This window comes from Eriocheir sinensis, chromosome 30, assembly GCF_024679095.1.
Source record: "Eriocheir sinensis breed Jianghai 21 chromosome 30, ASM2467909v1, whole genome shotgun sequence".
Taxonomy (NCBI): Eukaryota; Metazoa; Arthropoda; class Malacostraca; order Decapoda; family Varunidae; genus Eriocheir; species Eriocheir sinensis.
This window is the reverse complement of record NC_066538.1, coordinates 6,061,145-6,205,323: the sequence shown is the minus strand read 5'-3', so window position 1 is coordinate 6,205,323 and position 144,179 is coordinate 6,061,145. Positions and strand designations below refer to the sequence as shown.

Below are 144,179 nucleotides of genomic sequence, written 5' to 3'. Positions count from 1 at the left end.
GGGGCGAGTCCACCTCCGGAGACAGCAGGCCACCGTTGGAGGAGCGCCGAGACATCAGCGAGTCATCCAGGTCTGAGCCGGTCATCACAGAGCTGACCCGCCACACCAAGAAAGAGCAATGAGTTGCTGGACACGCATGCAGGGGTTGTTTGCCCTTCTGTACGCCTTGTTGTATTCAGCACGACACCAGGAAAGGAATTACTCTGGATCATTTGTTGAGGCATGTAAACTAAATGGTCAGGATAAAGATTGATTGGCATTTCATCAAGTTTGTTTTTGTTCTTTTCTACTTTGGTTCTTTATATTATTGATTTGTCTTTATTTTAATCTTTATTCTACTATTTATTTTCATTTTTATTATTTTTATTTTATTTTATTGTGTTTTTATTTTGTTATTTACTTTGGTTCCTTATTCTGACGTTGGTTCATCCTTAAATATCGGATAAATTTTCCCGAGTGGCTCAATTTCCTGATATGAATACTAATTACAATGGTGTACAAACTGACAAGCATGCCTCACAAACATAATAGTACACATAATGGGGATATAAATATTTACACAGATGCATGCACACACACGCACACACACATCCATATATACACAAAAGCAGCTGAGAAGTTTTTATCAATGAACAGTTTAAAGAAGCCAGAGGAAGGCATGAAACAGGATGCATAAATGGCTAAGAAAAAAATCTCAAACCTTTCTACCAATATGAAAAGTAGAGAGTTCCTTTTGACACCACTGAATACTCATGATGTAAAAGGCTGTGCTTCATTTACATAGATGAAAAACATATGCAGCAAACCAATTTACTTTCACTCACCATCAGAAAGAGACATTTATTAGGTGCTTGGTTTTGGCCCTTTATCAGAAGACTCGGGTTAGACATTTACAAGCTGTTCAATATTATCACTATCATGGGACTCACGCCAGATCTTTCAAATATCGTTTTAGTATTTATTAACAGTTATGTGGCTAGTTTGGCTATTTCATTCCATTTTTGGGATGGAGTTAGTTAGAAGTTGACCCCTCTTTTGGCCACCTCTTTGGATTCTTTTTAGGAGCAAGTAGTGGGCTTTTTTTTTTTATTATTGTTTCCTTTTTTGTGCCCTTGAGCTGTCTCCTTTGTTATAAAAATAAAATAAAAGTGTTGGTTTTTCAGTTTAATTGACATGTTGCATACTAAGGGCCGTGTTACAAGTCGTATCCGAGAAGTTTTGGGTCCCTACATAGTTCAGTTTAGGGGCCATATTACACGTCAAATCCGAGAAGTTTTGGGTCCCTACCACCGTTTCTAAATTATCGTACTCAGAGCATAGAATTTACCGGTTTCTGATGCCTAACTATTGCCAAGAAACATCAGGATCTAACCCTTTTAACAATAACTATAAATGAATTTCGTTATTGGAGCCTGTTTAGGGGTAGGAAGTCGGGAAATATAAGCGGCTGAGTATGACAATCTGGCAATGTTGGTCCCTACAGAGTTTGGGATGAATAACTCTGTAGGGACCTGAAACTTCTTGGATTTGACTTGTAATACAGCCCCTAAACTGAACTCTGTGGGGACCTGAAACTTCTTGGATTCAACTAGTAATACGGCCCATAGTCATAAAAAGTGATGTCAACAAAACCAACTAACCACGCCTTGAAAAATGGGTAAATAAAGACAAATCAGCCACATTATTGTTGATGAAGACCAATGAGACACCTAAAAAATCAGGCATCAGGCAGGAAATTTATAAGCTGTTCAGTTTTAGCACTTCATAAGACTCTGGCAAGGAACAAGAGTCCAAGGGGAAGGAGAGACTTAGACAGACCTTTTACCTTTAGAGAAGATGCAAGACCTTATTTAACAGTTACTTGTGTGGTAATTTATAGAACAGTCAGGCTGGAAACCAAACAAACCATTTAGATTTTAGAGGATACAGGAAGATTCTTTAGGTGAGAGGCAGAAAGTGAGGCCTATAGAGAAGAGGAGGAGCCAACACTACCCACCATTCTTTAACTAGAGTGAGAGACATGATCTAAAGAAGCAATTAATGAAGAGAGAGGCAAAAAAGAAATGTAGAATAAGTGAGGAAGTAAACAAACCACCAGAAATTACTCACCTGGATGGGGGAATGGGGGGGGGGGGGGGAGAGAGAGAGAGAGAGAGAGAGAGAGAGAGAGAGAGAGAGAGAGAGAGAGAGAGAGAGAGAGAGAGAGAGAGAGAGAGAGAGAGAGAGAGAGAGAGAGAGAGAGAGAGAGAGAGAGAGAGAATCCCCCATCACCATTCACCTGGAGTCACAAGGGGAAGGAAGGCTCTGCTGCTACACAAGAAGCTTCTATAATAGTGAGCAGGAGGCAGAGAGACAGGTACACATGATAGAGGCAAGGGAGAGAAGATCAAATCACCAGGCATCATCATTTACCTTGAGTAGGAGAGAGATGAGAGGTAGGAGCAGGGTGAGGCTGGGGAGATGCTAGGGCTGCCGGCAGTGTTGCACCGGGAGCCATAGCTGTAGCCGAGCTCTACGCTACAACAAGAGAGTTGCCCGTCACTACTGGGGCCACGCAAGGCAAGGCTACACTTAGGGGCTCAGGGCAGGGGCGGGGCAGGCAAGGGGGGCATTACGGGGGGAATTATTATTTTTTAGACCTTAGCCCTTCCCAGGATGCACACGCCTTGTGAAGGAGACAGATGCAGCATGCTTTGACATGATTTTTAGGTAATGTACCTCTTAAGGCAGCATTTCATTACGGTGAGCACTTTATCAAGACACACAAATGTTGTGTATGGATGAACATGTACAGTTGATCCCTACTTTTCACAGCTTTTCCATTTTTAGGTTCATGCATTCGAATACTGAATGGGGAAATAACCTTTTTCAAAATTTTAAGAAGGATACCCCATATATTTTTCACAGCAGAAGGTGTCCCCAATGCTTCACAGTGTTGTTTTATATGGTTATGTTGTGCACTTACTACTGTCTGTGACTGAAGGATGTAAATTTTCAAGAGTGTGCAAGAGATGTTTATCACAGGAAATGTGTTTACACCCGAGTGGTGTGTCAGAACTGCAGGAATAACTAATGAGTTGACAGTTGTACCAGCTGAGCAGTAAGTTTGTTTACACCACAAACATGTCACTCACACGAGGAATATGTTGCACTACAATATGACAAGGTGATGGGAAATTTTCACCTCCACTATAATCTTACGGCATCATCATAAATGTAATCTGTCATTGCCTGGAATGTTGTTATGCATTGGATGTCGTACTTTCCCATAGTGAGTTTGTAAGTAATAAGAATAACTAAGCAGTAAACATAAAGGCTTTGGTAAGTAGGTTTGGCCTATTCATGGATTTGCCTTATTCATGAGTGGTTCAGCCCATAAAGCCAGAAATTAATAGGGATCAACTGTATCAATGAATGACCTTGAAGTGCAAACTTGTGTCAAACTTCAAGACAATACGAATAATAATTTTGCACCCGTAGGAAATTATTCATGACACCAACAAACATGTCTGGCAGTCTGTCCCAGCACAGAGAGGAGTGTGCAGGGCCGGGGAGCTGGTGCACCAAGCTGGGACAGGCAACACAATAAGGGGGGGAGGAACTGACACTAGACATTGACACAGGCAACTTATACCACTTATTCACATTCCCTTCAGTGTACAGTAACCATTCATATGAAACTAAAAATTTAAACCATTACTATTACTATTACAGATTTGCATTCCCATCTTTACCCTCTTGTTCTGCGTGACTGTCACTGGTCCTGTATACTTAGCATTCTTTTTATGTTCCCTTGACGTCTATCCTTTGACACACCACTACAGGCTATGATTGAATACCCTGAATCATGCAATCAACTTTTATGTCATGCACACACAAACTTCTGCACCCCCCCCACCCACCCACACACACACATGGGCAATCTCTCCTCTCTCCTCCTTTCTGCTGTTTTCAAGTTGATCTTTGATGCTTTCTGATCACTTTCTTTTCCTGTTTTCCACTCTAGGTACTTTTTTCTCACACCCATGATGGTAACAGCATAAGTAATCTCTCTTCCTTACTGCTCTTTTTATTTTCATCTTTAATACTTTCTTGATTATTGGGGCGTCGTATCTTGGCGCCGCAACTGCAGGGTCATATGGCGCTGGGTTAATACTTTCTTGTCATTTTTCTTTCCTGTTCCCCACTCCAAGTACTTCCCTCTCACACCCATGATAGCAGCAGCATCATCAACTTCATTAACACTAAAACAGTTATGCTAGATGTGTGTGACGTATTCAGACATTCACTATTATTCGAGTGCTATCAAAGAGAACAAAACAAATGCCCCTGAAATTCACAAGCCAATCCATCTGTTAAGGGTGGATAAGTAAGCTAAGTGTTTTATTAATGTTTTAAGATTAATATAAATGGTGACAGAATGCTATATGAGTAATGAAAGTTTTAATGATTAGGGAAATTATAAAAAGAAACCAAAAACAACCTAAAGCTGAAAAGAAGCCACTTAAGAGGAACCAGACGATGAGTAACATTAAACCCAAGATTTGTGTGCATTTAAGTGAAATAGATAGGCGAAGAATTAAGAACTCAAATACACATGGAATGGAAGTTAGTTTTTCCAGGATTCGGGGTCATATTCTTAAACATTTCGGCATCCAACTTCATATATTTGACAAGGCTTTAGTAAGAATTTGGGGCATTTTCAGGGGTAGTTTTATGAGCCTGATGGTAATTTGACCCTTCTTCTGCACCATGAACCTAAAAAAACAGGTATTAGAACCCGGCTGCTCTCCTACTTGTCCTTTTGAAATAGTTGGTGTGAGAGGCGAAAGCGTATGACAATATAAGGCTAGAAAAACAAACCCTCACAACATGATGAGCAGGCAACACTGGGGAAGATATTACTCTGGAAGAAACATGACATAAAATGATGGCAAACAAACACAAAAATTTCTGTGCACTAGACAAGAACACTTCCATAATGATAACTGTCAGTGGTGAGAGGAAATCATCACTACCCCTTCAGTCATTTAAAGAGTCACAAGAGCTGATACAAGGGAGTTAAATGTAGGCTGTTCATTCTTAAACCTTCAGGCACAGGCTTGGAGTTGCTGGTACACATTCATGAGGAAAGACCAAAGGAAATGTGAAGGGAAATCACTGTACGGCAATTATGAATGGAAAATTGTTTCTCTCTGTCTCAAGTTGCTGAAAAAGTTATCTAGTCACCTGTGTAGCAAAGAGAATGTTCAGAGTAATGAGAAGAATTAGAATGACTGGCAGCAATTCTCAGAGGCATGGACACTTTAATTTCTTCACCACAAACAGACACGCATCAGATGAAGTGGGTAGCAATTCTCACCAAGCACAGAAACTTTCAACTCTTCACCACAAACAGACAGGCATAAGATTGGGAGTCTGTTTAAGAGTCGTGACTGGGTAGCAATTCTCACCAAGCACGGAAACTTTCAACTCTTCACCACAAACATACAGACCTAAGATAAGTAGTCCGCTTAAGATTCATGACTGGGTAGCGATTCTCACTGATACACAGACACTCAACTCTTCACCACAGACAGACAGGCATAACATGAGGAGTCCACTAAGCCTTGGAAATCAAAATCAAGATGCTCAAGGGGCACTTGCATCAAAAAGACAAAATAAATAAGAACATACCAAACAACTAACGACATCAAAGAGCCCATTCACCACGGCCACAAACGATGCATCTCATGACACGTAAAGTTTTAAAAGATTTACCGCACTTCCTTTACGCTATCCCACTTATGGTCAAGGGATACAGAGGAGGCATTTCAGTGTTCTACTCACGCATCATCGGGCGAGCTGGCAAGGCGGCACTTCTCGCCGTGGGGCCGCACAGTGCGTTCAGAAGGCACAGAGATGCTGCGCGAGAACTCCTGCTGGTTGGTGAGTCTGGCACCCTTCTTCTTGCGCCCCAGGCTGGGGGTGAGAGGAGGAGGGTGAGGACTAACAAAGGCAAAGAAATGAGGGTGAGAAGGAATACCTAGGTGGCTTATGAATGATTCTTTACTTTAGACATTACATTGATGGACTGATTGGGGTAAGGGAATGAGGGTAAGAGGGACTGTCTGGGTGGTTCATTAATGATTCTAAGATACTGATTGTCTGACTGAGGCACAGGAATGAGGGTAAGAAGGAATACCTAGGTGGCTTATGAATGATTCTTTAGTTTAGACATTACACTGACGGACTGATTGGGGCAAGGGAATGATGGTGAGAGGGACTGTCAAGGTGGTTTATTACTTGATTCACTGAGACATTATAAAAGCTGACTGACTGACTGGCTGATGGATTGTGTGAGAGGGACTAAGAAGCTGTATATATGAATGAGGTTTTCCACTGACATACTGATGGTTGGCTTGTGTTGAAGGAAAATATGGGTGAGAAGAAATGTCTGGGAGATGTATTAATGATTCTCGGAGGTGATTAACTGAATGATTCACTGAGATGCTCCACTTCAGACACATGCATCATTTTCAATACAGTCATCCCTCAAATAGTACAGTTTCCAATAGTTCAGTTTTGGTTTTATGTGGATTTTCTAAGATTTTTTAGGGTTTTTTAATTTCCCAACGAGCAAGAAATTTTAAAATCCTAAAAGATCTATGAAAATCCACATAAAACCAAAACCGAACTATTGGAAACCATACTATTTGAGGGACGACTGCATTACTTTTCCAGTCACATGAGTCACTTTAACCTAACTTCTCTGATCACTGTAAGTGTTGCAGAAAACCTACTCAGTAAGGAAGGGCTCCTCCAGCAGCTGGGCGGCAGTGGCCCTCCTGTTGGGGTCTGGCTCGAAGCACTTGAGGATGAAGCCGCGCGCCTTCTCACTCAGCTCCTCGGGGATGTCCGGATGCATTTTGTACAGACCCACCTGCAGAACGGGACTTGTTTTTTAGACGACCAGGCACTCATGTTACCTTTCAATCTATTATTAACAGTATTTTTTTTTTTTTTTAACCCCTTGACCGTGGATTTCCTACAAGAAGACATCACCAAGCTACAGGAATGGAACAAAAAGTGGCTGCTACAATTCAATGAGGAAAAATGTAAAGTCCTGCACCTTGAGAGAGGATATCCAGCACACCAATGGGAAACACTCCACTATCCACCACAGAGGAGAAAGACAAGAAGAACGAGAGGAAAGGAGAGGAGAGGGTAAAGGAGGCCTGTCTGACCTTTTTGACCCTCCCCCCCCGTGTGTATACCCCCCCCACTAATATCGCTGTTGAATTTATCTAGTTCTTTTTTGAATGTGACAATTATTGTGCACTCACCACATGACTGCTAAATCCTGGGACTATATGTTACCAGGCTACCAGTGAAAGCCGAATCCGTGCCAATCACAGTGGACGGGTTAACCAGTAGAGGAAACAGTTCAAGGGCAAAAAATAGGAAACAATAATGGGAAAAAAAAAAGCCCGCTACTCACTGCTCCTATAAAAGAGTCAAGACAAGTGGCCGAAAGAGAGGTCAATTTTGGGAGGAGAGGTGTCCTGATACCCTTCTTGTTAGGACGCTTTCTTCTCAGCACTTAACCTCTCCTCCTATACTGTCTCCATCTCTCTCACACTCTATTAAGCACCTCCACTCACACTGTCACACATTTACATATCTGAACCTACTCGTCTCTTCATTTCCTGTCTGTTATCTGGAGTTTGCCACGAGTTCCCAACGTATCACCGCAAAATATACCCATTATCAGCAATGTACAGATCATTCCCAAAAAGACTCACAGATGTATGGTAAAAAGGGAAATTTCATATTCAATCGCTAAAATGCTATCATGAACATACTATTTGCACTGACTGTTTTAAAGTTACTAGATGACCTCGAAATATGAAAGCTAATATGTGAACGAGAAAGAGCAGACAACAAATGTGCCTAAATCAGCATATCAAAATGAGTGGTGAGCGTTTCTTCATTTTGTTATTCATTTGTTTTTGTTTTTCAGTAAACCCGGTAGCAGCGACGGGCCAAATCTGTGGCTTTACCGTGTAGCAGCGATGGGCCAAATTTGTGCCATGATATAAACCCCAAAAAATAGATGATGCATAAACTGATCACAAATGCTTTGATATATATTATGAAATGGTTTGCGTGAGTGATAATTTTTTCTCATTTTTCTCGCTTAGAGGGACCATTAAGAAACATGATCCCCGCTCCTACTGGGTTAAGATTTTCCTAGTTTTTCCTTGATACGAGCACTAGTTGGTTCTTCATTCTGAAATTCGTTCATATCATTTTCTTGGTTACATTGTTTCGGTGTAGTTTTCTTCCTTGATATGACTACAAATTGATATGAGCATTAACCCTGTATCGCATTAATTACGGAGCGTATGTAATATTTGATGAGTGTGACGATTTTACCACACTTCCTTTACGCTATCCCACTTATGGTCAAGGGATACAGAGGAGGCATTTCAGTGTTCTACTCACGCATCATCGGCACATTCTACTGAGCATCTCTATGGGATGGCAACACTATTGGTTAATGGTATCTGGCATTTATACCTTCTTGTTTACCAATAGTTAGTTCTAGTGGTAAAATAATTCAGGCGTTATAGGGTTAATACTTCTCGTTAAACAACCTTATTTTCCCTTATGGGGTTGGACAGGCAATGAGCAGTGTTAAATTATCGTATTCACCACATTGTATATATAATTTTTTAGCCTCAAACTCTCGTACCCCTCTTTCGGCCACCTCTTTGGATTCTTTTTAGGAGCAGCGAGTAGCAGGCTTTTTTTTATCATCATTGTTTCCTATTTTTTGTGCCCTTGAGCAGTCTCCTTTGTTTAAAAAAATATATATATAAATAAATAAATAATAAAAAATAACAATAAAAAACGATTGAAAATTAAAGTAAGCGTTAAAACTGTTATTTATTGATGTATGTTGGTTTGTTTTGCCTTTTATCGGTCAGAAACGATGAAAATGCAATGCGATGAGTACGATGATTTGACAACGCTGGCTATGAGTCTCTCCCACTCCTGACAATCATATGCTCTTTCCTCTCTGATGTTCATCCTTCTCGTATCTTCCTCCATACACCGTTTCAAGGTCTTCTTCGGTCTTCCAGCTGGTCTCCTCAATCGTACCTTCACCTCTGCAGCTCCTCTGAGTACATGGCCCTCCTCCCTCCTCTCGACATCCCCACACCATCTCAACCTCTGCCTCCTCAGCACACTCAGCATGTCCTCCACGCCAAACATTCTCACTCAGCACTAATTTACATGAAAACTAACTGGAATAGTGCATACAGATTGGTGTCTAAAACCAGGCATCGCACAACTCACCTTGAACATCGCCGCCTCAGGAGAACCCAACTCGATGAAGGGAGGGTTGCCAGTCGCCATCTCTACCACCGTGCACCCCAGGGACCAGATATCAGCCTGGGGGGGGACAGGAAAAGTTGGAAAGTTTTGTTTAGTCGGCGCAACATCTGTGGTCATATGCCGGAGAGAGACAGAAGGGGAAGAAATTATAGAAGGGAACAGATCCAAGGAGACGGGACACAACCCCTGATTAATACCTGGTACCCATTCACTGCTGGGTGGACAGGGGCGTAGGGTATTGGAAAAGCCGGACAAATTTTTCCACTCTGCCCAGGAATTGAGGATGGCAGGTTATTAGGTGCCTCATAATATGTTTAATGGAAGGGTAAGAATGGTTTATACTGATGTTCTTTTACTGACTGTTTTTATAATCAAGGGAAAGTAAGTATATGTAAGTGTTATCTTCTGAATGTTTTAATGGGAGTGTGCAAATGATTGGTTACTGGGTGTTCTCCATTGAATATTTTTTATCTGTTTGTAATTTCTTTTCCGCTTGATGCTTCAGATAACTTTGAAGAATAAATAAGAGAAAATGTGATCACTAGTCAAGCACGTGATTGGGGCAAGAGCAAATTACACACACACACAAAGACACTCACCGGAGCACCGTACCCCCTGGCTCCTTTGTCAATGACCTCGGGCGCCATGTACTGCAAGGTGCCGGTGAAGGTCTCGGTGCTGAGGCAAACACCCGCCAGCCGCTTGGACGTGCCGAAGTCTGAGATCTTCACCACCCCCGTGTATGTGTTGACTAGAACGTTATCACCTAGCGGGCAAAGGCGAGAGAGGACGGAGGTTAAGAGTAGCTGACATAATACTGAGTTGGCGTATATCACATTAGTATCAGTCAATATAAGTGGCAAGATGAGACCACGGCACAAAAATAATAAATCCACACATACACAGGAAAATAAGACATAAAACAATATTTCTTAATGACAAGTTCGTTCCAAAATTACAGAGATAAACTACTAAGACAATATCTCTAAATACTATATAAACCATCTCTTCCTTAACTCCACTTTTCAAAATCTATAATGAACAAGTCTATTTCCTAACTCCACTTTTCAAAACCCATAAAGACAATAAATAATGCCTCTAAATCCTAAATGAAGTATCTATTCCACAACTCCACGCTTAGCAGGCTTTTCTATTTTTTGTTTTTTTGTTTATGCCCTTGAGCTGCTTCCTTTGCAGTGAAAAAAACAACAACTAAAGACACCATCAAACATCTACTCTTTACTCATCCTAATTCACCCTAATGAAATAACGAAACAGGAAAACAACCTAAGGCCTTGACTCCGGACTTACCTTTAATATCCCTGTGTACAATCTTCTGGTCGTGTAGGTACTTGAGGCCCTCCAGGATCTGCTTCGTGTAGTACGCCACTGTGGCCTCGTTCTCCTTCAGCGGCCCCCACTTGGACCTCAGGAGCGCCGAGAGGGACCCCCCCGGCACCTGCTCCATGAAGATCTTGAAGTAGCCGTCCTCCGATGCCGTGCCCAGGTACTGCACGATGTTCCTGTGGCGCAGCTCTGAGTGTAGACGGATCTCCTCGTGCAGTGGCTGTACCTCTCTGGTGTGGTGGAAGGTGAAAGTTAGTACAATGCCGAGGAGTGTCAGTGTTTTTGTTCCCGGGTGTTGTCTGGACTTATAAGGATGGGATAGACAAACACTGAATAAACTAGTTCGTAAATTCTTTGGGAGGCAAACAGAATATGAACATGTACGTGCCACCGTGATACAAGATTGACATGAACTGGCTTGAGTGGCCCTGGAAGGCATGGAGAGACAAGCTGCTGACACTGTAGAATTAACGTTGCTCACTACGGGGTTAATGTTACCTATAGCCCCAAACTAGATTAACCCACGTGTAGTAGATGGCATGAAGGCAATAATAAAGAAATCACAATGGTCAGGACATGCATATAAGAGAGAGGACAACAGGTGGAAATGTGGTGGCTGTACCTCCTTGTTATGGGGCGAGGTGAAGAAGAGGGGAAAAAAGAACAGTAGAGGAAAAAGAGGGCAAAGAAAAAGCAGGAAAATCCAAGGAAAGATTCACTCACCCAATATTCTTCTCCGGCACCTCCTTGACGGCGATTCGGACCTGTGTGTTGAGGTCCCGCGCGGCGTACACCACCCCGTACGTCCCCTTCCCCAGCACCATCCTCTTCCCACTGTCGTCCACCTCATACTCGTACTGCAAAGACGAGAGTGTGTTGCTTATGACTTATGACTGATTACCTCGATGACTGACTGCCTGTATAAGTTATCCCATTACATTTGCCTTTCCTTCCTTATAGAGTGTTGATGTGACTGGATAACTTATGACTGAATACTTAGATTGACTGCCTGTATAAATTGTCCCATTACATTTGCCTTTCCTTCCTTATACTGTAGAGTGTTGATGTGACTGAATGACTGATTACTTAGATTGACTGCCTGTATAAGTTAACCCATTACATTTGCCTTTCCTTCCTTATGCTGTAGAAAGGATTGTTGATGTGACTGGAGGATTGAATGACCGTAAACTTAGCTGAATGACTGCCTAAAGAACTTGTCCTATTACATACACCTCCCCTTCCTTATACCTGGCAATCACTTAACCTCATTTTTCTGTATTATTCAGGAACTTAACATACATCCACCTTACCTCAGCTTCCCTTCCTTCCTATAACAACCCCTCCCTTTCCCTTACATCCACACCTCCTTTCCTTACAATTACATCCTCTCCCTTCACCTATACGCCCCAACACCTGCCAGCACCCCGCTCACCTGTATGGGCCCTGACGATATCTCCGCCTCCAGGTCCATGACGGTGCCCTTCTGGTCCACGGTGAGCTCCTGGACCAGCCGGAAGAAGGTGAGGCGGCACTGCTCCGATGGGAAGAACATCTGAAAGTCGTCCGAGTTCTCCTGGACGTAGAGGAAGACCGCGCGTTCGTCCCTCTTGTACAGCCTGCAGGAGTGTGGTGTTAGGGGAGTACTCGTAATACTCTTAACATATTTCTTTTTATAGCAAGGGAGACAACTCAAGGGCAAAATAACATATAACAGTGAAAGAGCCTGCGAGGTGCCGTTCCGAAAGGAGATAGAATGAGTGGGCAGAAGAGATGATGATTATTGGGACGTTTTATTCTTGGCACCACAACTGCGGGGTCATAGGCGCCGAACGTTAAACTAAATAAACTATAACATAAGACCATAAAACAAAACGGTAAATAATTAAAAACAAGATAAAAGGACTCAATAAAAGATCAATAAATCGTAGAGGAGGTTGAGGATGCGGCCAGAAGAGAGGTCAGCTTCGGAGGCTTAGGCAGTAGTTTGATTTTTTAGTTTATGTGAGGAGAGGATGAGAGTATTTTGTGTAGGCCATCATTACCAGTGAAAAGTGAAGACCTATAGACTGAGTGTGTACCAATATAAGATAACATTCATTTACTCTTTCATTCATTCTATAACTCATTCATTCAGTTAGTCAGTCAGAAAGGTCCATTCATTCAATCAGTCAGCTTGTCATTCATTCAGTACATCATTTACTCATTCATTCAGTAAGTCCATCCTTCCTTCAGCCAGTCAGTAAGTCATTCCATCATTCATTCATTCACTCAGTCAGTAAGTCAATCCTTCGTTTGTTTCTTTTTTCCTACAGTCAATCAGTAAGTCATTCCCTCATTCATTCAGCCAGTAAGTCAACTCTTCCTTCGTTTCATTTTTCCTATGGTCAGTCAGTAAGTCATTCCCTCATCCATTCAGCCAGTCAGTAAGTCATTCCCTCATTCAGTCAGTCAGTAAGTCAATCCTTCCTTCATTTCATTTTTCCTATGGTCAGTCAGTAAGTCATTCCCTCATTCATTTGGTCAGTAAGTCAATCCTTCCTTCATTTAATTTTTCATATGGTTAGTCAGCAAGTCATTCCCTCATCCATTCAGCCAGTCAGTCAATCCTTCCTTCCTTCCTGCAGTCAACCAGCCACTCCCTCCCTCCCTCCCTGCCTCACCCAGCACTCACGTAATGCTCTTGATGCTGGAAGCCGTGAAGAGCCAATCATGCACCTGCCGACACGTGCCCTTCATTTGGTCGATACAGAGGTTCCACAGCTGCAGACTCTTCTCCTCCGCCCCGAGATTAACCGTCACATAGCTGGGCAGGTAGTAGCTGGGCTGGTACATGCGACTCGGCTCCAGGATGAGGATCTGAGGGTGTGGGAGCAGTGTGAGTGGGGTGGCAACAGTGTGGGTTAGGTGGCAGTGAATGTGGTGGCAATAGTGTGTTAGTTAGCAGTGTGAGTGTGGCAACAGTGTCCAGGGTGAGGATCTGAGAGTGTAGTAGAAGCGTGAGGGTGGTGGCAACAGTGTGATGGTAATGTGAATGCAGGTTACGTCAGGTTAGGTCATGACTTTTAATTTATTTATTTTTACCGCAAATCAAGCAGCTCAAGGGAAAAAAAGGAAGAAAAAGAAAAAAGCCTGGTATATCATTCCTCTAGTATAGATTGTAGGTGAAATGGAGGTGGTAACAAAAAAGGAGGAGGAGGAGGAGGAGGAGGAGGAGGAGGAGGAAGAGGAGGAGAGGAGGAGGCCCTAAAGTAATCAAACATCCTTTCTCAAGTCTCACCAGGAAGAACACCATGTCCCTGAGGTCAAGAAGGGAAGGAGGGAAGACTGGAGGGTAGATGAAAGGGCGGTGGTAACGAAGAAGAAAAGGAGGAGGAGGAGGAGGCCCAATATAATCAAACACCACTGCCGAAGACTCACCAGGAAGCGAATCATGTCCCTGAGCTCAAGAAGGGATGGAGGGAAAATTGGAGGGTAGATGAAAGGGCAGTGGTAATAAGTAGGAGGAGGAGGAGGAGGAGGAGGCCCAAAGTAATTAAACACCACTGCCTTAGACTCACCAGGAAGCGAATCATGTCCCTGGGAGGATCAGAGGGTAGATGTAAGGGCGGTGGTAATGAGGAAGAATGAAGAAGAAGAAGAGGAAGAGGAAGAGGAGGAAGAGGAGTAGGAGGCCCAAAGTAATCAAACAACACTACCAAAGACTCACCGGGAAGCGAATCATGTCCCCGAGCTCAGTCTTGGTTGCCTCCACAAAATACTCGATCCAGAAGTTGAAGATTTTCTCCTCTGGGCTCGCCTCACAGTCCTCGGGCCGCTTCCTGAACCGATTGATGAGCATGATGTTCCCGATGGTTGACTTGAGGTACCTGTGAAGGGGAATGAAGGGGAAAGTAAGTGGGAGAGAAGAAAGAAGAGGAGTCCATTGCCTCAGCCTCTAAATGGATAATGTTAGCAAATCCTCTTCTCAACATTTCAAAACACAGTGCAACATATTATGACAACCTGGAACAACATAAATATAAACCACAACACTGACAGCCCTATTCCAACACACCACAACAGAGCAACACAAATCAAAACAACACAGAAAATCAAACAAAAGACATCTAAACATTTAAATAAACAAATCACAACTCAGTACAATTACAATATAACCCCAAACAACACCCCCACCACAACACAGTCCAACACACCACAGCAACACAGCCCACAATACAGAGCAACACAAATCAAAACAACACAGAAAATCAAACAAAAGACATCTAATCATTTAAATAAACAAATCACAACTCAGTACAATTACAATATAACCCCAAACAACACCTGCACCACAACACAGTCCAACACACCACAGCAACACAGCCCACAATACAGAGCAACACAAATCAAAACAACACAGAACATCAAACAAAAGACATCTAAACATTTAAATAAACAAATCATAACTCGGTACAATTACAATATAACCCCAAACAACACCCGCACCACAACACAGCACCCCCTCAACACTTACCAATTAGGAGGCTTCAGTTTGAACATACACTCAGCTGCCTGTACGGCCTTCCCATAGTCCTCGGCCAACACGCTGATCTCGAAGAACGTGGCCACATCCCAGTAATCCTGCAGTGATGACAGGGAGCCCTTCTTCCCAATGAGGTTGTTGAGCACCATGCCTGAGGGAGAGATACAAGTTCATAAATCACCTTCTCGATATCATGTACCAAAAAATAACGCTGTTCTCGGCAGTTCACAAAATCAGTTATGCTATTTTTTTTTCTTTTACTCTGAATGAAGAATATTATGAAGGATGGAGGGAAGGTAGACAGATGGAGGTGGTGGTGGCAATGAGGCAGGAAGAGGATGAAGACTAATGGGATGGAAGAAGAGCAATTGAGAAGGGGAGATGGTATGAATGAGAGTACTAATGAAGGGGTAGGAGGAGAAGCGATGGGACGATGGGAGGAGGTGGAAATAAGGAAGAGAGGGAGGAGAGGGAATGATGAGATGGAGGGAAGGTAGGAGAGTAGGAAAAAGGGAGGTGTTGATAATGAGCAAGGAAGAGGAGAAGTAATGAAAGGGAGGGGGATTTGGGGAGGAAGAAAAGGAGGAAGAGGAGGAATAACAGTCGAAAAGAAGAGGGGGAATGGTGATAAAGGGGAAGGAGGAAGAGAAAGAGAGAAATGAAATGGAGAGGGTCTTATGGAGGATGCCAGAAGAGAAAGAGGAATGATAGGAGGAAGGAGAGGGGGGATGCTGATAAAGGGGAAGGAGGAAGAGGAAGAAGAGAAATGGAAGGGAGGATGTTTATGGAAGCAGAAAGAGGAAGAGGAATGATAGGAGGGAGAGGGAGGATACTGATAAAGGGGAAGGAGAATGAGGAAGAAGAGCAATTATGGGAGCGGTGAGTATCAGGCTTTTTTTTTTTGGTACTCTTTTTGTTGCCCTTGATGTAAAAAAAAAAAAGGGAGGGGGGGGGGGGGATGCTTAAGGAAGTAGAAAGAGGAGGAGGAGGAATGATAGGAAGGAGGGAGGGCAGGAACACACAAAACACACCCTTTCCTAACACTACTAAGAACAAAAACATGGATAAAATTTCACACCACACCAAAAAATCACATCTACAAGCTTCTGCTCTTACCTATGTGCTGCAGTTCCGCTGATTTGGAGAAGTCGTTCCCGGCTATGACGAGGAGGGTGGCAAGGTTGATCCCGGCGTACTCGTTGGGCTGCACCTCAAAGCCCTTACGGTACCAGAAGATGGCGCTGTGCAGGCTCTCCTGGTCTGTGTGCTGGGACTCCACGAACTTGTCCTGCAGAGGGAGAGAGTGAGGACAGTGAACTAAGGATGACGAGTTAAAGTTATAGTGTTGGGTCTGTGTGCTGAGGCTATGAACTTGTCCTAATGAGAGGGAGAGAGAGAAGACAATGGGTTAAGAAAGAGGAGTTAATGTTTTAGTGTTTTGTTTGTGATGAGGCTATGAACTTGTCCTAATGAGAGGGAGAGAGAGAAGACAATGGGTTAAGAAAGAGGAGTTAATGTTTTAGTGTTTTGTTTGTGATGATACTATGAACTTGTCCTACTGAGAGGGAGAGAGAGAGAAGACAATGGGTTCAGAAGGAGGAGTTAATGTTTTAGTGTTTTGTTTGTGATGATACTAAGAACTTGTCCTACTGAGAGGGAGAGAGAGAAGACAATGGGTTATGAAGGAGGAGTTAATGTTTTAGTGTTTTGTTAGTGATGATACTATGAACTTGTCCTACTGAGAGGGAGAGAGAAGACAATAGGTTAAGAATGAGGAGTTAATGTTTTAGTGTTTTGTTAGTGATGATACTAAGAACTTGTCCTACTGAGAGGGAGAGAGAAGACAATAGGTTAAGAATGAGGAGTTAATGTTTTAGTGTTTTGTTAGTGATGATACTAAGAACTTGTCCTACTGAGAGGGAGAGAGAGAGAAGACAATGGGTTAAGAAAGAGGAGTTAATGTTTTACTGTTTGGTTTGTGAAGATACTATGAACTTGTCCTACTGAGAGGGAGAGAGAGAAGACAATAGGTTAAGAATGAGGAGTCAAGGTTTCAGTGTTTGGTCTGTATGTTGAGACTACACAAACTTGTACTGCAGAGGGAGAGAGAAAAGACTGGACTAAGAGTGATGCCAGAGATTTTAAACATCATATTAGTATTTAGTAACAGTTAAGTGGCTAGTTTGGCTTATTGCTTCCATTTCTGGGATGAAGTTTGTTTGGAGAGTTAGATTTTCAAGGGTAACCCGGTAGCAGTGATGGGCCAAATTTGTGCCATGATATAAAAACCCCAAATTAGATGATACATAATCTGATCACAAATGCTTCGATATATATTATGAAATGGTTTGTGTGAGGGGTGATTTTTTCTCATTTTTTTCGCTTGGAGGGACCATTAAGAAACATGATCCCTGCTGCTACCGGGTTAAGTCGACATATTACAAACTTAGTCGTAAAGTTATATAAAAAAATCAACAAAACCAACTGACCAAGCCTTGAAAAACAGGTCATAAAAGACAAATCAGCTGTATTATTGATGGCTAAGACTAATACAACTTTTAAAAAATTAGGCGATTAGGTGTGAGTGTGGGATTTTAGGGTTTGTTCCATGTTGAGATTACGAATTTGTCTTGTTGAGGGAGAAAGAGAAGAAAATAGACTCAAGGGGCTATTACACTGGGCAAATTTTCCGTGGATCTTCAGTCAAACCACGATTTCCGCTGACGTGGTTCTCATTTGTTTCTTGTTATTGCTGATGATGATGATGGTGAGTAATACTGCCGTCATTCAAGGAACTCTACCGTAGCTTTGGAAGATCGTGGACACGTCAGAAAACCACGGAAATATGAGAACCACGCCAGAGGAAATCGTGGTTTGACTGAAGATCCACGGAAAATTTGCCCAGTGTAATAGTCCCTTAAGAATGAGGCGTTGATGTTTTAGGCTGATATTCTGAGACGTTTCCTTCTCTTACATCAATAATTTTTAAAGGCCTAAAAACAGGTCAAATGCGTTCCCATGAGTCTTTCTTTACATTCATGGTACAGAAGAAGTGTCAAACTACCACCAGGGTCATGAAAGTACCCCTGGAAATGCCCACAACTCTTATGAAAGCTTTGTCAAATATAAGTGCTTGGACTCTGGAGGGTTTAATAATACGTCCAATTGGTTGGTATTATAAGACACTATCGCTACTCACATTAATAATTTCTAAAGGTTAAAGAGGGGGTCAGTCGAGTTCTAATGAGTGTTTCTTTAGGTTCACGGTACAGAAGAAGGGTCAAACTAACACCAGGGTCATAAAACTATTCCTGGAAATGCCCACAACTCCTACGAAAGCCTTGTCAAATATGTGTTCCTGGGCGGCGAAATGTCTTTTAATACGACCCTCAGTGTTTCCGAAGAGACATACAAACATTCTCACCATTCTTTTCATCATCCATTTCTATTTTATCCATGTTTTTATACCATGTTCTCTCTTGCTTCCATTTCTCACTCTACGTCTCTCCCTCCTCCTCCTCCTCATACTGTTTCTGCATTTTAATACCATGTTCTCTCTTGCTTCTCCTTCTCACTCTACCTCTCTCCCTCCTCCTCCTCCTCCTCCTCCTCGTACTGTTTCAGCGTTTTCATGTATCCTTACCTTGTAGATGCGGCCACAGAGGCACACCATGTCAGGTACCTCGTTCTCCTTCTTCTCCAGAGCTCGGGTGATCACGGCCAGCGCCTTCTCCCTGTCCCCTGGCATGTTGCGTCTGTAGGGAAAAGGGACTTGGTTTAGTTTGGTATAGTTTAGTTAGTTTACAAAGGTAGGACTTAGTTTAGTTAGTTTAGTAGAGCAGGACTTTGGTGGGTTTTCTGCGACGTGGCCACCCCTTGTATAGTTTGGTTAGTTTAGAAAGGTGGAAGGACTTATTTTAGTTAGTTTAGTAGAGTAGGACTTTGGTGGGTTTTCTGCGACGTGGCCACCCCTCCCATCAACTATTCACAATGTCCGAAAAGGAAATCAATCGGGTTCAAATGAGTGCTTTTTAGGTTTATGGTACAGAAGCAGGGTCAAACTACCCCTGCTGGAAATGCCTAAAACTCCCACGAGAGCTTTGTCAAATAGGTGATCTTGGCCACCGAAATGTTACAGAATATGGCTCACAATTTAGTCTTAGTTTCAGTTAGTATAGTTCCTAGTTTGTTGTCCTTCATGGATCTCAATAATAACAACAATGATTATGAAGGAAAAGAAGAATATATTGACACCCTCATAAAATAATTGCCTAGGTCATTTTTCAGTGATTTCCAGGTTTTTGTCTACATCAAATTTCCATCATTTTTGTATAGTGGCGTTCGTCATTCAAGGTTCGAGTGTTCTGGAATTGGCCTTTTCACTTCTGCCTAAATCTTAAGGCAAATGAGATAATGACAGTTCTTTTCTGATTTCCTGAAAAGTAGAAAATAATGACTTAGACGGTTTCTTTACGAAGGTGGCGAATTATGCAGTAACGAGAGAGAGACAGGGGAGCACCAGTCAGCCTGTCGGCCACTCTACCTGTTGAGAGCAAAGCCGTAGAGGAACCTGATGGCCGGCGTGTTGGTGTAGAGCTTGCGGTTGGGGATGGTCTTAAGGTCATCCACCAGGTGTACCATGGCGTCGTAGTCCTGGAATGGGTGGTGGGGGTTGTGAGGGAACGTAAGCCAAACAAAAAATATATGTAAAGATAAATCGTTCCCTTATGTCTCTTTACTTATTCCTTTCCTTACTTTCTACCTCTTTATGACCTTATTAATTCATCGACTCATTACTTATGTTGTTATCTGTATCTTCAGCACCAATATGAACACCTCTAAATCTTTTAACTCTTTATTCATCTATTTGCTAACTTTCCTTACATATTCTCTTAATCTACTGACTTATCTATTATTTACCTCTGACTCTAACTCTTTCTATATGCTCTAACTCTTTCCTTCCCACTGAAACCGTATGATGATGATGAGGAGGAGAGAGAGACGTAGAGTGAGAAGGAGAAGCAAGAAAGAACATGGTATAGAAACGGGGATAAAGTTGAAATGGATGATGAAAAGAATGGTGAGAATGTTTGTATGTCTCTTCGGAATCACTAAAACAATAACGCCTCATTCTATTATTTACCTCTAACTCTTCCTATATTTTCTAACTCTTTCCTTATCAACTCACTTACCTATTATTTACTCCTAACTCGAACTCCTATATTTTCTAACTTTTTCTTTATCCATGTTCTCTTTCCTTATCTACTGACTCATCTATTATTTACTCCTAACTCTAACTCCTATATTTTCTAACTTTTTCCTTATCCATGTTCTCTTTCCTGATCTACTGACTTTCCTATTATTTACTCCTAACTCTAACTCCTATATTTTCTAACTTTTTCTTTATCCATGTTCTCTTTCCTGATCTACTGACATCTATTATTTACTCCTAACTCTAACTCCTATATTTTCTAACTCCTTCCTCATCTATTATTTACCTCTAACTGTGACTCTTTCTGTATTTTCTAACTTTCCTTCTCTATTATTTACCCACATTTCCTGCAGCCCTATGAGCACCTTATTATCTTTTTCCTTATTTACTCCCTCTATTTATTGCCTTATTATTTATGTTCACACCTGTATCTTTCCTCATCTCTCTTAATTAATCATCTTATTACTAATGTCGTTACCTGTATCTTTCCTCATCTCCTCTCTTAATTAATCACCTCATTACTGATGTCGCTACCTCATCTACTCTCTTAATTTATTGCCTTATTACTCATGTCGTTACCTGTATCTCCCGTAGCGATATGAGCATGTTGAGCACCACGTCGATGGAGAGGATGTTGGGGTCGTCGAGGCGGCGGCGGAGGTTGTGTAGCTGCTTCTTGAGTTCCTCGCCGGAGAAGACGTCCCGGGCCTTACGCAGGTCGGCCAGGAACTTCTCTTTCATGTGTGCTCTGAGGGGCGATGGGGTGGTTAGTTTCTTTCTTTCTTTTTTTCTTTTTTTTTTAGAGCAGAGGAAACAGATTTAGGGCAAAAAAAAAAAGGAAACAATAATGAAAAAATGCCTGCAATCTTCTACTGTTTTATTGTTTTCAGGTTGTCTTTAATTGTTGTGTTTGGGGTGTTGTTTTTTTTTTTGTTTGTTTTTGTTTTTGGTGTGTGTGTGGGGGGTCATTTTAATTTTTTTAAGGGGGGTGATTATTGTTGTTTTGTTATTTTCGGGTAGTGTTTTTCCTTTTACAGGGGAGACTGTGGTTATTTTTTCCAGTAGATGATGCTGTGCGGGGAGTGGAGGTGGTGGTGATGGTGGTGGTTTGTACTGCTTTGTTTCAGTAGAGGAGGCAGCTCATGGGCATAACAAAAGATGAAACAAAGAAGCCCCCAAGACACTCCCAAAATAGCAGACACTCACTTGGACTGTATCTCTACATCCTGGAGGTGCCGACGTAGCTTGGTGGAGAGCAGGACCCTGGACTCTGAGGGAAGGGTGTCCTCAGCCCCAATGCGAGTGCTGGGGTCCGTCAGTACACATTGGCCCATGTCAAGGTAGCGGTATGAGATGAAGATGTAGTTGCTGCATGAGAACTGTGAGGAAAGAGGGGAAGGGTATGTAGTAAAGGAGGAAAGAGGGGAAGGGTATGTAGTAAAGTTGGAAAGTTTGGTTTAGTCGGCGCAACATCTGTGGTCATATGCCGGAGAGAGACAGAAGGGAAAGGAATTATAGGAGAAGGGAACAGATCCCAGGAGACGAGACACAACCCCCGATTAATACCTGGTACCCATTCACTGCTGGGTGGACAGGGGCATAGGGTATCGGAAAAGCCACCCAAATTTTTCCACTCCACCCAAGAATCGAACCCGGGCTCTATCGGTTGTGAGTCGAGTGTGCTAACCACTGCACCGCAAAGCCCCCCGAGGGTATGTAGTCATGGTGCCAAACCTACAGTCGTCTTATGTGAGGGAGGAGGAGGAGGAGGTGTGTGAGGGAGGATAAGGGTACAAAACAGGGAATTCTTGAGGAAATAACAAAAATAATATACCTTGAGGGGGACGGTGACCTCGGAGTCATTGTCGTTATATAGCAGAATGTTCTCCTTCATGTCAAAGCTCTCCCGCACCCCCAAGTGGTAGAAGAGGGAGTGTTGCTGCACGCTGACCGACATGTCCACGATGGCCACGTCAGCATTGTAAAACTGTTCAAGGACATTTGTTTCGCCAAAGTCCAGCTTCTGAAACTGTAATGATAAAAAGTAAGGTAAGGAAGCATATATGATTTTTCTGAGGACTGATACATGGTAATTGTTCCTAGTTGTGTTGGGTTAGTTAAGTTTGGGACATCTTCAAACACATGATAGGCAACAGCTAATGGTATAAAATAACAGAGAATGACCTCACCCACTCAGATCATAAGTCTCATTCATAAGGAAGGACGTATAATTTTTCGGAGTAAAGACATATGGTAACGGTTTGTGGTTTTGTTAGGTTAGGTTAAGTTGCTATTTTCAAACACATGATAGACAGCAAATTATGGTATAAAACAACAAAGATTGACCTCACTTTGTTGTATAAAAAGTCTCATTAGCAAGGAAGCATATACGAATTTTCTGAGTAAAGACCTATAGTGACTATTTGGAGTTTTGTTACGTTAGGTTAAGTTTAAGGTATCTTAAAACACATTATAGGCAGGAACTTCTGGCACAAATCAACAAAGGAAGAGCTCACTGTGTCTGATAATAAGTCTGATTAGTAAGGAAGCATTTATGAATTTACCGAGTGCATACATATAGTGACAGTTTGGGTTATCGTTAAGGGTCTCTTCAAGCACATGACAGCCAGTGACTTATGGTATAAATCAACAAAGAATGAGGTCACTTTGTTGTATAGAAAGTCTCATTAGTAAGGAAGCATATATGATTTTTCGGAGTCAAGACGTATAGTAATTGTTCGGGGTTTTGTTAGGTTAGGTTAGGTTGTTTAGAAAGTTTTCAAACACATGATTGCCAGCAATTTAAGATACAAATCAACAAAGAAAGACTTCAATGTGTTATATAAAATATCTCATTAGTAAGGAAGCATATATGATTTTTTTGGGGTCAGGACGTATATATGGTAGCTGTTCATGGTATTACGTACGTACTAGGCTACTACTACTACTACTACTACTTCTACTATTACTACTACTACTACTTCTACTATTACTACTACTACTACTTCATAAACTCAATTACTACCAAGACCCATCATTCTCCGACCATAAAGAAATACAAAAAGGATGTTTACAAAAAAAAGCGGGCCACACTCTTGCCCCCTTAACCCTATAAACAGGTACTCTATTAGTCACACACACACACACACACACACACACACACACACACACTGGATAAGATAGAAGTGGCCACTACTGGACAGGATGTGACTCACTCTTTTCGTCCCATCCCGCAGAAGCTGAATCACGTTTGTTTGTTATCACCTTTCAGAAGAATCGGAGCCGGATCATCTACGTACACACACACACGCACACACAAACATCCCGCACTTGACGTCAATGAGCTCGTGAGTAAGTGGGGATTTAAATTTCTTCTGTTTTTTTTGTTGCTTCCGTAGAGATGCTTATTTGGAAGTGCGTTTTAGTGTGGCAATCTATCTATCGGCCTTTTCAAAATCTATCCATGTATCAGTTTATCATCATCAAGGAAGGAGTAGGAAAGGGAAGGAGAGGGGGGATGGAAAGGAGGGAAGGGAGTATAAGTAATGAAGGAAGGGGAGTGGAGTATTTTCTCATGTCACCATCATTAAAAAAAAGAGAAGGAGAGGAGAGAGAGAGAAAGAAAGGAAGAGGAGAAGGGGAGGGAAGGAAAGGGAAGAAAGCAAGCAATGATGGGAGGGAAGGGGAGTGAAGGAGTGTTTTCTCTTGTCACCATCATTAAAGTAAAGGAGAAAACAGAAAGAGAGAGAGAAAGGGCAAGGAAGAAAGGGGACAGGGAGGTAGGGAGAGAAATAAAGATGGTGTGGGTGGGATGTTAGTCATGATTCTCAAGATAAAGTAATACCAGGAATTGTTGGGAGTTGACACTGGGTTCAAAATTAGGGCATAAAACTTGAACCCACAACAAGACTCTCCTAGTTGTGGGAAAGGGAGGTAGGGAGAGAAATAAAGGAGATGGTGTGGGTGGGTGTTAGTCATGATTCTTAAGATAAAGTAATACCAGGAGTTGTTGGGAGTTGACACTGGCTTTAAAATTAGGGCATTAGACTTGAACCCACAACAAGACTCTCCTGGTTGTGGGAAAGGGAGGTAGGGAGAGGAATAAAGGAGATGGTGTGGGTGGGATATTAGTCATGATTCTTAAGATAAAGTAATACCAGGAATTGTTAGAAGTTGACACTGGCTTCAAAATTAGGGCATTAGACTTGAACCCACAACCAGACTCTCCTAGTTGTGGGTCTTAGTCATGATTTCAGAGATACAGTAATACTAGGAACCTTAATGTCAGATGTTGCAACGGTCTGAGTGAATACAAAAAAGGGATGCAACAATGAGGGAAAAAATAGATGTGATAACAATTAAGGAAAAATCTATAACAAGGGATGAGAGAATTGGATGAAGTATGACCAGGGATACACGGATGAAAAGAAATATGACGAGGGATGCAACAACGAGGGAAAAAATAGAAGAGGTGATAACAATTAAGGAAAAATCTAAAACAAGGGAGGAGAGTATTGGATGAAGTATAACAAAGAATGCAAGAATTAAAAGAAATAAGGCAAGGAATACATGAATGAAAAGAAATATGACAAGGGATGCAAAAATGAGGGAAAAAATAGAAGAGAAGGTGATGACAATTAAGGAAAAATCTAAAACAAGGGAGGAGAGTATTGGATGAAGCATAACAAAGAATGCAAGAATTAAAAGAAATAAGGCAAGGAATACAAGAATGAAAAGAAATATGACAAGGGATGCAAAAATGAGGGAAAAAATAGAAGAGAAGGTGATGACAATTAAGAATAAAACTAAAACAGAGGATGAAATAATTGGATGAAGTATGACTAGGGAGGAATGCAAGAATGAAAAGAAATATGACAAGGGATGCAACAATGAGGGAAAAAGTAGAAGAGGTGATAACAATTAAGGAAAAATCTATGACAAACGATGCAAGGGTTAGATGAAGTATGACAAGGGATGCAAGAATTAGAAAAAATATATATACTAACAGAGGCTGCAACAAATAGGAAAAGACATATCAAGGGAAGCAGCAATTGAGGAAAATATAACAAAACAAAGGGTGCGGGTGCGTTCCTCTTAGAAATGAGGTGTCCGTAAACATCAGATAATGGTGTCACATAGGTATGAGCTATTACCCCCAAAAGTTGCTGCATTAAAGAAAAACTGCACTTAACATGAAAAAAAAAGTATGCAAGAACACCATTATGAAACTTGATAAAAGAATACCTACCTCTCTGCCTATCTATACGTTAGGTAGTATGAGTTTAACCCGGTAGCAGCGAGAAAAATGAGAAAAAATCACCCCTCACACAAAGCATTTCATAATACATATCAAAGCATTTGTGATCAGATTATGTATCATCTTTTTTGGGGGGTTTATATCATGGCACAAATTTGGCCCGTCGCTGCTATACAGTAAATCCACAAACTTGGCCTGTCGCTGCTACCAGGTTAACAGTGAAGGGAGTGGATTATGGAGTGGCTGAATTTGTGGTGTGGTGTTCTGCAATGATTTGGAAACGTGACAATGATGAAGGAATATGACTTTATGAAGAGAGTATATGAGGGTAGGATTGAGGGAGGGGGTGTCAGGGGAAGACCACCAGAGAATTGGATCAACAGAGTGCACAGCATATGTTAACCCACAGGTACACTAGGGGAAGAGGGAATGAGAGGACTATACAGCCCTGGATAAGAGGTTGAAGCAGGATGTATTAGATGTATTGTGTAACGTGTGAAAAGAAGATAAATCATCATCATCATTTCATCGATGCCTGCTCCTAGGAGCTCCCACCAGGGGATGGCCACGGCAGAAGAGCTTCCATCTTTCTCTATCCAGACACTCCCTCCTTGCCTGCTCAAAGCTTCTCAAAGATCTTTCCCCTCTCTCCCTAACGTACTTTTGCACCCTATCCCTCCATTTCACTGGAGGTCGTCCTCTGGCATTCCCTCCCTCTATCTCACTCACATACACCCTTCTGGTCATCTTACTCTCCTCCATTTGCTCCATGTGGCCAAATCACTTTAAAGTCTGTCACTTCACTTTTTCCACCACTCCACACTTCTTCCCTTCACCCCCGTGACACATTCCAAAACGCTCGTACACAATTTCATTACTCATTCCATCCATTCTACTCACACCACAAGCACTCCTCAAATAACTCATTTCCACTGACTGCACTCTAGACCTCTGACTTTCATTCCAGGCCCACGTTTCACTTGCATATGTGAGGGTTGGTACTATTACTGTATTTCTCAAATCCCTCTTTACCTCAATGCTCACACTTCTGCCATTCATGATTCGTCCCAAAGACCCTACCACCTTTCTTTCTTGCAATGCCCTTTCTCTTATCTCTCCCTCCGTACCACCATGCTTACACAAAACTGATCCAAAGTACTTAAACTCATTGACCTCCTCCATTTCTTCACCATTCAAAATTATTTTGCATTCTTTTCCACATTCAATTCCCACTCTATATGGGCATACAAAATCTACAACCTCACTTCTACTTCGCTCACAAACCATCACTTTACTTTTGTTGACATTTACTTTCAGCTTTCTCCTTTTTTCAATATTTTTACAAATATTGAAAAATGAGAAAATAAAACACCATAACCTAACCTAACCACCCAATGTCAAGAGGAGGGAGGAGGGCCATGTACTCAGAAGAGCTATGGAGGTGGGGGTAGAAGGGAGGAGACCAGCTGGAAGACCGAAGAGGACCAGTGTGTGAAGGACATGAGAAGGAGGAACATCAGGGAGGAGAGTTTACGATCGTCAGGAGTGGGAGAGACTCATAGCTCGTTCAGCCCCATGAGGGAAAATAAGGAAGTTAAACAAAATGCAGAACAATGAGCATTAAGGAGAGAGAGTTTACGATCATCAGGAGTGGGAGGGACTCATAGCTCGTCCAACCCCATGACGGAAAATTTCTAAGTTAAACGAAAAGTAGAATGCTAGAATCACACGCAAACACAACCCCAAACTTCCACCATCACGACATTGCCACAGCCCATCCTCCCCCTTCCCACCCATTCCCCCAACCTTCACCACCCTCACCTGTATATGGGAGCAGTTGGCGTTGATGGAGAGGCAGCTGTTCTTGACCTCTTCCCACGCACGCTTCCTGTGGTGGAGGTGCTCGGGGCAGATGAGGTCCACCACGCACACCACATCCATGCGTGCGCGGAGGCCAGCCTGGATGACAGAGTGGCCAGAGTGGTCGCTCTTGCTGCCCAGGCTGTCTGTCATGGTGCATGTCTGTCGGAGGAAGTATGGATGAGTCGAGTGAAGATGGATGAGATGGGTGTGTTGTGTTGTGGATGCTGAAGTTAAAGTTAAGATGTAGATGCTGAAGTTAAAATTAAGATGTAGATGCTGAAGTTAAAGTTAAGATGTAGATGCTGGTTAAAGTTAGGATGTAGATGCTGAAGTTAAAGTTAAGATGTAGATGCTGAAGTGTAAGTTAAGATGTAGATGCTGCAGTTAAAGTTAAGATGTAGATGCTGAAGTTAAAATTAAGATGTAGATGCTGAAGTTAAAATTAAGATGTAGATGCTGAAGTTAAAATTAAGATGTAGATGCTGAAGTTAAAGTTAAGATGTAGATGCTGAAGTTAAAGTTAAGATGTAGATGCTGAAGTTAAAGTTAAGATGTAGATGCTGAAGTTAAAGTTAAGATGCTAAGGTTGTTAAAGTAGATAGCTAAGATGTGTGAGCTGGTTTCGTTGTGCTGGGAGTATGGAGACTGAAGTGGTTTGGGCATGTGAAGAAGAGAGGGGGGTGGCAAGGCACTGGGGAAAGCAGTTGTGGGGTGGAAGAGCCAGGTCGCCACTCACCAGGCAGGCCAAAAAAGACATGGAGGCAGTGAGTTGAAGAGAATTTGGCAGCATTAGGCACTGGAGAGGCTGAGGCAATGGACAGAAGTACGAAGTTGGAAGCATCTACCCTCTTATCTAATGTTAAATAGATGATGATGATGATAATGTGGATGTTAAGGCTAAGTGTGGAGGAGGCCCTAGCTGCTTTTGGTGTTGACAGGGAAACAATTGATGGAGTTAAGATGGGTGAACTAGATGGTGTTACAATGTGGATATTAAAGCCTAAAGGATATGTGTGAAGGAGGACCTGGTGACTGCTGTTGTTGATACTGACAAGGAAATACTGAAGTTAAGATGGGTGAGCTGCTTGTGATGATGATGATGATGATGATGATGATACGAAGGCTTACATTCTCAAGCTTTTCAGGGCTTACACACTCACATTAGACAAGGTATTCATAGAGGCTGTGTTAGTATTTCCAGTGGGTAGTTTTATGAGCCTGGTGATAGTTTGACAAGGCTTCTTCTTCTTCTTCTTCTTTTAACATGTCAGCCTAAAGCGAAGGTAGGCTTTCTTGAGGGGCCTGGATGGTATTCGACCCCAGCCCGTCATGGCGCAGGCAAGTATTTTATAGAGGCGCCATCTTTTCTTCAGCACCATGAACATGAAAAACTCTCATGAGAACTCAACTAATCACCTCTGTGGCCTTTGAATATTTGTTGTGATAAGTGATAGCATCTGAGAATACGAACCTAAGACTTGGAAAATGTGTGTGGAGGAGGACATAGCTGCTCTCAAGTGTTAATAAGGCAGAAGGACTTGATGGAGACAGATGGAGGATGGCAATGATAGATCTAACCTCATAATAAATACTAGAAAATTGACAGAAAACAGATGATAATAATGATCTTTTTGTGGTAATGGAGACAAATCCAGAGCTCAGGGATGTAAAAAATTAAAAATGTCCACAAGATTCACCAGTTCTCTCCCCACAAGACATTCAGAAGGGGATACTATGAAGGTTATGAATGAAAGACTGGGTTGGTAACTGTTTCAATTTGTATGGTGAACATGCAGAGATGAGTATGGGTTATGCATAGAGATTTATAACTGGTTTAGATTGGAGGGTGAGGAAAGGGTGGACGGGAGATGATAGCTGGATGAAAGACAATGGATGAAAGATGCAGAGATGAGGGAGGTCAAGTGGATGAGTGTGTTGGATGTGTGTGGCTAGGGTAAGTTAATAAAAATAATAATAATAATAATAATAGATATACATATACAGTAACTACTACTTCTACTATTACTACTACTGATGATGACACTGAAATAATAATAATAATTCATCCATATATACATGTACATATTAATATACATTTGTTATAGCTACTCCATATTTGTTGCTATGTGATTCATCTCTCTCTCTCTCCCCCCTCCCCTTCGTATCTCCATCTCACAACCTCCCTCTCCCATTCACTTCCCTCTCACTCACTCTCTCTACACTCACCTGTTTCACCTCCATGGCTGAGAGGTAACTAACGCTCTCACTCACTCACTCGCTCGCTTACTCACTCACTCGGTGCCACTCTTTACCAGTTCACTCATTAAAGACTCAGGACTCCTTTCTCTCCTTTTTAAAACCAACTCACAATAAACACATTAAAAGTAGTACTGGGTAACGTATAAGAAATTTACATCAGGTACATCAGGTAACACAGATCAATGTCAATCAAGGTGGGATATAGTGTATTTAATTAAAGACTATCAGGTATCTGTGCTAGTGGGTTACTACATGTGTTTCCTGTGAATGCTATATATGTCTCTGTGTGTGTGTGTGTGTGTGTGTGTGTGTGTGTGTGTTTACTATCTGTCCCACTCTTTCATCCCCATCCAGCTCATAGAAAATGTGGCAATGGGATGTTGCTTGGGGAAATCACAGCTTAGTTAGTGTGAATCCTGTTGGCTTCAGGGGGTGACTTCAATAAACGGGAGCATTCTATCACAGGCACCCTTTTTATTATCAAACTTTCAATTCCCTCCTGTCTAAATGAAAAATTAATGAAAATAAAGAGAGATCTGCAGCAAATACTATGTTGACTTAATTTCCCAACAAAAGTGAAGGTATATTGGTGAAGTTAAATGTGTAGGCTAACCAGAAACACATGCAACTGGTCCATCACAATCATCAGCTAAAATGTTTACCAGTATTTGTTTTTTGACCCAATCAAGGCTCGTATTGCTGCTGTTGCTCTTGTAAACATTAGATGGAGGATGTGAATTCTCTACCCTAAAGGTGGGGACTATGCTGATCGTAAGGAATGCTCCCCAAGTTAGCTAGTTTTGTTAAAATTCAAAAAAGATTGTCAAGTAAATCAAGGTTAAAGATTGAAACAAAACATATTCTAAGGATGTAAAACTGTCTAAAGTTAAGTCTAAACCTCTCACTATAGTGTTTCAAAGTGTTTATGCTGAAAAAATATAACAAAATGCCTTACACCTGTTTTCCAAAGCTGAAGGTGATGAGGCTACAGCGAGTGTTATGACTAGCAGGTGATTGGGTCCCTGGCAAGTGCTGTAGCTCATGGCAAGTGTTAGGGACCATGGTCAGTGTTACAATTCATGGCAAGTTCTTCGGCTCATAACAAGTGCTTGGTGGGGTATATGAGAGACACAAGTGGCACCAAATAACATTGACCCTTCACCAAGACCAACTTACTGATAAACTTAGATGAAAACCAATACAACCAAGATCTACATACCTATCTGTATCTGCCCACAACAAGTGCTTCAGCCTGTGACGAGTGCTTGGTGAGTTATGAATGAGAAGTGAGTGGGACCAAATAACCTTGACTCTTCACCAAGACCAACTTACTGATAAACTTAGATGAAAACCAATACAACCAAGATCTACATACCTATCTGTATCTGCCCACAACAAGTGCTTCAGCCTGCGACGAGTGCTTGGTGAGTTATAAATAAGAGAGAGGGACCAAATAACCTTGAATCTTCATTATTATCCACCAGCACCAACTTACTGATGCTTCAATGAATACCAACACAACCAAGATCTACATTCATATCTATCGCCTGATTCTTTACATATCCTATGAGTCACTATCAACACTAATGTGGCTGATTTGTCTTTTTTGCCCTGTTTTTCAAGGCGTGGTTAGTCAATTTTTTGTACCACTATTTTTTTTTAATGATTGGGTTTGTATTTGTCGACTTACCATGACTATGAAAAATCCAACACTTCTGACTAACTCCGTCTCAGAATCAAAAGGTCAAACTGGCCACAATAACTTATATTTACATACACACATAAATACTAAATACATGAGATTTTTTCAAGGACACTATAGTTCAACCATTTCAAATAGTCCGTTTAGGCGGTGGATTCCACGAGTCCTTTCCTTCCCTCTGCTCTGCCACACAGTACCAACACCTATTTTTCCCTCTCCTATGTTAGCTAGGTATAGTTAACCCGTCCACTGTGATTAGAATAAATTTGGCTTTCACTGGTAGCCTGATAACATATACTCCCATGTCTTTCTCTGCCTCTGTGGTGGATAGAGGAGTGTTTCCCATGTGGTATTGGTATGCTGGATATCCCCTTCCAAGATGCAGGACTTTACATTTCTCTTCATTGAATTGTAGCAGCCACTTTTTGATCCGTTTCTGTAGCTTAGTGATGTCTTCTTGTAGGAAATTCATAGTCAAGGGGTAAATAAATGAGAGGGAAAAATGTGTTGGGACTGTGTGGCAGAGCAGAGGGGAGGAAAGGACCCATGGAATCCACCACTAAACGGACTATTTGAAATGGTTGGACTATAGCATAAAAATACCATACCAAACTTTACTAATATTCAATAAAACCAAAATTACTGATACTTTAACACAATACAAATGCAGTCTAGGTCTACATAGTCTTAGGAAAACTAAACATATTGACATTCAAACAAGTGGTGTAGAAGGACAAAGAAGTGGAGGGAAAGTGTTCAAGAAATAAACTTACTAAATCTTGGCTAATATGGAAATAAAGGTAGCCATCTCGCATGAAGTTAATAGTGATATCATGTCTTGTATTTTATTTCTCTAAATGCAGTGAAATAACCAATAGCTTCTGCAATACCAAGAGAAAATCCAAAATATTGATAAGTAAAGGTTATAAGCGCAGTCTAGTACATCGCTCTTTAAGTTTACTATTAAACGTCACTTAGATTCTTCAGGGGGATTTTAAGTATTTGTGTTTTATTATCATGATGAATTTTATTTGTTGGTATTGGAGGGCCAGGTCAGGTGACATTAGGCTAGATATAGTTAGGTTAGGTTAGACGTCAATTACTGAATACGTACTAATTCTTAACTAATACCAACTTACACTAAACTGACAGGCCAACAGTCTAGACCCAACAATGCCATGAAACTCTTGAAGAAACACATGAGAATGAGCTGCGGTACTTGAAGAGACGGTTTGGAAGGGAGTAAGCAATGGAGCGTTAATGAAGCCAAACAATGCCTTAAAACACTTAAACGAGCTTAAAACTATCAAATGGAAGAAAATAAACGCCACAAAAAAGGTACCATAACAGCAATAAAGGAAATATTTGCCGCACTCTTAACCAGACGGATGAACAGAGGGAAGGAGATACCAGGGAGCTGCAATGCCTAACCTAGATTTCGTCCTCTCCCTTTAACTCATTTTTCTCTTATTTCCTCGACTCACAGGTTATTATATAAGTACCTGCATGTTAATTTTGCCCTCCTGTACCCATGTGGTGATATTAAAAGGACCACAGGAAAGAAATTACGAGAAAAATAAAGTTGTCTGCCCTGTACCTAGATTTCATCCTCCTCCTTTTAACTCATTTTTCTCTTATTTCCTAGACTCACAGGTTATTATATGAATACCTGCGTGTTAATTATGCCCTCCTGTACCTGTGTGATGATACTAAAAGGACCACAAGAGAAATTACAAGAAAAATAAAGTTATGTATTCCATTCCTAGATTTGGCCCTCCTCATTTTAACTCCTTTTTCTCTTATTTCCTCGACTCACAGGTTATTATATGTGTACCTGCGTGTTAATTATGCCATCCTGTACCTGTGTGGTGATACTAAAACGACTACAAGAGAGAAATTACGAGAAAAATAAAGTTGTCTCCCCCATTCATAGATTTGGTCCATCTCCTTTTAACTCATTTTTCTCTTATTTCCTCGACTCACAGGTTATTATATGTGTACCTGCGTGTCAATTATGCCCTCCTGTACCTGTGTGATGATACTAAATCGACCACAAGAGAGAAATTACGAGAAAAATAAAGTTGTCTGCCCTGTACCTAGATTTCGTCCTCCTCCTTTTAACTAATTTTTATCTTATTTCCTAGACTTACAGGTTATTATATGTGTACCTGTGTGTTAATTATGCCCTCCTGTACCTGTGTGGCGATACTAAAACGACCACAAGAGAGAAATTACGAGAAAAATAAAGTTGTCTGCCCCATCCCCAGCTGTGGCCCTCCTCCTTTTAACTCATTTTTCTCTTATTTCCTCTACTCACAGGTTATTATATGTGCACCTGCGTGTCAATTATGCCCTCCTGTACCTGTGTGATGATACTAAATCGACCACAAGAGAGAAATTACGAGAAAAATAAAGTTGTCTGCCCCGTACCTAGATTTCGTCCTCCTCCTTTTAACTCATTTTTCTCTTATTTCCTCGACTCACAGGTTATTATATGTGCACCTGCGTGTCAATTATGCCCTCCTGTACCTGTGTGATGATACTAAATCGACCACAAGAGAGAAATTACGAGAAAAATAAAGTTGTCTGCCCCGTACCTAGATTTCGTCCTCCTCCTTTTAACTCATTTTTCTCTCATTTTCTTGACTCACAGGTTATTATATGAGTACCTGCGTGTTAATTATGCCCTCCTGTACCTGTGTGGTGATATTAAGAGGCACTCACCCTCTCATCTCGTCCCCAAAACGGTAAAAATGAAGTCAGATGCAGGGCCGAGGCGAGCAGGAGGGAGCGGCCATTATGTTCCTCGCCCAAGGTCTCGATTTGAACTGTTTTGCTAAAAGTCTAAATTAGTTGCTTCTGGGGTGTTTGGGGTGTTTTATTTGTGTGTTTGGAGTGTTTTTTTGTGTGTTTGGAGTGTTTTTTGTGTGTGTTTGGTGTTTGTTTTGATGTTGAGTGTTGCATTGTTTGTTTTGCGGGGTTTCTGGGTTGTTTTGTTTTTTTATTTTTATTATTATGTCTAGATTAGTTGCTTTTTGGGGTGTTTGGAGTGTTTTTTTGTGTGTTTTGAGTGTTTTTGTGTGTTTGGTCTTTGTTTTGATGTGTGTTGTGTTGTGTTTGATAAAAAAAAGTCTAGATTAGTTGCTTTTTTGTGTGTTTGGAGTGTTTTTTTGGGTGTGTTTTGAGTGTTTTTGTTTGTGTTTAGTGTTTGTTTTGATGTGTGTTGTGTTGTGTTTGATAAAAAAAGTCTAGATTAGTTGCTTTTTTGGGTGTTTGGAGTGTTTTTTTGGGTGTGTTTTGAGTGTTTTTGTGTGTTTGGTCTTTGTTTTGATGTGTGTTGTGTTGTGTTTGATAAAAAAAAGTCTAGATTAGTTGCTTTTTTGGGTGTTTGGAGTGTTTTTTTGGGTGTGTTTTGAGTGTTTTTGTTTGTGTTTGGTGTTTGTTTTGATGTTGAGTGTTGCATTGTGTTTGTTTTCCGGGGTTTCTAAGTTTTTTTATTATTATGTCTACGGTAAATTAGTTTCTCTTGTGGTATTTTTGTGTTTCTTCTATTGTTTTTTTTGTGTGTGTTTGGTGTTTGTTTTGCTGGTGTGAGTTGCATTGTGTTTGTTTTACGTTTTTTTTATTATTGTCTAAAATTAGTTGCTTTTTGGGGCGATTGAAGTGTTTTTTCTGTGTTTTCAGTGCTTTTGTTTGTATTTAGTGTTTGTTTTGCTGTTGAGTGTTGCATTGTGTTTGTTTTGCGGGGTTTCTGTGTTTTTGTATCTTTTATTTATTTTATGTCTAAATTATTTTCTCTTGAGGTATTTTTGTTTGTTTGGTGTTTGTTTTGCTGTTAAATGTTGAATTGTGTTTGTTTCGGGTGTTTCTGGGTGTGTTTGTTGTATTTCTTCTTACGTCAAACGTCAAAATCAGGCTATTTGGAAGATTTCTGAGCGTTTTTTCTTATTCATTGATTTTTTTTAGTGTTTTGTGATGGTTGTTACGACTTTCAACTTGATGTTTTGATGATTTTTAGATGAATTAGTTCGTGATAGAAAACGGTTGTCAACATGGTATTTTTATGGTGGGCTTAATTATTTTCTTTCCTTCCTTTCCCTTTCTTATTTTCCTTCTTCACTCCCTGCATCTCATCCTCATAATCACCTCTAGTACGAGTTAATGACGGAAAATAATTGTCAATACGCTGATATAATGTCAAATCTAAGTACTTTTTTACTCTCCATTTTCATTGTCTCCCTTCTCCTCCTCCCTTCTCCTTTGTTGTTTTACTTGCAACAATAAACTATCAATCAATCAATCAATCATTTCCACCTTATTATCACTTTTGTTGTTAGTGTCATCATTATCATTAACATCATCACCCTCATTATCAGCACTGGCAATAAATGACTAAATATCACGGGCGTACTGGATGAGTAATCGTGAAAACTATATATACTAACACTTGCAGTAAAATTAATAACATAAGAAGATAAGTCTAAATTAGTTGTTTTTTGGGTTTTTTTTGTGTGTGTTCGGAGTGTTTTTTTGTGTGTTTGGTGTTTGTTTGGCTGTTGAGTGTTGCATTGTGTTTGTTTTGCGGGGTTTCTGGGTTGTTATATGGATGAGTAATCGTGGAAACTATATATACTAACACTTGCAATAAAATTAATAATCATGGCCATGCAACATACTCCAGTTACTTAAGGAGAGTCAGGTCGGCATCGTCAGACGCCACCACCCCTCACATCAACTATTTCCAAAGTCCGAAAAGTAGATCAGTCGGGTTCTAATGAGTGTTCTATTAGGTTCGTGGTACAGAGGAAGGGTCAAACTGCCACCAGGGTCATAAAGCTACGCCTGGAAATGCCCCAAACTCCTACGAAAGCCTTGTCAAATATGTGTACTTGGGCGGAGATACGTTTAAAAATACGGACTTCATACCTTTCGTAAGGGCGGCAGGGAGATCCTTAGTTTCTTTCGTTGCATAGGGAGTGATGGTGGTGTAGGATGATCGTGGTGTTGGTGGTGAGAGCGATGGTGGTGATGACAGTACTGGCGGTGATTGTGGCGGGGTGGTGGCGAAGATTAACATATGGTGATAACGAATCTTGATATGCCATTTGTTTGGTGTTTGAAATTGCAGTTACAATATTTTGCCTACAGTTAATTTGGTTGATCAATATACAGAAAGCAAAGAAGCGTACACATATAGGAATGCAGTGAAAAATAGGCTGCGTAAAACATGGATTGTCATTACGTTAAATTAGTGGAAAATCTAAGTACTTATTTTACTTTCATTCCATTTGCATTGCCTCCCTTCTCCACATCTATCTTATCATTATCATTGTTTGTATCATCATCATCATTAGCACCATCACCATCATTATCAGCACTGGCAATAAATGAAAGTAAAGGAAGGAAGCGATCGGGCGTCATGAATTAGAAAAGACAAAGGCTGAAAATAGTTTAATGAATACTTAACCCCTTGACTGCGGCCGGATTTCCTACAAGAAGACATGACCAAGCTACAGGAATACAGGAATGGAACAAAAAGTGGCTGCTACAATTCAATGAAGAAAAGTGTAAAATCCTGCACCTTGGGAGGGGATATCCAGCATACCAATACCACATGGGAAACACTCCACTATCCACCACAGGGGCAGAGATAGACCTGGGACTATATGTTACCAGGCTACCAGTGAAAGCCAAATCTGTGCTAGTCGCAAGAAATGGTTTTGTCCAGGTCACGTCACGCGTAGAACTGATTGCAGACGGACAACGAAAGTAACAGTGACAACCCAGAAACTGTGAAGCCAAGGCAGACAGAGAACCAAGTGAAGAGATGAAATTAGACCACTATACAGAAAAATTAAGAACGTAATTGGGATCGAAAGGTTTTTGTCACACATTAAACAAGATTGACAAGGATGGCTGATTGATTATGTTATCGTTGAAAAAGGGCATTGTTGTTTTCCGTTTCAAGCAGCAGGCAACGGAAGAGGGACAAATAAAGATCAAATAAAGTTGGGGGATATAATAATGCGTTCTAAAAGCTGCGTGTTCCCTCGTTGCTCAGAATATGTCAGGAATAGAAACATATGGAAATTCAGCGCTGGAAAACGGAAATTCGATGTTGGTCTTTTCAATCCCTCACTTAGCCAGGTAGATTACATGGATGAGAGAGAGAGAGAGAGAGAGAGAGAGAGAGAGAGAGAGAGAGAGAGAGAATAAGATAAAAAAATAGTATAAAAGGGAGATCTTGTCAGTTTCTTTAGACGATTTATTAATTTAGGCTAAACAAACACACACAAAGGTACTCGATTGCTATCCTAACGCCCTAGCAATAAAAAGAAAACTACAGAGGAGGTTGAACAAATAAAAAATCAATAACAAAAAGAAAAGAAAGATAAAGAGATAGAGATATACGGATGAATAAACAACAACAGGACGATCTTGTCAGCCCCTCTTTACCAGATTATGACACTGAATGAAATATAAGAAGAATCAACCAAAAAGTATCGGACACCTAAGATCAATGAAAAAGAGAATGAACGAAAACTAGAAAGAGCGCGCGCCTATCCCACGTGTGTGCCAAGTCCTCGTCCAGTGTTTCATATTGTTCCGTTCTCCTCTTTCTGCTCGCTCTTTTTGTTGCTATTTACATCAGCTGGTCCTCTCATCCCCTCTCCTTTCTTCTCTTTCTCTTGTTATTGTTTATTTTTGCTCTTATCTCCATTTCTAGACTTAATTTACATGACTATTACAACTCTAATCCTCCTCTTCCTCTTCTTTTTCGTCTTTCCTCATTAGTGCTTAGTCAAATAAAACAAAACACTCTTAGGGCATTAACAGTACAGCAATGCGACGGAGATGAGCACCGAGGCCACGCGTAGCTATAGTGTATGCCCCCAACTTTACTTTTAAATGGACATGGCAGAGATAAAAAAAAAAAATAATAATAATAATAATAAGACTAACATCAGACAGAGTAAGAAAAAAATAATAAGTTGGCAAGTCATTTATATTGCAATAGACTAATATATATATATATATATATATATATATATATATATATATATATATATATATATATATATATATATATATATATATATATATATATATATATATATATATATATATATATATATATATATATATATATATATATATATATTATTATTATTATTATTATTATTATTATTATTATTATATATTATTTATTATTATTATTATTATTATTATTATTATTATTATTATTATTATTATTATTATTATTATTATTATTATTATTACTACCTTTATTTATTTATCTATTATTATTATTATTATTATTATTATTATTATTATTATTATTATTATTATTATTATTATTATTATTATTATTATTATTATTATTATTATTATTATTATTATTATCATTATTATTATTATTATTATTATTATTATTATTATTATTATTATTATTATTATTATTATTATTATTATTATTATTATTATTATTATTATTATTATTATTATTATTATTATTATTATTATTATCATTATTATTATTATTATTGTTGTTGTTGTTGTTGTTGTTGTTGTTATTATTATCATTATATTATTATTATTATTATTATTATTATTATTATTATTATTATTATTATTATTATTATCATTATTATTATTATTATTATTATTATTATTATTATTATTACTTTTATTATCATTATTATTATTATTATTATTATTATTATTATTATTATTATTATTATTATTATTATTATTATTATTATTATTATTATTATTATTATTATTATTATTATTATTATCATTATTAGTATTGAGATCTAAGAAAGGGCATCAAAGGAAAATAATAAAAAAACACCCAAACAAAGTTCCCTCGATGAGCAGACATGCATAATATGAAAAATAAGAGGCAGTAACCGTAAAATATGGAGAAAAATAAAAAAATAAAAGGAAATAAAAGGGGGGAGGTACAAGAAATAAAGCCTTTTGAGTGGGTGTTGACTTTTGCTTTAAACTATTGAAACTTATGAAAGGCAATCTGAAAATGTAAAAGAGTATAAATGAAGCCATGAAGTGTGTGGCGTGTAGAAATACGTGCATGATGAGTTAGGATGTGAGGTTAATTGGAGGTGTGATATACTTAACGTGTTGGGAATGATTCACTAAAACAACCACTAACTTTTTACTTATATTGTTTGGAGAATCGGATAGCACGCACTTCCCTTCTCCTTAGTTCAAGCTGTATTTATTTATCTATCTTTTATTTTCTACAGCAAAGGAGACAGTTCAAGGGTAAAAAAGTAAATAAATAAATAAAAAATAATGAAAAAAAGCCCGCTACTCACTGCTCCTAAAAGAGTCCAGAGGAGTGGCCGAAAGATAGGTCAGTTTCGGGAGGAGAGGCATCCTGATACTATCCTGCCCCTGATCTATTTATTTATCTACTCATATATTTATTTATTTGTTTACTTATTTATCTTACCAGAATATGAATCACCAATCTGTCGTGAAATGATGAACAGGAGGAGGGGAAGGAGGAAAGACGAAAAAGAAGAGGAGGAGGAGGAGAAGGAGGATGAGAGGACGAATAAGAGTTGTAATATCCCCGTAAATTAAGCCTGGGAATGGAAAAAAGGAGCAAAGATAGTAAATAACAAGAGAAAGAGCAGAAAGGAGAGGGCATGAGATGACCAGATGATATAAATAGCAACAAAAAGAGCGAGCAGAAAGAGGAAGATGAAAGAAAACATAATCAGAAGAGAAGAACAATACAACCTAAGACTGGAAACGGACTAATGAGCAGGAGCAGAAGAAAGAAAGCAAGCAAGAAAGAAAACAACAGCAAGGAAGAAAAGGATAAAGATAGAGAGGACAAAACAGGTGACCCATGAAACAACAACAACAACAACAACAACAACAACAACAACAACAACAGAGAGTAGTAGAACGATAAAGAGAAGATGGAAAGTGAAGAAAAACATGACACGTAAACAAACAATCATTTTAAACCCTAAAATAAACATGAAATAGGAACAAAATCAACAAAACAGGGATGGAAAGAGAAAGTGGAAGGGGAAGAGGGATGGAAAGGGGAGACGATCGAAAAGAGAGACAAGTTAAGATATGATAATGAAAGGAAGATAGATAACCAAAAGAAAAATTTAGAGACGAGAGATAACAAGATAAGACATCAGTGAAGCGACGTGGAAAGGAAGGAGGAGAGAGTCGAAAAGAAATAATAATGAAGAGAAATAATTAAAATGAATACAGAGGAAAGATATAAAAGAAAACAAATGAATGGGAGAGCAACATGAAGTGAGAAATAAAGTTAAGAGGAATAGCGAGGAACAGAAAGAAATGAGTAAGAGAAGAGAGACGGAATAAAGAGATAAACTATATAGATCAACATTATGAAAGGAAAGAAGGGAAGAGGAATAGATAAATAACTGTGATAAAAAGAGACGAGACTAAACAAACTACTGTTAGAGGAACATTACGAGACAAAAAATAACGAAGAGGGCAAAGAAAAGAAGAAAGAAAACACACACACAAAAAAAGCACTCAGATCAACATGAACAACAACAATAACCACCACAAAAACAAGACCAACAAAGCAAAGGACAAATCATTACAGCCAACATAACATTTAAAAGTTTGGCGGGAAAACTGTCAAAACTCGCCGCTCCCTAAGAATGTGGGAGCCCTACTTCTCGTTTTCTATGAGACGCAGCGGGCAAGGTGGAGGAGAGGGGGGACTGAGGGAGTGAGGGGGGACCTGAGACTTGCCTGAGCTACCTAAAACCCAGCCCAAAGCCACTCACTCAGCCAGTCCAGTGGGAGGTCAGCAGGTTGAGGTGGAGGTGCCTCGCTCACACACGGCTCGCCCGGAGAAGGATAGAGAGGGAGAGAGGAAGAACGGGAAGACTGTTGCTAAACATTTAAATATTTTTTCTCACTTTTAATTACGTCTGCGATGGATAATTTGAAGGTAAGTTAAGTGTTTTTTTTATTATTGTTAAGTGGTGCTCTATCGTGTTGGTTGCGTTAGTGTTCTTGATATATTTTGGTTGTTGAATTTGTTGTGTTGCAAACTAATAACTTATATGAAAACAATCTGCAAGAGAGACGACGGTAATAAAAAATCTAAATCTAAATAATAATAAGAAGAATAAGGACAAAAAGATGAGAAGATTGAAGATAAACATATATAGAGTGGTTTAACAAATTAACAGTGAATATCTATAAACTGTCTGATATAGGTGGACCTTTAAACCAGACCTTCATATCACTCAGTCAGGTTAAGTCAGTCAGCCTGTCAGTCGTCAATCCGCCGGCCAGTTATCGATACCAATGACCGTTTTCTTATCGCTGACTGATAACGCAGCCACTGTATGCAATGTGTGTCTATCTCTATATCGTTGGCAGTTGCAATGTAACTGTAGCCTTTTTATGATAATGTAGGAGATATGCAGAGAGAGAGAGAGAGAGAGAGAGAGAGAGAGAGAGAGAGAGAGAGAGAGAGAGAGAGAGAGAGAGAGAGAGAGAGAATCATATATTGGGTGCACAAGTGGCCAATTATACATCTATTTTCTTATATTTTCATTGAGTTAATATTTTTCATGTTTTCGTTTTTTTTTCATCTACAAAACGTTTTTGTTTTTTTGGTAAATTAATTTTCCTCTTATTTTTTTTATCATTCTTAAACGACTGACTGTACGTCATTTCTTGACCTTCGCATCAAGGTAAAATTAAGGTTCTTACTTATCACTTAAGTGATGTTACACTGTTTACTTTTTTTCCTGGTTGGTGATGTCCCAGGTAATTCTGAATATTAGGTCATCGGGTAAAAAAAAAAAAAAAAAAAAATTACAACGCATGAGGGCCCTCGCTGCGACCCCATGGCAACAGCGACGCTTTGCCCTTTGATAACTTGTATTCCAGAATCAACTAGAAACTGAGCAAGAGATCACTAGAAAAAATGACCTCTTAGACAATCTATTAGTCCACATTTCGTCCGGTATTGTTGAAGAAGCTAAACCGTACATCGATCACCTACAATCTGATCTGATCGTTTCCTTTTCTAAAGTCATGTGGTTGGGATAAGCAAACTCAATGACCAAGAAAATACGCTTTAAAGTAGATCTTTTAATTCTGCGAAGTAAAACCTGTTTAGATTTCAGTTTCCTTTTTCTCAAGTCGCTGGATAAAAACGAAGCCCATGACTAAGCAAGATTTACCCCTTATCTAAGCAAGGTATACTTAGGGGGGCTCCGCGGCGTGTTGACACAATCCCTCACACTCACCCTTCGCCTCGGGGGTTCAATCCTTTCGCCGCCCCAGCCATGCAAGGACAAGTTTGTGTGATGGCGTGAGTCGTGTTTTACGTGTCTTCCTACAACATTGTTAACTCACTGCTGGTTGCTACGCGGCTGGTGCTATGTGCTATATCGTATAATAGTTTTCAACAACAATAATGTGTCCGATTTGTCTTTTTGATCCGTTTTTCAGGACATGGTTAGTTGGTTGATTGACTGATAGTTAACTGTTGCAAGTAAACAACAAGGGGGAAGGGAGGAGCATGCCATCCCAACCCCCAGGTTATAATTGGTTTTGGTCACCTTTTACTTTGCCTTCAGATTCACTAGATTCCTAAAAAATCTTACACATTTAGGGTTTGAAAACATATTGCCATTACCATAACTAACAACTTGAATTTGGCAGAGTCTCGTTTGTTAGCCATATGAGACCCCTTTGAAACCATGTCATTGCGGGCGACTCCAACACCATGCATAACATTTCCCACCTCGTATTAATTCTTCGTTTTTGCCTCACACGAGCGCGTCCTTCGTATGTTTACAGTGTTTGGTAAGAGACAGCGAACCTTGTAACCCTCACGTAGCCTAAAGGACAACGGGGCGGGAATATAAATTACTTGCAACATCACATCAGCCGTCACTCGAGTCTTGATGATGATGATGATGAGTGATGATAAAATGAATATGCCTAATGGCTGTGGTGGTGAGGGGTGATGGTGAGCCAGGTCGAGGTGATGATGATGCAGAAGAGGGTAGGATATAGTGATGGTGGTGATGGTGGTATTAGGAAAGAATGGTGATGATATGGGAAACTAGAAGGTGGTGGTGGTGGTGATGGTGATAATGAAGAATAGTGTTTGTATATTATAAGAGAAGCTGTAGATGGTGAATGGTGGTGTTGGTGGTGGTGAGAATTAAGAGGAAGAATGGTTGTTGTAGTGGTGATGATGATGGTGGAGGGGAAATCCTAGCTGGTGATGGTGGTAGTGGAGATGGTGGTAGTGGAGATGGAGAATGATAGTGATTGTAATGGTGGTGGCGATTTAAGAATGTTGTTGTTGGTGGTGATGGTGGTGCAAGGATGGTGATGTTGATGGTGGTGGTGCTAGCGGAGGAGGAAAAGTGGTGATGGTGGTAGTGGAGATGAAGAATGATAGTGATTGTAATGGTGGTGGTGGTGGTGGTGGTGGTGCTGGCATAGGAGGAAAAGTACGGTGGTGGTGGTGATGAAGGACGATAGTGGTGGTGGTGGTAATATAAGAATGTTGTTGTTTTTGTTGTTGGTGGTGGAGACGAGGAAGAACTGGGTGGTGGTGGTGGTTGCAAAGAATCATGGTGGTGATGGTAAAAAAAAAAAAAAAAAAAATCCACGTACTGACAATGATGGTACAGTGAAAAGTAGGCCTACAAAATACCCCCCCAAAAGTAGGCCTATAGTATGTTAAAGATAAGCAATACAACAGAAGAGAAAGTAATTATAGGGAGAGAGGAAGGGAATGGAAGGGGAGAGAGAAATATATAAGGAAAACAGGGAAAATAAAGAAGAGAGAGGAAAAGATCAGTTAAGAAAAGGAGGAAAGAGGGAACTAGTATTGTCTGGTGATGATTAGATCGATCGATAATAATGGTAAGGCGCCAACTTCCTTCCCCCCTCTCCCTGCTGGCGGGCAAGCAAAAAAACACTTGTTGTGACAAGCAATCATATTTAGTAATAAGATTTTTTTTTTTACCTCCCCCTTCGACCTCTCACTCCGAACACATTTGCTTTTCTTTGAAGTGTTTGTTAGGGCACCCGGATGTGATGATATAAAAGATCAGCGAATGATGGATAGTGGTAATGTAAGTATGATAGTATATGATGATAATTTGTCATATTTTGGAGCCTTCTTCTGCTCTACTTTACCACATGTAGTCTATCAGCTGTCATTTAGCTATCACATTAAGGGGGGGAATCATCACTATCGCAACTGGTTATGAAATTAAGTGAAAAATGCCAGAAATACGTTGATGATTGTAAGTGCTAATGGTATGTTTTGAATTATTGAAACTTCATGATTATGGATAGATTGCTTGAGTTTGTCGTTGCAAGAATACAGTGAAGAAGGAAAGTGCTTGCAGGATTTGCGTACATATATACTTTTTTTTTTGCACTAGAAACTTGGGGTTTATATGTATGTATGTATGTATATGTATATGTGTATGTATATGTGTGTGTATGTTTGTACGCATATATGGCAGACGTGGTGGTCAGGAGAGGTGTCTCGCTGGCTACCAAGGTCACACACACACACATTAGCATCCACGGCACAGCACAAGCCTCGCACGATGACTGGCTAAAGGCGGAGATGGAGCGCTGTGATTCGTGGAGAGGATGGGTGTGCCGAGCCGTCCTGCCCTGTGATTGGTCGAGGCCGGGGTGGTGGCTGGGCAGGTCTGACGTGTGTGTGTGTGTGTGTGTGTTGCCAGGGTGGTGGAAGAAAGGTCTCTGGTGGTGGCGGTGGTGGCATACGGTCAAGATTTCGAGAATTTAAATGTCATTCCTCGTGTTTAACCATGAATTGTCGTATCTTCTTCCTTGTCATCATCACCTTTTTCTTTCACACCCACCCACACACTGATCATCTCGTGATCAGGTCGTGGTGAAACACACACACACACACACACAGGCAAGGAGTGTGCAAAGCTTTAAGGAAAAGTTGGATAAATGTAGATACGGAGACGGGGCCACACGAGCGTAAAGCCCAGCAGGCCCTGTAAAACTACAACTAGGTAAATACAACCAGGTAAACACACACACACACACACACACACACACACACACACACACACTGTACAATACAGTAAATAAAAGATGCAATGAAATTATAAACACTCACATAAAAAATAAATATAACATACAACCAATATTATGTAGTCAACTCAAATACCATGTCAAGTGGTAAGCACGCCTAGCTACGAATCCGAGGGCTCGGGTTCGAATCCCAATCAAGCAATAGCCGTGCAACTCACCCAGCTGTTCATCCTCCCTTTCGGGCTGAATGATAATTGGGTACCTGGGGAAACCTGGGGATGGTAAACTGTGGTAACCCGGATGTCACACTTGTTCTTGACCACCACAGGCTCAAGGGTCAATGCGACGGAGATAAACACCGATGCCACGCGCAGCTACAGCATATGCCTCAAACTTCACTTGTATAGAGCGATCATAGCTACAAAAACCATCACGCATACAACTGTAGTGCCAGGGGCCTATATAATCCCTCTATGTTAAGGACGGAACTCACACTTACAATCAATGTTAATTCCGTCTTTAACTTAACATAGGAGGATTATAGAGGCCCCTGGCACTACACAGGAACTTGGTCCAATGCGCTTTCGTTTAAGTTTAAAAAAAGTAAATAGTTTTGATAATAATCTCAGGTATGTGTACAGACGACCTCCCTCATGAAACCTTGATCTTTCTTTCCCGCTCCTCTCTCTCTCTCTCTCTCTCTCTCTCTCTCTCTCTCTCTCTCTCTCTCTCTGTATTCTTAACGGTATCGGAACAAATCTTTACGAATCTCCGTTAACCTGAATATCTGCTTGTCTGGATAACTTTCTTTTTATATGCATGTATCGCTTACCTGTGTGTGTGTGTGTGTGTGTGTGTGTGTGTGTGTGTGTATTTTTTTGGGGGTCTGTGTATCTATCTGTCTACCTATATGTGTCTGTCTATTATACATGTCCTCGTCTCCATCTGTCTCGAATGTCTGTGTGGATATCTGCCACAAGCCTGTCTGTCTTTCTGTTTGCTTACCTGTCTGTTCCTTTGTATATAAGTGGTATACATAATAAGTGATGGTGGTATTGATGGTGGTGGTGGTGACAGTAAAGTGGGAGGTGGAGGGGGGTTGGGTGATGTGTGGAGGAAGAGGAGGAGGAGGAGGAGGAAGGTGGATAGATATTGCCATCTTTTATCACATTTACCGACATACAAGGAGTGGAGGTTATCTCTTTTATATTTTTATCACATTTATTGACACATGGGAGTTCTCTTTATCACATTTATCGACATACGACATACAAAGGAGGAGGTTTATCTTCTTTATCATTTACCAACATAACAAGGGTGGGGGTCTCTTTTATCGCATGTACTGACATACAAGGGGTGCAGGAAGAAACTTTAATATTTCAAGCAATTTTCAAATTCAAAACATGCGTCATTTACTAAAAAAAAAAAAAAAAAAAACTTAGGTGGGACGGATCACAATAGGCAGTTGACAAAAGACACGGTACCGTGCTGAAATTCATCCAAAGAGATGCAACATGGCGGCGGAATTTAAGAGGTAGAAGGCTGTCAGTAGGAGGAGAGCTGATGAGATGAAGAGGACTCCACTCTGTCCAAGAGAGCTGTGAATGGAGCCCCCCCCCCACGTGAGATGCATACTCCATACGAGGGCGGACAAGGCCCTTATATGGAAAAGCATCTGTGCGGGGGAGAAGAACTGACGGAGACAATACAGAACGCCCAACCTCGAGGAGGCTGATTTAGTGAGAGAGGAGATGTGAAGTTTCCAGTTGAAATTTTTAGCTAAGGATAGACCGAGGATATTTATTGTTGAAGGTGACAGCTGAGTGTTGTTGAAGAATAGGGGATAGGTGTTTGGAAGATTGTCGAGTTGATAGGTGGATAAATTAGGTTTTTGAGGCATTGAAGGACACAAGGTTCCTTTTTCCCCAATCGGAAATGATAGCAAGGTCTGAGGTTAAGCCTTCTGCAGCCTCCAGTCTGGAGTCTTGCAATTCCTGTTGAGAGGGTCTTCTGTTGAAAGAAGTTGAATAATGCAGAGTGGAGTCCTCAGTGTACGAGTGGATAGGACAGTTTGTTATGGAAAGGAGATCATTGATGAATAACAGGAAGAGAGTGGGTGATGTGACAGAGCCCTGTGGGACACCACTGTTGATAGGTTTAGGGGAATAACAGTGATCTACCACAGCAGAGATAGAACGGTCGGAAAGGAAACTGGAGATAAAGGAACAGAGAGAAGGAAATTTATGGTAAGTTTTACCCTCACAGTATGAGTGGTGGGTGTGGCTATGAATGTTACTTAGGGTAAGAAATGATCTCTTGCAATAAATATAAGCTCCTTAACATAATTTTGCAGCAATTCTCACATTTTTACAATGTACTTATTTTATAAGACAAGAATTATCTTCAATAATTACTGATAACAATGCCAGTACTGGTCAAGGACCATGGTGTAAATAATACAACACAAGGGGTTTTGATAAAAAAAATATAATAATATTCATTTACATATTATTCATGATAATTTTAAAGTTAAGTTCAAGTAATGCATGACATTACTCAGTGCTCGTCTCACTTTTGTATTTTTCATACATTTGAGCAATCAGATTTAAAAGTATAGTATTGAATTCTATCCGAAGATGGCGATGCGAGTCTGGTATTGAGGCCATTAAAGCCTTCACAGATCTTTCAGCGAGCAATTCTTCAGGATTGGAATGCGTTTCCTTTTTTTTATCACCTACTTCTTTCAGTACAGTCTCTAATTCTGTTAAGGAATCCATTACCATATTATGCACATGTTTGAAATCACTATATCTGGACCTTTTGGCTCTTGGAGGCCCACTCTTAAACCCAACCACTGTAGGGGACAGTGTTGGTGAAGAAGGTGACGACACAGAGACACTGTCAGAAGAACAGGATGGAGAGGGTGAAGGCACAGGTGGAGAGACATAAAACAAAGTGGGAGAAGATGTGAGCATAGATGTAGATGTAGTGTCAGAGGGTGTCAGCACTGGCGAAGTGATAGAAGGCTCGCTCTTGGAATTTGCATAAACAGGGCGTAGGAATGAGCACGCAGAGAAGAATTCCCATTTTGGCGTTGCCTCCCCACCTGAACCACTTGGTGTCCTCTCCACCACTCGTAGCAGCTTTTGGAAGTTACCCCGCAAGTAAGTAAACCTGGCCATGACACCATCTGGAAAAACATGAAAATTTTCTGTGATGCAACACTCTGTGATCTTGGTTGCTAGAATTAATATGATGAATTAGATTTCCCAACATATTTTAAGGGGCGCGCCTATGGGTCTCCTCCTGCACATATGGTATGTCCAATAGCTTTGAAATTGTAGTATGTTGTTTGTTGATGTAAAGAAATGATATTCTGTGAATTTCATCAAAATCGGGTGAAGTTTAGGAGAGACTCAAACAAAGCGTGTTTTTCATTTTTTTGTTTCACAGGCTTTATTTTTCAGTTAATTGCTTTGAAAAAAATACCATAGAAACTTTGTTTACCTATCTACATTTTGTTGGAAGTGAATTTTTGATTTTTTGTTTTGTCTTCGAAAAAAAAATTTCAATTTTTTGTCACTTATTATTTTCTCCACTCTGTGTCCCGTTTTCTTTTGACATTTTTGAAAATCCATTTCCAACAAAAAATCGCCCTTTAGTTGTAGTTTAAAATGATACCTAACAAGTCATTCAGACGTTTTACCGATTTTGTGAAATTATTTGAAGGTTAAAAAGATACTTTTCGAGATATCGGCTCCTAAAGATTTTTTTTACATTTCTCCCTGTCTTGCCATTTGTATTTATCTGATTGGTATGAAATTCTCACATATGACTGTATATACCTTGTTGACTTACCTCAGAATGATAAGGCATCTGGTCCCCCTTTCTAAGAAAGTGTTACTCACTCGCAGGTGAGGGTGTCAGAAGGCGCCACCTTCCTCATTGTGGCCAGGTAGCGCGAGTGCCGCGGGAGTGCCTTGCTTCTACGCTACTCTCTTGCTTGTTTTCTGAGGTTTGGCCACTCCATAAGCCCTCTTGATGTTGGTGACTTTTTCTGGTTGCCTTGCACTTGTACATCATTTGTCAGGACGTTTTTTTGGCTGGAGAGGAGAGAAAAGTACGACATACTTTTCCCGTCTGTCTCTCGCTAGGCACTGACGCGGTGGCACCTCTCTTTCTCCCCTGCCTCTCCGCGCGAAGAAGAGAGGATGACAGATGACAAAATTTACAAAGAAATAAAATATTCTAATGCAATTTTTACGTATATACGAATGATACCGCATATGTTGACAAGAGCATCTTATGACGCGCATGTCCGACTATTACGCTAAAGCCCCCCCAAGGGGGAGGGGTTTTAATTTTACGAAAACAAACCTCACCACATGGTAATTTTGGGTTTCCCGGCCACGCTGAGCGAAAAACATCCATTCATCCGATTTTAAATATATTCGTCAAAAAATACCCCGTAGTCGCCCCCCTTAATGAAAGTGCAACAAATGTGTACATAGTATATTATAGTACCTATCACAATTCATTGCTCCTGACAGGTCCATGTAATTGCAAAATGCATTACAACAAAATTATGAAATTATTAGTAGCTAAAAAATAGCATATATTAAAAAACAAAACCCAACCAATCCTAACTGGTTTGTGATGTTAATGCACCACTGCTTGAATGCATCAAACCCCTACTCTGAATGCACCACCATGTAACAGGTCCAATGCACCACACAACTATTCCTAACGCAGTGTACATGCACCAATGTAATGCCAATTGATATGTTTTACTTTAGTAATCAGTACGTACAGTCAAGTGGGGTTATTTGGGAAAGTGGGGTAAATCGGATTACCGACAATGTTTTGCTTATTTTGGTAATACAGTGGAACCTCGGTTTTCGTTATTAATCCATTCTAAAAAGTCTGACGAAAACTGAATGTACAAAAACTGAAGGAATATTTCCCGTAAGAAATAATGTAAATCCAATTAATTCTTTCCAGACACTGAAAATTTTTAACAAAAAATAAATCTTGTAGAAAATAACTATAATTTCTACATAAAGAAAACATTGAGTAATAGATATAAATGACTGATGAAATGGATAAATGAACATTTAACATCACTTTTACCTTTACTGAAGACTCTTGTTCTTGTTGGCGTATGGAAGATGGTGAGGAGGGGAAAGGGAGGAAGAAAGGTTAATGTTTGGAAGGGGAATCCCCCACGATAAGGACTTCAGGTATCAAGGCCCTATATGGGGTTACTTCCCTAACGCTTGAACATCAAAGTTTTATAAAGTGTTTGTATCTGAAGTTGTTTCCTCGTATTCGGGTCACAAGGTGGACTGAATATTCTAGCACTTCATCGTGCATAAAAGACAATATATTTCCTAATAATGTCCCAAGGGAAAGGTTCAAGGGAGGTCTGGAGGTACCTTTGAAATGGATGATGTTGAGAGACGAGCACACGGCTGTGAGTCACGAACGCATGGGATGCTTTGTGTGGGCGCTCGATTCCGGGAAATGAGTGGCCAAGTCATGCGGGCAGGCGGACGAGTTTGGTACGGACTATTTTTAATCGTACAAAAACCGAACGGATGTACGAAAACTGGAAAAAAAATTTGACGAAAAAAACTCGTCGAAAACCGAATTGTACGAAAACTAGGGCATACAAAAACCGAGGCTTGACTGTAGTTCCTTGATTAGTTTTTCACTTATTTAACATTTATATGCATTTATTTGTCATTAAATTGCATACCTATCTCATATTACACTTATCATTACCATTAGTCTGGGTGAGGCTAGGACAGGCTATAGTGTTGTAACCAGAATCTGCCCATTTCATGGATGGTAGAAATACAATGACCTGACTGCAGCGTTAAATACAAATATCATAAGGTTTGTATGAGTACAATATTATAGTAATTCCTTTATGCATGACTTAAAAATCATGAGTAGAGTTCAGCGGTGGGATGTCTAAATGTTAGGGGATGGGAAGTAGGGAAGTTAGAGGACATGGCTAAAGAATTGAGGGAGTGGGACTTCCATGTGGTGGGGGTCACTGAGACCCAACTGAGGGAAAGATTAGAAGTCAGTTCAGGGGACTACAATTTCATAGCCAAGGGAAGGAGTAAAAACCCAAGGAAGGGTGGGGGAGTAGGCTTATTTATAAAACGGAACTCAGGCTTAACTTTTGAGGAACTAGATGTGGGTAACAATGAGACAAGCGAGGATATTCTAGCAGCGAGATTAGGGTACAGGGACAAGGGTAGGATGGAGCACCTAATCATAGTAGTGTGCTACATGACAGTGGAAGGGACGGGTGCAAGGGTAGAGAATGAAAGGAAGTATGAGAGGATAGGGAGGGTACTAACAGAAAATAGGCAGGAACAGGTAATTGTCATGGGAAACATGATTGGACATACTGGTATCCTAGGAGAGGAGATAAACAGAAATGGGATATTGTTATTAGAGTTTGTGGAGGAGTATGATTTAGAAATACGTATTAAATTTAACCATAGCGAAGGGAAGGATAACCTGGGCAGAAGAGGAAGGGAGTCAGCTATAGATTATATCCTTGTCAATGAGAAGGCTAGGAGGATGGTTAGGGATATGTGGATAGACGACGAGGGGCTCATAGATATAGTGAGTGACCACAATATGATGGTCTTAAATTGTGTTAGCCAGGGCCAGAGGGAGGAGGGGGGACACAGGAATAAAGACTGCCGCTGGAACATGAGAGGGGGTGACTGGGAGGCCTTTGGAAGAGACCTAACAGGTGTAGAATGGGGTGTGGATGAAACGAATGACAGGATGTGGAGGATACTAAATGAGACAGCCAAGAGGATAGGAATAATAGAGGTAGGAAGGGGTAGGAAACAGGGAAAGAAGTGGTGGAATGAAGATGTCGAAAAGGCAAGGAAAGAGAAAAAGTAGTTGAATAAGAGAACGAGGAGATTAAGGAAGGAAATGAACGGTGATGCAGGAAGAGTGGAATATGAAAACACATGGCAGCAGTATAGGAACAAGCAAAGGGAGGTAAAACGACTCATTAGGAGGGCGAGGGCAAAGACAGAGAGGGAGATAGTAGAGGAACTCAGGGAGAAGGGAGAGGAGGGGGGAAGAGACTAATGTGCCTTCCTTTCTGAGGGGGGAGGACAACAGGGAACAGCCCAACTTAGAAGAAATAGTATTGGGAAACAGAGTAGTGAAAGGGGCAGAAGAAATAAATAGGGAAATCAAAAACTTCTGGGAGGAGATAGGGGGGATGACTAGGCCTGTTGAGTTAGGGGAGGTGCACTTGGAATCTATCAGGAAAATATTTGAGGCTATGGGGGGAATGCTTCAGTAGAGAAGAGATCAGGGAATACGTAAATGACTCTCGGCCTAAATGACTTGAACTCAAAATCCAAAAGAATACAGCATTTTCACGCTTACCTCCATCATAAGAAGACTCAGATTCTTCGACTGTTGGGCTGTTATATAGTGAGGGAGTTCAAGTCGTTTAGGCCGTGATCCCTTTAGGCCGAGAGTCATTTAGGCTGTAATCCCTTTAGGCCGAGTCGTTTAGGCCATGATCCCTTTAGGCCGAGTCATTTAGGCTGTAATCCCTTTAGGCTGAGTCATTTAGGCCATGATCCCTTTAGGCCGAGTCATTTAGGCTGTAATCCCTTTAGGCTGTGATCCCTTTAGGCCGAGAGTCATTTAGGCTGTAATCCCTTTAGGCCGAGTCGTTTAGGCCGTGATTCCTTTAGGCCGAGAGTCATTTAGGGCGTGATCCCTATTTAATTAAAACAATTATTTTATTCAAAGGTAGCCCTTATATTTTCATTAAAAGTATACAAACACATTTATATATATTTTTTTAAATTTAACACATACAAATAAACGAAATCTTATTACTCAACATGAGGAGCAGACAGATGGCTGCATGCAGACAGCTGCTGGGATGTCTTGATCTCGTTCCTGCTGTAGCGATCCCATAGGTCAAACAGGCTCCCCTACACGTTCTTGAACGTTTTTCTCTGGTGTCGCTTTACTTTGCTCTCTTGCACAAACTGAACCTGTACTGGCACTAGTTTAGCTTCAGAGTATAGATTATTGATTAGCATATACACATGCTGGTTTGGCGCGACCACAAGTGTTAAGTCTTCCGTGCCAACCTTCAGTGTCATTGTTTGTGCGTACCGTACACTCCGTACGGTTAAATACACTCCATGATTCTGGTGGCCACATGCTGTTCTGAATCCATGTTTCATGGATGTAGGCTACCAGGTCCTGTACTGCAGGAGCTGCCAGAGTAGTATTGTCTGCTATTTTTTCAAATGATAATAAGATGTGCTCGGCTGGAAGGTAAGGCAAGGCTAGGAGGTGACGGATGACAGTGTTAACGGGGCCCGACGTCATATATGGCATGCGAAGTCCAAGACTATCAGCTTTGTGCCAAACTGCTTGTCGTGCGCTTTGTGTGTGTGTGTGTGTAGCCCGGCGGAGAGGGGTGATGTGGGACCGCTGGTGATAGTACAGGGACAGGGAACTAATACCTACTTACCATTACTGGTCTCTGCCACTGCTGACTTCCTAGGAATTGAACAATTGGTGCAGTACCAACTCAGCAAATCCAACTCCCCACTCACAATATCTAGATACTGCTGCCTAGTAAATTCAGTGTTGAAAACCCTGTGCTGCCATTCTTGGCATTGGTCACACTGGAGAGCATGCTGGTTGGATCTCACATGTTGAGAACACACAACACAAGGAAATTTTGTAGGTATCCTGAGCGATGAGATGTGAGGGAATAATGAATACGGAATTTGATTTCAACACAATCAACTAAGTAAGAAAGACAGTGTTTGGAGACTATTTTGAAATTAGTATGCACATTTCCTAATTTTCATCATATGTTTCGAATTTAGAATTGTTTCGAATTAAGTAATAGAGACAGTGTTTCAAAATTAGTATGTAGGTGTCATAATTGTAATTGCCCCTGTACGGGCAGGGCAAGAAGGTCTGCTGTGCGACAGGTGTGAGAGGTGGCAGCACAGGAAATATGATAATGGTGTATCTCTCATCGGCCCCTATCATTGTGTGGATAGTGCAGTGTTCTCTTGCAATGTGATTTATAGTTTAGTGAAAAATGTCATGTCATAACAAAAACTTATTTTTATATGATTATAAAAAGGTTCTCAATATTGTGGCCTAAACGACCCTGGGCCTAAAGAGTCGTGGTCTACAAGACCATATGACTATAATACTATTGTTATGGGGAAACACAAAATTTTAGAAATGTACCACTGACTAACCTAACTTAAATATGTAAAGGAAGATCAGCAGGTAAATTTCCACAAAAAACCTTACCCAATATTTTCAAACGAAAACTGTTACTATAATGAATCTGCAAACAGTAAAGAAAGATTAATAATTATAATACAAGAAACATAGTAACCTGTGGTGAGGTGTGTGGTGGCCTCAGGGTGCTCAGCTCTCAGCTCCCTGCAAACTGTGTCCCAAGTGGCCCGCTTCAGAGTTTTCTTGGGAAAATCGGGATGCTTAACATCCCAAAGCACCTCTTGGGGTCGAACTTTCTCCAGGAGAGCTTGACTAATTTCCGTGTTCCACTCCATCACGGCGAGAGGACTTGAAGTTAAGCTGGCGCGCAGGAACAGATGTTTACATTACACCACACTGGTAGTCAAACGACTATCTCATTATTGCCACTTTATACATTCTATGAAATTTTATTCCTATTTCAAGATATTTTTATACTTATAAATAATTTATCTCTTATGATTGAATAAGTTCTACACTTTCTTTTCAAAGATGTCAATAATATGAATACTGTATAACATAGATCTTCAGTTTTTTCCCCTTGGATGAGATCCAAGGGAAGGAGTACAACGGTACCTGTCCAAGTCCACCCCTTTCTCTCTCTCTCTGAACTTATTACTATTCTCAAGCAGATGCATTTTCCTTTCAATTCTTTTTTTTTCTCATGGAGGACGCGAGATGCTACTTATGTCTCTTCACTATTAAATTTTGTCGGTGCCAGTCTGAGGTGGCTTGTGCATCACCATTTTCGTTTTTTTTTTCGTTTTTCTGCAGCCTTTCGGAGGGTAGGGTGTTTCCGGAGCCATTTTTAGGGGTAGGGTGTTTTGCCGGAGGGAGAGATGAGATGATGGTACGGGCAGGTCATGAGGAGAGACGGAGAAAGTGACGAAAGGAGAGTAGCTATTGGATATGGGTATATGGGGAAGAAAAAGAATAGGAAAACCCAAGACGAGACATGATAGAAAGGACTGATTCCATCATGCAGGCGATAGACACAGGCGGAGGCGGCTCAGCATGAACAGCGACCCTGTATAAAAACACGTAAAAAAAACTGACCAATACGTGTTTTGCTGGAGGGAGAGCAAGCATGGGTTTGGATCACTGATCTCGATTATAACTGGATTGGCTTTCTCTGTATTAGCCTGAGAATCATGAAGCCCGCAGCCGCCATCTTAATTAAGATTCCCTCTGGCCGAGGCATATATATAAATAATTCGGCATCAACGCTCGCCGAGTGGCAGTAGCACGTGGTAAAACACTTCATTACGAAGTTGTTAATTTATTGAATTTTTCTATGCCCTAGCTACTAGCTTTTTATTGGTTTATGGGAAAAAAACACTCGTTACCCAGTCAACATATTTGGCACAAAGCAATTCTTTTTCGCGTTATTTGACTTTTATATCCTCTATATAGCATGTATGATATGTGTTTCCTTGCAAACTACTTTTTCAGTGGATTGGGAAATAACAAATGTTAGTCATCATGAAATAAAACAGAAAAAAAATGCAGGTTCTTTTCATATATTTCTTTTGGTTGCCCATTAAAAAATTCTCTATATTCTAAATCTAGATTTGAAACAGAAAACGAATCAATATGATGAGTAACTGAAGCAGATCCTTTTTCGTTTTATCCTTCACGTCTTATTCTTCATTTTTATTTCTTCTATCTTCAACTTTTCTGCTTCCGAAGTAAATTATTTGTTTGTTTGTTTTTTTGGTATTTTTCCCTTATTTATCTTTCTAATCTTCCTCTTCTTTTTCTCCCCCCTCCTCGATCCTTTTCCTTCTCCTACTCCTAATCATCATCATTGTAATTTTCTTCTCCTTCGCCTTCTTCTTTTTCTTTACTCCGTCTTTTTTCCCCAGTACCTGAGTGGCTTTGGGTCGGAGTTCACGTCTGAGGCCTTACCTGGGGCGTTACCTGAGGGCCAGAACAACCCGCAGGTGTGTCCCTATGGCCTCTACGCTGAGCAGCTCTCCGGCACGGCCTTCACAGGTAAGTCAAGGTGTTACTTGCTTGCTTTTTTATCTTTTATTCATTCATTTACGTATATTCTTTTTATTTCTTTTCATCTGTTTTCATGTACTTAATTACGAATTCCTTCTTTATCTATCTATCTATATTTCTTCTTTTCATCTGTTTTCATGTTTATCCGATCAGTATTCCTTCTTTATTTATTTATTTATTTATTTATCTGTCTATCTATCTATCTATCTATATTTCTTCTTTTCATCTGTTTTCATGTTAATCCTCAGTATTCTTTCTTTATTCATTTATTTATTTATCTGTCTATCTATCTATCTATATTTCTTCTTTTCATCTGTTTTCATGTTTATCCTCATTTTTCCTTCACTTCCATTCCCTATTTTATTCTCCTTTATCTATTATCATGTGTATCATCATCTTTTCTCCTTTTCCCCCCTCTTCGCAGCGCCGCGGGAATCGAACCGGCGCTCATGGCTTTACCGCATCCGTCCGCCAGTCATCCACCGGCCCTTCAAGCCCCTCAAACATGATTTCCTCGAGAGTGACTTCCGTAAGAGGCACCCCAACCCCAACCAGGTGTGTGGACAGGTGTAGGTACTGGAGGAGGAGGAGGAAGAGGAGGAGGAAGAGGAGGAGGAGGAGGAAGAGGAATTAATGATGGTTCTTCTTAGGCTTATTTCAGATATTTCTCATTCTATATTTTTTTCTTTTTAATCTCTCTGCATTCTTGCATCTTCCTGTGAAAGTGATTGGTTTCCTTTTCCTTAATTCATTTGCTTTTTTTTCTCCTTTATTCATATACTTGTCTATATTCGCACTTTTCTTTTCTTTCTTCCAGTTTTCTTTGGGTTTTCTTTTTCTCCTGTCTTCTCCTCCATTTTCTTTGTCATTTTGGTTAGTTGTTACCCTTCTTTGTGTTCATTTACCTTTATTCCCCTTTAATCTCATTTGCATTTATCTCCATTTGTATTTCTCCTTTCGTCCTGTTTGCGCGGGCTCCGAAAATTAAGTTTAATCAAGAATATGACACCAACACTCACTCTCTCTCTCCTTCTCCCTCGCAGCTAAGATGGAAGCCGTTTGATATCCCGAAGCAGGAGATGGATTTCGTGTCTGGCCTGCGAACGGTTTGTGGCGCCGGGGATCCGCTGTCCAGGAACGGCTGCGCCATCTACGTGTATGTGTGCAATGTCTCCATGACGGACAGCGCCCTCTACAACAGCGACGGGGACTTCCTCATAGGTATTTAGGTCGAGGGTTTGTGTTTCGAGCGCGTGCATGTGTCCTTTCGAGTTATTTTTGCTTCACTTAACTTTTACACTTGCATGACTGGTTTCGTTTCGACTTTTCGCACGAACTGACGACTGCAGGAGTGTAGCTATTCACCTTCGCCTCCCACCCTTTCAGTCCCCCAGCAAGGCACTCTGGACATCACCACAGAGTTCGGGAGGCTGCGCGTGGGCCCCAACGAGATGTGCGTGGTGCAGCAGGGCATGAGGTTCTCCGTGGCTGTCTCGGGGCCTTCAAGAGGGTACATACTTGAGGTGTACAACAACCACTTCGTCCTGCCCAACCTCGGCCCCATCGGTGAGCTGAGAGAGAGAGAGAGAGACTGACTGACTGAAACGGGCTAGAGGGGTGGGTCCATTGTGTATATAAGTTATTACCCCATGGATTAATGTTTCAATCTTATTCCAGGTGCGAACGGGCTGGCCAATCCTCGAGACTTCCTCACTCCCGTCGCCTGGTACGAGGACAAGGAGGTGGAGAAGTACAGGGTCATCTCAAAGTACCAGGTAATGGGTCCTTGTCATCCTCCTCATCGTCCTCCTCCTCCTCCTCATCATTATCATTATCAGCCACTGCTCAACCATTTCAGAATACGAAGACAAGGAGGACATGCCACCCCCTATCTCGCGGCCCCGCTGCACTCGATTATCTACTCTAGCTCATCCCTATACTGTCCAAACCCCTTATGCAAGAGTTAACCAGCATCTTCATTCTTTCATCCCCTTCGATCACTGGTAAACTCTGGAACAGCCCTCCTTTATCTGCATTTCCTCCTGCCTATGACTTGAGCTCTTTCAAGAGGAGAGTATCAAGACGCCTCTCCACCCGAAATTGATCTCTCTTTTGGCCACTCTCTACTTTCATCTTTTTTAGGAGCAGAATTTAGCGGGCTTTTTTTTGTACACTTTTTATATGCCCTTGAGCAGCTTCCTTTTCTGTAAAAAAAAAGTACACCGTGTTATCTTCAAGTACCATGTACTCATCATCATCATAATCCTTCTCCTCCTCCTCATCATCATCGTCATCGCCGTCATCATCACTAAACCAGTTTTTCTAATCGTTTCAGAACACTAATTTTTAACCATTTTTCGATTTTTTTTTAGTAATGCTTCAACGGTTTGTTTTTTTGAGTAATGTTTCTACGTTTTTCATCATGTTTGCCCTTGACTGCTGCCTCCTCTATTGTGAAAAAAAGGCGTTTCGCAACGTTTTTCCTTTCTTTTACGCAGGCATTCATCTTTTTCTCTTTCACTCACCCTTGCTTAACTGCTCTGTGCCTTCCTCACACCAAAAACTATCTCGCCAATCTGCTTTCACTGTACCATATCACATCGCCTTGTTTTCCTCCACGTGTTCACCTTTCTCACACGCACACCTGTTCATACCTTAGGGACACCTGTTTGAGGCCGTCCAGGGTAACTCTCCCTTCGACGTGGTGGCCTGGCACGGAAATTACGTCCCTTATAAATACAACTTCAAGAACTTCATGGTCATCAACGCCACGGCCTTCGACCACGCTGTAAGTAGTGACAAACAGTATTAGTGGTAGTAGTAGCAGTAGTAGTAGTAATAGTAGTTGGGGTGAAATTTGAAGCTGTAAATTCAGTAACATCACATTAGCGTGCAATACTCGATAAGGGAATTGCGTAGTGGATCGAGAAATGTCGGATATCTATCATGAGAAAAGCTGCACTCCTACACCTGTCTTCTCACACCTGTCTCCGATGCAGGACCCGTCTATCTTCACCGTGCTCACCTGCCCCAGCGCCAAGCCAGGTACTGCCATCGCGGACTTTGTGATCTTCCCGCCACGCTGGGCCGTACAGGAGCACACTTTTAGACCACCCTACTACCACCGTGAGTTAACTAATTAGCTACCTGTCAGTTTTCCACCTTTATTCTCATTTACCTGTCAGTTTTCCATCTTTTTTTCATTTACCTGTCAGTTTTTCACCTTTATTCTCATTTACCTGTCAGTTTTTCATCTATTTTTTCTCATTTACCTGTCAGTTTTTCATCTATTTTTTCTCATTTACCTGTCAGTTTTTCATCTATTTTTTTCTCATTTACCTGTCAGTTTTTCACCTTTATTCTCATTTACCTGTCAGTTTTTCATCATTTTTTCTCATTTACCTGTCAGTTTTTCATCATTTTTTCTCATTTACCTGTCAGTTTTTCACCATTTTTTCTCATTTACCTGTCAGTTTTTCACCATTTTTTCTCATTTACCTGTCAGTTTTTCACCATTTTTTCTCATTTACCTGTCAGTTTTTCACCATTTTTTCTCATTTACCTGTCAGTTTTTCACCAGGTTTCTTCTCATTTACCTGTCAGTTTTTCACCAGGTTTCTTCTCATTTACCTGTCAGTTTTTCACCAGGTTTCTTCTCATTTACCTGTCAGTTTTTCACCAGGTTAATTCTCATTTATCTGTCAGTTTTTCACCAGGTTTATTCTCATTTACCTGTCAATTTTTTTAACCAGGTGTCTCTTAATTACCTGTCATTTCTACACTTTTTTTCTTACCTAGGTAGTATAATTAACCTCACCTCAGCTCACCTCACACCTGTATCATTCTTTTCACCAGGTAACTGTATGACTGAGTTCATGGGGCTCATCTACGGTAACTACGAGGCCAAGGAGGAGGGCTTCATGCCGGGGGGGGCCTCACTCCACTCCATGATGACGCCACATGGCCCCGATACCCAGTGCTTCGAGAGTGCCTCCACGGGGGAACTGAAGCCTGTGAGGGTGGCTGACGGAACGCAGGTAGGGGTGGTGGTGGTGGTGGGGGGGGGGTAGGTGGATCTGGGGGGGGGGGGGTAAGTGGGGGGGGGGGGTGAGTATAGTCAGGTGGGTCGGTGGAAGGGTGGAGACTGCAGCGTTGTCAAATTATCGTACTCATTGCATTTCACTTTCGTAGTTGCTGACCGATAGCTATAACAACAAAGAACGAAAAACATCAATAGTCAACAGTTTTAGCACTAACTTTGATTTTCTCACGTTACTTGTGTAGGTACGAGAGTTTGAGGCATAAAAATGATAGATACGATATGTGGTTAATACGATAATTTGGCAACGTTGGTGGAGAGTAGTGTGGATGGGATAAAAGGTGTGTGGGGGTGGAGGTGGAAGTGGGTGGAGGTCGATGTGGATGAGGGTGTATGTGTCAGGAGAGTTAGGGGGAGGGTGGGTGTAGGTGTTGGGGGTGCTGGGGTAAGAAGGTGTGTAAGTGGATGCAAGGGTGGGAGAAGATGTGGAAGGGTGGATGGGGTGAGAATGGGGTGATGGGGAGCGTGTGGGGAAGTGTAGGAGTGGATGAGGTTAGTGGAGGGTGTGGGTGGGTGAATGCTCTCTCTCTCTCTCTCTCTCTCTCTCTCTCTCTCTCTCTCTCTCTCTCTCTCTCTCTCTCTCTCTCTCTCTGCTGAGAGAAGGTCGTGACCTCACCCCGCTGCGCCCCACAACATCGCTTGCCCTGTGTTTTCGTCGTGCTCTTGGGCGTTTGTGTGTTCTCGCTTGTGGACCTTGTGTGTTGCCTGTGATTTCCCGACACGTGTTTGGTGTGTGTTCGCTTGTGGTTTCTGCCTGTGGTTGCCTCTGTGATTTGTGTTTCCGGTGTTTTTGCGTGTGATCTGGCTGTCTCCGGGTGTTCTGCGTGGGTTTCAGAGTGATTCAAGTGTGTTGTGTTTCCGGTGTTTTTGCCTGTGATCTGGCTGTTTCCGGGTGTTCTGCGTGGGTTTCAGAGTGATTCAAGTGTGTTGTGTTTCCGGTGTTTTTGCGTGTGATCTGGCTGTTTCCGGGTGTTCTGCGTGGGTTTCAGAGTGATTCAAGTGCGTTGTGTTTCCGGTGTTTTTGCGTGTGATCTGGCTGTTTCCGGGTGTTCTGCGTGGGTTTCAGAGTGATTCAAGTGTGTTGTGTTTCCGGTGTTTTGCGTGTGATCTGGCTGTTTCCGGGTGTTCTGCGTGGGTTTCAGAGTGATTCAAGTGTGTTGTGTTTCCGGTGTTTTGCGTGTGATTTGGCTGCTTCTAAGTGTACTGCGTGGGTTTCAGAGCGTTTTGAGTGTGCTGTTATGTTTCCGGTGTTTCTGCGTGTGATTTGGCTGTTTTCGAGTGTTCTGCGTTTCGAGTGTGTTGTTTCCAGTGCTTTTACGTGTGATTTGAATGTTTATAGTGCTCTGCGTGGGTTTCAGAGTGTTTTGAGTGTGCTGTTGTACTTCCGGTGTTTTGAGTGACTTGAGGGTGTTTAGTCGTGCTTGTGCTTGGGTTTCTGAGTGTTTCGTGAGTCCCAGGTGTGACTTTGTGTTCCTGAGTGTCTCACGCGTGATTTGGGTGTGTCGACAACCCACCCTTTGAATTCCTGAGGATTCAATCTGCTCCTCCTCATTACACCCTCTTTAAATCCCCTAGAGGATTAACACTTCCTACACCCCTTTCCCTCACCTCACCTAAGCCCCCCCCCACCCTCGCTCACCTCACATCCCTTTTGCTCCTCCTCATCCCCTACTCCTCCCTCACCTCCACATATTTCTAAGCCCTCCCCCCCACACTCACCTTACCTCACATCCAATTTACCCAACCCATAACCCACCATACCTCGCCTCATTCTTAACCATTCTTGTTCTCACACACCTCCTCACCTCTCATCCCTTCCTCCTCCTCTCTCCCACTAACCTCCTTTCCCAAACTCCCTCTCACTCATCTCACCTATTTCCTAACCCTCCTTGATCTCACACAACACACTCAGCGCCCCCCTTTCCCCCTAATTACTCACCTCCCCTCCCTGCCTCCTCCTCCACGCTCACACCTCACCTAGTTCCTAACCATCCTTGATCTCACACACCTCACTCACCGCCTCTCTTTCCCCTCTTTACTCACCGCACATCTCTTCCTACTCCTCCTCTCTCCCACCTCACCTATTTCCCTAACCCTCCTTGATCTCACACACCTCCTCACCGCCTCCCTTTCCCCTCTTTACTCACCTCACATCCCTTCCTCCTCCTCTCTCCCACCTCACCTATTTCCTAACCCTCCTTGATCTCACACACTCTCTTTCCCCTCTTTACTCACCTCACATCCCTTCCTCCTCTCTCTCTCACTTTTCCTCCATTACTAAACTACCTCTCACACCTCACCCCTTTCCTAATCCCCTTCACTCTGTGTTTTATCTCTTTCATTTCAGCTAAGATGGCGCCTAAGAAGTGCAGTACTTGTAACGGTAGCTTCTCAGCTCACTTTTTACAGGGCGTTCTGCTGTCTGTCGACTGTGTCTGTCCAGGCAGCATCTCGAGACAAGACTGCAGGAGCAGGAAGAGAAGATGGAAGAAGGCCAGAATAAAATAATAGAGCTTTCTCTCACCAGGCAGCATCTCGAGACCAGACTGCAGGAGCAAGAAGAGAAGATGGAAGCAGGTCAGAATAAAATAATAGAGCTTTCTCGCACTGTTGCCTCCTTGCAGGAATTCATCCAGGCTAACGTTGCTGTGGTGCCAAACCCTTCTCCAACCGCCCCTTGCCCTCAGCGGTACCGTCGACACCAGCGGACAACACCACGCAACGGGAGGATGCTAGTGGCACCGCCCATGATGGCTTCACCGTCGTGAATGGAGGAGCCAAACCAGCCAGACAAGCGATTTATCCTGTTCATTGCTTCAACAGGTTTGCCATTCTGGAGGAGGAGGACGAGCAGGAGAGCACCTTCCTGGTGGGTGACTCCATGATTCGCCAGCAGGTCGTTGAGTTCTGCGGCAGAGTTCCTCGTCGAAGACGGAACTATTGCTATCCTGGTGCTGGGATCGACGACATAACTGCTGCTCTTGAGGAGATCTCCCCCCAGGCTACCAATGATTCACTGTTTGTTATTCACACAGGTACGAACGACATCACCACGACCCGGTCTGAGGAACTCCTGGAGAAGTACCGTAGGCTCATCCAGCAGTATAAGACTAAATCCCCTAACATTTTGATTTCAGGAGTTCTACCACGGACTTGGGCGGAGAGCGACTTTTTCAGTAAGGCCTTCAGCCTAAACAACCGCTTACAGACTCTTTGCAGGGAGCTTGACGTGGAGTTCCTCAACACATGGGACAATTTCTATGGACAAAATGAGCTCTTTCACAGGGACGGATTGCACCTTTCTCCCATCGGGGCAGCCAGACTCGGAAGGCTCCTCAACGAAGCAGTGCGCGTCATCCGAACAAAAAACGAGTCACGGCCACGTCCCTCCACCCCACCCGTGTAAATAGACGCCGTGCATCGCAACAAACCCGTAACCGTGATCCCGCAAGTACCACCACCTCTATTACTAAGCCTCTAGATAACTTAAAAATCCTTAGTTTCAATGCGCGTAGCCTAAGAAACAAATTTGATGAACTGAGATGTCTTGCTTTAACATAAAATTTTGACATAATTGCTATAACCGAAACATTTATCGACACCACAAATACTGATTTAAGTTCCGAATACAACATAGATGGCTACAGACTCTTCAACAAAGATCGTGTAAACCGCAGAGGCGGTGGCGTCGCCCTTTATGTCAAAAGCTATTTGCAACCCACTGACAAAACACCGGGAAACAGTAACGTTGAACATTTGTGCGTGCGAGTAAATATTGCAAAAGTCAACTTAAATATATCTGTCACCTACAGACCTCCCGGGCAATCACTCGATGACGACCTTGAAATGTACAGCGTCTTAAGGCAGTCACTTAATAACAGCGACTCACTGATATTAGGAGACTTTAACCTCCCCCATATCGACTGGGCGACACTGTCAGGTACAGAAGGCGAGTCACATAGAATGATCGAATTTCTAGAAGAAAATTATTTAAGCCAAATGGTTTCTGAGCCAACTCGACAAAATAATATACTCGACCTTGTTATAACGACCCAAGATAACCTAATCAGTAGTGTCACGGTAGGAGAACACCTCGGTTCTTGCGATCATAAATTAGTGCGCGTCGACATTAAAGCTCAATCATCAGTGACTGAAAATAAAGTAAAGGTGCCCAATTTCAAAAGAGCTAACTTCGTAGAAATCCGACAAATACTAACAGAAATACAACTATCAGATGACGGCAACGTAGAGGAAGCCTGGCTAAGCCTTAAAAATCACTTACTCACTCAGCAGAACACATTCGTCCCCTTGTGCGAGAAGCGAATTAACACTAATAAAAGCCCACCGTGGTTTAATAGCGAAATTAAACAATCAGTCAATGAGAGAAAATTGTTTTACAGGTTAAAGAAAGAACAAAGCACGCCCGAAAACATTAGACTTTATAATGATGCCAGGCGACGAGTAAAAAGACTAGTAGGTCAGGCAAAGCGTAGATACGAAGAAAATATTGCAGCCAACTGTAAAATAATCCGAAATCTTTCTTCAGTTACATAAACAACAGAAAGGCGATCAAAAGTGGTATTGGACCTTTAACAAACAGCGACGGTGCACTAGTGACTGACAGCCAACACATTGCAAACCTCTTAAACAATTACTTTTCCTCGGTGTTTAATACTAACAGTCTTCCTCTCGCTACCACCAACACCAGTACTATTGTAAATCTCGAGCATGCATTGCCTAATTTTGAAATAACAACCGATGAAGTCCTTAAAGCTCTCCATTCACTTAAAACAAATAAAAGTCCTGGACCTGACAAAGTATATCCAACTCTGCTGAAAGAAACAAAGAGCGAAATACTCTCCTCCTCACAACCGTATTCAATATGTCCTTGCGACAAGGCATCGTCCCTTCAGATTGGAAAAAGGCTAACGTGACACCGATTTTCAAGAAAGGAGACAAAAAGTACCAGGTAATTACAAGCCCATTAGTCTAACTCGGTTGTAGGTAAGCTACTTGAGGGCATAATTAGAGACAAAATTGTGAATTACCTTGAAAGCCACTCATTGATTGGGGACTCACAACATGGCTTCCGAAACAAAAGATCCTGCCTATCAAACCTATTAACCTTTTATAACGACCTCTTCACTGTTTATGACGTAACCAAATCACTGGACGTAGTCTATCTTGATTTCAGAAAGCGTTTGATAAAGTCCCGCATCATAAATTACTTTACAAATTAAAGCAAATAGGTATTGACGGTCAAGTAAACCAATGGATCGCGAATTGGTTGAGCAACAGACAACAAAGAGTAGTGATCGACGGATTTAACTCAGAGTGGGCGCCTGTCACTAGTGGCGTCCCTCAGGGCTCGGTCCTTGGCCCAGTGCTCTTCATTATTTACATCAACGACGTGGATGTTGGACTCAATAACCGCATTAGTAAATTTGCAGACGACACAAAGATTGGCAACTCGGTTCTCACTAACGAAGACAGGCAAAGCCTCCAAGAGGATTTGCACAAAATTTCAGCTTGGTCGGATAGATGGGAGATGCCCTTTAACGTAGACAAGTGCCAGGTCCTTCAAGTTGGAACGAGGAATAAGAAGTTCGAATACGAAATGCGCGACGTTAAACTCAAAAGCGTTCAATGCGTCAAAGACTTGGGGGTCAAAATCGCGTCAAACCTCAAATTCTCACAGCAATGCATCGATGCAGCAAATAAAGCGAACAGAATGTTGGGCTTCATTAAAAGAAACTTTGTATTCAAGAATAAAGATGTAATACTCCCGCTCTACAACAGTTTAGTCAGACCCCACTTGGAATATGCGGTACAGTTTTGGTCTCCCCACCATGCAAAGGATATTGCTAAATTAGAAGGTGTTCAGCGTCGGGCAACGAAAATGATCCCTTCCTTGCGCAACAAATCCTACGAAGAAAGGCTTTCTACCCTTAACATGTTCTCTCTTGATCGAATGTTTTAAAATACTTAATGGTTTCACGAATGTAGACAGATCAACATTGTTTATGATCGATGACACTTTGCGCACGAGGAACAATGGCGTAAAACTCAGATGTAGACAAGTAAATTCAGACTGCACCAAATTTTTCTTCACCAACGTTGTAGTGCGAGAATGGAATAAGCTTCCACCGTCAGTGGTCCAGTGTAACACGATTGACTCCTTCAAAAATAAGCTCGACCGTCACTTCCTTCAACTTAATATCAACTAGAGTAGAAATGCAACGTTTTGGAGTCTTCTGATTAATGTAAAATCACTTAGGTTTAAGGACAGACCACCAAGTCTGGACCATGGGGTCTGTGTGGTCTGATTTTCTATGTAAATCTATGTAAATCTCTCTCTCTCTCTCTCTCTCTCTCTCTCTCTATCTATCTATCTATGTCTCTTTCATGGTATCTTCAAAACATCAAACAGTAAACATCAACACCTTATTTTACCCCCGCAACTCACCTTCATTTCTTCGTTTTCTTTCCTTCCACAGTCGTTCATGTTCGAGACGTCCCTGGGCCTCGGGCTGACGCAGTGGGGAGAGGAGACCTGCGACAAGATAGACGCCAATTACTTCAAGTGTTGGCAGGGGCTGAAAAAGAACTTCGACCCCAACTGGAAGCCCGCGACGAAGCAGTAGGAGTATGGATGGGATTCTCAGGCGCCTACACCTCTCACGTAAATTATTTCTAAACTTAGGAAAGGAGGTTAATTACGTTCTCATTAGTGTTCTCTTCACGACCATGGCACAGAAGCTTCGTCACACTACCACCAGGGTCATAAAACCAAAATATCCCTGGCAATACTCACAACTCCTATGAAAGCCTTGTCAAATGATTAAGAAATAATAGTATAATTCCTCCTTCCTCTATCTGTAAAATATCTATTAGTGCCATTACTCTACAGAGAATACATAAAAAGTGCCATTACTACAATTGTTGGAAATGGACTTCGACCCCAACTGTAAGCTCAAGACGAAATAATATAATATTTATCCGTTACTTTAGTACCGGTAAAATATTCATTTGTGCCATTATTTTGTAAATAATATGTTTAAAAGTGCCATTACAAGTGTTGGAAAAGAACTTCAACTTAAAATGGAAGCTCAAGACGAAGAAATAATATGTACAGTTATCCCTTCTTCCACCTGCAGTGCCATTACACACAAACACACAAAAAAATAAAATACAAAACAGATATATATATATATATATATATATATATATATATATATATATATATATATATATATATATATATATATATATATATATATATATATGAAACAGCGCCATTAATACAAGTGTTAGAAAAAAATCTCGACCCGAAATGGAAGCTAAAGACGAAGAAATAAAATAAGTGTCCTTACTCTTTCCTCTTTACGCAGAACTATAAAACATGCCATATTCACTTCAACATCGCAAACAAGCTCCTCCCCTTGAGCCACTACGTTCAAACAATTGGCCAATCCACAAACCGGACACGCTCTCACCAATCCAGGCTGGGTGTGATCAATGGATGCTGGGAAAAGGGAATTTTGATTGGTGGTTGCTGGGCGGTGTGGTTGGGACTTATTTACGATGTCGATATAAACAGACTGTATACTGTCTGTACCTCTTACTTTGTCTGAGAGGGATTTAAAATAGTGCCCCTTTCCCACATTTTTCCGGCAGAAGAGTGCGTCTGGAAAGAAATCGTAAAGTTGTTGTTGTCCACAGAGCTGCAAAGATGTGAGTGTCGGTAACTTTCTGCGGCTTAGCTCATATTTAATCCGTCCACTTTTATTATAGACTTTTCGCTCATCATAGTGATCTCTCTCTCTCTCTCTCTCTCTCTCTCTCTCTCTCTCTCTCTCTCTCTCTCTCTCGTATATATAATTTTAAGAGCCACTAGTATCAGTATCATATACATACAAATACCATTTAATTTCTTCGTTGTTTAATTCAGTAACGGATTGATTATTTTCACTTACCAACCGTGCAACAAAGGAGAAAAGGGGTGAATCTTTTTTTTTTTTTTAATGTTGTCTTGTCTATGTGGTGTTGCTTTCAGTTCAGCTATACATTCCAGTACCGTATTAAGACTTATTGATGTTGGTTATGCTTCAATATGACTTAATTACGGAAATATGTGCATAAAGTTTCTATTAATCAATTGCCTGCGTGTGCTCATTCAACTGTGCCATAATCTAACGGGAAAAATATAGATACATGCATATACTAAGTGTGTGTATATTAGTAACAGGATAAACCCATTTCATTATACTCTTATCTATCAGATCATCTAATAAACTTGATCCTAAGGGCCTGTTTACACGAGGCGTTTCTAACGCGCGTTAGCAAACGCGCGTCAGATTCACGACCGTTCACACGAGGCGTTTTCTAACGCCGCGTTAACGCCGGTTTAGATTGGCGAGAAAGCCATGTTGCTGCTGAGTTGTAGTGTACAAGTTGAAACATACAAAAATATAGTTATTTTGTTAACTTACCAATAAGTTGTTTGTCCTTCACCTCTCCTGAACTACAGAAGATATCTGTTATTTCTTCCCAACATTTTTTTTTCAACTGTCGATCTTTATAGTCCGGAGACTGCATATCCCATATGGCTGGACGTTTCTGTATTTCATGTATGAGAAGGTCAGTATCAATTGCCTCAAGCCTCTGTTCCTCCATGACTGCCAGTGAAGGGACTGTGCTTGTGGTGTGGGTGCGTGCGTGTAACCCGACTGAAAACCTCCTCCACGTGGAGTGGTTGCCATAGTAACGCATATTATCTCCTCATTGGTTGCAGCCCAGCCAATTAGAGGGCCCACCACTTTCAAACCGCGGCGTTTACCGCCCTGTGTAAACGCTCCCATAAGCTCCAATGTATCTCGACCCGCTGGCGAAACGCGCGTTAGGAAGTGGCTTGGGCGTTAACGCGGCGTCAGGGAAAAACGCGCGTCACGTGTGAACAGCTCCATAGGTTATCATTGAAATTCCTAACGCGGCGTTTGCTAACGCGCGTTAGAAACGCCTCGTGTAAACAGGCCCTTAGGATAAGCATGGATATAGACTTTAGGAAGCTTGTTCATTAGGATAAGCATGGATATAGACTTTAGGAAGCTTGTTCACTGCACATCGCGGTTCATTGAAAGCTATATAGTCGCGGCGCCCGAGTCTAAGGTGTGCATTATCCTGTTTTGGCAGCCTACTGTCTCATGGGTTGTCCGATTCAATAGATAATATATGAGAGCCTACGCAAAGGAAATAGTTATCAGTATCAGAAATATATATACGGCACCAATGGCATACATTTAATAGTTACAATCAGCGATCATGTAAATCAACAAGAAAGCTGTCTGCGACAAAATCAATAATTTGAAAACCAAAATGAACAATACTTGACGGTATTCATCATTGCTGGTGCATACACTATATTGATACTGACAGCTATTTCCTGTGCGTAGACTATCGTATATTATCCATGAAATTGGACACGCCGTGTAACAGCAGATTGCCAGAGCACGATCAAAGTCTATATATAGACTTTGAGCACGATAATGCACACCTCAGCTTCGGGCGCCACAGCTATGAAGTAATTGACACTCTGCCCTTCCCATTCACCCATGAACCTTTGTTTTATTGATAAGCGAGGGCCAATAGAGTATAACATGGGGCAACACTGGTTTTATCGGTCCTTCTGGCTGGAGCTAGAGCCATAGAATAGGAGAGTTTAGCTATTTCATCACAGACGCCATGTTGTTTGTTACCAAAGGAGCCGCTCGAAATTCAAATTGATGGTGATACAATAGTGTTTTTAGTGCACTACATCTTCGAGACCCTGACCATACCTACTAAAACAACAACAACAACAAAAAACTATTGAATTTCTCGCGGCTCTTGGTAACAACATTGGGTTGTATGACTGGTTGGAGGTAGCGATGTACGTAACTCCACACAGAGGGAGCGAAAAACAAAGTGCCGCCCTGTGTATTGAATCAGCTTTGAAATACATCCTATGGGCGCAGAAAATAAATGCTAACATCATGAGAGAAAAAATACAGTTGACATATCCTTTTTTTTTTTTTTTTTTTTTTGTATATGTATGTTGGTCGTATAAGCTATGTACGTATATTTTTATAGATGGAGTAGATGCGAAGCTATTTAATGCTCAAATTAATATTTTAGCCTACATCATAACTTCGATCGTTTACCGCACTAATCCTTCCGTAGTTTCACACGAGTATATATATATATATATATATATATATATATATATATATAGATATATATATATATATATATATATATATATATATATATATATATATATATATATATATATATATATTGCCAGAGCGAGCATTTTCATTTTTTCATCTCTTTCGCTGAGAAACTATATAAGGAGCAGCCTTCCTTCGTCTGTATTTCCTTCTGCCTACGACTTACACACTTTAGTAAGACTAAGGAAGGAGACGTGGCGTAATTAAATACTATTAAACAAAAGCAGCTCGTAATGGCAGAAAGAGACAAAAAGATGAAAGATATATACTCGTAAGACATATAGCCTTAAGTAGCTATTGCTTATGGGACATGGAGGCATTCTCTTTGCATCTCATTCAACTACTGGCTACTTTTAGCACTGACGAACTCTGCAAATAGCGTATGGAATTTGTGATATATTTCATTTCAAACATTCAGATACTGGATACTTTTAACATTGACGAACTCTGCTAATAAAACTGCCTACTAGTGCGTTTGTTTTCTTTGTGCATCTCTATATAACAATTAAATACTGCCTTCTTTTAACAATGACGAGCTCTGCATATAAAATAACCTGCTGGCGTTTGTGTTTTCTTCTTCCATCTCAAACAATTAATGAGCCAATAACGGCTATACTTCGAACACTGACGAACTCTGCAAATAAATGTGTCCTTGAGTTTTTGTTTTATTCTTTCATCCTAAACACCCAATACTTTAATTTTACACCAACAAACTCTGGAAATAAGTTACCCTTAAGTTTGTGTTTCCTTTAATTTCCACAATAAAAAACAGCAGTCCGAGTTAGTGTCCTTTCTAAATTTTATACCAAAGGTGATTAAAGATTATTCCTCCGAAACCATGGATGCTTTAGAGTCCAGTGGTTCTTAGGGCCGCTTTCACAGTCGTTTTGTTTGTTTTGATTGTTACCAATGGCGGCGATCGCCGCTATAGAATTTCCACTTAAAACTGGCCGATGGGGTAGTGGCGGCTGCGGGGTTAGCCTCGCCCCGCACCTTACCATGCACACTCTCAACACCTCTCGCTTCCTCTGCAGCCGCCACTACCCTATAGGCTAGTTTCACGTGGAAAACAATAGCTTCGATCGGCGCCATTGGTAACGATAAAAACAAACAAAACGACTGTGAAAGCGGCCCTTAACCTGGGTTCGATCGAACCCCAGGGGTTCGGTGAGCCAGTATCAGGGGTTCGGCGAAAGCTCTCCGTAACACACTGAAATTTCAATTGAATTTTAAGCCAGTTTTTCTTTCATTTTTGTATTAATTAAAATGAGATTAATTTTTGTATTATCTCATGGCGCGTTGCGGCCATGACAGTGCTTTTTCTCAGAGGAGTCGGTCGTCTTATTCGGATCCGAAGAGTCCGGAACACTGGCCCAATGCTTTGGCACCAAGTCCAGGCCGTTATGCCCATTGATTCAGGTCAGTCCACCAGTTATTCAGGAGCATGACTGCAGAGAATGGCAAACCGGTAATGCTAATGCCCCTTCCACCCCCAATAATCCTGGCATCGGGCCCCCCAAACTTTTGTCCTGGATCCGCGCCTGGTGGCAAAGTGTTAATACGTTGAAAACAAGTATTATAGCAGACCTTGTATCTACGTGGGTTCAGTTGTCCTGCCGAGGTGTGTATGAAGAAGAGGTAATAGGCTACTGCACTAATTTCTGTTTGGAATTCAGTAGGCTAATTAAACAAAAGTACCTGTTTTTATACTTTTAGCCCAACAACCTTCCAAAAACTGGCCGCTAATGATTTTGTTTGTTCAATTAATTATGGAAAAGAGGTAATACAGCTTTGAGAATATCATAATCACAATTAGTCTAAGTCCCCGGCGTTTATTATATTCTCGGCGCACCAACACTACGAAATAAAGGGCACTGATTATGCTCTTTGTTCAACTGAATACTTAAAAGAGCTAATACAGCTTTAGGAATAGCCTATAAATCTTAATTAATCATATGTAATTCAGAGAGTTATAAGAACTCCCGGCCCGGTGTTAATATAGTCCGGGCTCACCAACACCACGAAATATATAGGGCACCGATTATGTTATTTGTTTAACTAAATACATAAAAAGGTAATGATAATAATAATAATAATAATAATAATAATAATAATAATAATAATAATAATAATAGTGATAATAATAATAATGATAATAGCCTAATAATAATAGTTAATGACATGTAATTCAGCAAGTTATAAGAAATCGGTGTTTCGTATAGCCTGGGCACACCAACACCACTAAAAAATAAATGGCGCCGATTATGTTATTTGTTTAACTAAATACTTGAAAGGGGTAATGATGATAATAATGATAATAGCCTAATAATAATAGTGACACGTAATTCAGCGAGTTATAAGAAGTCCCCGGCGTTTAGTATATATAGCCTGGGCACACCAACACCACGAAATAAAGGGCAAAGATTATGTTATTTGTTCAACTAAGTACATACAAGAGGTAATGATAATAGCCTAATAACAATAGTTAATGACATAATTCAGCAAATATACGAAGTCCCCGGCACCCCAACACCACGAGATAGGATAGGGCACCGATTATGCTATTTGTTCAACTAAGTATATGTGAATAGACATAACTACACAAATATAGCTTTTTCTAGTACGTTCAAAAGGTAAAGGATGATAATTGAAGTTTAAGCTGAAAATTGAAGCGGAAAAACATAGAAGAGGCTTAAGAGAGGTTACTGCAGTTTTAGCAATACCTTAATCATATGTAATTCAGCGAGTTATAAGAAGTCCCCGGCGTTTAGTATAGCCTGGACACACCAACACCACGGAATAGGAAATATATAGGGCACCGATTATGTTATTTGTTCATCTAAGTACTTAATATATGTGAATAGATAAGTACACAAATATAGCTTTTTCTGGTACGTCCAAAAGGTAAAGCTGAAAATTGAAGCGGAAAAACATGAAAGTGAGGCTTAAAAGAGGTAATACAGCTTTAGCAATGCCTTAATCATATGTAATTCAGCGAGTTAAGAAGTCCCCGTCACCTATAGCCTGGGCGCACCAACACCACGGAATAAAGGGCACCGATTACGTTATTTGTTCAACTAAGTACTTAATATATGTGAATAGATAAGTACACAAATATAGCCTTTTCTATTTACTTGCAACAATAATTTTAAACTATCAATCAATCAATCATTAGTACGTCCAAAAGGTAAAGGATGATAATTGAAGTTTAAGCTGAAAATTGAAGCGGAAAAGCATAAAAGTGAGGGTAAAAAGAGGTAATGCAGCTTTAGCAATGTCTTAATCATATGTAATTCATCGAGTTAAGAAGTCCCCGTCACCTATAGCCTGGGCGCACCAACACCACGGCCGCCCGCCTCGACCCTCCGCAAGGGGATCCGAGCCCGTGGCGCCGCGGACCCTGGCGCCTATAGCCCCCCATTATACAACGTTGCTAGATTGTCGTACTCTGCCTCTTATGTTTGCCGATTTCCGACCCAAAAACTGCTTTCATCACCCAAATAACTGCCTTGATATATGGTTATTGTTTAAATGGTTAATTATTGGTGCTTCTTGGTAACAGTTATGGGACAGAAACCGGTAAATACGCGGCTCTTGAGTACGATAATCTGGCAACGGTAGTCCCCATATCAACAAACAGCCGATGATGGCGAAGACCTATGATTACCTCTTCAAGCTCTTACTCATCGGGGACTCGGGGGTGGGGAAGACCTGCGTGCTCTTCAGGTTCTCCGAGGACGCCTTCAACTCCACCTTCATCTCCACTATAGGTGAGGAGGCGAGGGCGAGGCAGGGGAGGGAAGGACCCGCCCGCCGCCCCTCGACATTCTTCACCGTTCTGTGCTCCTTAAACTTTCACGAGTACGTTTCAAGGTCCAGGCGCTCGCTACGGGCTGGGTGCAGGTGTTTGAGGTCAGGGCAGGTCAGGCCGGGACGCGTTGGGTGAATCACGTGCATGAATGACATGACAGGAAGTGCCGGCTGGTGGGCGCCGCCTGTCAAGGGAGGGAGTGCTGAAGGGGACTGCTTCGTGATGTTCTGTCCAGCATGTTAAGGGGGACGTGCAAGGGAAGTTAGTTAGTATCTACCATGTAGCAAATTATCTAGCGTTTCACCCATTTTGCTTTAGTTTTGACAATTTTTTGACATCTTTAACTATTTATGACAAAAATTGGTTTTGTTTATGCATCCATATCTCACTTCCTACAGTTTGACGTACTCCTTCGCTGTTGTAGTCTATTACTAACCTTCAGACCTCTTGAAAAAAAATAGGAGTGGAACTATCAAAACAAAAACCGACAATAGTATACTGTTCAGAACAGTAAAGACTACTGGCGACTGCAGATTACTTCAAAATGACTTGGACGCCCTTGAGCGGTGGGAACGCACCTGGCAGATGCACTTCCGACCAGACAAATGCAAACTATTAAGATTCACCAGAGCGCACAACCCCATCTATCACACTTACACTCTCCACAATTCAGATTTAGAATCAGTTCACACACACTAGTACCTTGGTATCCATCTCTCAACTGACTTGAAATTCAACACTCACATAGACCATATCAGTGCCAAAGCCAACAGAACACTGGGGTTCCTGAGGAGGAATTTACATAACTGCACACCTGACATTAAACACATAGCTTATGACACACTTGTGAGACCAACACTGGAATACTGCTCCACGATGTGGGATCCTCACACACACAGAAACATTGATAGGTTAGAACAAATCAACACCAAGGCAGCTAGGTTCATTACAAACAACTACACTCGAATCCCTGGAATCACAACACAGATCAAACAACAGATAAACATGGAACCTCTTCACATACGCAGACAAGCACACAGACTTACACTTATGTACAAGATCATAAACACTCACATTGACATTGACCCACAAACACACACAACGTAAACAGTCAACGCACTCGTAACACACACATCCATAAATACCAAACATATCTCACTAACACTGACGCATACAAGCATTCATACTTTCCATGCACAATAGGTGAATGCTAGCTGCTATGTACCGTCGGCTGCTATGTACCGGCTCCTATGTACCACTGCTTTGGCTTATATGTAGCATTGTTGGGCTGCTAGGTACCGGCTCCTATGTACCACTGCTTTGGCTTATATGTACCAAACAAGGCTGCTATGTACCAGATACCAAGTAGGAAGATAAAATATTTATTGTAAGAAAAAAATTAAAAACACATGATATAAAAGTAATGAAACTACATTAAAAGATAACACAAAAGCATAAACATATTAAAACTACATACAATAATCCTATTTGCTGTGAAATTGCTGTACCACATAAGCGGTGGAAGCACTTGTTGCATCCATCACAGATAAGGGCTTCCTATCTAGGGAGAACACACAATCCACATCCTGAGCAAAGGAAAAGTGCTGATGCCATGGTAGTGCTGATGCCATGGTAGTATAAAAAGGATAACTGGAGTTAGGAAGTAAATACTGAGCAAGTTCACTGGAGTTTCAAAGCAAATAGTGAGCAGATCCACTGGAGTTCCTAAGTTGCCCTTTTCGAAGCAAATAATGGGCAGAGCTCTATTTGCTCTATTCTCTATTTGCGTGGCAAACAAATAAACATTATTATTAATTATATTAATAATAATGTTACATAGCTATAATCATGGTACATAGCAGCCAGGTACATAGCAGCCATGGATGGTACATAGCAGCCAGGGATGGTACATAGCAGCCGGTGGTACATAGCAGCCAACGGTACATAGAGGCCTGTTACGAAATACGTGACTGGAACAACCTCCCTCAACAGATTTTAGACCGGTACAATAGACTCATTCAGAAAACAAATACATACACACTTGTTACCACAAAACACCAACACTAACAATTACACTTGATTCACTTCCCTCCCCTGCACACTTGGCTCCCTGTCCCCCCAACAGCCAACACAAATATGTGTTATGCACCTATACGGGTGCCCTACGCATTAAGATCCAGATCCAGATCCAGAAGTGTGAAAATGGCAATGAAAGTTGTTTGCATACCCATGCAGGGGTGAAGCCTCCCTGTTAGGAGGTTTTATATATATATATATATATATATATATATATATATATATATATATATATATATATATATATATATATATATATATATATATATATATATATATATATACACTTCTTTTGAATTTTAGCTGTGGTTAGGTGACAAAAAAGAAATATCAAAGAGAATAGGAGTAGGATGGGGTGCTGCTGGTAAACAGCAATGTCTGAATAACTACCTGCCACATTCTGAAGAAAAAGGTTTGTTCAATGTATCCTACCAGTCTTTACATACATTTAAGAAACAGACAAAGGTCAAGAAATTTTAATGACTATTAAGAATGAGATATGGATTTGGGCAAGTGATATCTTGCATAGAATTGATAACAGATAGACAATCAAAGCATCAGAGTAGCAACCCTGAAATTATAGGTCATGGTGGACAGAGGAACAGGTGGAGAGATGAAATTAAAGCATTTGCTAGAGTAGGATGGATTGCACTTAACATCAGACAGATAGGTGGAGAATGTTGTGAAAGGCCTTTATCCTGCAGTAGACTAGTAATGGCTGAGGATGATGATTGATTAGCTACCTCACCAGTGTTTGTTAATAAAAATAAAGGGTTCAAGGAATAGAAGGGAAAGTGCTGAACTATGTTAGAGTGTGGCTTAGTTGCCTGGAACCTGCATAGGGGCTATGTAACGAGTTAGGTCCATTAAATTCATTATTGGGTGCATTCTTGTTTAGCAGATATATAAATGATCTGGATTAGGGACTCAAGTAGTAGATGTTAGCAAATTTGCTGATGACACTAAAGTCAGCAATTTTATTAAAATTGATCAGATGTTAATCTATTGTTGGGTCAATTTGATAAATTTTATGATTGGGGACAAAAGTGGTAGGCAATCAGTCAGTCAATCAATGGGGGCATATGCCGGGGGCACGCTGCCTTGCCCACCCTATGACGCCCAGCCCGGGGATCCCTCCAGGCACAGCTGGGCATGATAACAGAAAACCTTATTCCCGTTACCCGATAACTGATAATGGAAAACCTTATCGGTGATAACCGATATTCATTAACTGGAGACACAAATATAGGCGATAACCAATAACCGATACCCAATATAAATCCACAATTCCGATACTAGCTAGCGATAAGTCTGATAGGCAAAAACGATACTATATTGATATTTCAAATAAAAAAACATTGATGAATTCAAATTTTCATCATCTGTATTTTAGAAAGCTTACAAAACCTGAAAACCACACGTTAACACGTACATATGGACAGTAATACTAGAAACGCATGAACCCGTGTTGTGTTATTTGGCGTCTCCACCATCAAAAGCTGGCTCACCTTCAACTCTGTGGTCTTGGGGAGGCAGGGCAAGCAATCGAAGACGTAGCTGTTACCAACCATCTTCTTATATCGCACCCACTGGTCAAGGAATGGCCAGGGTGACCGAAATTCAGGCTCACTAGAGTGACTAGACCCCACTGACTCTCCTCATGACAACGGCGACGCGGCCGCCATCACTACTTATTCAGTTATTCTTACTTATCACCATTAACACTTTAACAGTCACTTCAGTAAAGAAGCACTGAAGCACTGGGAACCAGAACACTGGAACACTCGAGACGCAGCTGAGAGGCCACGCCACCACGTGATAACACAAGCCGCTGGTCTCTGTTTGCGCTCTTTACAACGGGATCACAAATTTCAGGCAGTGAATAATCATTTTTGGGGCAAAGTTAAATGATTTTTCTTTTTGATATAGTGATTTTTTAGTTTAACATAAACAAATAACCTAGTGTTTTAATGTTGATGATATAAGTATGAAATCTCTTCACCGAAGATATATATATATATATATATATATATATATATATATATATATATATATATATATATATATATATATATATATATATATATATATATATATATATATATATATATATATATATATATATATATATATATATATATATATATATTATATATATATACATATATATATAAACGCCATTTTTTTAAATGCGGGAAATCGCGTTTAAAGTTTTGCAATGTTTAAATTATCATAACTTCATTGGTTTTTAAGGTGGACACTTCAATCAAAGACCAAAATGAAGGTTAAGGTATGTAGAATATTGGCATGTACTCAGTTATAAAAAAAAAATATATATAGGTCCGAAAAAGTAGGTTTTTCAAAAACATCCATGATGTGCAATATTAATTAACTTTTTAATATGTCATACACAGTTCATGATATTCATAATAATCCGGAACATGAAGGAAGTTACAAAACGTAAAATATACTAATAAACAATAAATGCTAAGAGTTTGCACTACGCGCTAGACGGAAAAGCTTGCACGTTTGCAGTGATGCTATTACGCCTGTACATTTTCGCATGACTGCTTTCTTTATCTCACTTTCAACTGCGAGGTGATAATGTAGGGTTATTTTGAAGGACTCCCAGGCCTATTTCCACTGCAGTTTTGTACAAACCGACATTCCTCGCTTATAAAGGAAGGGTCAAAATAGTGTTATACCACAAAATCGCATTTTTGGCCAGATGGCGCTTTGTACGTTTTCGCTCGCACGGCCTCATATATATATATATATATATATATATAAGTAGCAGATGGCCGATAACCCGATTTTGTTATCAGCGATAAAGTATCACAATAACTTATCACGATAACGTCCAGCTATGCCTCCAGGCAAGTCTCCATGCAGGCCCCCTTCTCATCCTAAGTATACTGGTACTTCATGGCAGGATCTATTCAAGCCACGAACTCTGTGGTCATCCCCTTGGCATCCTGTATTCAGGATTGTCTTACAGAAACGACCCATTGAGCAGGTTCTGGGTAGCGTGCCACATGCCAGTATAGCTGGAGTTGGTGTTGACGGACTATGCGGGTAGTACATATTGAATCAGTCTCACAGAGTAGTCACTGGTTTGACACAAAGTCATTTCAGCATTATATCATGATTCTGCATAGACATTTATTACAACACAAAAGTGGCAGACAAGCCATTCATAAATACTCTCCTGCTCAAAAGTATTAATTCTAAAAACTTCACTTTATGGATATACGCTTTCCTGGTCTTTTCAGGTATTGATTTCAAGATCCGAACGATAGAGTTGGACGGCAAGAAGATCAAGCTGCAAATATGGGACACAGCTGGACAGGAGAGGTTTCGCACCATCACCACCGCCTATTACCGTGGCGCAATGGGCATCATGCTGGTGTATGACATCACCAACGAGAAAAGCTTTGACAACATTAAGAATTGGTGAGTATGATATTTGTGTAGTTACCTATGTGTAATATATATACAGGAGGCAAGCCATACTCATGTGACTTTGTCTCCTAATCTCATGTTATCATGTTTACCTCTAAATTCATGAATGTTTTTGGCTTGAACTCTCTGCTCGAGGTCATTCCACATGTCAGTGCATCTGTAAGGAAAGCTGTGTTTCTTGATGCTCTTCAGGGACCTTGACTTTCTCAATTTCATACCATAATCTCTTGTATTTACCAACAGGTCATGGATGCATTTACCTAGTTTACCTAGTTGTATTTACCTAGTTTAAATATACAGTCTGCAAGTTAACCCCTTCACTACGGCTGGGCCAAAACAGCGCCCCACGCCATATCTGGGATCACCGCATGCGCCAAACAAGTTTTCAGCCATAAACTCAACATAATCATCTTGTATTATATATAAAAACATGAAGAATTAAATGGTGCCCATAAAGAAACTCACTATGGTCGGGCCAAAACAGTGCCCTGCGCCGTATCCGGGATCGCTGTGCGCGCCAAATTTCAAATGTCGCTATTGAATATAACAAGTTTTCAGCCTTAAACTCAACACAATCATCATGTATTATATATGAAAACATGCAGAATTAAGTGGTGCACATAAAGAAACTTAAATTAATTGATGATTTTGAGATGTAAGCATAAATATAGAGATAAAATAACTCATATATTGGCTAAATCGAGCCAGGACACAGTATGCACATCCTTGGATATGATACGGGACACGCAGGGATGCAGTATACACGTCCTCGTGTTGAAAGGGTTAATCTTGTGTGTGCACATGTATGTAAGTGTGATGCTGCAGGAGAGGGCGAAGTGGAGTTAAGTATACTAGAGTGGGAGGCAGGGATGGAGTGAATACAAGAGCTGTGTATTCGAATATGAATACTTCTAATTCCAACAAATACGAATACAAATTTGAATACACTGAAATGCTTTTAATTTGAATACAAATATGAATACTTCTTGAAAATATTCATGAATACATTGATGAATATTTTTCATTAAAAAATACTTTCTTGACATACAGGGGTATAGCACTGTTCTAAATTTACGCAACAGTAAAATGAGCTTATGAACAGTGACTTATGACTGGTACCAGTATTCAGTACAGGGATTATCACACGTACAACTTATAAGGAACAACGGCTGTAATTTCTGGTAATAAATTTTGAAGTATTTGCTAGATTATTCGCATAATGCGAATATTTTCCCCTTGAATTCGAATACGAATAAGAATGCTTTGATTTCTATCAATAATTATTCAAACATGAATAAAAATACACTCAAATACAGAATTTGAATGTATGTATTCACATACGAATAACGAATATGAATACTCCATCCCTGGTGGGGGGTGACAGAGAATGTGTGTGTATTTACCTAGTTGTATCTACCTAGTTGTAGTTTTACAGGGCCTGGGCTTATGCTCATGTGGTCCCGTCTCCATATCTGTATCTGTCCAGCTTTTCCTTAAAGCTGTGCACACTCTTTGCTGATACTACATCCCCAGTTAGTCTGTTCCAAACCTCTATGTTTCTTTGCGGGAAGCTATATTTTTTTATGTCTCTCAAGCATTTTGCTTTTCTCAATTTTTTCTGTGTCCTCATGTGTTGCTGGTGTTTCTTCCTTCTCTTAGTAACTCCTCATTATCTACTTCTTCCATTTTACTCCATAATTTATAAATTTGTATTAGTTCTCCCCTTTCTCTTCTTTGTTCCAATGTTGGCAGGTCCATTTCCTTTAACCTTTCTTCATATGACAATCCCTCCAGTTCTGGAACCATTTTCGTTGCCATCCTTTGTATTCTTTCTAGTTTTTTTTACGTGTTTCTTCTTAAGGGGAGACCACACAGTTTCCGCATATTCCAATTTTGGTCTAATCATAGTGGTTATCATCTTTTTCATCATATCCTTATCCATGTAGTGGAATGCTATTCCTACATTTCTTACCATTCTATACGTATCACCGAATATTCTATTTACATGACTCTTAGACTGTCTATTATCTTGTATTGTCACTCCCAGATCTTCCTCTTCTTGAACTTTTAATATTTCTCCATCTCCCATTCTATATGTCCATTTTGGTCTCCCTTCACTCTTTCCCATTTCCATTACATGACATTTCTTCACATTGAACTTCATCTCCCATTTCATACTCCACTCCCAAATCTTATTTAAGTCCTCTTGCAGAATTTCAGTCTATACTATTTCTTTTATGTCTCAGCAATTTTGCATCGTCTGCAAACAGGCTCATGTAACTGCTTACTTTCTCTGGCATATCATTTATATATACCAGGAAAAGTATTGGTGCCAATACCAATCCTTGAGGCACTCTGCTATCTACAATTCTCCATTCCGATTTCATGTCCTTTACCACTGTTCTCATCTCTCTTCCCCTTAAGTAACTTCCCATCCAGTTCTTTGTGTGTGTGTGTGTGTGTGTGTGTGTGTGTGTGTGTGTGTGTGTACTTTTTCTTACCTTTTCCCATCCACACAGGATTCGTAACATAGAGGAACATGCCTCAGCTGATGTTGAGAAGATGATCCTTGGAAACAAGTGTGACGTCAATGATAAGAGACAGGTGAGTGGTGGGATGTGCTTAGAGGGGGTAGCATAACCATAAAGAACTATCCTTCACCAGAAACATGCAGCAGCAACACTATGAAGCTTCAAGAATTGTTTCTGCAGCTAAAAATGTGAAAGATATCTTCCTGTGATTTTTTTATTTCTCCAAACAATCCATGAATATGCAAACAGTGAGACCATTATTAACGGAGATCAACTGTTGCCACACTAATGTTGGCACCACTACTGAACCTAATATTCTGTAACTAGCTCATTCAAATTATCAATGTCTCGTGCCATTTTCTTGTTTCCCATTTATGTGAAACTCATGTGCCTGTCTTTCCTCCTCCTCACTGATACATTACTTGTTCAATTCATTCATAGAATCAGACAAGGAAGTTTTCACTGGTAGACGTTACTTCAGGTGCAGGCACACCACTCAAACTCCCATTAAATATTTCCAACTCAGTCTCTCCCTGCTGGGCTCAATTCCTGGTGGCTACTCCCAGGCTTCCAAAAGAGCCCTACAAAGTCTTCACTTCTCTAGCTTCCAGAACTGGCACGATGCTTACAGTGCAGTGGTTCACATGTGCACGTGCAAGTGTGTGTGTATATATAATTCACCACATCCTGATCCTGTGCTACACTTGTGGTTGCCAGCCAGTACCCTGCCATAGACCTTCAAAGCTTGTTTAACTGATCTATAGGTACTGCTGGAACCTCACACATTGCACTCAAACATCTCCTTTACTCAAGGAGGAACACTGACCACTTTTTGTCAGTAGAAAAATCTTTTGGCCTGAGCTGGGCCTGCCAGAGCAGAGCCTAAGTTAACTGCTCCATGGGAGTGCTGTGGGGGGGATAATTTTGTGTGTGAAAGTTTGTTTGTACATTACAGGTATCAAGGGACCGTGGGGAGCAGTTGGCGATAGAGTATGGCATAAAGTTCATGGAGACGTCAGCCAAAGCTTCCATCAATGTAGAGGATGCGTTCTTTACCCTCGCACGGGACATCAAGGCCAAGATGGAGAAGAAGCTGGTGAGTGGTGGGGAGGATGAGCATGGTGGTGACGGGGGATGCGGGAAAGGGGTGCTGAAGGGAATGAAAATGGGAAAGGTGGGGGTGTTAGAAGAGAAGATAAGAAGTGAGGATAGCCTAGTATCTACATGGTGGGTGGTGGGCTTGGTTTGGAAAGAATTAATTATCAACAGTTAACGTGCATCTCAAAATGCCAAATATTTTGTATTTAATGAACTAGAGTTTCATTTGTAATTTTTTAATCATTTTCTTTCTTCCTGCTGTGTTTTATGGTGACCTCATATACTCTGCCCTTCATTGCCACCACATTCACATTAACTTTGAGAAGAGGTTGTCTTAGACTTTGCCAGTTGCCAATAGTGTGATACTGTAACGTCAGGCTTTTGATTCTTTTATAAGTAAGTCCTCATTGAGCTCTTGTTCCAATTGACTATAGTCTACTGCCCTCATTGGATTTAATTGACTATAAATGATTGTCCTGACTAAATTTTCTAGTAATGTGAAATTATTGTTAATGTTTAAAATTCCATATGAAACTGAGGACTTATAGTAGAGATTAGTGTTAATTCATTAAATTAGTGTTCATTACATATGTCACAAGACTAAGTGTTCTCCCTTCTCTGCCTCTGTCTTCCTCCTCCCCTCCTCTGTTCTGCTGTGTGCTCTGTTTTCCATGGGCTCTAGAAGGTAATGTTTACGTTGTGTAGAGCATGGTGGGGGCAGGGCAGGCTGGCCTCCTCATCCCTATCCTGCCACTGACAGCACCTTACATGGTTTTCTTACTGCAGGCAGGCCACAACACACTCACATGTGGTTATTCCTAAGACACTAGATTACTCTGTGAAACACCTTACAATGATGTTCTTCACATACATTCAGTACTTGTGTTCTTTAATATTTTTGTCTAATCATGTCAATGTGAATTACTTAGATGCCTTAGTATTTAATTTCAAGTACTTCTTGTTACATGCTACCAGATCTACATGATTTCTATACTGGTAAAAAGAAAGAAAGACATGAACGAATCAGAAACCACAAAGCATAGAATTAAATGTAGTTATTTACCTAACAAAGTCTGTCCTCAAAGCCAGAGCAACCTCATTTAGTTGAGTAAACCTACGTAGGATGTCAGCTTTGTATCACAGCCGCACCATGGCGCGTCATTCCTGGCACGTGGCACCGCTCCAAAGTTAAATTTTCAACAAGTATTTGATTTGCACACTTGAAACACTTTAACTTGAGAGAAACAGAGAGAATACAAGGCAAAGGGACAGAGGGGTCCAGCTCTCTGCTATGCCTAGTTTACTGTGTGCTTGCTGGGTTTGACCACAAAGTGATAACCCTGGACATTTGCTTGTGTTCTGTTTTCTTTTAATATATTTGTGTGTGTTTTGCTTGCTTCACCTCCGCTGAATGACAGGTCACTCTCCATGGCTTGTTGCTTCTTCTTCCTGTTATTCAACTTTGCTTATTCAGGTGACTTCAGAAGGCAAACAATTTTTTTTCCCTGTATATAAATGTAGAAAACACACCACTTTTTTCACAATACAGACATATTAACATATTAGTATATTTTATTCCTGTTCAAAATTATAGAAGACACACTAGCTGCTTTTATTCCTGGAATGGAGTATTGTCCGAACTAGTGTTTTACCAGTACAAAAGTGTAGACAGAATGCTAGCTGTTTGTCATCCTTTAGCCACAGAAGCACTGGCAGGACATAGCCGTTTCTCCCACATAGGTACAAATTCAGCATGAACTTTTGTCTTTTTATCCTTACCCCTCCTCTTTCCACTGTATCTTTTTCTCTTAGTTGTGTATAAGGGTAGGGGGCTCTGTAAGGGGTCCAGGCCTCTCCCTAATCCCATTGTTCCATGCCCAGTAGCCCCTTTGTTCTTTCTTTTGTCCTTCGATCTAAGTCTTGCACTACCCTATTAGTATAAGCAATGGAGATGGGGATTGCTGTTGCTGTTGTTGATGTTAAGATGATGATGGAATTGGTTGACCTTGTAATTTATTATGTAATGGAGCATAATGTTAGTAAATTTCATCTCCCTCCCTCAGAGGTGCATAATAGTCACCATTCAGGGGTGAGGTGGCTTAGTGGGTATTGTGGTTGACACAGCTGAGAGGTTGTGAGTTCAGTCCCAGCTCACAGCAGCTTCTCAGTGAGAGGTAGTGCTCTCTTGTAATCCTAGAATAGCTGTATGGTCATAGCTGCCTTGCTCAGAAGGATTCTTTAAGAACCATCCAATGTCCATGCAAATTACCATTCAGTTAGATTTGTGACAAGATTTAGAAAAACAAAAAAAACAAAAAAACATAAAGGACCTAAAAAAATTGGAAAACAGTTAGTCTTCTCCCTGTAACATGCACACTTTTCATTAGATAATAATAAAGAGGGTAAGGGCAGTGCTACACTTAGCCATCTAAGATAACAAGCTGGAGCTGGCCAGCAGGCCCACCCAAGAAAGCCTACTGGTGCTATAGGCTAAAATGCAAAACAAAAATAATAATAATAATGATAAATAAATTTTAAAAAGTTAGTCACATCCACATCATTAACCATAGTAAACTCTGCAGAATACAATTAACCACTATGCATAATGTTCATAGATTATGAAAAAACACTAAGTTCTGTTAAAACTTTAGCTGTCCTGCAGGCACTCAGGAGGCAGGGTGTAGATGAACCGTACGTAAAGGTGTTGAAAGGTGTAGTATACACATAGAGACATCACGGCAATCATAGTAATATTGTAAATAGAAACCTGCCACTCTCCCTGAAGAGAAAGGTCTACTATCAGTCTACCCTGACTCCTAACATATGGTTCAGAAATGTAGCATCTCATGAGAGCTAGGAATTGAAAGAGGAATGGAGAGAAAAATGCTGGGTATAACATGGAGACAGAGAGCATCATCAATAGGTAAGAGACTAATAAGAAATAGACTTGGGCAGGGCATACTGTGGACAGAACTGACAATAGATAGACAGCCAAAGTAACAGTGGCAGCCCAGGAATTGTAGAAGACAGAGGACCAGGTGGAGAAATGAAATTTGAGCATTTGCCAGAGCAGGATGGAGTATATCAACATCAGACAGAAGTCAAGAACATTGAGACAAGTCGTGGCTGGAGATGATGACAAAACTATCGATCATAAAGAGTGCTTCCTCTCTCTCTCTTTTTTTTTTTTTTTTTTTTTTTTTTTTCCAGGAGTGTGATTCTTACGCTTGGACATGGTTTTATTGAGTTAAAGCTTGGTTACAAGTGTTTGCTTTTATTGTTCCATATTTTTTGTATTGCACAAGTTTCTTCTCAATAACTAATTAATCTGTACACTATAATTTTGACATGCATTGGTGGGCAGTCATTACTTTTATTACCGTTACTTTAACACTTTCTGTATCGAAGTTTTAAAAGCATTTTTTATGGATTTACAAATGATTCATAATTCTCCAGTATTTTTTTTGAGTTGCTTACAGTGGTTTAATGAATATACATTTCTAAATCGTATTTAAAAATCTTAGTTGGTGATGATGTTTTTTAATTGTTTACAAATTACATCCCTTTGGAGTAGATAGTTTCAATTATTTGAACACTAAAACAAAAGGAGAAGTATTGGTAAACAAATATTTTTTTTGTTTTTGTATTTTTAAAGACATTGAAGGTAAAAGTTTGGCTGATTTGTTTGTAGTTTTTAATGCAAGAACCCAACAATCCGTGAGACTTACCACATAATTTCTTCTCTACTCCCTTGCACATCGGCGCGTGTGTGTGTCTGTCGGTGAACAGGTGTCCCTCTTGACAAGAACATCACCATCAAGCCCAACCCGCAGCCCAACAAGCCTCTCTTGAACTGGCTCTCCAAGTGTAGCATCCTATGATCCTGCACCACCCTAGAATAGCTGTATGGTCACCAGCTGCCTTGCTCAGAGGATTCTTTAAGAACCATCCAAAATTGGAAAACAGTTAGTCTTCTCCCTGTAACATGCACACTTTTCATTAGATAATAATAAAGAGGGTAAGGGCAGTGCTACACTTAACCATCTAAGATAACAAGCTGGAGCTGGCCAGCAGGCCCACCCAAGAAAGCCTACTGGTGCTATAGGCTAAAATGCAAAACAAAAATAATAATAATAATGATAAATAAATTTTAAAAAGTTAGTCACATCCACATCATTAACCATAGTAAACTCTGCAGAATACAATTAACCACTATGCATAATGTTCATAGATTATGAAAAAACACTCAGTTCTGTTAAAACTTCAGCTGTCCTGCAGGCACTCAGGAGGCAGGGTGTAGATGAACCGTACGTAAAGGTGTTGAAAGGTGTAGTATACACATAGAGACATCACGGCAATCATAGTAATATTGTAAATAGAAACCTGCCACTCTCCCTGAAGAGAAAGGTGTACTATCAGTCTACCCTGACTCCTAACATATGGTTCAGAAATGTAGCATCTCATGAGAGCTAGGAATTGAAAGAGGAGTGGAGAGAAAAATGCTGGGTATAACATGGAGACAGAGAGCATCATCAATAGGTAAGAGACTAATAAGAAATAGACTTGGGCAGGGCATACTGTGGACAGAACTGACAATAGATAGACAGCCAAAGTAACAGTGGCAGCCCAGGAATTGTAGAAGACAGAGGACCAGATGGAGAAATGAAATTTGAGCATTTGCCAGAGCAGGATGGAGTATATCAACATCAGACAGAAGTCAAGAACATTGAGACAAGTCGTGGCTGGAGATGATGACAAAACTATCGATCATAAAGAGTGCTTCCTCTCTCTCTCTCTCTCTTTTTTTTTTGATTTTTTTTCTTTCAGGAGTGTGATTCTTACGCTTGGACATGGTTTTATTGAGTTAAAGCTTGGTTACAAGTGTTTGCTTTTATTGTTCCATATTTTTTGTATTGCACAAGTTTCTTCTCAATAACTAATTAATCTGTACACTATAATTTTGACATGCATTGGTGGGCAGTCATTACTTTTATTACCGTTACTTTAACACTTTCTGTATCGAGGTTTTAAAAGCATTTTTTATGGATTTACAAATGATTCATAATTCTCCAGTATTTTTTTTGAGTTGCTTACAGTGGTTTAATGAATATACATTTCTAAATCGTATTTAAAAATCTTAGTTGGCGATGATGTTTTTTAATTGTTTACAAATTACATCCCTTTGGAGTAGATAGTTTCAATTATTTGAACACTAAAACAAAAGGAGAAGTATTGGTAAACAAATATTTTTCTTGTTTTTGTATTTTTAAAGACATTGAAGGTAAAAGTTTGGCTGATTTGTTTGTAGTTTTTAATGCAAGAACCCAACAATCCGTGAGACTTACCACATAATTTCTTCTCTACTCCCTTGCACATCGGCGCGTGTGTGTGTCTGTCGGTGCACACAGGAGGTGAACAACCCCAACGACAAGAACATCACCATCAAGCCCAACCCGCAGCCCAACAAGCCTCTCTTGAACTGGCTCTCCAAGTGTAGCATCCTATGATCCTGCACCACCAGCACCACCACACCCCTGCTACTGGTACTCATGCCCCTGCCACACCACACCCACATCACTGACATTCCCCCACCCCTCCTATCCTGCTGGTCATGGCACTCCCGCCCCATATTTCAGGCCTCACCACGCCCACCCCCTCCCCCTGTTCACCTCCACCAACACTATATTCCAGAAGTCAGTAATAAGTAGAGTTTAGTAATGAGGAAATGTGAAAACCTGTTGCTATTAGTTGAGTGGGGGTCACGCAACTTACCTTCTTTGTTCCCCTTCCGTCTTTCTCCTCCTCCATTCCTGCTACACTTAAAACCTTCCATTTCTCTTCTTCCTGTCACCCAAATCCTCGTGTATCAGTGTAAAGTGGAAGTGTTTTCTACTGCACAATCTCCATCCAGTGTGTGTGTGTGCGTGTGTGCATTTGTGTGTGCTAGCATGTATCTGTGTGTACTTCCTATTTCCTTCCACCAGAAACTTGACATTATTATTGTACTTTTTTATATATATTTATTTACCTATTTATTTTTTTTTTCCCTCCAGCTGCTAATGCATATTAAATTGGCCAAATCCAAACATTACCCTCCACTGCCACAGACATAACTTAAGATAGTACAGTGTTCAGTGTGCTCAACTCAGAAAAGGCTACAGCCTTCAGCCAAGCAAGAATGTCTAGGATGTCTCTACTGCACTCACTCACCCAACTGAAAAATGATAGAGGGAGAGAGATTAAGGTGCGACCCACCCATTAATTTGGCAGGAGAAGGAGGCCAGCGGTCTTGTTTTTTGGATAAACAGGATTAAATGATAAAAATAGACAAGATGGAAGATTAAGGTGTCATGTACTCTATATGTACTATAGTTGTTTCACCCAAGTCTGAGCTGTGCATTATCGAGCACTGGCAACCTGCTGCCCCATGGCACGTCCGATTGCGTGGATATTATATATAGGCTATACATAGGAAACAGTCGTCGGTTTCAATAATACGCAGGTAACAATAACAAATACTGTCAATGATTTTGAGTTAAAAATTATTAGTAACGTCGTAAACAGCTGTTTTGTTAATATAAAGCCAGCTAATTTTCTCGGTGGCGGACAATGCCAAGGTTGTTTAATAACTTTAATCAGCAGTCTTGTAAATTATTAACAAAACAACTGTTTGTGTCAGTATTAATAAATTTTACCTTAAAATCAGCTATAATTGCCGGCATTTGTTATTGTTGTCCACATATTACTGATAATGATGACTTTTTCCTATGCATAGGCTATAACACCTTATCCACGCAATCGAACGCGCTGTGGGACAGCAGGTTGCCAGTGCTCGATAATGCACACCTCAGACTCGGGTGAACCGACTATGAAACGTGATTCATGACTGCACCATCTGACCTGTAGACACACACTCACACATTGAGGGAGGCAAGATGCCTTCTGAATATTGAGAAATAATTTTCCCTTTAGATTTATTGACATCATGAGTGATCTTGAAAAGGAGATAGTTCAAACCAAGAATATTCATGAATTTTCAGTTAAATTTGATATTATGAGACACAGATAGAATCCTGTGAACATAGCTCATTTCCTGTATATTACAACTAGGTAAATACAACTACACACACACACACACAGACACACACACACACGTTATGTTACTACTGTGTGTGTGTGTATGTGTGTGGTGGTGGGACTTGTGATTGCCACTCTTCCCGAAAGATCTTGGAGCTTCCTAGTGATGGATCTTTGGATACAGTTGGGACCTTCACATCACACCCACACACACCTTGAAGGCAAAACACAACTCCTGGCTGACACCTGCTACCCATTCAAACGGGTGGACAGGAAATGGGTTAAAGGAGACTGCCCATCTATCTCCGCTGGGAATCGAACCCATGACCTCTTGGTTGTGAGCCAGGCACATTAATCACTACAGTGTGTGTGTGTGTGTGTGTGTGTGTGTGTGTGTGTGTGTGTGTGTGTGTGTGTGTGTGTGTGTGTGTGTGTGTGTGTGTGTGTGTGTGTGTGTGTGTGTGTGTGTGTGTGTGTGTGTGTGTGTGTGTGTGTGTGTGTGTGTGTGTGTGTGTGTGTGTGAGAAAATTGAACTTACATGCACCCTTCTTCATCTAGCCCCAGCTACAACCTGTATGTTTGTTAATCTGTAATATTTTTTGCTACTCAGTCATGCCTCTTGAATATGGCGAGTCATGTATTTATACTGTGTAGATCTATGCATACTATTTAACTCTTATTTAATATGTGTAGTATGTATGGAAATTGTAGAGGTGTTGGGGAAAGTTTATTGAAATGGAGAAAGTGTAGAGATGCGGGGGATAGTGTGGGAGTGTTGGCGACCCCTGGAGAATAGTGCTGGAGAAGGCCGGTGGTTTAGGGGAAAAGTTGGGGCTATTGTAGAGGTGTCAGGGGAAAAGTGTAAAATTACTGAAAAAAAAAATGTGCAAGCTTCAAGATATGTCTGTGGGTGCTGGAGATTGCATCATTTGAAAGTGTTGGTGAAAGTGTAATGCTTTAAGAGGAAGGGCGTTAGAGAAGAAACGGAGAGGGAGAGGAAGGGAGGGGAGGGAAGGGTAGCATGATTTTGGTAGTTTTCTGTTGCCAACAAGCCTTTCCATGTTTAGTTTTTGTTTCTGTTTGAGCCCTACGTTGCCCAGAGGTGTCGTATATATATCGCGGTTTGTTTTTTGTTGTTCAGAGGATTTAGAAACGAAGAAAAAGGGGAGATACATTTGGAATCTAGGTATAAGGAATGTGATTCTATTTGTATAAGCAAAGTCAAGTTCATAATACAGGATATGTATGAAGATAATCGGTGCATATTGTACATATCAGATGCTTTCTATATTGTAATTATAATTTTAAGGACAGCATTCACTGGTCTAAGGCTTAAAAAACGGTAATTAATTTGACTGCATCCAGTTATATCTTTGTGTTGATCAGTCAAGTTTTTAAATTTCTTCCATGGCTCCTCCTTGGTCTTACAGTCATGTAGTTCTGTGGCTTTGTGCTTCTATGCTGTCAATGTGTCACCAGAGGGCTGGAGTGCATCTTTAAGTTATCATGGGAAGCAGGTTTTTAGGCCATTTGATGACCATTCTCTCTATCAGCCTTTTGCATTATTTTTTTCTCTAAATTTAGTTTTCAAAATGTACCTTATAGCTTCCAGTTGGGCACCAATCACTGTATTCAGTATTCACATTGTCAACATTTCTTTCACAGTTTACTTGAATTTAAGTGCAAGTTTTCATCCTTGTCACTGATTTATTTAGCAGCTGGCCTGTGGGTGGAACCACTCAGCCCCCAGACTGTGCAATGTCCATGCCAACTGCCTGCTTCATAACATGAGTGGCTATAGCAGGCTAAGAGGAGTGGGTTTGTAGCTCTTTATAGGTTTATGTAACTTGGCCATAAAGTATGTTGTGTTTGGAAGTCCTCACCCTCATACAGCTTGACATTGCTTTGCCACATTCACTTACCACCATTTATTTGAAGTGGAACAATCCACCAAATATATTCATAAATGTCAAAAATTAAATATAGGAGAGGAGTTTTGGGAGTCTGAGGGCCTTGGAACCTGCACAGAATACTCACTTTGGAGTTCCTTATTTTTGGAATATTATCAGCAGGTGTGCAATGGAAGATGGACTATTTTGGGAATGCATAACCTTAATGTTTTCCCTCAAGCCTGGAAATCCCTCATGCTTGGCATGGTAAATGGCATCTTATGAAGATAAGATGTCTTTTGTATTAAGTCATATGTTCTTTTCGACTTTTGGGTAGCAATGGTCTTTGTGCTGCCCTCCCACCCCTTGTTTGGCACTCACCAATGTCCCTTGTCAAACTAACCATTGCCAGTGTTTGTACTGTGTTGACTTCAGAGTCATTTGCTCACTCCTTGATTCTTGACGCACAGCAGCCAGGAAATACTCTGTGAATGTGTCGTTGCCGTGAAGGAGGATCGCCAAACACATCCCTGGTACATGTTTGTCCCCACGAGTCAGTCAAGCAAACTCACGTGGCAGGAGTCAAGCCACACAAGGCACAGAATGCATTGAACCTGCTTCAGTTTGTCTTTTAGTTATATTGTGTGTTATTCTACAGTGTTTTATTAATGTTCTCTGTCCCTGTACTCCTTGGTTTGAGTTTACAAGACCCATGACGAGTGTGCTTCTGGCGTGCCCTCCCTCACCACAGAGCTGGATCTTTGGGGGGGGGCAGCCCATGTACAGAGTTTTCTATGTGTATCTTGTCTACTGTAAATGTTTGTCAAACTATTTGTTTTCATTTGTCGTCATTTTTATAGATAAATGAATGCAAAATTTGAAATAAAAATCTGATTGCTGAGTCTTCTTTATTTTTTTGTACACTTCTGGACCTACATTAATGTTTAAAACACACACACACACACACACACACACACACACACACACACACACACATACAGAAAATAGAGATTGATCACCTCTTGCATTTTCACTAAAGCTCACCATGCTTAGCACAGCTGTTATATGAAGAAAGATTGGATGTTTTAAAGCTGACAATGTTGGAAGAGAGAGAGAGAGAGAGAGAGAGAGAGAGAGAGAGATTAAATAATGATGTTTAATGTAGTAAAGGGACCAGAAAATGTGGACAAGGAGGACTTGGAAGAGTAAGAGACCATGAATAAGGTAAAGATGACTAGATGTAGATATGGTAACAATGCCAAGAAAATTAGTTTTTCATATGGAAGTATTGATGATTGGAATGAACTGGATGAGTGGCAGGTGCAGGCAAACTGGATTATATTCATGTGGAGAAGGGATAACATGAGGCTAACTCAAATCAACACAAAAATAATTAGATAAATAAATAAATACACAAAAATAATAATAAATTATGGAAAGAATGTTGTGAATAACCAGAACTGAACATGAACAGTTTCATAGATTGATTAACAATAAAGTAAGAAATAAAGATCAATTGCCAGGATTAAAGGTGGGAAGAAATGTACCTATATGAAGAGGTAAAGGATCTGTGTGGGACCATGAATAACAACTTGAGTCAGTTTTTATAAAGAGAGAAATGTTTGTAGAGCTAGTGACTGAAGTGACACCCCTGCAATTGGAGGAAATCCAGATTAACGTAGATAAGTGCAGGAAATGTGATGCGGTGAATACAGAGGGAAGAGAGGTGTGGCAGTACGTACATAAAGGTTGTCTGTAACTAAATCTGCCAATGCATGGTATTGAGTTTCTTCAAAATGACGATGTTCCACAGAATTGGCAGAGAACAAATAATGACCTGATATACAAGGGTGGAAAAAAAGAAATCCTCTTATTTTTAGCTTAGTGTTTGATAAGTGTAATGTGAAAACAGTGAAAGTGTCTTGTGCAATGGTTCAGTGGTCTATACTGGCTCCTATCATATGTTTTATGCAGGAAGAGAAAATAAGTTGTGATTGTATATAGAAAAATGAATATTTTGCTTTATTTATTAGATGTTAAAGATTCTGAAAATATAAGTGATTATCTCTGCATTTGGTGATGTTTGTGCATCTAGCGTAAAATCTGAGGATTTTATAGCCTTTTTATATAAAAAACAATTAATTTGATTTTGGAGACTCATATATGCCTAAGGGAGGTGCCTGTTTTAGTTTCAGGTCGCTAGCTGCTTTGGTTTTGAAAATATTTAAATTTAAAATTTTGAAAGAGATTGTGAAGTCTATGGTTTTATTTATATCAGCATTGAAGTTAATAAACCTATTTGCTGATGGTGCTAAAATTATGAAACAAGTAAGTTTTGACTGTTGTAAAAAACTACATGGAGAACTTGAACCCAAGATATACTGATGGAGTGATGTCTGGAAACAGTGTTTGAAGCCAAGAAATATCATGTTATGGAGACGGGGGAGGGTAAATGTGACATAGGCAGAATTATAAAATTGGTAATGAGGAAATCTACAAAGTTAAGGAAGAAGGGACTTTGGGGTAATAATACAAGACAATATCTATTACCAGAAAAGCTTGAAAATATGATTACTGGAACAATATAGTGTTGATAAACATGCGTGGCTTTTAATTATACATGGATGAGGAAATGTTGAGGGAGGCGTGTCTGTATGATCCAGGCTTGGGCATGCACCATTTTCTGGTCACCATACAGAAAAAAAAAAAGATGACAGCTGCAAAACGCTTTGTGCCTAATGTAGCCAAGCAATTGTATAAACTGGAAAATCTAAAACCAACAAAGTTGGAGGAAAGCAGAGAAAAGGGAGGCAATAATAATTTTTAATGTAGTAAATGAATTGGAAAATGTGGACATGGAAGACTTGGTGCTTTAGACAGTGGAAGAACATGGGATCATTAATAGGTGGTGGCTGAGTGGTCAGCGTGCGGGCGTGGTGAGCCTGTGGACCTAGGTTTGGTTTGAGTCCCACTGAAACATGCTGATTTTTCAAACCATCATTGAGTGGCAGAAGATTACCCACATGCTGCCCAGATCTTCAATCATCCCTAACTTCAGCGACTGTCAAGTGGAGCACTGGGGGGCAGCACGGGCCAAGCAAGTCATATATCACAGCAGTCACTATAAATAAATTTTATCTGCGCTAACAGGCTGGGGCCATCCAAAAGGCCTCTCAAGATAGCCTACCGATGCTACAGGCACCACCTAAAAAAAGGCTAAAGACAATGTAAATTATGTCAAAAAATCTTGCATTCCAAGTATTGAGCTTGGAATGAACTGGAAGTGGAGGTGGTACAGGTAAGGAACATCCATAACTTTAAGGCTGAGCTGAATAAACGTAGACAGAGATGGGACAACACTATGTAGCGTGCAAAAGAAAAAAAGAAAAGAAATAATTCTACATCCCCTTTCTCAACGACCACTAGGGTTATGATAGTATGTGGTAGTGTGGTAGTCGTCGAGCGCTGGTCCCGGATGTTAAGGCCTCAGGACAAGTGAACACTCGTTCCGAAGTGTGTGACCAGAAGGGCGTTACTTGTGTGGTTAATTATGGAAGGTGGGAGGATTTCCGTGGGAACCACTTTTGAGGCAGCATTAAGAAACTAGATGGTGATAATGTATTATGGGGGGGGGGGATGTGTGTATGGTTCAGTAATCTCAAATGAGCAGCAAAACAGGCTCCAAATGACAACACTCACTGTAAGGTTGTATATAATATGTATTTAGTTTCCTTTTGCAATGGTTAGCGGAGTACTAATAAAAAAATAAAAATAAATGAATGACTGACAGGCTGCAGGCCTCTAATCTAGCTAGCTACCGGCACAAGGGAGATTTGGGGAATACACAGAATGCTTAGCTCTAGTTTCTGGATGCGGAGGAGGAGGAGCTGGCGTGAGTGTCGGGCTCGGCAGGGGACATTCACGATGGGAATGGGCGCTCCTGGTGATGAACAGACGGGCGCCGCTTGATGTGGAGATGGAGCGGCTCGGGTGGTGTGAAGAGGCGGGCGCCCTTTGATGTAGGGAGCAGCTTGGGGCAGTGGTATTTCGGCCCCCAGGACAGTCGAGGGGTAGGTTACCCCGCCATACATGTTCCCATCCTGTAGTCCGTCTCACCCCGCAGGCCGTGGGTGGTTTTTCGGGGGGGGGGGCTGAGTGGAGAGATGGACACCTCTCACTCAACTCCAACTCGCTGCCTTTCATTGCTAGGGCTGCTGCTCGTCTCCTGACTAGCCCGCCTCACACAGCAGGCCGTGGGTGGGGTGTTAGTCTCCTCGCGTCTCCCAAATCTCTGGCTTGCTGCAGTGGTGCTTGTCTCCTCACTCACCCGTGGGTCTCCTTGCCCTTGCCTTCTCGCCTCTGCTCCTCCCCCTTCTTCACGTGACTCCATCTCGGCATTACAATCATACCCTACCTACCTAACTAGTTATAGATTTCTTGGAGGGGTTCGAGGCTTTGAGATGAGGGATTTCAGTAACTCGTTCATATATTCGCTCATTCGCTCGCCGAGTTATCTTCTCATAACCTTTTACGCACTTACATTCCTTAGCCACCCATTCACTCTTTCACTCATTCACTCATCCACGTTCCCACTCGCTCACACTTACTCACTCTGTCACTCACCAACTTACTCAAATTCTCTCGTTCATTCACGCACTCGCTTACACTTACTCACCCTGTTACTCACTGACTTACTCACATTCGGACCGTTACAACTAGGTGGACTCAAACACACACTACAACCTGGTAAATACATACATAAAGACATACACACAACCTTAAACAAAAGTATGAAACACCACTGAAAAACTTATGTGGGGTTGATGAGAATTTGTGTCACAGAATACTGATGGTTCTCTACTTATTGTTCTCCACTGATGCATCCTTTTTTTTTTTCTCCTTTTTTTTTAACTATTTTATAACCAATTTACTTTCCATGTTTGAATCCTGTTTCTCTAAGTATTTTTTAACAGTTTCTGTGTAAGGAATGCCTAGGAGTGTATGCAAACTACTCTGAACATAACCTGCATTAAAATTACAAACTGTTTGTGCCACAGCAAAGTCCACCTTAGTCTTTGAAGCAAAGATATCCTTGGGGCAGTACTTCCACAGTTGGCTGTGGAAGGAATCATTTAGGTTTTGAGTTTGGGCATGCAAAATTGCACGTAATGTTTCATCACTGGTCAGTTCCACAAAAGTTCTCCTAACATGGTCCAGTTGGTCTGGCTCCAGTTCAAAGTGTCCCTTCATGTCCTTGTGACTTGGAGGGGTTTCACCCACTGCTACAGATTTTTTATAAAGACACCAAGAAGTGCTGGAGTCTGGGCACAAGTGGTGTCTAGGTTTGCTGTCTGTGGAGCAGTAATGGTACATTGAGGACATGATACTTTTTCTCATTTCACTCACAGGTGTGTTTGCTGCACGCTTGATGCTTTCAGTTAAGCCACACTGCATTTGCGCTATGAAACCATCAGGGAATTTTTTACAACCCAGTGAAGTTTTTTTCTTCTCTTTCTTTCCATCAACCCTCTCTGTGTGGGTCCCTTTGTACAAGGCCCGTAAGGCAGTACCAAGTTTCCTGGACAGGAGGTGCACACATTCTTCTTTTACTACTTCATGCTCTTCTCCATATGGACCTTCACCCTTATTCAGTCGTTTGATTGCACTGAAGGCAATGCTATCACCGTCACTTATGTAGGTGGTGTACCTCATGTTATGATCCAAGGACCGCTGCCACAGCCTGACGGCGGCACCCGGCTTCATCCCCAGGGAAGTTCCTTCAAAGTTTTTATCACAGGAAGATGAGTGCTCTTTATACCAATCCTCAAACTGTTCCTTTGTTATTTTCTTATTCTTTAGCTCAGCTTCTTTCCTGGAACAAGCATTACATAATTTACTTAGGGTTTCATAATCTAAAATAAGTCCTGAGTGAACATCAATAATGTCGCCAACACCCAGCAGTGAAAGGTTTCCTCGGGTTTGCCACGAGACTCCAAAAGTGACGTCTACATCAAGTACTCCGTCTTCATCTGGCAGTCTGTTGAGCTCCTTGGCATAATATTCAAACACTGCTTTCCTGCTTTGCTCCAACACTTCCTCGGCTTTTATTTTAGCCTTCACTGTTACATACTTTGAAATGATGTTGTAGGCTGAAGAAGATATGCCTCTCAGGTTCATCAGGGCACACAATTTATCAAAGGCTGCTTTGCCCTTCCCCAATAACATGATGGCGTGGACCAGCGTCAGCGTCACCTCACGAACATTGTGCAGCACACTCATCCGGGTGCCTGAGGTGCCGCGCATTGGGGATGATTTACATTTGGAACACACTATCTTCACAGTTGTGTCTGCATGATGGTGAACAAAAGAACACTGCATTTTGGATTCATAGCATTCCTCACAAACTACATTATCACACATAGCCTGCAGGTCTTCCTTCTTAATTATGACATACTCCATGGGTGAGGCAGTGTCTTCCTGTGCTCTCAGTGTCAGTTTCTTCTGTTTCTTTGCACTTGAACGGTTGTCATCGGTTTCCTTGTCCTCATCCTTAATACTGTCATCCTCGCTAGGCGATGGAGTGTCTTCCTGTGCCGCCCGTGTCAGTCTCTTTCGTTTCCTTGTCCTTGGAAGGTTGTCATCAGTTTCCTTCTCTGCAACAAAGCAGTATATGTATAAAAAACTCCTTTACCATGAGAATATAAGGGAGGAGAGTGACAGAACTAAGATACTAAGGGATGGAGGGCAGGGACTGAAGCAGGTGAAGGGTTAAGGGTGGATGAGACACAGCTGTTAAAGTACCACACAGCTTCTCCTCTTACTGATAGTCTTCTACCTCTTAAATCCCGCTGCCATGTTGCCTCTCTTTCTATCTTCTATCGATATTTTCACGCTGACTGTTCTTCTGAAATTGCTAACTGCATGCCTCCCCCCCTCCCATGGCCTCGCCGCACACACGACTTTCTACTCAAGCTTATCCCTTTACTGTCCAAATCCCTTACGCACGAGTTAACCAGCATTTTCACTCTTTCATCCTGTTAGGAATTAAGGATTGTTCGAGAATTAATGGTAATCCCATAGCGAAATGGAGCATCAGTATTAGCAGCTGTGGTTCGAATGTTCCCGAACCAATGGTTCTAGAATAATCCGAAAGAGACGAGTTCACGTTCGGTGGCTGGAGAAGGTCTTAAATTCTGATTCGTCACCTTTGACTACTCCTCAGCAGTCCAGTGTGCATAGCGTTCGCAAAAAGCAAGCCTTTTCACATTCATAAGCTGGGTATGAAGAGGTTTCGCAGCAGGACGTCGAGCAGGTAAACCAAGGTCCTTCTGGAGCCAGTGTTGGATAGTGCGGATAGACACATCTCCAAGCACACCTTCGTGTCTCATTCTCAATTCTTGGGCTGAGATGGAAGGGGTTTCTTTTACTTTTCTCCTCAAAAAATGATCAGTGGTCCTTGTGGTTTTACGAACTCTCTCAGTGGACTTAAATCTACGGGGAGCGTGTCCCTCCTTACAGCCTTCGCCCCGCATTACCCACACGACAGTCGACTTGGAGGAGAGCTCCAACTGACGCCCAATCTCAGCATAGCTCTTCTCCGTCTTACTCATACGAAGAATAAGCATCTTTTCACCAGCAGTAATGTTTTTCTTCACCATGCTGTAAATCAGAAAGAAACGATCGGGTTCGAAGGTAAAATGAAGCAAAAGGGGGTAACTGTCTAGACTCAAAAGCGAATAGGTTGGACACCCATCCTTCAGATACCTGAAGGGAACGTGGGAATGATGTGGTTGAGAGGGGCCGGGAATATGGAAGAAAGGAAAACACACCATACCAGCATCAAGACTACGACATGGCGGATGAAGGACAATACACTCAAGCGTATGATTATGAATGAAATCACACTGGCGTACGGATCATTTTTGCGTGCACTGTACAGTACATCACTTTATCATATATGTCAGCTATTTAGGTACTATTTGAAATTGTGTATTTAATATTCTGTATAAATGAAATAAGTCTACAGTATAAAGTGCTATGAATGTCACTTTTTAGAATAATGGCACAGAACTCTATAAATACCATAACATGTGACATTTTTCATTTCTGACTTTGTCAGCGATCCTGACACCATGGTCACCATGGTTACCATGTCACGGTAAATATGGAGAATCACTATACGCCTCCAATATTGCTCCCACGGGAATAATAACCTTTCCAAGGTATCACATACTGTTGTACTATTCTAGTTTTACCGGCGCATCAAACATATACTGCGTCTACAAGTGATGATGAGAAATAACAAATATTCCTCTCCCCTTCAACAAAATTAAAACACCTAGTAGTGGGGAGGGCTATTAAGACCAGGGAAATTGTGGGGTATAAGCAGCTATTGCAATGATGCTGTCTACCTGAAATGAAGCGGTTCTGTGCTCTACTTATGGCGAAAATATATATTTTATAAATAAAGCCACCAATGGCGGCCCTGTGGGCAAGCGCCATTTTGATGGCGACAGTGCGCCTATAAATGCTCTATAAATGCATGGAAACCCTCTCTTGCAAAGGGGTCGAGTGTTAAAGCAAAATCGAGTATTAAATGTAAGAGATTCCGGAGTTCAAGTAGTTGGTTTGAGAGGCTTTTATGTTGGTTTCATATATGATGAGTATAATAGGGGTCGCGGTCAGGTGTTTCTTGGCTTACCCCTGCCCGGCTCACCCAGTTTTGTAGTGGAGAAATGGCAGGCAGATGTGGTGGATGTGAGGAGCAACATTCCCAGGTTCGGGAGGCACACTCACCATTTCGCCAGCTATTTGGCCGAATCTATGTTCAAGCGTACGTACCCGGATGTTGGCGAGCAGTTCCACGATTTCCTTCTCCATGCTGCAACAATATATTCTGTCCAGTAAAGGTATTGGTTAATCGTTTTAACAGGGGGAGGGGGGGGGTCCAAGGGGGGGGTGCAGCCCCCCTTGGTTAGCAGGGGGGTCGAAGGGGGTGAAGCCACCCGTTAGCTGTCAGGTTATGTAAAGTTCGGTTGGAGTAGTTTAAATATGCTCCCCACCCAAAAACCACGACTTCCCGCGGGTCCCTCAAGATTGTTGGGGGAAGGGGATTCGGACTTTTCCTTTACTTTTAAGTACTTGCGCCTTCACATTATGGTTAAGGGACATGTATTTTAGTCCCCTAACTATAATATGGAGGCGTAATATCGTCTTTTGGAGGCGCGGAGTGATTGTCCACAATTACCCATGTCACTTTCCTCACCTCCATGCTTGATGACAAGTTACTCCAACAGCTGTCCTTACCCCAAAGGCTAAAATTTGGCAGTGCTGTGACCCTAACCAGGCCCCACTCAAACTGACATTATGTGTGTGTCAGACTATAGCCAGTACCCTCCCCAGAAGAGCTTGGAGGTGCATAGTGAGGGATCTTTTGAGTGTACCTGGTACCTCACACACCACATACCCCAAGGAGACTACACAGTCTCCTTGATACACCCCATCCCCCTTCCTCAAGAGGGGACAGTAACTTCTATCAGCAGAATTTTTCTTTTGGCCAGAGTAAAGTGCAAACCTCACCCTGCCAGGTGGCAGTTGTGTGTACTTGCTTGTGGTATTTATGGTTTTACAGGAAAGCATTTCCATTATTTTATCACATTCCATGAGGCAGAGGTCAAAAAAGTGATGTAGGCTATGCACCAAGATTACACATCTGGCAAGACGCTCTCAAACTTTTGCATTTTTATTTACCTCCACCTCACTGGTTTAATAGTTTAATGGGCCCAGGTTCAAATTCTAGCCCTAGCAGTTGCTGTGCAGCTCACCAAGCTGTTCATATTCCTTTTCGGGTTTGTTGATAAATGGGTCCCCAGGGAAACCTGGAAAAGGTAAACTGTGGCAATGCCGTATTTCACATTGGCCTGTATCCCGGGGTAAATTGATTCCTACACACCACAGGCTCAAAGGGCCAACGGTGTGGAGATGAGCACCGCAGCCACGCGCAGCTGTGGCATATGAACCCACCTTTCTGGTCAACAACGAGACATTTAAAACCATCATGTGTTACATAGAAATAAATAGTCAGTGTCTTTGAAATAGACCACAAGTGCCATCATTATTTTTACCATTAATAACAAAAAAATATGAAACAGCCCCCTTGGACTGGGTGTACTTCTGGAGTTTTACCAACGTCATTTTGTTGGGTTGGGAATCAGAAAATGGGTAGAGTTGTCCAACGGATCAACCAAAATCTGCACCATTAACATTGATTTAGATATTCCCGTCTGCTAAGGTTATATTACACGCTGCCAACAAACTAAAGTGTTCATGCTTACCAGGGGCGTCATGTTGGACCTTCTGGCTCGGGGAGGCGCGGCGCTGACAGCCATCCTCGAGCCCCTGTTTGATCCTCCGGCCACGCCGTAGACGCTCCTGCAGCTGTATTTTCCGCTTGGACTTCCTCGGCATCTTGGAAATGACCACAGCGCCAGAGGTCTTCAGGGAACCACGCGCCTTTCAACCTCTTGGTCTTGGCCTTGAATGGGAATTTGTCTTCTTTGACCAGAAACAGGTGTGTCAAATTGTCATACTGAACATTTGATTGAATTGAATTGAATTGAAAGGTCGTATTGCAAGACATTTCGCAATCAAATAACACATATTTGACAAGGCTTTCGTAGGAGTTGTGGGCATTTGCAGGAGTAGGGTGGTAGTTTGACCCTTCTTCTGTATACCATGAACCTAAAGAAACACTCATTAGAACCCGACTGACCCCCTCCTTGGCCTTAAGAAATGGATGATGTGAGAAGCGAAAGTGTCTTAAAATACCGACCCTACTTGATTGATTGATTGATAGTTTATTGTTGCAAGTAAACAACAAAGGAGAAGGGAGGAACATGCCATCCCAACCCCCAGGCAGTGCATAGTGTGATTATAAAACTACGTAGGGATATAGTACATGTGTAAGTAGCACCAGGAAACTAAAAAGAGACAATGGTAGGGGACAATTAAGTGCTAAAAAAATAAAGGCCTTGATTTAGTCAGGGGAATAGACATAAGGGACTGAACATATGAACTACAATCTATAGGGACAAAGGCAGGATACATGTATTTATAATTTTCAAGCCCAAAACTCTCGAACCTACACAAATAACAATGGAAAATTAAAGTTAGCGTTGAAACTGTTATTTATTGATGTGCGTTTGATTTTTTTGCTTTAGTTATCGGTCAGAAACTACGAAAATCCAATGCGATACGTATACGATAAATTGGCAACGCTACTCGTGATATATTTCCCTTTGTATCGCTTCTTCTACCACGCGTAACATGGTAATAGGAACACGATACGTTTGATAATGCCAGTCTGTGAATCGGCTGCTCATGTTAAGAAAGCAGATCGAGAAAACAAACAGCTAAAGTCCACAGCCCGTCATGGCGCAGGCAAGTGTTTGGAGTGGCGCCATCTTCATATACTGTCAGAATCTTAACTAATCCTCTAAAATAAACTCTATCACCACATCAGTTCGCCACTTGTTCATCAGACAGTCCCAGCAGTCACCACCATCCATTCCCTCTTCCTGTCTCAACCACCTGCACGTTCCTTCCACATCCCATCGCACCTCATTAATTTGTCACATTTCTACCACGTCTCATTTCTACCTGTCATACTCCTCGGCCTCACATTCGAATAGTCGTACACAGGGGCGTGGAGTTGGATGAAAAAAAATCGACCCCGACTTCAAGCTCTGGTGGGATGCATCGGAGCAGCGTTACCATTTTATCGTACTCAAAACATCGCATTTATCAGTTCCAGGCCCCAAAACTCTCCTACCAACACAGATAACGAGATTCCAGTTAAAGTTATTGATAGAAGCGTTACTTATTGGTGTTTGTTTGCGATAGCTGTGAGTCAGAAACCGGAAAATATAATGTGCTGAGCGGCTGAGTATGATAATTTGGTAACGCTGCATCGGAGAGGTGTGTCCAGCGGCGGGCGTGACAACTCTTCGTGATTTCCGACACAGTGCCAAGTACCGCGAGTGTGTTGAGGCTTGAGGGCTCGGAGACGTCAATGGAGTGTCCTCCGGAGCTGCCCTACAACCCCACCCGTGTCCACAAGACTGACATGAGCCGTGCGACTTGCCCAACAAGCAACAACCTGGATGCAACTGTCTTCTCCCGTTGCTCCCTATAGCCTTTGGTGAGTGATGAGTATTTGGTGTTAAAGACCTGCCCGTCACGCTGGTCTGAAAGGGTGGACATAACATCCGGAGAGCATACATATAAACTCCTTTTTATTTTGCAGTGCTTTATTGTGGAGAAACAGAATGTGGGTGGTAAGGGAAGGAGCAGAGGCATGGTGGGGAGGCTGGATCAGGATCAAGGTTAAGGGAACGGAGGGAAGGAAGGAGTTTACATCAAGGGGCAGAGGAACATCAGGAGACATTTTAATGAAGCAGGAATTAAGGGGTCAGGTCAGGGTGGGGAGAGGCCGCTTGGTTTCTGCCTCCTGCCCGTAGCAACACAGACGCGAGGGCTGGAGACGACGCCGCGGTGATGTCCTCCCTTGGTGGTGGCCGGCGGGTGTCACAGTCTGGAAAGAGCCTTTAAGCTTTCCCCTGCATGGGACCATCGCGTGGCATCATGCAGGGGTCCATGGGAGGTGGCGGCGGCCTGGAACGATCCATCTTATCCACTCCGCTCTCGCCTGCAACCCCTGCCCCCTCCATCATTGCCCTCCTCTGCTCCATCATTGCCTTCTTCTTCTCATGCATCTCCATGTGACACTTCGTGAGGGGTTCCTGAAACACCCGAAAGTTTGTTGAATGGTAAAACTTCATCAGTCATTGCTTCATTTGCATCTGCACCATGTTAATGTGTTCCTGGTGACAAAAACACACAATCGGTGAAAGACGTGAGGATGTTAATACTAACCACCAATGTGCCATTTTTTGTGAAGCAGCCATTTGGTCTTTCTTCCAGTTTCCTCTTCATATCGCATAGGCCTGAAAACAGAAAGTTGCAATAGTTCAACTTGAGGTATATACCCATAACTCCACTCCAAGGAACCTGTGCGACACCCACGTTACCTATGATGTGGGTCATAATGCTGTCTTTTCTCGGCCTCATGGACCTCAACTCAAATCAAAGGAAATCTTGGGTCACAAGTTTCCTGCATTAGTCAGGGAATTACCAATTTTTCAACAACTAATTTTTTCGACTCTAATTTGCAGACTAATGGTAAAGTCTGATTGGATAACGTAGTTGGTTGCCTAGTGGCTGTTCCCTCCGACCATGTTTCAAGACCAACTCAATCACGAAGGGTGAAGTCTCAGACAGGGCTGGTGAGGGTGCAGCAAGTATAGGCTATACTCACTCATATTGGTGACGTTGCCGAGGAAGAGCATATCCTCTTTGATGCAGCCGAAGAAGGTGTCCGCTACTGTGCAGCTAGATAAATTGCCATTACATAGACAGGAGACTGTGGAGAATGAATGGAATTAAGGAGACGAGGAATTAAATTAATTCAAGGGAATATCGGACCATGTGTGAAGATAGTCAGCACAAGTTCAAATGATTATAATAGTGAAGATTTTAGGAAGAAGCGGCTTCATGGGAAGCTTACCATGCACACTGATTTCTGTATTTTGGTGACAAAGGGCAAAGTGGAAAAGGAAGCATCCTCTGACTTAGATCATGATGACCTACAGGGATGTTTTTACTGCCTGGCTTAGTGATCATTTAGACAACACTTACGCATCATCATCATCTTGACGTGTTTCATTGAAGAGTGACTGGATGACGGAGGCGGCGTCATGCCGTCAGCGGAGCCGGCCTGCCCCAGCTGTTCCGGCGGCGGAGGAGCGACGGTGAGGGTAACGAAGGCGACGACCGCCACCACCACGCTCAGTAGGAACTTCATGACTGCGAAAAAAAGATGCGTCAAGTGAATCGCCTAACAGCAGCACGCTGCATTCTGCCGCCTGTTCACCTAGGAGAGGCCACCCCTAGGCACCTCACACAAGGAGTCCCAATAATGCAAGGAAAGCTGGTACAGATAACATCAAAAACACTTTTGGTCTGTTAGAGGTTGCTGTAAAAAAGAAGAATTCAGAATCCTTTTCACTATATCTCCACACTACCTCTGCGTGTCACGAAACACACGAGAAATTAATACAGACAAGAAAAGGATTTCACCGGAGCCGGGGATCGAACCCACGACCAGCGAGATGGGGAACCAGTCGGCCAAAGAGGAATATCCCAAACGACGAGTGAGTTACGGGAGGCTCGCCCATCAGGCGGGTCAGACACTAGGGTAGGAAATGGTAAAAGCTGCATGGTAGAGGTGGTTGCGGAACGCTGTGCGCGTTGGGATAAGGCGGCAGTGCAGACAAACCTCAATGAACAAATGACGGTTGCTGCTGCAGTGACTGCAACTCTGCCGAAGCGCTGCTTTATAAAGAGTGAAGCCCCGCCCTCGCTTCCCCCCTTTCCATGCTCCCCATGTCCCTTCCAGACACCGCTCCCACACGCCTAAATGATTCCGGAAGCCAGTGTCGCCGCAATGGGCTTCAAGTATAGCACATTTTTTTGGACTATTGTTGGTCTTTCGTTGATATATTATGAGTTGGGCTGCCTCACTAATATTTTTGCTAGTACTTATAATTTTCTAGTAAGGCTTGTGTAAACGAAATAGGTCTAATATTTCGAAATTATTATATTGTAATTTTATCATGAACAGCAACAAGTTTATTTGGTTAGATGCAACATAACTGTGTTATATTAATATAATTTTTGTAGTGTTATAGTGCGTGCTACTTGTAGTTCGATACTTGATGCATTTGTAGGAGTAGCGGCGTACGTGGTGTGAGTCTCTGAAACAGCGGCCTAGTCCACGGATTGTAGAGCATCTCTCTCTCTCTCTCTCACACACACACACACACACACACACACACACACACACACACACACACACACACATATATATATATATATATATATATATATATATATATATATATATATATATATATATATATATATATATATATATTATATTCTCTGTCTATCTTTCTCTCTCTATCTATCTATCTATATATCTATATTTCTCTCTCTCTCTCTCTCTCTCTCTCTCTCTCTCTCTCTCTCTCTCTCTCTCTCTATCTATCTATCTATCTATCTATCTATCTATCTATCTATCTATCTATCTATCTATCTATCTATCTATCTTTCTATCTATCTATCTATCTATCTATCTATCTATCTATCTATCTATCTATCTATCTATATCTATATATATATATATATATCTCTCTCTCTCTCTCTCTCTCTCTCTCTCTCTCTCTCTCTCTCTCTCTCTCTCTCTCTCTTTAATGCGCGTAGCCTAAGAAATAAATGCGCGTAGCCTAAGAAACAAATTTGATGAACTGAGATGTCTTGCTTTAACAGAAAATTTTGACATAATTGCTATAACCGAAACATTTATCGACACCACAAATATTGATTTAAGTTCCGAATACAACATAGATGGCTACAGACTCTTCAACAAAGATCGTGTAAACCGTAGAGGCGGTGGCGTCGCCCTTTATGTCAAAAGCTATTTGCAACCCACTGACAAAACACCGGGAAACAGTAACGTTGAACATTTGTGCGTGCGAGTAAACATTGCAAAAGTCAACTTAAATATATCTGTCACCTACAGACCTCCCGGGCAATCACTCGATGACGACCTTGAAATGTACAGCGTCTTAAGGCAGTCACTTAATAACAGCGACTCACTGATATTAGGAGACTTTAACCTCCCCAATATCGACTGGGCGACACTGTCAGGTACAGAAGGCGAGTCACATAGAATGATCGAATTTCTAGAAGAAAATTATCTAAGCCAAATGGTTTCTGAGCCAACTCGACAAAATAATATACTCGACCTTGTTATAACGACCCAAGATAACCTAATCAGTAGTGTCACGGTAGGAGAACACCTCGGTTCTTGCGATCATAAATTAGTGCGCGTCGACATTAAAGCTCAATCATCAGTGACTGAAAATAAAGTAAAGGTGCCCAATTTCAAAAGAGCTAACTTCGTAGAAATCCGACAAAAACTAACAGAAATACAACTATCAGATGACGGCAACGTAGAGGAAGCCTGGCTAAGCCTTAAAAATCACTTACTCACTCAGCAGAACACATTCGTCCCCTTGTGCGAGAAGCGAATTATCACTAATAAAAGCCCACCGTGGTTTAATAGCGAAATTAAACAATCAGTCAATGAGAGAAAATTGTTTTACAGGTTAAAGAAAGAACAAAGCACGCCCGAAAACATTAGACTTTATAATGATGCCAGGCGTCGTGTAATAAGACTAGTAGGTCAGGCAAAGCGTAGATACGAAGATAATATTGCAGCCAACTGTAAAATAATCCGAAATCTTTCTTCAGTTACATAAACAACAGAAAGGCGATCAAAAGTGGTATTGGACCTTTAACAAACAGCGACGGTGCACTAGTGACTGACAGCCAACACATTGCAAACCTCTTAAACAATTACTTTTCCTCGGTGTTTAATACTAACAGTCTTCCTCTCGCTACCACCAACACCAGTACTATTGTAAATCTCGAGCATTCATTGCCTAATTTTGAAATAACAACCGATGAAGTCCTTAAAGCTCTCCATTCACTTAAAACAAATAAAAGTCCTGGACCTGACAAAGTATATCCAACTCTGCTGAAAGAAACAAAGAGCGAAATACTCTCCTCCCTCACAACCGTATTCAATATGTCCTTGCGACAAGGCATCGTCCTTCAGATTGGAAAAAGGCTAACGTGACACCGATTTTCAAGAAAGGAGACAAAAAGTACCAGGTAATTACAGGCCCATTAGTCTAACTTCGGTTGTAGGTAAGCTACTTGAGGGCATAATTAGAGACAAAATTGTGAATTACCTTGAAAGCCACTCATTGATTGGGGACTCACAACATGGCTTCCGAAACAAAAGATCCTGCCTATCAAACCTATTAACCTTTTATAACGACCTCTTCACTGTTTATGACGTAACCAAATCACTGGACGTAGTCTATCTTGATTTCAGAAAGCGTTTGATAAAGTCCCGCATCATAAATTACTTTACAAATTAAAGCAAATAGGTATTGACGGTCAAGTAAACCAATGGATCGCGAATTGGTTGAGCAACAGACAACAAAGAGTAGTGATTGACGGATTTAACTCAGAGTGGGCGCCTGTCACTAGTGGCGTCCTCAGGGCTCGGTCCTTGGCCCAGTGCTCTTCATTATTTACATCAACGACGTGGATGTTGGACTCAATAACCGCATTAGTAAATTTGCAGACGACACAAAGATTGGCAACTCGGTTCTCACTGACGAAGACAGGCAAAGCCTCCAAGAGGATTTGCACAAAATTTCAGCTTGGTCGGATAGATGGAGATGCCCTTTAACGTAGACAAGTGCCAGGTCCTTCAAGTTGGAACGAGGAATAAGAAGTTCGAATACGAAATGCGCGGCGTTAAACTCAAAAGCGTTCAATGCGTCAAAGACTTGGGGTCAAAATCGCGTCAAACCTCAAATTCTCACAGCAATGCATCGATGCAGCAAATAAAGCGAACAGAATGTTGGGCTTCATTAAAAGAAACTTTGTATTCAAGAATAAAGATGTAATACTCCCGCTCTACAACAGTTTAGTCAGACCCCACTTGGAATATGCGGTACAGTTTGGTCTCCCCACCATGCAAAGGATATTGCTAAATTAGAAGGTGTTCAGCGTCGGGCAACGAAAATGATCCTTCCTTGCGCAACAAATCCTACGAAGAAAGGCTTTCTACCCTTAACATGTTCTCTCTTGAGAAACGTCGCCTGAGGAAAACTGATCGAATGTTTTAAAATACTTAATGGTTTCACGAATGTAGACAGATCAACATTGTTTATGATCGATGACACTTTGCGCACGAGGAACAATGGCGTAAAACTCAGATGTAGACAAGTAAATTCAGACTGCACCAAATTTTTCTTCACCAACGTTGTAGTGCGAGAATGGAATAAGCTTCCACCGTCAGTGGTCCAGTGTAACACGATTGACTCCTTCAAAAATAAGCTCGACCGTCACTTCCTTCAACTTAATATCAACTAGAGCAGAAATGCAACGTTTTGGAGTCTTCTGATTAATGTAAAATCACTTAGGTTTAAGGACAGACCACCAAGTCTGGACCATGGGGTCTGTGTGGTCTGATTTTCTATGTAAATCTATGTAAATCTCTCTCTCTCTCTCTCTCTCTCTCTCTCTCTCTCTCTCTCTCTCTCTCTCTCTCTCTCTCTCTCTCTCTCTCTCTCTCTCTCTCATTGATTGGGGACTCACAACATGGCTTCCGAAACAAAAGATCCTGCCTATCAAACCTATTAACCTTTTATAACGACCTCTTCACTGTTTATGACGTAACCAAATCACTGGACGTAGTCTATCTTGATTTCCAGAAAGCGTTTGATAAAGTCCCGCATCATAAATTACTATACAAATTAAAGCAAATAGGTATTGACGGTCAAGTAAACCAATGGATCGCGAATTGGTTGAGCAACAGACAACAAAGAGTAGTGATTGACGGATTTAACTCAGAGTGGGCGCCTGTCACTAGTGGCGTCCCTCAGGGCTCGGTCCTTGGCCCAGTGCTCTTCATTATTTACATCAACGACGTGGATGTTGGACTCAATAACCACATTAGTAAATTTGCAGACGACACAAAGATTGGTAACTCGGTTCTCACTGACGAAGACAGGCAAAGCCTCCAAGAGGATTTGCACAAAATTTCAGCTTGGTCGAGATGCCCTTTAACGTAGACAAGTGCCAGGTCCTTCAAGTTGGAACGAGGAATAAGAAGTTCGAATACGAAATGCGCGGCGTTAAACTCAAAAGCGTTCAATGCGTCAAAGACTTGGGGGTCAAAATCGCGTCAAACCTCAAATTCTCACAGCAATGCATCGATGCAGCAAATAAAGCGAACAGAATGTTGGGCTTCATTAAAAGAAACTTTGTATTCAAGAATAAAGATGTAATACTCCCGCTCTACAACAGTTTAGTCAGACCCCACTTGGAATATGCGGTACAGTTTTGTTCCCCACACCATGCAAAGGATATTGCTATATTAGAAGTTGTTCAGCGTCGGGCAAAGAAAATGATCCCTTCCTTGCGCAACAAATCCTACGAAGAAAGGCTTTCTATCCTTAACATGTTCTCTTGAGAAACGGCGCCTCCGAGGAAAATTGCTCGACTGTTTTAAAATACTTAATGGTTTCACGAATGTAGACAGATCAACATTGTTTATGATCGATGACAGTCTGCGCACGAGGAACAATGGCGTAAAACTCAGATGTAGACAAGTAAATTCAGATTGCACCAAATTTTTCTTCACCAACGTTGTAGTGAGAATGGAATAAGCTTCCACCATCAGTGGTCCAGTGTAACACGATTGACTCCTTCAAAATAAGCTCGACCGTCACTTCCTTCAACTTAATATCAACTAGAGTAGAAATGCAACGTTTTGGAGTCTTCTGATTAATGTAAAATCACTTAGGTTTAGGACAGACCACCAAGTCTGGACCATGGGTGTGTGGTCTGATTTTCATGGAAATCTATGTCTCTCTCTCTCTCTCTCTCTCTCTCTCTCTCTCTCTCTCTCTCTCTCTCTCTCTCTCTCTCTATATATATATATATATATATATATATATGAGTAGGGAAAATCAAGGGTCAAAACAGAAGTATATTCCTGACTGGTTTCGCTTGGTATAGCTTCTTCAGAGGAATGAATACATACTCACCTTCACCAACTTGTCAAAATATATATATATATATATATATATATATATATATATATATATATATATATATATATATATATATATATATATATATATATATATATATATATATATATATATATATATATATATATATATATATATATATATATATATATATATATATATATATGTGTGTGTATATATATATATATATATATATATATATATATATATATATATATATATATATATATATATATATATATATATATATATATATATATATATATATATATATATATTTATATATATATATATATATATAAATATATATATATATATATATATATATATATAAATATATATATATATATATATATATATATATATATATATATGAGGCACCGTCCGTCACGGGCGGTGGAGCAAATCGGATGCCTTCAGGATGTACTGAACAGTGAGCCGCGTCACCGTGTTTACGCCCTGAAGGACGAGGTGGCCAGCACCCCGTAGAGGCGTAGACGCATTTATTGCTGGAGTGACTGGAGTCGGTGTCATGTTATCTGGTGCGGAAAATCTTTTAGGGAGGGACTCGCGGACTTGGCATCATTCTTTTCCATTCCTCTTCTGTTTTGGCGGTGGCGCCAGACTTCGCTAAGTCTGCGTTGAAACCTATTTATTGATGTGCGTTTGATTTTTTTGCTTTAGTTATCGTTCAGAAACTACGAAAATCCAATGCGATACGTATACGATAAATTGTATCGCTTCTTCTACCACGCGTAACATGGTAATAGGAACACGATACGTTTGATAATGCCAGTCTGTGAATCGGCTGCTCATGTTAAGAAAGCAGATCGAGAAAACAAACAGCTAAAGTCCACAGCCCGTCATGGCGCAGGCAAGTGTTTGTAGTGGCGCCATCTTCATATACTGTCAGAATCTTAACTAATCCTCTAAAATAAACTCTATCACCACATCAGTTCGCCACTTGTTCATCAGACAGTCCCAGCAGTCACCACCATCCATTCCCTCTTCCTGTCTCAACCACCTGCACGTTCCTTCCACATCCCATCGCACCTCATTAATTTGTCACATTTCTACCACGTCTCATTTCTACCTGTCATACTCCTCGGCCTCACATTCGAATAGTCGTACACAGGGGCGTGGAGTTGGATGAAAAAAAATCGACTCCGACTTCAAGCTCTGGTGGGATGCATCGGAGCAGCGTTACCATTTTATCGTACTCAAAACATCGCATTTATCAGTTCCAGGCCCCAAAACTCTCCTACCCACACAGATAACGAGATTCCAGTTAAAGTTATTGATAGAAGCGTTACTTATTGGTGTTTGTTTGCGATAGCTGTGAGTCAGAAACCGGAAAATATAATGTGCTGAGCGGCTGAGTATGATAATTTGGTAACGCTGCATCGGAGAGGTGTGTCCAGCGGCGGGCGTGACAACTCTTCGTGATTTCCGACACAGTGCCAAGTACCGCGAGTGTGTTGAGGCTTGAGGGCTCGGAGACGTCATTGGAGTGTCCTCCGGAGCTGCCCTACAACCCCACCCGTGTCCACAAGACTGACATGAGCCGTGCGACTTGCCCAACAAGCAACAACCTGGATGCAACTGTCTTCTCCCGTTGCTCCCTATAGCCTTTGGTGAGTGATGAGTATTTGGTGTTAAAGACCTGCCCGTCACGCTGGTCTGAAAGGGTGGACATAACATCCGGAGAGCATACATATAAACTCCTTTTTATTTTGCAGTGCTTTATTGTGGAGAAACAGAATGTGGGTGGTAAGGGAAGGAGCAGAGGCATGGTGGGGAGGCTGGGTCAGGACCAAGGTTAGGGGAACGGAGGGAAGGAAGGAGTTTACATCAAGGGGCAGAGGAACATCAGGAGACATTTTAATGAAGCAGGAATTAAGGGGTCAGGTCAGGGTGGGGAGAGGCCGCTTGGTTTCTGCCTCCTGCCCGTAGCAACACAGACGCGAGGGCTGGAGACGACGCCGCGGTGATGTCCTCCCTTGGTGGTGGCCGGCGGGTGTCACAGTCTGGAAAGAGCCTTTAAGCTTTCCCCTGCATGGGACCATCGCGTGGCATCATGCAGGGGTCCATGGGAGGTGGCGGCGGCCTGGAACGATCCATCTTATCCACTCCGCTCTCGCCTGCAACCCCTGCCCCCTCCATCATTGCCCTCCTCTGCTCCATCATTGCCTTCTTCTTCTCATGCATCTCCATGTGACACTTCGTGAGGGGTTCCTGAAACACCCGAAAGTTTGTTGAATGGTAAAACTTCATCAGTCATTGCTTCATTTGCATCTGCACCATGTTAATGTGTTCCTGGTGACAAAAACACACAATCGGTGAAAGACGTGAGGATGTTAATACTAACCACCAATGTGCCATTTTTTGTGAAGCAGCCATTTGGTCTTTCTTCCAGTTTCCTCTTCATATCGCATAGGCCTGAAAACAGAAAGTTGCAATAGTTCAACTTGAGGTATATACCCATAACTCCACTCCAAGGAACCTGTGCGACACCCACGTTACCTATGATGTGGGTCATAATGCTGTCTTTTCTCGGCCTCATGGACCTCAACTCAAATCAAAGGAAATCTTGGGTCACAAGTTTCCTGCATTAGTCAGGGAATTACCAATTTTTCAACAACTAATTTTTTCGACTCTAATTTGCAGACTAATGGTAAAGTCTGATTGGATAACGTAGTTGGTTGCCTAGTGGCTGTTCCCTCCGACCATGTTTCAAGACCAACTCAATCACGAAGGGTGAAGTCTCAGACAGGGCTGGTGAGGGTGCAGCAAGTATAGGCTATACTCACTCATATTGGTGACGTTGCCGAGGAAGAGCATATCCTCTTTGATGCAGCCGAAGAAGGTGTCCGCTACTGTGCAGCTAGATAAATTGCCATTACATAGACAGGAGACTGTGGAGAATGAATGGAATTAAGGAGACGAGGAATTAAATTAATTCAAGGGAATATCGGACCATGTGTGAAGATAGTCAGCACAAGTTCAAATGATTATAATAGTGAAGATTTTAGGAAGAAGCGGCTTCATGGGAAGCTTACCATGCACACTGATTTCTGTATTTTGGTGACAAAGGGCAAAGTGGAAAAGGAAGCATCCTCTGACTTAGATCATGATGACCTACAGGGATGTTTTTACTGCCTGGCTTAGTGATCATTTAGACAACACTTACGCATCATCATCATCTTGACGTGTTTCATTGAAGAGTGACTGGATGACGGAGGCGGCGTCATGCCGTCAGCGGAGCCGGCCTGCCCCAGCTGTTCCGGCGGCGGAGGAGCGACGGTGAGGGTAACGAAGGCGACGACCGCCACCACCACGCTCAGTAGGAACTTCATGACTGCGAAAAAAAGATGCGTCAAGTGAATCGCCTAACAGCAGCACGCTGCATTCTGCCGCCTGTTCACCTAGGAGAGGCCACCCCTAGGCACCTCACACAAGGAGTCCCAATAATGCAAGGAAAGCTGGTACAGATAACATCAAAAACACTTTTGGTCTGTTAGAGGTTGCTGTAAAAAAGAAGAATTCAGAATCCTTTTCACTATATCTCCACACGACCTCTGCGTGTCACGAAACACACGAGAAATTAATACAGACAAGAAAAGGGTTTCACCGGAGCCGGGGATCGAACCCACGACCAGCAAGATGGGGAACCAGTCGGCCAAAGAGGAATATCCCAAACGACGAGTGAGTTACGGGAGGCTCGCCCATCAGGCGGGTCAGACACTAGGGTAGGAAATGGTAAAAGCTGCATGGTAGAGGTGGTTGCGGAACGCTGTGCGCGTTGGGATAAGGCGGCAGTGCAGACAAACCTCAATGAACAAATGACGGTTGCTGCTGCAGTGACTGCAACTCTGCCGAAGCGCTGCTTTATAAAGAGTGAAGCCCCGCCCTCGCTTCCCCCCTTTCCATGCTCCCCATGTCCCTTCCAGACACCGCTCCCACACGCCTAAATGATTCCGGAAGCCAGTGTCGCCGCAATGGGCTTCAAGTATAGCACATTTTTTTGGACTATTGTTGGTCTTTCGTTGATATATTATGAGTTGGGCTGCCTCACTAATATTTTTGCTAGTACTTATAATTTTCTAGTAAGGCTTGTGTAAACGAAATAGGTCTAATATTTCGAAATTATTATATTGTAATTTTATCATGAACAGCAACAAGTTTATTTGGTTAGATGCAACATAACTGTGTTATATTAATATAATTTTTGTAGTGTTATAGTGCGTGCTACTTGTAGTTCGATACTTGATGCATTTGTAGGAGTAGCGGCGTACGTGGTGTGAGTCTCTGAAACAGCGGCCTAGTCCACGGATTGTAGAGCATCTCTCTCTCTCTCTCTCTCTCTCACACACACACACACACACACACACACACACACACACACACACACACACACACACATATATATATATATATATATATATATATATATATATATATATATATATATATATATATATATATATATATTCTCTGTCTATCTCTCTCTCTATCTATCTATCTATATATCTATATTTCTCTCTCTCTCTCTCTCTCTCTCTCTCTCTCTCTCTCTCTCTCTCTCTCTCTCTCTCTCTCTCTCTCTCTCTCTCTCTCTTTTCACACACACACACACACACACACACACACACACACACACACACACACATATATATATATATATATATATATATATCTATATATTTTTCTATATATATATATATATATATCTCTCTCTCTCTATCTATCTATCTATCTCTATATTTCTCTCTCTCTCTCTCTCTCTCTCTCTCTCTCTCTCTCTCTCTCTCTCTCTCTCTCTCTCTCTCTCTCTCTCTCTCTCTCTCTCTCTCTCACACACACACACACACACACACACACACACACACACACACACACACACACACACATATATATATATATATATATATATATATATATATATATATATATATATATATATAGATATACATATGTATATCTCTCTATCTATCTCTCTCTCTATCTATCTATCTATCTCTCTCTCTATCTCTCTCTCTATATATCTATCTATATATATATATATATATATATATATATATATATATATATATATATATATATATCTATATCTATATATATATATATATATATATATATATATATAGATATATATATCTATATATATATATATATATATATATATATCTATATCTCTCTATCTCTCTCTATATATATATATATATATATATATATATATATATATATATATATATATATATATATATATATATATATATATATATATATATATATATATATCTATATATATATATATATATATATATATATATATATATATATATATATATATATATATATATATATATATATATATATATATATATATATATATATATATATATATATATATATATATATATATATATATATATATATATATATATATATATATATATATATATATATATATATATATATATATATATATATATGATGGTGGTGGGTGAGCAAATGATGCAGTGCCTTCAGGATGCTTCAGGATGTACTGAACAGTGAGCCGCGTCACCGTGTTTACGCCCTGAAGGACGAGGTGGCCAGCACCCCGTATAGGCGTAGACGCATTTATTGCTGGAGTGACTGGAGTCGGTGTCATGTTATCTAGTGCGGAAAATCTTTTAGGGAGGGACTCGCGGACTTGGCATCATTCTTTTCCATTCCTCTTCTGTTTTGGCGGTGGCGCCAGACTTCGCTAAGTTTTGCCTGTTGTCACAATGTGGGTGAACATGAGCCTTGAAACAGAGGCAGTTCCTAAAATTAGGTGGCAAATATCAACAAATTATGGTCCAGACTGGGCAAGTTGTTGCTGCTTGGTACGGAATTTCCCCCGTTGTTTCGTACCCATGCAGCCTCTCCTTCCGACCTTTCTGCTCATTTTTCATTAACGGAGCAGCGCCAGCAGGATTATTATTTATCTTTTTTTATGTTTTGGGGGGGTCTTGAGCTACCTCCCTTGCTGTTGAATATGAACATAAATAATACTGCTCCATATCTTGAATAAAACAGTATACCGTAATTTTGCACGGAACGATTTGGCAAACAACAAATATACTCGTAATGCCCCGCGCGCCGCCTCGTCTCGCCTGCCGCGACATACCAGAGAACTTGAAGGAAGTGTCCTCTGGCAGCCACTTCCGCCGCCAGTCTTCGTTCAGAACCTCAACGATCCGGATTTTTAGAAAACGAAAATTGCTAACTTTTTGTCGACATATTTGAGTAGAAATTGTAAACTATTTTTTCCTCCATTTGTCATTGTCTGTTTTCTGCGTCAGTCGCTTCCGGGAACCATAGCTTGTTGTGAATCAGCAATCGTGTTAGAATATGTATGTATGTTTGTATGTATGTATGTATGTATGTCTACAGAAAGCCTAACATCTGACCTTGCTATTAGCTCTGAATGGGTCAGGATTTTTTGGGGTAAGCAATTTCCATCTGCTTTTACGTCAATACATAGCTACGAACTTGAATATCATATATAACAAGGTGTTCAATTCTCCTTTCCTGCCTGACACGCTTTGCCTGAAGGAACTTTGAGATCGAGGTCGTTTTGACAATGTTTTAACCCGGTAGCAGCGACGGGCCAAATTTGTGGCTTTACCGTGTACCAGCGACGGGCCAAATTTTTGTCATGATATAAACCCCCCCAAAAAATAGATGATGCATAAACTGATCACAAATGCGTTAATGTATATTATGAAATGGTTTGCGTGAGTGATGATTTTTTTCTCCTTTTTTCTCGCTTAGAGGGGCCTTTAATTAAGAAACATGATCCCCGCAGCTACTGGGTTAAATGATTTTTTATTCATTACTTTTTCTCAAGTCCTTTTCCGCACGCCGTATTAACCATTTTCTTCCTCTCGATCAAATTTCGTTTGTTCACTAAATAGGATGTAGGCTATATATGTAATATAACTAGGCTATGGCGCTGTATATTAATAAGAATATCAGCGTTCTGGTGATGAAGAATTATCCTTAACACAGTATATATGTTCCAGTATCATCATGCTCCAGTAGCAGTTATAATTTCGGCAGCAGAGTTTATGAAAGATAACGAAGTCCGTAGCCTGCTTAACTGAGGAATAAAAGAAAAAAAAAACCCCGACAAATGGCATGTGACGAAGCTTCCAGGAAAAAGGAAAAAAAAATCACCATCGACTCGTATAGGCAGCGCCAAGGCCGAAGCATTATTTCAAGGGCACGAAGGCGTCACCGGAGCCTGCAGTCCCACGTTTCCTGGGAGCTATGAATTTAAAGTGTTGCTTCAGCCTTCCGTCAGGTCACCTTCACCAGATAAATGTGCGGCCATGCTGCTCGTGTGGTAATAGTATTTTATACACACTCACGCACACACAGACAGGGAAGCGTTACAAAGCCTTATCCCCAAACCCACTACTACTACTACTACTACTACTACTACTACTACTACTACTACTACTACTACTATATACTACTACTACTACTACTACTACTACTACTACTACTACTACTACTACTAAACACACACACACACACACACACACTCTCTCTCTCTCTCTCTCTCTCTCTCTCTCTCTCTCTCTCTCACAGAGGTTAAAAAAATAAAACGAAGTGCATAAGACAGCATGTTGGTGTCCGCATCAGGGAAATAATAATAATAATGATAATCCTTTTAGGCCCAACTCTCCGCCGCGCGCCATTCTCGCAGGCCGACAAAACACTTTTTCTTAACACATTATCACTCAAACAGGGATGAATATTGTCAGTAAAAAGACGCTTCTCATAATATTCAGATGACTCAGTGATGTGGAAATATTTAGTGAAGCGAACTAAAATCTCCTCCCGAAGTTGACCTCTCCTTCGGCCACCTCTTTGGATTCTTTTTGTGAGCAGCGAGTAGCGGGCTTTTTTTTTTATTGTTTACTTTTTTTGTGCCCTTGAGCTGTCTTCTTTGTTGTAAAAAAAAAGAAAAAAAAGATAAGGCGTCCGGAGAAGGGGCGTAAAAGGACAAATGAGTATTCCTAAACGTCTCGGCGCCTCAGTTCGCCTGTTTGAATAGCCTCTCGTGGAAGTTGCTGGGGTTTTCATGGACTGTTTTGTGAGCCTGGTGATGGTTGTACCCGACTTCGGCATCTTGAATGGAAAAAACATCCATGAAAACAGGTTAATCTTCTCTGGGCTTTGGAAGATAGTCGTAATGGGAGCCCGAGACGTTTAAGAATAGGAGGCTAAGACGGTTTTTTTCTAGTTTGCATTGGGAAACGGCAAGCTAGACATCCCAGGAGCAGGATATAAGTTGCATGGGAAAGGTGACCAAAGTGACCTTGTAGGGGAGGAGGTGGTAATATATGGACAGGGGGGTAATATGAAACAGTGTATCTCTCAAAAACTACGTGCGCTGGGTAATATCGTTTCTCATGACATAGCCTACTATCTCTCGCTCTCTGCTACCTTTTAAAGTCAACACTATTGGTATATAAATGTAGTTATTCCTATAATCGCTCTTCCTAATGGCTATTTATTAGTTTCTCTTCCTCCTTTTTTCCATCTCTTTCCATCCTCTCCCTTCCTTCCTCACTCTCCTCCATCCCTCCCTCTCTTTTCCTCACTCCCTCTCTTCCTCACTCACTCCCACCTGTTCCTCCATCCATTCCTCTCTCTCTCTCTCTCTCTATCTCTATCTTATCTATTCATCTATCTATCTATCTATCTATCTATCTATTTCTATATCTATCTCTCTATCTATCTCTATCTCTATCTATCTATCTATCTATCTATCTATCTATCTATATATATATATATATCTATATATATATATATATATATATATATATATATATATATATATATATATATATATATATTTTTTTTTCTCTCTCACCCATTCTCGCAGGCCGACAAAACACTTTTTCTTAACACATTATCACTCAAACAGGGATGAATATTGTCAGTAAAAAGACGCTTCTCATAATATTCAGATGACTCAGTGATGTGGAAATATTTAGTGAAGCGAACTAAAATCTCCTCCCGAAGTTGACCTCTCCTTCGGCCACCTCTTTGGATTCTTTTTGTGAGCAGCGAGTAGCGGGCTTTTTTTTTTATTGTTTACTTTTTTTGTGCCCTTGAGCTGTCTTCTTTGTTGTAAAAAAAAAGAAAAAAAAGATAAGGCGTCCGGAGAAGGGGCGTAAAAGGACAAATGAGTATTCCTAAACGTCTCGGCGCCTCAGTTCGCCTGTTTGAATAGCCTCTCGTGGAAGTTGCTGGGGTTTTCATGGACTGTTTTGTGAGCCTGGTGATGGTTGTACCCGACTTCGGCATCTTGAATGGAAAAAACATCCATGAAAACAGGTTAATCTTCTCTGGGCTTTGGAAGATAGTCGTAATGGGAGCCCGAGACGTTTAAGAATAGGAGGCTAAGACGGTTTTTTTCTAGTTTGCATTGGGAAACGGCAAGCTAGACATCCCAGGAGCAGGATATAAGTTGCATGGGAAAGGTGACCAAAGTGACCTTGTAGGGGAGGAGGTGGTAATATATGGACAGGGGGGTAATATGAAACAGTGTATATCTCAAAAACTACGTGCGCTGCGGCAATATCGTTTCTCATGACATAGCCTACTATCTCTCGCTCTCTGCTACCTTTAAAGTCAACACTATTGGTATATAAATGTAGTTATTCCTATAATCGCTCTTCCTAATGGCTATTTATTAGTTTCCTCTTCCTCCTTTCTTTTCATCTCTTTCCACCCTCTCTCCCTTCCTTCCTCACTCTCCTCCATCCCTCCCTCTCTCTTCCTCACTCCCTCTCTCTTCCTCACTCCCTCCCACCTGTTCCTCCTTCCATTCCTTTCCCTTCTCTCTCTCTCTATATATATATATTTATTTCTCTATCTCTATCTATCTATCTATCTATATCTATATCTATCTATCTATCTATCTATCTATCTATCTATATCTATATATATCTATATATATCTATATATCTATACATCTATATATCTATCTATCTATCTATCTATCTATCTATCTATCTATCTATCTATCTATCTATCTATCTATCTATCTATCTATCTATCTATATATATATCTATATATATATATATATATATATATATATATATATATATATATATATATATATATATATATATATATTTTCTCTCTCACCCATTCCTCTTCCTCCTTTATCGCATCTCCCTCTCTCTCTTCATCCCTCGCTCCTACCTGTTCCTCTTCGTTTTCCTCCTTCCTCCCTCGCTAATCCCCAGGTCAGACACAGGTGTTCACTCGCGGTCGACCGCCGGTCTACCGGCGGTCTGCCGCCGGTCTGCCGTGGGTGTCGGCGGCTGACCGCCGGTCGACCGCCGGTTGACCGCCGGTCGACCGGCGACATTTTTCCACACCGCCGGTCGACCGGGCGCATCGCCGATATCTTTGAAAATTTTAAAGTTGACCGGCGGTGGTCGGCTGCGTCTACGGTCCTCAGGGTCGACCGGCGGTCGACCCTGAGGACCGTAGACAAATGAGCACACTTCACATGACACCGTTAAGGCACAAACATCATCCAATCCATTTCTCACCTGTGAAATCCTCACAAAAGTAACACAAACCCCTCACGCACTTGGCCCTGCCAGCCATGTCGACAAAGCATTTTCCGTGTGGAGCAAGACGCAACACATCCGATCACGATCACGACCAATCACTCACTTTGCAACATGTCAACATGTCTTCAAAGGTATTAGAACTTACGTATAGTCCACGCCAGCTGTCAGCACGTATCAGAAGAAGCAAGGAGGTGTCATCACGGTCAGGAGGTCAGCAAGGGTCAGAGGCCTCGCTAAAACTTCTCTCCTGTCGTGTTTCAGGGGCGGCGTCATGCTGGAGGGGCAGAGCATCGAGGAGGTCCTGGGGGTGCTGGGCTGCGGCAGGAGAACGGTGCCTCTCTTCCTGATGCTGGCCATGGGTAAGAGAGAGAGAGAGAGAGAGAGAGAGAGAGAGAGAGAGAGAGAGAGAGAGAGAGAGAGAGAGAGAGAAGGTACAGGTGGGGGAGAAGGGAAGACAGTAGGAGGGTATGGCAGTGTGGGGTGTGAGAGCTCTCTCCTTCCCTGCCTCCTTCAGCCCACCCTTCTAACCCCTTTCTCTCCCTTCCCCCGACAGCCAACATGGTGCAGGTTCAGCTCATCACAGCGTCCCTTCTGAGCATCATACTGCCCTTTCGCTGCCACTCCTCCGCTTCGCCCTATCTAAATGACCTCGAGCCCCACAGGTAAACACGACAGGTGCCCCCCTCCCACTCACCCCCCGCAGAACCATCGCTTATCTTTCAACCAGTAAAGCGGAGAATCGATTAAGTCAGATTTTTTTAAAACGTGGTATTAGTGTATATTATTTAGTTATGTGACTGATTTGGCTTTATCGATTCCATTTCTGGGTTCCTCATCCTTTATTGCTTAACGCCAAATTTCTTAAACGACGTGCTAGTATTAATTAACAGATATGTGGCTAGTTTACCTTTTTTTGTTTGTTTTTGGAGGGGGACTGGGTTAGAGTTAGAACTATTGGATTTTCACACAATTAAATCGACATATTACAAACTCAGCCATATAAAGTGATACATAAGAATTCAACAAAAACGACTAACCACACAAATCAGTTGATGAGGACTAATGTTACGTTTAAAAAATCAGAGTGTATGTATCTGCTTCGAGTTTCCCGTCAGTACTATAGGTTATTATGTTTTCTGTTGCCCTATTATACGTTTTCTCCCTCAGCCAATCCGGAGACTCCACCGTGGCCGTCCTGGTCCCCATCGCAGGCACCGACGCAGGGTCCCGCCAAGACTTCTTCAACAGCGAGTGTCTTGGCCCCGACTCCCCCGCCTCGGGTCAGCCTCACGCCGATAACTCTTCGTCTGCTTCCTCGCCCTCTCCGTCCCAGGTTCCCCCGTGGCTCCACTCCACCGGGATGGCCTCGTGTCCCTATATCGAGTACGACCACTCCCAGTATATCGCAACCGTCGTATCCCAGGTGAGAAGATTTCTTTTTAACAGTAAAGGAGGCATCTCGAGATTAAAAAGCAGAAAAAAAGCCCACTAGACGCTACTCCGAACGAAAGCCAAAAGAACGAGAGGCCGTGGTGAGGGGAATGGTGGATTCGGTTTTTACGGTGAGAGGGAGATCAAGAGTTAGGAGAGTAAAAGAGAAGGAAATATTAGCATTTAGTGGTGGGATGTGTTGTAGGTGTTTAGTGTTTACGGCAGCCCTTCCTTCTTACAGGTCTGACATTTATCGATCATTTGCTGGATAGCCTAATCTGTTGTCCTTTGTTCAGTATGTTTAGTTGTCATTACACGAAATATTTGGTTTTGTTTTGATAATTCCTTACCTAAAAATGCCTTGAATTACTCATTCCTATATTTTCTGCATTTGTTTATCTATAATTTGCTTGCACTCGCAGTCTCATCTATAATCCATATCCAGTGTATATTTAGTTTTCATTATATTTGTTTTTGTTTTGATCATTTCCTATTTAACAATGTCTCCCTTTAATTTATTACTACTGTCTATGCCCGTGGTTGTTATAATTTCTTCACGTGTCGTCTCTGAAGCCTGTGAGCCTTGAGTCTTTAGTGTCTGCTCCGCACAGTTCCATCTGGTGTGCGAGAGAGCGTCGCTGCGGCCGCTGTTTCACATCATGGCGACAGTGGGCACCATGCTGGGAAGCGCCTTTGCCGCACCGCTCTCCGACTGGTGAGTGAGTGTGGCGTGAGGTCACGTTCTAATACTGGGTAGCGATAGAGTTCACTGGGGTAGCCATTCCACCAAACTAGATGACCAGATGTCAGACGTTGGGAGGCTCACAGCTTTTAGTAGTGTCCAAGATCTAAGGTATCAGGACACCTCTCCTCCCGAAATTGATCCCTCTTTCGGCCACCTCTTTGGATTCTTTTTAGGAGCAGCGACTAGCGGGCTTTTTTTTTTATTATTGTTTCCTTTTTTTTCTGCCCTTGAGCTGTCTCCTTTGTTATAAAAAAAAAGCTTCGATCTTGGTAGTGTCAAGAAGCAGATACGTACCAAGGATACGTACTACCTTCGAGGGAGTGAGTTGGTAAAGATATGGACTTCTTGGGTGACTAGTGGTATCGCAAGGGACATGAGGCAGGGAATAAAGTTTGTGAGAGGTGCTTGCGAAGAATGAGTGATGTTAAAGATCGTAAATGAGATGGGGGAGGATATTACATGGGTCGTGAGGGTCGTGATCAACATGACACTGGACCAGAGTAAGACAAGTTTGTGGGACAGTGTACAAAGCACGCGTGTCCTCCTCAGCCTGGGTCGCCTGAAGGGCCTGCGCCTGGGGGCCGTGCTGGGCATCCCCGTGCACGTGGCGCTGGCCTTCGTGCCCTGGTACCCGGCGATGCTGCTGCTGCGGGCGGCGGCCACGGTCTGCTGCCGCACCATATTATTCTCCGCCATTAGTTTGGGTGAGCACACTTTTTTTGTTTTTTGTTTTTCGGTGTAGAATTCAGCCACATTATTGATGAATATTACTAATAGCACTATAATATTTCCACGAGAAACAGGCGGGTGGGGTAGTGGCGGGTGCGGGGTCAGCCCAGCCCCGCACCTTGCTGTAGTCCGAGTCCGACAAATCTTAAGTGGCGGCTCTGACGTAGACAGTCCGCTATACACTGTTGCCACGTCTCCAACTGACCTCACGTACCGTGCCTCTCACACCCTTCTCTCTCTCTCTCTCTCTCTCTCTCTCTCTCTCTCTCTCTCTCTCTCTGTGTGTGTGTGTGTGTGTGTGTGTGTGTGTGTGAGAGAGAAAAGTGGGGGTGTACTCTCATTCGGGGAGTATGGTGTAGGGCAATGCATAATAATAATAATAATGATCATAATAATAATAATAATAATAATAATAATAATAATTATTATTATTATTATTATTATTATTATTATAATTCAGCATATTACATATACTAAAAAGAATACAAGCAGATGATGCAAGAAAAGATGTCGTGCTTAATATAGTCCAGCAGCAGGGTCCGTGAAATTTAGGAATCGTTCAACACCCCCTACAGATAAGGTTTGGCTTGATAGGATCGTTGGGTAGACCCTCTGGAACACCCCTAGGTAGTTTGTGGTTTTAAATTGTGGTATCACTTAAAAAATATAGACCGATTTACAAAAAAAAAGTGAGAAAAATAATTTTTGCGTAATCACTTCATTCTATTAACAGGAATCAGAGTTATTTTGGACGAAAAATACATGTGTTATATATCAAATGGTTCGCAATGAAATACTCTATCAGTACATGTATATGAAGTTTGGCTTCTACCTCACTTCTGATGAGGGTATTACGTGAAATGCAAGAAGAGTGGAAGAAAATGCTAGTTTTCCATTTTTGTATCATATTGTGACTACTTCTCCTTCCTTTCATATAAAACATAAATTGTTTCTTATGCCACCAAGAACTGCCCCTATTATTCTATTATATCTTGTGAAAGAATGAGCAACATACATCAATTATTATTACCGCAGGAAGAACGTTAGTATCAACAATCCATAGTCACTCCGCACCTTTAAATCTGGGTGTCTCTCTGTACCGAGTACTACTTCCAGATGTACAACATTTATTCAGTTGTATCAATACCCTTTTAACATTGATATAAACATAAAATTAGGCATGTATGTTTTGGGTTACCATATTTTGTTTACTTCATTTTGTTTACCATATATTATCATATTTTACATAGTGTGAATAGAGGATTAATTACAGACTGTAGGTGAGTTAATGTATACTTTTCTTTTGTTCTTATAGGTTAAATGAGCTGCAGCAATGGCAAATGTAGAGGGTCTAGAAGAACTGAATCTCAAACCATCTAAACGAAGGAAGCTGACAGATTTCAACAAGTGCATTGTCTGCCAGGTGGGCACACAAGAAATCTTAAGAAAGCCTAAGAAATCCTCCATACAAACACTAGTTGCTGCCCTCAAACTACGCCAAGATGATGTGTATGAGCGATTGAAGTCTGATCTGGACATCTTATCAAATATTAATGTAAATGGCACTCAAATTGCTATGCAAAATGGACTAGTAAGGAGAATTTGCGATACAAACAGCAAATTTCACTCTCATCAACAACACTGTCTGGTTCAGCTGGGACAACCAGGGTATCCAGGGGACACTGCACCACCACTGATTGGACCAAATGTTTGTTTTGCAAAAGACTAACACACAAAAAGGTGAAGGAGATGTTCAGGGTCAGTACATTCCAAGCATGTGAGACAATAATGCAGGCCGCCATCGCAAAGGGTGATGATAATCTGCTGCGGGTCACACGTGGTGTCAACAATGACTTAATTGCAGCTGAAGCCAGGTATCATAAAACTTGTCATGCTTCATACATCAGCAAGGCCAACCTTATGTCAGCTGCATTCCATGAAGGTGGACAAGAAACTACTTATGATGCAGTGTTCAGAGAATTGGCTGATCAGATTACCATGGAACTGCAACATGGAAAAGCTTTTGAAACATCAGCATTGCTAATCAGATACAAAGCCATGCTGCAGGAACAGGGAGTGATGGGTGAAAGGTACACGCGACTGAAACTGAGACTAAAGAAATTCTTTGGAGGTGACATTGTCTTCCACCAGCCTCATGATCGGACTAAATCAGAGCTCCTGTACTCTAGTTCCATATCAGTTAAAGACATCCTGAACTCTGTTTATCAATCCAATTCAACAATCAGTGAGTATCCTCTAACTGCAGCTGCTGTGGATAAAGGTGATCCAGTAAAGTTGCTGTACCAGACAGCCAAGCTTATCAAGTCTGAGATCAGTGACTGCCAAGGCATATCATTAAGGCCGCCTAACATCTCAGACTTATCACTGACCAAATCTAAGTCACTGATACCAGACAAACTCTATTGGCTACTAAGGTGGATCATCACAAATTCAGACAAGGAAGGCGAGGGTGATTTGTCATCACCTGAATGTAGCAGCTCATCAGATGAAAGACGTGTTGTGATGCTAGCACAGGACATTATGCACTGTGCAACTAATGCCTGCACAAACATGCCCAAACATGCTGCCTTGGGCCTTGCAATCCACCATATGACACGTTCAAAGCTGCTAATCACCATCCTGAACAGAATGGGTCACTGTGTTTCTGAAAAGGTACAAGTAATGGATACTAGTCTCGCCAAAGAGATTCTAGCCAAAAGTGATTTGTTTGGAGTGGTGGTTCCATCAAACATCCGCCCAGGCAGTTTCGTCCAAGTTGCAGGGACAATAATGACATCAACGAAGAGACACTTGATGGCAAACTAACAACTCACGCTACAACTATGGTCCTCTACCAGCGAGGAAGTTTGGTCCAGCACCCATGAGGACAGTCTATGCCGACCACACAGAAAGGACCCGGTCGCTCAAGTCAACAGGGATATGTCAACTCATGAAAGAGTACAGTGCGTACGGAAAGCATCCTCGTGTTCCCAATTTTTTGGGACAGGTAGAAACAGAGTGGTTCAAATGTACTGAAAATCTTCATGCAGCTGCTTCTCAGGTAGACCTTGCTTGGGCTTTGGTCAGAATGACGCCGGCGAAACTGTTTGAAGTTGATCTGCTCCCCACAGAGCAGCAGAAAGTGCCTGGTTGGAGTGCCTTTCAAGCAATGGTTCACACCAATGTTCCCACTAGCACCAACATTGGTTACTGCCCAATGATAAATGGTTCTCCAACTGAATTCAGCACTGTCTACACTCTCATGAAAGCTGTGCAGTCCATGATGGCAAGCCTTGGTCAGAAGGATAGCGTTATCACATTCGATCTTGCAATCTATATGAAGGCGAAAGAGATACAGTGGCGGTTGAAAGAAGAATTTGAAGATACCGTTCTACGGATGGGAGGTTTTCACATTGCCATCAACTACCTGGCGCTGCTGGGGAAGAAGTATGAAATGTCTGGGATCGAGGATCTTATTGTAGAGTCTGGCATTTATGGTTCCTCTGTAACCACAGCCATTCTGAAGGGGAAATCTTACAACCGTGGAGTGAGGGCCCACAAAATAGTTATGGAAGCCATGTTTCGACTACAGTGGCGTTCCTTTGTGGAATGGCTCTCCAAACAGAACAGAACTCATGTGAATCAACAGGCACTTATTGAGGAAGCCACTCATTGCCAGCTGGCTCTAGAAAATGCAAGAGATGTCCAGGACGCCATGTTGAAAATGTGTGATGCACTTGCGACACTCCAGGCAGAGCTCACCAGATTTCAAAATGATGCAAAATGCAAGTCTCAGCTATTCACCTACTGGAATGACTATGTGGTCATGGTACAACTACTTCTCGAGTTCATCAAGGCAGAAAGGACAGGAGACTGGTTTCTCCACCTATCAACCACTGCTTCAATGACAGCTCAATTCTTCTCAATGGATCGTCCCAACTACTCCAGGTGGCTTCCAGTTTACTTGGCCGATATGAACCAGTTAGCAAAGACCCATCCTGATGTACACCATGAGTTCATGTCTGGGAACCACGCCATAAGTCGGTCAACCAAACCATTTGCTCAGGTATGGACAGACATGGCGCTAGAACAATCCATCAACCTCGACAGCAAGACAAGTGGTGGCATCGTAGGCATTAGTAAGAGACCAGGAGCACTGGAACGATGGTTTCTGACATGGCATGAACGAGCAGCAATAGCAACAGCAATGAAAGAGATGTGTGGCCTACATGACTCAGATCGTGTGGGTACTCACAGAGAAGGAGCATCAAAGAGGGTTGAGAGAGATGAAGCAGATATTCAGAAACTGATAAGGATCATAACATCAGGGATGATGACAGATCCCTTTTCCCTGGATGAGGACGAGCATTGTGTCTCACCACTTGTCAACATTGCAACTGGAGTTGTGATGCCGCCAGATGCTGCCGCATGCCTACTGAATTCCTACGACGCCGGCACTACTCAGATGATGGACTTTGTTGAACAGAGACTAAATACCAATAACGTGAATTTTTTTAATGCTATACCAAACCTGAAGATCAAAACATTTGCCTCTCTAGCAAAGAAGAAAACAGTGAAAACAGCTGACAAAAAGGTACTAACTTTTGGTGCTGACCGTGACCTTTTTGGTCGACTTGTGATTGCAGCAAGAGCTCGAGATATTGACTTGAAAGATGTACTAAGTTATGAACTTGCAACAGTACCATACTCCCTTGCACATCCTGATGGCAGTCTAAGGAAGACAAACAAAGGCGTACTCCTTACGGAGTTGGAGAAAAGGATTCAAGTTCAACCAAATCCGCCACCAATAGCCAGTGGGAAGTGTTCAGCACACCTCTTTGATGCAATGGCAGTGATACAGGTAACAAAGTTTGGTGGGGTAGTGACCTTCGGTGAAATGGCTTCCAAATATTACAACCAGCTTATTGCACCGCTTGGTAAAAATGGATGTCGGCGTGTTGATGTTGTCTTTGACCGCTACCTTGATCTGTCAATCAAGGCTGGGGAGCGAAGGAAACGTGGTGCATCTGCAGGCTTACAGGTCAACATTCAAGGTCCAGACACACCAGTCCCAAAGCAGTGGTCCAAGTACATAAGCAACCAAAACAACAAAGTTAACCTAAATGCATTCCTGGCAGAAACCTGGTGCCAGATGGGTGTTGATAATCTGCCTGATGGACAAGAACTTGTCATCGGTGGTGGTTTCAAAAATTCAACAAGGTCAGTTCGAGTCATAAAAGGGCACTGTGAAGACCTAGCCAACCTCAAGTCAGACCACGAAGAGGCTGACACGGCTGCTACTGCATGCCAAACATGCATCATATGATCACAGCAGAATAATCATTCAATCCCCGGACACAGATGTAGCTGTCCTGTCCACATTTCACTACAGCAACCTACACTGCCAGGAACTGTGGTTTCGAACAGGAGCTAAAGACAAAGTGAGGTATCTGCCTATCCACAGTCTTGCCCAAGATCTAGGACCACAACTGTGCAGAGCCTTACCAGGATTCCATGCACTAACGGGCTGCGATTCTAACAGTGGCCTCTCAGGGCTGGGAAAGAAGAGGGGTCTGAACATTCTCCTCAAAAGTAAAGAATATCAGTGCAGTCTTGGACAGCTTGGAGAAGAACTGCAACTCTCTACTAGCACATCGGAAGCATGTGAGGTTTTGTTTGTTCTGTCTACACCACAGCAGAAAAGGCAGGGAGAAAAATAAATGATGTCAGATACTGGTTGTTCTGCCAAAAGGGACAGAAAAATGAAAGCTTACCCCCAACTAGTGATAGTTTGCTGCAGCACATGAACAGAGCCAATTATCAGTCCCGTGTGTGGAAGAAAGCTTTGGAATCAACACAAAACTTACCACCACCTTCTGGACATGGTTGGATAGTTGAGGATAATACACTCCAACCCGTGCTAATGACGAAAGATCCAGCACCCAGAGGCCTCATCGAGCTAACAGTCTGCCACTGCCGGAAGTCTGCATGCCGACGAGCAAACTGTGCATGCCGGGCAAACAATATGCCATGCATAGAGTCATGTTCATGCATGGCCCAAGAAGTGTGTGAAAATCAAAGAACTGTCGCTGATGAGACCACAGATGAAGAAGATATTGAATAACTCTGTTAATACCAGTGTTAATAACTGTGTTGAAAAATTTTGTGTGCGGAGTGACTATGGATTGTTGATACTAACGTTCTTCCTGCGGTAATAATAATTGATGTATGTTGCTCATTCTTTCACAAGATATAATAGAATAATAGGGGCAGTTTTGGTGGCATAAGAAACAATTTATGTTTTATATGAAAGGAAGTAGAAGAAGTCACAAAATTATACAAAAATGGAAAACTAGCATTTTCTTCCACTCTTCTTGCATTTCACGTAATACCCTCATCAGAAGTGAGGTAGAAGCCAAACTTCATATACATGTACTGATAGAGTATTTCATTGCGAATCATTTGATATATAACACATGTATTTTTCGTCCAAAATAACTCTGATTCCTGTTAATAAAATGAAGTGATTACGCAAAAATTATTTTTCTCACTTTTTTTTGTAAATCGGTCTATATTTTTTAAGTGATACCACAATTTAAAACCACAAACTACCTAGGGGTGTTCCAGAGGGTCTACCCAACGATCCTATCAAGCCAAACCTTATCTGTAGGGGGTGTTGAACGAAATCCCTTATTTGGCCTTGTACAGGAAGTAGCTGCTAATAAGTTCGTCGATTCTTCCGTCATCACTCACATTTTCTGATGAGGAATCATGAATATTAGTTATTATTATTATTATCGTTATTATTATTATTATTATTATTATTATTATTATTATTATTATTATTATTATAACTATTATTCTTGTACATACACACATATACCCACGTCGTAGGGAAGTCATCTATATGTACGTATGTACGTATAACAATAATAATAATAATAATAATAATAACCATGATAATAATAATAATAATAATAATAATAATAATAATAATAATAATAATAATAATAATAATAATAATAATAATAATAATGATATTATAATCATCATCATCATCATAATAATAATAATATAATAATAATAATAATAATAATAATAATAATAATAATAATAATAATAATAATAATAATAATAATAATAATAATAATAATAATAATAATAATAATAAAAATAATAATAATAATAATAATAATAATTTTGGATGGATTTGGATGTGCATGCTTGCCTTCTTTCACAGCGCGTTCAGGCAAGCTACTGACGAAAAAATATGCCTTTTTATTGTGCTCTTGCGTGACTGTAATTCCAATGCCTTGTCCTACCACACGTAGTTTACTAGTAATAGCGGTAGTAAACAGACACCCTCGCCATAGACCGACAGGTCTTCTGGTGTCTGTTCTTCCTATGTATTCCTATGTAAACGGCGGTGTGGGGTACGAGGGAGGGCATGTTGAAGTGATTGATTTAAATTAGTCCGCCTTTCTTCGTTTTATTTAAATCCCTGTTTCTACATTCTCTAGTTTGGCTCCAAGTAGTGTCATGCATAAACCATGCCTCTGCCGTGTCTCCTTCCACAAAGCTGCGCATGACTTGACTTGGTATATATAGACTCAGGTAGCACCAGTGTATAGCGGACTGTCTACGTCAGCGCCGCCACTTAAGATTTGTCGGACTATACACACTCTCAACACTTCTCGCTTCCTCTCATATGTCAGCTATATACTACCTTTAAATGAATTCAATAAAATAATTGGATAATCCAATAAGGTCATATAGTGTTAAAATTGTTTCATTTTTAGGATGATAACAAAGATTTTGTATAAATACCACGACACTTGACAACGTTGTATTCCTACGTTGTCAAGTGTCGTGGTATTTATATAAAATCTTTGTTATCCTAAAAACGAAACAATCTTAACACTGTATGACCTTATTGGATTATACAATTATTTTATCAAATTCATTTAAAGGTAGTATATAGCTGACATATGAGAGGAAGCGAGAGGTGTTGAGTGTGTGGCATGGTGCGGGGCGGGGCTAACCCGGCACCCGCCACTATCCCACCCGCCAGTTTCTCGTGGAAATACTATAATACAGCTATAATAATACTAATATTAATACGAATAATACTAATACAACTATACTGATACTACTAATAATACGAATGATACAGGTAAAACATTATAGCGCCGCCGCTAATCACAAAAAAATACGCGGCTTAACGCACTGAACCTTCAATTTCTCTCTCGCCTCCGCCTCCGCCGCTCCGCCTTCCGCCAGCCCAAGTATTACAGACTACAAGGATAGCTCACTGACACGTCATCGATGATGTCATGACTGCGTAATGGTCATCTGGTTCACTCTCTCCATACAAAATGTATCAGAAAACCACCACATATCAATCCTGTCACTCATTCATAGTCAGATTTTGCGCCCCTTCTATAGAGGGGTTGCACTGACGTCACACTGCTTCGCTTTTGTTTTAGGAAAACAACTGTCAGCCATTTTGGGAGGCAAGAGCGATCAGCTGAGCCCCTGCCCCCTGATGATGGCTGGCCCGTGCCTCCCGTCTTCATATCACAATCTAAGTGAATATGCAACAAATTTGGGCGGTGAGGCTAGGCTTCGTTATATAACTATCCATTAGGCTGCCAAATGATGATGGACATACAGTATATACATTTATTTTCAACCTTCAAGATATATTTGATGATAAGAACAATGAATATTTGAATAATTTAACCCCGGGCATCCCCGGGTAAGGGGTTCGCAAAAAGCTCAATGACCTATACTTGGCAGCCCCTGTCTACCTACCGCGAGTGGCAGTGTAGCACCTATCAGTAACAGTAATAGATGGACACTAACACACACAGTAATTGATGGACACTAACACACACAGTAATAGATGGACACTAACACCCACCCACCCACACAGTCATAGATGGACACTAACGCCCACACCCACACAGTAATAGATACACTAACACCCACACCTACACAGTAATAGATGGGCCACTAACACACCCACCCACACAGTAATAGATGGGCCACTAACACACCCACCCACACAGTAATAGATGGGCGTCTAACACACCCACCCACACAGTAATAGATGGGCCACTAACACACCCACCCGCACAGTAATAGATGGGCGACTAACACACCCACCCACACAGTAATAGATGGGCCACTAACACACCCACCCACACAGTGACGGATGGATACTAACACACACACTTACACAGTAATAGATGGGCCACTAACACACCCACCCACACAGTAATAGATGGGCGACTAACACACCCACCCACACAATAATAGATGAGCCACTAACACACCCACCCACACAGTAAATTGGTACGACCAATAACTAAAACCTTCACAAATGTGAAGCAAAAGAAGTATCCTATGCAGTACCCTATTTTTTCGGTATATTAGAAGCAGTTGTTGGCTAGATTAACCTAGATGGGCGACTAACACACCCACCCACACAGTAATAGATGGGCCATTAACACCCACACCTACAGAGTAACAGATGGGCCACTAACACACCCACCCACACAGTAATAGATGGACACTAACACCCACACCCACACAGTAATAGATGGGCCACTAACACACCCACCCACATAGTAATAGATGGGCCACTAACACCCACACCCACACAGTAACAGATGGACACTAACACACACACCAACACAGTAATAGATGGACCACTAACACAAACACCAGCACAGCAATATGGCGGGGAAAAGCTGAGGAGCTCTCTTGCGGTAAATATGTGCCTCCCAAAATGGCGGGCCTTTGCGGGGCAGCTGAGAAGTGATCAGCTGATCGCCGCTGATGACGTCACGTGCAACCCCTTCTATTACTAAGGATATGTAGTTAAACCAGGCAGCTGTTGAGTTGGCAAATAGTACACAGCAACAGAATTATTTGATAAATATGCTAGAAAAAGGCACTGAGAAACATTGCTGTCTACCATATATCGATGCTCACGTTTTCTCAAATTTCACCAACATTCACCTTTCACAGCTCTACAGGGGTAACTAATCCTGTCATCAATATCGTTATAGATAATATAGAAGTTGGTATAGTCTTTGTGTATTCTTACATATACATTGAGCCCTTTATACATTATTTATATTAACCATTGGATATAATTTTCCTGATCCAACAGTAATACTTCAATTAATATATATCTATGTTAGCTATTTTGATGACAGGATTAGTTACCCCTGCAAAGTTGCAGAAAACGAATGCTAATGACACTTGAGATAACGTAAGCATCGACATATGGTAGACAGCAACACTTCTCAGCACCTCCCTCCAACATATTTATCATATAATTCCACCACTGTACACTATTTGCTAACTCAACAACTGCCCAATTCAATTACATATCCTTAGCAACCAAAAAAACGCAAAATCTGACTATGAATGTGTGACAAGACCAATAAGCAATGGTTCCCCAATACACTCTATATGGAGAGAGTGAACCAGATTGTATACGCGGTGCATTGTGGGTAAAACAAATGCTTAGTAAGCTATCCTTATTATATAGGTTGAGCCACTGTAACACCCATATACAGCACAAATCACCATTTTCACTGAGCACGCTGCGGTGAGAACACAGTGAAGTGAACCAGTTTCCCGCCCAGCAAGACATTTGTGTACATGTGTGACGTCATCCGCGGTGCATTGTGGGCAAAACAAATGCTTAGTGAGCTATCCTTGTAGTATATAATCCTTGCGCCAGCCATGGAGAGCATATCGTCGCGCCACCGCACCGCTGTCGGGATCCTGATGGGGGCTCCCTACTCCCTGCTGGTCATACTCCTCGCCATCGTCGGCCACTTCCTCAGAGAGTGGAGCTTCCTCCACCTCGTCAGCGGCATCGTCACCTATCTCATCCTGCCGCTCTCCTTGTGAGTTAAAGTCTGTTTCATCTTATCTGTCCACCAACAAAGCGTGAATTTTGATTGATGTGGCACCTGCGCATTTCTAGCTCGTGAATACGTGAAAATAAACTGTTATGATAGACATTCAAGCTTGTTTTTCAATAATATATTTGAATGTTTATGTATACAAAAAACAGCTCAGTCGTTTGCATCGATAATTATAATCTAACATACAAGCACACGAAAAGACAAGGTTGTATCAAATAATATAGTGACATCGTGTTCGAACGATCTATATGGTTTTTCAAATTCATTGATTGATAGCTCATTTCAGGTATATTAAAAGACATCTGCATGGCTCTGCAAGTGCAAATAAAGGTATCTTAATAATTTACTGCATGTAAATGACGATTAATAATCGAAATAAAATGAAATAATAAATAATAACTGTTGAATGTTATGCTAGGCTATTTCGAATATTAGGCTACCCATGTTATTTACATGCAACACATCAAAATTTCTTATGCATAGACACTTACTGAATCGGATGTCACTTTATGTTCTGAAAATCTGAAAGGCTATCGTTCGAGTATGATCAGACCATACTGTCTGATATACAAGGTGTTCTTTCGTGTGCTTGTATTTTTATGTTTTACAACAAAGGAGACGGCTCAAGGGCAACAAAAAGAGTGAAAAAAAAGCCCGGTACTCACCACTCCCACAACAGAAGATAGTAGAGTGGCCAAAAGAGAGGTCAATTTCGGGTGGAAAAGTGTCTCGATACACTTATTGAAAGAGGTCAAGTCATAGGTAGGAGGAAATACAAACGAAGGAAGGCTGTTCCACAGTTTACCAGGGTAAGGGATGAAAGAGTGAAGATGCTGGTTAACTCTTGCATAAGGGGTTTGGACAGTATAGGGATGAGCTAGAATAGAATGTCGAGTGCAGCGGGGCCGCGAGAGGGGGGGGGACACATGCAGTAAGCAAGTTCAGAAGAGCAGTCAGCGTGAAAATATCGATAGAAGACAGAAAGAGAGGCAACATGGCGGCGGAATTTAAGAGGTAGAAGACTATCAGTAAGAGGAGATCTGATGAGACGTAGAGCCTTACGCCGGAATTCTCAGTCTGTTTCTTCCCTCTTCCCGCGAAGAAACAAGGTTTCGTGGACCAAACGGTATTATCAGTGACGAGGAGTGTCTTTGATGCAGCGCGCGAAGCGGCGAGCGGGAAAGAAATGAACTAATTTTCTCTCTTGACGAAGAGGAGGTGAAGGGCAGCTCTTCGCCAATATCTTCGCACATTTAATGCTTTATTACAACATTTTTCCATGTTGTTGTATTATTAATTGGGTATAAGAACAATTTAAATTTTCCAGGCCTTATATAAAAAGTCATACAATGCGAGAAACATTATTTTTCTGTTTATTCAAGACTTCACGGTTCCTATGATAATTTAAGCCAACACTGGAACACACCTCCCATCCAGCACGCCCCGCCCTTCAGTCTCAACTATTCACAACAGTTCTCTTTTTTAAGGGTTTGTAGGGCGGGCACTTCGAACCATAAGCATGAAGATTGCTGGGATGAATTTTAAAGTGACGGACTGACAGGCTTCAGTCTTCGGGCGCATGTTTCCCAAGTCCGTATGAGTATGTGGTGGTATGTGTTACTCCGTGCTGGGCTCCCACAGCCAATCTCCAAACTCGTGACGTCACCCGTGGGTGAAGCTTAAGCAAAGCTCAGCAACATGGATGATACCATTTTCCACCCACTGATAGGAGCTCTAAAGCTAGTTAAAAATATATTTACGAGAGAAATAACGAAGGGAGAAAGAGATGTCTCATGGAACAGGTGGAGAATAAAGAAAATAAAAGCAGTTTATTCTAACGAGGTCTCCTAAGCTCCGCCCACAGGTGACAGGACCAGGGGCCGTATACACAAATATTCTAAGAATAATACTAAGCCTTGCACTTAACAACTTTTAGCTAAGCATAGGCCCTTAAGTATTACTTAGAATTCACCTTAGCGGACTCTAAGCTAAGTATTTTTTGAGCAAAATACCGGTATGAAGTGCATCGCCTAGCAAAACGATCACTTGCAAAAGCATTGTATATAGCTACCACAGTGCATATTATGCAAAGATGAAATAGCTATAATGAATTCAACATGTTATCTATCTGTACACAAAAGCTTGTTTGGAAACAATAGACACAACAGTGGAGTAAATGATCGACATAAACGAGCCTTCTTCTTCTTCCTCTTGTGGTCTTTATTGCCCATGATCGTTATATAGGTGCATCTTTTCATGTTTCCGGTGTACCTCCACTATTCTTTTATGTGTTTTGGTAAAATATGTATATTACTGCCTCGACGTCGTCTCCTCAGCCGCCGGTGACAACAAAGTCGTAGCGCGAAGCGTATCACACGGAATTACCAAATAATAAAAGTAAACAAGTCAAAACAAACTAAATCTAACCAGACCTGACCAAACCTAACTATACCTAGCCTATAGCCAACCTAACCTGACCCCTCTACCGCCAAAATGCAATGTGCTAAGTTGCGTTAATTCACACTCTTCAATAGTTTGAAGTTTCTTCAATATTCAAGCTGTTTGTCACTGTACTGTATTCAGAGACCAACATACAACACATAATGCATTAGCCTCACGTGAGATGGCTACCATAATTTCAGACTCGTGTGTTCAGTGACTTTCTTGTTTATTTATTTTGATATATATCAACTTTCAGTCAGGTTACTCGGGTATATCTTTACCTCAGTGGGTCAAGGCACACAATCACTAGTACTATTATAAAATGTTCTTATGTTTCCCGAGCTTCTACACCTATCTGCTGTACTATAGATAGGCATAGGTACTTCTCCATTCATGGAGGCCACTTTTCTCAACTATCTTTGACAGGTCTTCCATTCACATTGTTTCACTCTGCTTCAGTGTCATCATATGCTTTCCCTCTCTGTACATTTCCTTTCACCAAAGGGGATTGTCTTCAATTTCCAGTGTTATATTAATTTGGCCCACCGGTGTTCACTCATTTCCTCTCTTTGAAACTCAGCTTCCCCTTGGTTAACCTTTCTCAGAAGCTCCACCCCATTTCCCCTGAGAGCGTGTGAACACTATCATGCCAACTGGTTTTGAATGACTTCTAATCTCCCGACATCTTCAGTGTTAGTCCTGCTGACCCATACAAGATAGCTGTGGGGTTACTACCTTCCCCATCCAAAGGCAACTTCCATATTCATACTGGCTAATTTCCCTTCTCTACCACTGATGCTAACACCTGTCATTTTCCCTACCTTGGCTTCATTTACTTTTCTTTGTGCTTTCTCCTATGGCCTCCTTGCTTATCTCAAATCCTAAATAACCTTGTGTTTCTATTACCTCTAAGATATTGTTTCCCAGCATCTGCTGTCCTACTGCTGGTGTGAATTTCCATTATTATGTTTAAAGATAAGTTTCCATTCCATACCAAAGTCATTTAGGATCAGGCAACGTCCTTCCACTAATACTACATCATCTGCATAACCCAGGCAAAGCAATACAGCTTCTGATGTGTGGGGCTTTATTACTGTTGTCTATAATATCCACATATACACATGGAGGAGGGGGGTTATGAACAGAAAGGATTAATTGATTATGTGGCAGTAGATGGAAGACTGAGAAAGGATATTTGTGACACGAAGGTAGTAAGTGGAATGTTCGATGGGTCTGACCATCTTGCAAAAGTGGGTGTTTGAAAAGAAAGGTGAAGTAAAAAAGGAAATACTGAAGATAGAAAAGTTACAGGAAAAGAAATAAAAGATGAGTATAACATGAAATGGCAGAGGCCTTAAGTGAAAAATGGGAGTGTGAAAGATAGTACAGATAGATATTGAAAAAGGTTTTGGAACATTCAAAGTAGTGTTAACTACAACAAAAAAGTGGTAGGAATGAAAGTGGTGAGGGATGGAAAAATAAAAGGAAATTCATGGTGGACAAAAGATAAGGAGGATAGTAAAAGAATAAAGGGAACTTTTTAAGAAAACTCAAGAAAGAAATGTGGCTGAGCAAGTAAAAAGGGAAAGGAAAAAGAAATATAGAGAATGCAAATGTAATTAAAACAAGCAATAAAAGAAAGCAAGAAGAGAGTTGATGAAGACTTTGGAAAAGACTAAGTGAAAAGGGAACACAAAATCATATTGGAAAGAAGTAAAACGAAAGAAATGCATCACCCCAATAATATCTCCCAAGTAAAATTAATGAAGTTATGGATGAGAATGGAAAGATGTTGAAAGACGGGGAAGCTGTGAAAACTTAATGAATTTTGATGATGGACGTCCAGCAGCTGTAACAACAACAGTTTTGAGTGGAGGTAGAGGAGGAGTATATAAAGAAAGAAGTATAACATATGAACAAGTAAATCAAGCAATGAAAAGATTAAAAAATGGAAAAGCAGCAGGAACTGATGGAATCAATCAGATATTTTTCTTCAGAGTCAATTGGATTGGATTGCATTGTGGGATGTTTTAAAGATTTACAGTGGTGGAGGAAAACTGCTCAGTGCAATAAAGTCTTTCTATGAGGATGCATCTGCATGTGTCAAAATTACTGGAGAAACAAGTGAACATTTTGAGTTAAAAGTGGGATTAAGGCAGGGGTGTGTCATGTCACCGTGGTTGTTCAATATCTATATGGATGGTGTCATGAGAGAAATGAAGGGCAAAGTTGGGGAAGTTGGAGTAAAAATGTATGCTGAGGGAAGGAAGTGGGTGATGAATTCAATCCTGTTTACTGATGACACGGTGCTCATTTTGATAGTGTATGTAAAAGGAGAAAGCTGAAAGTAAATGTCAACAAAAGTAAAGTGATGGTTTGTGAGGGGAGTAAAAGTGAGGTTGTAGATTTTAAATGCCCATATAGAGAGGGAACTGAATGTGAAAAAGAATGCAAAATTATTTTGAATGGTGAAGAAATGGAGGAGGTCAATGAGTTTAAGTACCTTGGATCAGTTATCAGTTAAAAATACAATAATAGTACCAACCCTCACATATGCAACTGAAACATGGGCCTGGAATGAAAGTCAGAGGTCTAGAGTGCAGGCAGTGGAAATTTGTTATTTGAGGAGTGCTTGTGGTGTGAGTAGAATGGATGGAATGAGTAATGAAAGTGTGTACAGGCGTTTTGGAATGTGTCACGGTGGTGAAGGGAAGAAGTGTGGAGTGGTGGAAGAAGTGAAGTGACAGACTTTAAAGTGGTTTGGCCACATGGAGCGAATGGAGGAGAGTAAGATGACCAGAAGGGTGTATGGGAGTGAGATAAAGGAAGGGAATGCTAGAGGACGACCTCCAGTGAAATGGAGGGATAGGGTGCAGGAGTACGTTAGGGAGAAGGGTGAAAGATCCTGGAGAAACTTTGAGCGGGCAAGGAGGGAGTGTCTGGATAGAGAAAGATGGAAACTTCTGCCGTGGCAATCCCCTGGTGGGAGCTCCTAGGAGCAGGCGTTGATGAGATGATGATGATGAATTGAGCGGAATCACAGCAGAAATGTTGAAGTGTGAAGATGAAGTTACTATATGAATGGTCAAGATATGTGAAGTGGCCTGGGAAGGGGGGGGGGAGGTCCCAGCAGACTTGATAAAAGCCATCATGGTCCCAGTTTACAAGAGGAAGGGCAGGAGAGGGGAGGTGGGAGTTGTAGGGGTATAAGTCTGCTGAGTGTAGGCTACCCGGAAAGGTATATGTAAAAGTCCTAATTGAGATTGTGCAAAGACTTACAGAAGAGAAAATCAGTGAAGAACAAGGAGACTTCAGGGAGGGAAGGGGATGTGTGGATCAGATTTTTCGTTCAAGTTGGTAGTAGAAAAAATATTAGCAAAAGGAAAAAATACTATGCTGCCTTCATGGATCTAGGTATTCTAGAGAAAGTTTATGACAGAGTCGATTGGCTGGCATTGTACGTGGGACATCTTAAAGGTATATGGTGTGGGAGGAAAACTGCTTAATGCAATAAAGTCTTTCTATGAGGATGCATCTGCATATGTCAAAATTACTGGAGAAACAAGTGAACATTTTGAGATGAAAGTGGGCTTAAGGCAGGGGTGTGTCATGTCACCATGGTTGTTCAATATTTATATGGATAGTGTTATGAAAAATGAAGAGCAAAGTTGGGGAAATTGAAGTAAAAATGTATGCTGAGGGAGGGAAGGAAGTGGGTGATGAATTCAATCTTATTTGCTGATGACACGGTGCTCATTGCAGAAAATGAAAGTGACTTACAAAATTTGGTCAGTGTTTGATAGTGTATGTAAAAGGAGAAAGTTGAAAATAAATGTCAACAAAAGTAAAGTGATGGTTTGTGAGCAGAGCGAGTGAGCAGAGTAGAAGGGAGGTTGTAGATTTTGTATGCCCATATAGAGTGCCCATTGAATGTGAAAAAGAATGCCAAATAATTTTGAATGGTGAAGAAATGGAGGAGGTTAACGAGTTTAAGTACCTTGGATCAATTATGTGTAAGCATGGTGGTACAGAAGGAGAGAAAAGAGAAAAGGGATTGCAAGGATTGACTGATTGGAGGAGAAGCTGCGGATCCATCTCTGGCATGCCATCTCCTTGTTGGGGGCTGAATTT

The 144,179-nt window shown here is 41.2% G+C and overlaps 6 protein-coding genes and 2 long non-coding RNA genes across 20 annotated transcripts in view; 3 read left to right on the top strand and 5 right to left on the bottom strand.

Annotated features, from left to right (window-relative positions):
* LOC127005505 (mitogen-activated protein kinase kinase kinase 15-like) overlaps positions 1–36,614 on the bottom strand; it is a 47,887-nt gene extending 11,273 nt beyond the window's left edge. The window contains exons 1-20 of one of the 3 annotated variants that reach the window (XM_050874412.1): positions 36,473–36,614; positions 27,544–27,744; positions 22,300–22,494; positions 21,672–21,844; positions 21,045–21,213; positions 19,797–19,906; positions 18,897–19,008; positions 16,370–16,541; positions 15,245–15,404; positions 14,438–14,597; positions 13,403–13,587; positions 12,164–12,347; positions 11,455–11,588; positions 10,696–10,961; positions 9,984–10,150; positions 9,346–9,441; positions 6,783–6,922; positions 5,830–5,961; positions 2,413–2,517; positions 1–92 (exon numbers count right to left, since the gene is read on the bottom strand). The exon at positions 1–92 is cut by the window's left edge and continues 11 nt beyond it. In XM_050874412.1, the coding sequence (XP_050730369.1) occupies positions 1–92; positions 2,413–2,517; positions 5,830–5,961; positions 6,783–6,922; positions 9,346–9,441; positions 9,984–10,150; positions 10,696–10,961; positions 11,455–11,588; positions 12,164–12,347; positions 13,403–13,587; positions 14,438–14,597; positions 15,245–15,404; positions 16,370–16,541; positions 18,897–19,008; positions 19,797–19,906; positions 21,045–21,213; positions 21,672–21,844; positions 22,300–22,494; positions 27,544–27,744; positions 36,473–36,517 (2,998 nt within the window). In that variant the 5' untranslated portion in view covers positions 36,518–36,614. Of the gene's footprint in view, positions 93–2,412; positions 2,518–5,829; positions 5,962–6,782; positions 6,923–9,345; positions 9,442–9,983; positions 10,151–10,695; positions 10,962–11,454; positions 11,589–12,163; positions 12,348–13,402; positions 13,588–14,437; positions 14,598–15,244; positions 15,405–16,369; positions 16,542–18,896; positions 19,009–19,796; positions 19,907–21,044; positions 21,214–21,671; positions 21,845–22,299; positions 22,495–27,543; positions 27,745–34,270; positions 34,400–36,472 lie in introns of those variants that run through there. The other 2 variants (XM_050874413.1, XM_050874414.1) reach the window with 2 other exon arrangements.
* A 4,737-nt stretch (positions 36,615–41,351) lies between these two features.
* On the top strand, positions 41,352–71,820 carry LOC127005503 (homogentisate 1,2-dioxygenase-like). The gene is made up of 10 exons (XM_050874410.1): positions 41,352–41,531; positions 56,842–56,971; positions 57,408–57,538; positions 58,027–58,204; positions 58,370–58,549; positions 58,661–58,758; positions 59,643–59,771; positions 59,983–60,109; positions 60,839–61,020; positions 67,580–71,820. The coding sequence occupies exons 1-10, from the start codon at positions 41,517–41,519 to the stop codon at positions 67,724–67,726; spliced, it is 1,317 nt and encodes a 438-aa protein (XP_050730367.1). The 5' UTR covers positions 41,352–41,516; the 3' UTR covers positions 67,727–71,820.
* On the bottom strand, positions 46,980–56,830 carry LOC127005504 (uncharacterized). The gene is made up of 2 exons (XM_050874411.1): positions 55,095–56,830; positions 46,980–48,839 (listed from the first exon to the last, which is right to left on the bottom strand). The coding sequence occupies exons 1-2, from the start codon at positions 55,270–55,272 to the stop codon at positions 48,202–48,204; spliced, it is 816 nt and encodes a 271-aa protein (XP_050730368.1). The 5' UTR covers positions 55,273–56,830; the 3' UTR covers positions 46,980–48,201.
* Positions 71,821–72,668: 848 nt separating the features above from the next.
* LOC127005502 (ras-related protein Rab-8A-like) lies at positions 72,669–94,195 on the top strand. 2 transcript variants are annotated; one of them, XM_050874409.1, is made up of 5 exons: positions 72,669–72,769; positions 80,510–80,690; positions 83,219–83,303; positions 84,186–84,326; positions 89,737–94,195. In XM_050874409.1, the coding sequence occupies exons 1-5, from the start codon at positions 72,727–72,729 to the stop codon at positions 89,833–89,835; spliced, it is 549 nt and encodes a 182-aa protein (XP_050730366.1). In that variant the 5' UTR covers positions 72,669–72,726; the 3' UTR covers positions 89,836–94,195. The 2 variants fall into 2 exon arrangements, with proteins under 2 accessions (XP_050730366.1, XP_050730365.1); XM_050874408.1 differs by lacking the exon at positions 72,669–72,769 and adding an exon at positions 74,953–75,120.
* A 2,798-nt stretch (positions 94,196–96,993) lies between these two features.
* Positions 96,994–104,064, bottom strand: LOC127005497 (uncharacterized). 3 transcript variants are annotated; one of them, XM_050874404.1, is made up of 3 exons: positions 103,629–104,064; positions 102,011–102,175; positions 96,994–99,947 (listed from the first exon to the last, which is right to left on the bottom strand). In XM_050874404.1, the coding sequence occupies exons 2-3, from the start codon at positions 102,063–102,065 to the stop codon at positions 98,206–98,208; spliced, it is 1,797 nt and encodes a 598-aa protein (XP_050730361.1). In that variant the 5' UTR covers positions 102,066–102,175; positions 103,629–104,064; the 3' UTR covers positions 96,994–98,205. The 3 variants fall into 3 exon arrangements, with proteins under 3 accessions (XP_050730361.1, XP_050730360.1, XP_050730359.1); XM_050874403.1 differs by having other exon boundaries at positions 102,136–102,175; XM_050874402.1 differs by lacking the exon at positions 102,011–102,175 and having other exon boundaries at positions 103,629–104,063.
* A 1,122-nt stretch (positions 104,065–105,186) lies between these two features.
* LOC127005500 (uncharacterized) lies at positions 105,187–117,014 on the bottom strand. 6 transcript variants are annotated; one of them, XR_007758579.1, is made up of 5 exons: positions 116,945–117,012; positions 107,050–107,217; positions 106,670–106,774; positions 106,228–106,298; positions 105,187–106,094 (listed from the first exon to the last, which is right to left on the bottom strand). It is a non-coding gene; the product is annotated as an uncharacterized LOC127005500 (long non-coding RNA). The 6 variants fall into 6 exon arrangements; XR_007758576.1 differs by lacking the exon at positions 116,945–117,012 and adding an exon at positions 107,690–107,757; XR_007758578.1 differs by lacking the exons at positions 106,228–106,298; positions 106,670–106,774; positions 107,050–107,217 and adding exons at positions 115,483–115,553; positions 115,925–116,029; positions 116,305–116,472 and having other exon boundaries at positions 105,188–106,094; positions 116,945–117,014.
* Positions 114,243–144,179, top strand: part of LOC127005499 (solute carrier family 22 member 3-like) — a 48,211-nt gene continuing 18,274 nt past the window's right edge. Inside the window, exons 1-6 of one of the 3 annotated variants that reach the window (XR_007758573.1) lie at positions 114,243–114,748; positions 124,014–124,111; positions 124,306–124,414; positions 124,920–125,175; positions 125,795–125,898; positions 126,478–126,632. Coding sequence is in view for 2 of the 3 variants with exons in the window: in XM_050874406.1 (XP_050730363.1) it covers positions 137,419–137,585 (167 nt within the window). In the remaining variant the exon portion in view is untranslated. Of the gene's footprint in view, positions 114,749–124,013; positions 124,112–124,305; positions 124,415–124,919; positions 125,176–125,794; positions 125,899–126,477; positions 126,633–137,397; positions 137,586–144,179 lie in introns of those variants that run through there. The other 2 variants (XM_050874406.1, XM_050874405.1) reach the window with 2 other exon arrangements.
* Positions 141,804–144,179, bottom strand: part of LOC127005501 (uncharacterized) — a 4,871-nt gene continuing 2,495 nt past the window's right edge. The window contains exon 3 of the long non-coding RNA XR_007758580.1: positions 141,804–144,179. This exon is cut by the window's right edge and continues 107 nt beyond it. This is a non-coding gene — a long non-coding RNA (uncharacterized LOC127005501).

What these genes read in the sequence shown, in the direction of transcription:
- LOC127005497 (XM_050874402.1), bottom strand. Translation starts at nt 103,761, where the DNA reads ATGCCGAGGAAGTCCAAGCGGAAAATACAGCTGCAGGAGCGTCTACGG. An exon ending in GGTCCAACATGACGCCCCTG is followed by an intron (nt 99,948 to 103,628) that starts GTAAGCATGAAC and finishes GCTTTGTTGCAG; the next exon opens with AGAAGGAAACTGATGACAAC.
- LOC127005504 (XM_050874411.1), bottom strand. Translation starts at nt 55,272, where the DNA reads ATGGAGTGGAACACGGAAATTAGTCAAGCTCTCCTGGAGAAAGTTCGA. An exon ending in CACCACACACCTCACCACAG is followed by an intron (nt 48,840 to 55,094) that starts GTTACTATGTTT and finishes ATGTTTTTCCAG; the next exon opens with ATGGTGTCATGGCCAGGTTT.
- LOC127005503 (XM_050874410.1), top strand. An exon ending in GGCACCCCAACCCCAACCAG is followed by an intron (nt 57,539 to 58,026) that starts GTGTGTGGACAG and finishes TCTCCCTCGCAG; the next exon opens with CTAAGATGGAAGCCGTTTGA. An exon ending in CCACGGCCTTCGACCACGCT is followed by an intron (nt 59,772 to 59,982) that starts GTAAGTAGTGAC and finishes TCTCCGATGCAG; the next exon opens with GACCCGTCTATCTTCACCGT.
- LOC127005502 (XM_050874408.1), top strand. Translation starts at nt 74,994, where the DNA reads ATGATGGCGAAGACCTATGATTACCTCTTCAAGCTCTTACTCATCGGG. An exon ending in ACGTCAATGATAAGAGACAG is followed by an intron (nt 83,304 to 84,185) that starts GTGAGTGGTGGG and finishes TGTACATTACAG; the next exon opens with GTATCAAGGGACCGTGGGGA. An exon ending in CCAAGATGGAGAAGAAGCTG is followed by an intron (nt 84,327 to 89,736) that starts GTGAGTGGTGGG and finishes CGGTGCACACAG; the next exon opens with GAGGTGAACAACCCCAACGA.